Source organism: Hirundo rustica, chromosome 1 (assembly GCF_015227805.2).
Source record: "Hirundo rustica isolate bHirRus1 chromosome 1, bHirRus1.pri.v3, whole genome shotgun sequence".
Lineage (NCBI taxonomy): Eukaryota > Metazoa > Chordata > Aves > Passeriformes > Hirundinidae > Hirundo > Hirundo rustica.
The window spans coordinates 60,795,875-60,939,278 of record NC_053450.1 but is presented as its reverse complement, the minus strand read 5'-3'; the positions used below and the strand labels follow the sequence as shown (position 1 = coordinate 60,939,278).

Here is a 143,404-nt window from a genome sequence, read left to right as displayed (position 1 = left end):
AAAGAATTAGCAAGCAGGGAAAGCAGTGTGAACACACTGCAAGAATGTCCTAGCTGCATGTTCCTAATATAAAACAGCATCAGATGTGGTATTGCAATGTAATAGGAATTTACTGGCAAAATGAGATTGCCATTTTCGGCTCTGGCCATAACAGGATATTAACATAAGAGTTGACTAACACAGTAAATTGAGGTCACATCAGGCTTTCTGGATGGATATACTTCATCAATGACTTGGAGAAAATTATTTTTAAAAGTGCTATTTCTCATATTCAAATCATCACTCTTCAGACCTGAAAAAAATCCTGTGCAATAGGATTTTCACCGACACACACAACCTCCTTTCATCAGCGTATATGTTTCAGCACGCATATGTTCCTCTGAGTAGGTTTTCTTCCACATATGGCCATTTCAGTCTTAGTGAAAAATGGTATCTTTAGGCTATTAATTCCAAGCCCTATTTTTAATTCCTAAGAGGGTTGGTATTTGGGGACAAATGCCATTACTGAACCAAGTCTATTGAGAGGTTTTGGCTTGCTAAAGGGACAAGAAATAGTTCTTGCCATTTATTGTGATCTTCAGAGTACTGCAAGGATGTCTACCAATAACTGAGGGTATCACTTCACATCCCAGTTAGGTGTTCTGCCTACTAGCAAAAAAAAAAAAAAAAAAAAAAAAAAAGGTAGTAAAATTTACATCAGTAGATTTAAAAAAGAAACATGGCCACACCACATGTGCAAAGAGAAAGGCTGTTTTTCTATTAATAATAAATTGAATGGCCCAGTGATGAGACCAGCTTCAGGTTCTCCAGCACAGAAAATGTGTGGACCTGTTGGAGTGAGTTCAGAGGAGGACCACTAGGATGCTAGAGCATCTCTCCTGTGAAGACAGGCTGAGAGAGTTGGGGCTGTTCAGCCTGGGGAAGAGCAGGCTCCAGGGTGACCATATAGCAGCCTTTTGGTACCTAAAGGGAGCTTACAGGAAAGCTGGAGAGGGAGGGAGGGACCTTTTACAAAGGCATGCAGTGGATACGTATTATGATAAGGGGCAGTGGTTTTAAACAGACAGAGGGTAGGTTTAGATCAGATATTGGGAAGAAATTCTTTACTGTGAGGATGGTGAGGAAATGAAACAGCTTGCCCAGAGAAGTTGTGGAAGTCCCATCCCTGGAAGTGTCCCAGGCCAGACTGGGTGAGACTTTGAGCAACCTGGTTTAGTGGGTGGCATCTCTGCCCACTGCAGGGGTTGAACTAGATGATCTTTAAGGTCTCTTCCAACTCAAACCGTTGTATGATTATGTTGCTGGGCAATAAGAATGATGAGCGTGTGGAGGCTTGTGTCTGTACTAATGAGCTTCCTTAGCCTGCACAGAGTCTGTGAAGCACCTTAATCACTATGCAGTGATGGAGAGTTGTTTGCTTGCTGGCACCTGGCAGCTCAAATCCAGGAGCAGCTTTTTAATGCAATGTTTGCTTTCCAGGGCTGAGAGAGGTTTCTGGCACAGCTTATTTCTGGAATTTATACTAAGCCTAAGCTTGCTCAGTCTCTCCTCCCTTGCAGGGTGAAGGGTGCTGAGAGAACTTCTCCAATACAGTGAAATCACTGGACATTTTGCTGCAAAGGCAGTGGCCTGAAGCTAGCAGCACCAAAGGAACACTTTGAGAACAGCAGAAGGAAAAACACTTGTAAAATTCCTGAGATAAGCCACAAATATGAAGAGGTTGTGGAAGGAAAGCCTGCCTTGAAGTTACATGGAATGCCATCAGCAAAAACAGCCTGAGACATTTCTGCTCACCCTATTATCACATTTCATAGTCACTTGACTGAGTGTACCAGTTTTGGCTGGGGCAGAGTTAATTTTCTTTGCAGCAGCCTGTATGGTGTTATCTTTTAGTGTTTTGATGAAAATCATGTTGATAATAACACAGGTATGTGTTAGCTACTGCTGAGCAGTGCTTACACAGTGTCAACGCTGCTTTTCCTTCTCACATTGATGCACCAATGAGTGGGCTGGGGGTGGGCAGGAAGTTTGGAGAGGACAGACACGGGGCAGAGCTGACCTCTGTGACACAAGGGACATCCCATACCATACAATGTAATGTTCAGCAATAAAAGCTGGGGAGAAGTTAGCCAAGGCTGCTGTTGTTTGGGGACTGGCCAGGCACTAGTTGGCTCAAGGACAGCAGTTGCTATTTCTTGCATCAGTTGTCTTTCTTGGGTGTTTTTTTGGTTATTGCTTTTTTGTGTGTGTGTGTCTTTGTGTTTGTTTGGTTTTTTTTCTTTTTTCTGTTTGTTTCCTTTTTTAGTTTCCTTCTCTTTTTACTTATTAAACTGTTTATCTCAACCCATACATTTTCTCACTTTGCCCCTCCTCTCCCAACCTATGGTAGGAGTGAGCAAGCAGCTGTGTGGGGCTGAGCTGCCCACCAGGGCTAACACACAAACCAGGCTGTTAAAACTCTTTGCAGGGCTGCACTGAAATCCAGATGAGAAGATCCACATCAAAACCAAATCAGTATATCATGATATTGATATCACACTCATAAAGAACAGACACTCCAGAAAAATCACAGATGATCTTTCAACTTGCTGTGAATGCTTTAGACCACTCTGCCATTTCTCTGATGTCAAACCACCATTGGAAAGACCACACACTAACTGAATGTATTTGTTATTAGAAAAGAATTACCCACGTAGTTCTCCAGAATGTAATCAGTGATCTGCAAAGCACAAGTTTATGAATAACTATTTGCAGTTTCTAATCTCCAGCTCACATTTTGATCTCAATTATAGATGCCTCCCAGTCAGGGGAGCAGAAACAAGAACACATTATTTAAGGCAGGACATAAAGATTGCAAATAGAAAACCGTATGACTGTAATATTCACAGTCTGCAAACTGTGTTTTTCTGTCTACTATAGGTCAAATGGTATTATTTCTGTTCCCCTCCGGATGATTTACATCACAAACTAGTACAAGAAGAACAACTTATTTCACAATCAGCCTGAAGTTTGCTTTCAGCATAGGAGCACCCATTCTCATCAAGTTCAAGTGCTCAAATGATCTCTGAAAACAATTAATGGTTACCTCCCCAATGGAATAATGAATTTCATTAGAGATTTTTTGAAGCATTTTCCCCAGGCACCAACCTTGGTTGTCATTTTCTGTAACACCACTTCTCAAAACAAAAAATATATCAGATTATTATGATTATGTGCAGTAAAACAAACCAGTGTCAGGGACGAGCTCTTCTTCAATTTTTTTCATCTTCATTTCAACAGAAAGGATCCATTTAGCAGCCTTCAGTCTGCCCCTAAGTGGTTAATGTAGTGTTCAGAGCAGGTTTTTATTACCCTTTCTTCCTTCCCTGCCTCACTGCACACACACTCATATTTTTTTTTTTTTTTTTTTCCCTCCAACTTGATGCTTTTGGTTCCTTTCACTGTGTATTATCTGCTGCTGGCAGTAATCTTAGCTCTTCAACTGACAGCAAAATTATGAGGTGCTCAGTACAAGATGACAATTTTCCTTTCCCTCATTCTAATTCATTCGTGCCGCCATCAAGGAATCAGCGTCATCCTTTCAACACGTTAACAGCTCTCTGCTGATAGAAAGCATTAGCCCCCCATTCTTCAGCAAGAGGTCAAAAATTATTTTTGTTTTGTAACAACCCATTAAATTTTGTGCTCTGGAAAATTCCATTGCTCTCTGATTTCAAACAGCTAGGCTGTTGTCTCTGTTGGCACAGAGGGAAGAGAAGGTTTGCTGTGAGACACCAAGTGACACAGGCAGCTAAAATTCTTTGCTACAGCGGCCTGTAGTCTACCACCAGCTTGGTTGACTACTTTGGTTACTTGCCTTTTTTTTTGGCTTACTCTCAAGAAAGTCTCTTCATTTTGATATTTACTCAGAAGCCCCTGGAATTGGTTTCCTACCTTTAAAATAGTTTTTAACTAAATGTTGCAGTATGCTTTTTGAAAATTAAAAGAACCTGGGTTTATATATTACCAGGCAAGATATAATCTATTTCTGTATCGATGGCATGGCTTTATTCAGTCTTCTATACAGCTGAACTTATCTGGGTAATGAGTTCCCTTATTCCCAGGTAGCTTCATAACAGGAAACCGTGGTCAGTGTTACACACACTCATTTGCATTCAGCGTAACAGAAGCTGAAAATCTTTGTCAGAAAACTTGCATTAAATTGTTCAGTGAGCACGGCTGTGTTTCTGATGTGTGTACAGGCAGATTACAGATAGGACCTGAAATGAGCCTGGCAGCAGACAGAGGAGTCTGTAGAGACTGAGAGGCTGTGCTGACCCTGCCAACGTCCCCAGGCACTGGAGCAGAGCCCAGCTGACCAGCTCAATTCAAGGACGCATGAAGCTGGCAGTGATGCTCCTTGTGCTGCAAGATGTATGGATATAGGGGGTTTCCTACCTCTCTTTTAATTGTAGCCCTTGGAATAAGTTGAAACCTAAAGAGGAGAATGAGAGATGGAAACAACCTGGTTAAAAAGATCCTATACAGAGAGTATGCATACTGCAATATTTGCAGACAGGGCTGGGAGGAAGCAGAGGTAGAAAACTGTGGGTTTGGGTGAAAATAGAAGTTGAAGAGCTAATTCAGCATTCACCTCAGCACTGTCAGAGCCCTGGCAGAGAAATCAGCAGTACTCCTGAGATCTGCAGCAGCAATAGCAGGACACCCAAAGGACAGGGTTTGAGGAAAAGAGCCCCATTTCTTTGGGGCAGAGGTGGATGACAGAAAAAATCCCCACTAATATTTTGAAACTGTTGAGGAGATCCAGCTTTCTTCTACTTCATGTGCCAGCCACAATTGCTTCATGCCTCTCCAGGGAGTTTTGAGGGGTTCCTGATGAGGGGTATGGGCTCTTCCGCCCCTTGCTGATCATGAACAGTCTGACACAAACCAGGCTGACTGCTCCTTTCCAAGGACGATGTTGTAGGCATATTTCCCAGGAAACTAGGAGCTCTGTGAACCTTTAGTTTATTACTGTTACCTTGGGAGTAACTGTATCTATTTCCAGTTTTACATCAGACAGCATCTGAATTTAATGTTCTTTAATAAACAGCAAAATGTGTGTTGTCATCATCTCAGGGTAAACACACATACAGTTAGACCTCTGGCAGACCTTATTTATGTTCTACCTGCACCTAAGACTGATCTTCAGATTTTGTCCCATGCTGTCCTGTATGGTTGGATTTAAGTATTGAGCCATGATTCAGCAAAAGGAGGGGAAAAACTGCCACAAACACAAAGACTTCACTCCTCCTCACTCTTCCCAGCTGCACACACCCGATCGACTCATTTCCTTTCCCAGCAAAGGAATTAGGCCCCTGCAATGCTGTTATTTCCAAAACAAGGATTTTCAGCCATAAAACTTTTGCTTTTGTGTCAGGGAAAATGTGCCAGATGTCCTTGCTACACAAGGGACGAGCCTGGAGACGAGCACACAGCGTACACCAGTTAGTTTGGGAAGATGCAATATCTGCCAATGTATTTAATGCAACACATGCCAGCGTGCAGAATGTGCCAATGCTGCTGAGCTGTGAGACAGCAGGAGATGCTCACCCCAGGGGATGGAAGCTGCCCAGTGAAGCCTTTTCAGTCCACTGTAGTACTTACACAAAGTAATCTCTCCTGAAGCAACTTCCTGCTTCACCAGACTTACGATCCCCCTTCCCTTTTTTTCCCCAAGGGCCTTAAATTATCATTTGCTTCTTATTCCCTTGGATGACCCACCTAGTGTATGCTAATTCCCTTGTGAAGTGCAGCTTCTCCCTAGAGACCTTTCACAGAGCTTGCAATGTTTTCCTGCTTAACGATGATTTCCCCATGAAATAGGCTTGATTTGAAAGAGAAAGTGTTTCCTTCATCTGCCAGCTCAGTCAAGTCTCCAGCAGCTGAGCTGGCTTTCTTCCACCTTAAGCTGGAATGACGCTAGTAATCGAGGGTTGTGCTGATAAGCTCCCGGCTCCAGCAGTGCCTGTGTGACCCTGTGGCCATCAGCTGACGCTCCAAGTGACAGCTTGCTCTATCTGGTACGGGAGAACCCACTGCAAATTTGAACCCACTGAAGACAGCAGAGCTGATGCCGGCCAGTGCTGCAGGGGAGTGCTAAGAGACATGAAAAGCATTAACAACTAACTAAGATCTGGAGATACCTACTCAAGTGAAAACGCATCGTCTTTAATCAATTTTCAGAGTGTGAATGCACTAAGAGATTAATTTGCTGTGGACTGAACAGAAAAAAAAAATTTCTCCCCTTTACAGTTTTTTCCAAATGTGTAAGAAATCCCTAAAGGAAGACCAAAATGCCTTCTTCCTCCCTATTACGACACCGTGGAACATAAATTCATGCATATTCAGACACAATCTTACTCACAGGGGAAAAAAAATATAGCAGCACTGAAAGAGACAGTTCAGAATGCCACTAAATGACACATGCCAAGTAATTTGGATTTTTTCTCTTTGACAAATCAGTGCTGTTCTCTCCTGCTAGCACTCAGAGTCGGTACTCGACTGCTGAACCACCACTCAGAGCACATGGAGTTCACCCGGGGAACCCAGAGGGAATTCAATGTCCATTAGCTATGGAAAAAGGGAAAAACGTCTTTGCTATATTTCAGCTGGACTGTTAGTGCTCTGCTAGGGTTTCTGAGGACAGAAATGCTGTTTATAAAGCATCAGTTGGCAAGAAGGTGTTTCATTACTGTAGCACAGTTGAAAAATCTGGCTGTTTAGCAGACGTGTAAATGCTGAGCTTTTTGAAAGCCTGACTTTTCCTTTTTTGTCACTTTTTTTCTTCTGTCACTTGTTATTCTGAAGTGCTAAGTGTTTCTGGATGTATCTCTAAAGGTTTCCTTTTTTTTTGCGGATTTTTTTCACGTCTTCATTAAATAGAAACACGTTGAGGAGAGTGCAACTTTTTAATATATCTCACCAAAACTGAAATACTGCAGGAAAATAACAATGGAATTGTGTTTTGATTTAATCCATTAGCTATGCTGGAGAGCTGTGTATTAACACTAAAAAGCACGTATGTGAACCCCTTACAAGGGGAACGGAGGTGATTTTGCAGTTGAGTTTTATGCTTGTCTTTTGCATTTACTGTCTTTTCATTCTTTTTTTCCCTAACTGCTCTTGCTCCTGGAGGAGCCACGAACTTTGCTTCAGCTCTGCTTGAGAGCAGTGTAGCAGCCACTAGCTCTTGTGAGTAAGGAACGACACCTTGTGGCTGTAAAGGGTCAAAATAAAAATAATCCTTTTACATTTTAAATCCTGTCTGTTCCCATAGGGCAAAGTTTTCTTTAACTATCATTTCTTTGAGGAGCCAAAGTAATGTCGGTATAAATAGGGCTTGAGCTTTTTTCATTTATGCTTTTGTATGGTTAAGAACAATTAAACTTCCTGTCTTCCAGGGAGAGAAAATAGCTTTGGAGTCTTTGCTCACCTAGCAGCCAGACACAGTTTTTTTTACCCCAGCCAGACTGTCCTTAGGGAGAAGCTAGCTGAAGGATCATCTCACTGGGAGACTTTACTCCTAGTCCTTTGCTGGAATTTGAGGAATAATTTTTCTCCATAAAACCATTTACAAGAACTGGGAAAGCAGGAACAGGATGATCTCCCACTGTACTTTTCTGAGACTATTATCCCTGGTCCCCTAGCCCCTTCTCAGACCTTTGCAGAGCAAACCTTGGCCTAGGGAGCAGAAGAAATGTATGAGAGGGCCATCATAATCTGGGGACAGGATGAGTTTTGGCTTCAGGATATTGCTTCTGCTTCCACCATAAAATTTAACAAATAACCTTTGAGATTCTCTTCAAATTGCTGGCTTCTTAATTGTCCTACTAGCAAAAAACATGGCTCAAAACCTTTTTAGCTCAAGGAAATGGAAGTGAAATGGGCTTGAAACACCCCTCACTCCAACCTGGCATTTTTTCCTATGTGGTTATTCATTTTTATTGTTTAAATTGCACCAACTCCTAGGAACTCAGTGTGTTGGGCATTGCACTAATAAAATATTCAAAGGTAGTTAGACATCACCTCATGCCCTCTGTGTCTACATAGTGGACAAGAAGTATTAGGTAGGCAAAATGGGTTAAAGCTGGTGCTGTGCACTGGGAAGATAAGAGCGCAAGAGGGAAAAACCAGACATTCCTGCTCATCCATTGAGTTTAGGTGATGTCAGATGAGAATGATTTGTACCTCAGCATGGAAAAGGTGAATTTTGAGCAGAGAGTGTATGTCTGGTGTCTTCAGGTATTGGCCGAAAGCTTTGCCCAAGGAAAAAAAAGAGTGAGGAAGACAATGCAAATCATCTACCTGCTCTTGAAAAGTTCACTGGGCTCGTCTGGAGGCTGGCAATGAAAGTGTTAACCTGAGTCAAGCTCAGTCTGTTTTGCCCGTGCAGAGTGCATAACTTCTCCCAAAGTACAACCGTCATCTCTTAGAGATGCCCAGGGAAAAAAATCACTGACTTTTCCATGGGTTACCATTATTTGTCCACAGTGACAATGTCAGACACTTTAATCCATGCAACAAATAAAGTCACAGTACCCAGATTTTTGAGCTCTGTTCCTTTTTGGGCTTTAAGATCACCTTTTAATGAACCTTTATGAACCTAAGAGCTGAAAGACTCATCCAAACCTCTTTCCTAAGTGAAGGGCAATGCTTGTTCTGGACTTCCCTGTTTAGATAAATACAATTTGCATGAACATTTAGCTTGTTCAGGAGCCCTTCTGGACATCATTCATTGTTCCAAGATACACAAACCCTTCAAAGCACAGTTGGAAAGGGCCCTGAGGAACATCATTTGACCCCAATCTGAACATGCAGTTAGACCAACTGCCCTCCAGAAGCCCCTTCCAATCCTAATTTTTCTATCATTCTCTGAGCAAGCTGTGTGACATGCCAAACCAGGTCTCAGACCAGAAAGCTGCTAATAAAACTGTGATCAGGGCCTTCATTTTGAAGAGAAACTCAGGCCTAACTCACAGTTCATTTAGATCATGATGCAAGTGCTATCACTCTGCTGGAGACATGCAACGCCTCTTTTTGTAATTTTATTACGAATATTTGGAACATAATTTTCAAGTGTCAGCCTTTGAAGCCCGAAGGTTTCGGAATTTCAGAAGGAAAAGAATGTGCCTGTGGGATTGAGGCAAACTACTTTTGAAACATGATTTTTCAGACTCAGTGATTTGTTTGTATTTTCTGGATGACCACTGATGTTCCTTCTCAGCAGTGCACCAAGTTCAAGTCTTTGATTCTCTGCAATATGCCTAAACGATTATTTTTATACATTCGTTCATTTGTTTCAGAGGGGAGTGAGGTGGGGCAGGAAAAATGCCCAGAAATGTTTCATCAGACATGCTTTTCTAAGGCAGTCAGTTAGTAAAAGCATCTGAGTCATGAGCCAGTGGAAGGAAAAGTTTCTGTCTAACTACAGGGTAATTTGAACCCATTTGTCTGCTACCTGGTCTCTTGTGCAACCTCAGTTTGAGAATACAATAGGTTAGAATACAGGTTTAGACTTTTCTCTGGCTTTTAATCATGCCATTACAGTCTCCATCAGATTTATAAAGTCAGAAATCATGAAGGCAAAGGACTGCAATGGGACTCCATATAATGTTAGCTAGAAGAGGTGGTGATTCTTAGTTTATGTTCATTCCAAGAGATGAACAGCACCTTCTGACAGGATTATTAAAACAGACAAATTATCTTAAGGGATAGTGGGAGGTAAATAATAACTCATCTTTAAAATAACTCATCTTTAAAAATATTAGACTAAGTGCCACCTCCTTCTCTGGTTTAAGGTAACCAAGTATGCTATAATCATAGGAGGTAATTACCACTCCTTATTTTATGGAATATTATTAAAAATTCTGGAAGCATAGTAATAATCACCATTATATAAATATGAATCCAAGGAAATAAATTTACTTATAGAAAGTCAATTGTGAACACTGAAATGCAAACAGGGTGTGAACTTCCCCCAAAGTCCCTGATCTGGGACTATATACCATGGTGATTGCAAAAGCATAACTCTGAAAAAGAAAGACATAAATTTCTGGCCTGTGAAGTTCTTGGAGAGCTGTGTTTGGTACTGGAGTCATAATTACCAAAAGGTAACTTTAAAGAGAAAAATTCAGAATAATAAAATATAGTCAGGGCTGGAGAAAACAGCAATGTGTTAGCAGTCAGCATGTATTTAAAAGAAATAAGAGCAGAAAAAATAGTTACAAGAATAAAGAGTAGTACTAGACCCAGGAAATTTGAGATTAAACTAACAGACGAGTTGATTAACAAGGCTATCAAAAATGATACTTTAAAAGAGTAACTAAGGGAACAGGCTTCAAAGAAAAAGGCTGAAAGTAGCCCAATAAATTTGGGAATTTATATCACTTAAAATAATACTTATTCTTAATTAAGAGGCCTTTAGAGTGAGACCTACTTATCTAATAAAAGCATTCTAATAAAGTGTCCCAAAGGTTCTTAACAGACACAAATTTGCTGTGTACTTTCTGGTGTTCTGCTTCGGTGCACCTTTTCAAGGAGGAAGACTACAGCAAAGTCATACAGGGAGCTTCCATTTGAACTCCACTCTCACAGCAACTCCTATTTTAGGCATCCTCCTTTGCAGAAACAGAGACATATAGACCCTGAGTTTATCCATCTGAAAGGGTTTAGCGGCTGGTTTAGCTCTCACACCTGTGAAAGGCTGGACAGCCTGAAAGCCTGGCTTAATGGACTGGTTTCACTGCACTGGGTAAGCCTCTGCAAGTGCAAAAAAGGAAGTTTAGGGAAAGATTAAGGAAACAACAGAATTTTGCCTGAAATACAGCATTTATTTATTGACCCATAAGTGGTGCAGCTGTATTTTCAAAGTATGATGAAAAAAAGCTAAGATAAATATTTCAAGAGGTATGACACTCATGTCTCCCACTGTTATTCTGGGCCAGCGACCTATTTTGAAAAAAGCTTTTTTTTTTTTTTTTCCAGAGGTGAGCTTCCTGCAGTTTTTCTGACTCAAATCTATGCATGCACATGGGAAGCATTAGATGATTTCTAAATCCTACATTTGATGCTTTGTAGGTCCTGCAGGATAGTCGAGCACAGAACAGGAAATCTCTCATAGCTACCTAAAAAAACTTCTCTCTGTACAGTGGTGTGCCAAGTTTATTGGCAACAAAATCCAAATGCTTGCCAATCTTTGAAATTGTTTCTAAAAATATTTAGTGTATATGTGATCATCCAGTTGAGATTTCTGGAATGATTAATCCAATTAATTTTAGAAGAAATTGCCTGCAGACCAAAAAGTAAATGCAAGAAGAAAGCATTAATTAAGATCACATACTGAACTTTAAATAATTAGAAAGAAATTATTGTGTCCCCAAATACAAAATTTATCCATGGTCTCTTTGTCATCCCCTTTAAAGAGTATATGAAATTTACATCATGCTTTTATTAGGGTGAAGGAGCTTGCCATATCTTCCCATTTAATGAAGAGTTGTAGGAGGCAGCTCATTTAGCAATGAAGAAAACTGAAAGCTTATTTTCCACATATTTTTTAAAATACACATTGAGGTCATGGCCCCACTGAAATGTGCAGCTGGGGGAGAGCACAAGTAGGAGGAAAAAACTGCAGCTGGAAGCAATTTCTCCAGCATCATGCCTTGGCCTGGTCAAGGCTGCTTTGGGCCCAGAGCAAAGTGGTCATTTAAAATCATACATAAAAAAAATGTCATTCAGACCACACTTTGCCTTGTGAGAAGCTCTAGAACAACAACCACCTGCTCTGACAGGGCGAATACTACAGCCTGCACAGTCCTCTGATGGTACTTTTGTGGAGAAATTACTTATTGATGCCACAGTCATGCAAGATTCCCAATCCCTGCCTTGTCCTATCAGTGTGCTACTCCTTGCAGGTTTCAGTCAGCTCTTAATGAGGGCTGCAATCTCTCTTTTTAACCTGAAGCCTTCTGAAGGTTAACTGCCACAGCCAGAGAGAGGAAGACAGCAGCTATCACAAACATTTGCAGAGCAATACCAATACTGAGCCTACTGCCATTGTTTAGCCCCCCTTTCACCTCTGGCAGAGCAATTCACAGTGTTAGGCCAACACCATCTACTCAAGATAAATGCAAATGGGCAACTTTGCAGCTAAACTTACACAGGAACAGGGTATGTGTTTTCCACTTTTAAGACTTTCAGAAATATTCGGGGTTGGGGATGGACACATCCACTTAGCCATTGTCTTGACTTTTACCAAAAAACCCCATAATGTTGGAAAAATATTATCTTAGTTCTGCAGGTTAGTTCCAAATTTCAGAGGGTTAGAGAGCCAAAAGAAGTGTGCTTCTCTATTAACACAGAGCATGGGTGAGGACCTGAAGGCTACATTTCAATATCACTCCCTGATATGGGAATGTCAACCCCTTGCCATAGCTCAGCCATGTCCCAAAAAGCACCTATGGACAGAGGGCAAACTCTCCACATAGCTTCTGATTTTGAACATCTGAGCAATTGTAATGATTTCAGCAGGGTACAACATATTTCAAGAAAGAAAGCACTGTTGGACCTGACATGCTGGATAACACAGACCATCCCATCCCATCCCATCCCATCCCATCCCATCCCATCCCATCCCATCCCATCCCATCCCATCCCATCCCATCCCATCCTCCTTGCACTGAGCCAGCTAGTGCAGGATAGGGCGGTTCAGCTATTCACCAGCTATTAATTGCTTGGGCAAAATCCAACATCAAATACTTGCACTTAAAAATAAATTGGAAAATGTTCCGTTTCCGAATTGAAAGCCTGAAGGAACTGGTCAGTAGGTGGCACAAGAAGAGCACAGCACTACACTGCAGTACGGAATCTGAGCGGCCAGGGTTGTATCCCGAGCCAGCGATCCTGCCTTTCCCACCCCTCTCACCCCTCCTTGCAGTATGTATACACTCTGTTAGCCAGTGATTTAACTAACTGAATCACTGCAACTGAAACACACGGAGTGAGTGGCTTAAGCGGAAGCTTTCTCTGAAATGCTCCTTATTCCATCCCAGAGTGCACTGTGCACTCTTGACATCCACTAACATCACTACATCAATTGCTTTCAAGTATTAAACAAGATTGAATACCAGTGCACAAGAAAACAGAAATTTGATATGCCACAGTACAATGCTACGACATTTAGCAGGGTTGTGGTTCTTGGAAAGTTCTGGCTTATACTGCAGTCAGAGCACCTCAAAGCCTTTGAGAGTGTTGGGGGGAATAGAGCCTCCCAACAGACCCCTTCTGCTGAGGAAAAGGTTTCATGAACTGTGTTTGTTTACCAGCAGCATGTTAAGGAAGAAAATAGTAGAGCCACATGTCAGGGCTTGAGGCAGCAGTTTGTGGTCGTCATCATCTGCAGGATGTCTCTGTCTCCAGAGGAATAGCAGCAGCTGCCAGACAACCACGTTGCACTGGAGGTCAACGGCAAGCATCATATTGAGCAGTTATATTTAACCTTAGGAACTCTGTGATGACTAAAAGATGTTGCCTCTGTTGGCTGATGCCTTCATTAGCTGTTGCCAAGGTTTTTCTCATAGGTTGGAGTTACAGGAGCACCATGACTGCATGTGAACCAGCTCAACAGTTCCTATTCCTTCTGCGCAACTGCATGTCTCTTCCTCTCCACCAAGGATTTAAAGGAAAATGCAGAAAGGCACACGTGCTGAGTGTCCTGCCTTGTGACTCTGACATGTCATCATTAATTTACAGGAGGAAAATTGAAAGGGTGGTGGTGTCAAAAATGGTATGCACAACTAAGCTTTTATGAATCTCTTCTTTGCACTCTGGTGCCAAGAGGACTGCACGCAAATCACACAGAGTGTTAGGAAAAAAATAATACTGAGTTGGAACCAACCAAGCGTAAAAATTATGACTTTTGCCTACTCTAAGGTAAAACTATATCTACAAATAGCTAGTTCTAAGCTTAGGTGTGTTTGTGTTTAAAAAGAAGAAGAAAAAAAAAAGGAAGGAGGACAAACATCAAATACTGAAGAAAACAAGCTATCATCAGCACAAAAATAATTGTCATTGTAATGTATTTTCCTTAAACAAGCAAAATTGAATCCTACCTAGCCCATCTCTTACATTATTCTATTTGTCTGTACAGTTCTAAAAGGACAATTATAAGCACTACTAAAGCATAAAATACACCAGAGCCATCATACTTTTCTCATTCCAGGTCTAATTTCTATTTCCAGCCCACACATACCTGCTGTTATAACTCATTTATTGCTGTAAATTATGTGCATCAGCATCAGTGCAAGTAACAGATGACACTGAGATCACAGCTGTGCTGAATTCTAATCAAAAAGTGAATATTCACCACCTAAAGTCCCCTGCACTTCTATTTCCTTCTTCCTCAAGTAAAATAGGACAGAAAGCCTAACTGAGATATAATCTACTAAAGACCTGGAAATACGCTGGGATTGTCAAAGCAGCTGAAGCTGGACATGGTGACCTGGGAATTTCTTTCACTCTGGTACAGCCATGGTTTCAGCACACCCATAGGATGAGGCTGTCTTGATAGAAGTAGGTGATGGTGCCCATTGAGAGACTGGAAGCAAGTCAGTGGGGAACATAAGCTGGGTCAGCCGCTCCCTGCTATGCCAGCAGTGTTGCCCACCACAGTCTGTGACCAATTCCCTCTGACCAGTCTCCAAATGTGCAGTGACACAAGACTCAACATGGATTCTTCATATTTTTCGAAGTGTTTCTGCACCATCCATTGCTTTCATTTCTGATCCGCTCCAAATGAATAATCTGACATGACGGTTGCTTGGCAAAATGTAATGAGTGTCTGTGGAATTTCGTATCTTGATTTGACAGTGATTTGTGGGTTTGGGTTTAAATCTCTAAGCTGCTTGGGGCTGTCATGCAGAATCCGGCGTGAATTCCCAGTGTGGATGAGCTACGCACGGGCTTTAACACAATCTTCAGGGGCAAATAACACCGAGTTTTTAATATTCCCAACAGGGATTCAAAATGCTACATTTAGTCCAGATCAGGATTAATCAAAAGAGCTTTAAAATGAAACTCAAATGCATCTGCTGGGTTTTACCTATCATTACAATGAGAGCACAAGATTTACCTGCCTATGTCAAGAGCAGAAAAATCAACGATGGCCCTTTGGACGACCCCTCTCGGAGGTTCAAACGGCAAGGAAACCTGATACCCTGCCATCCACCACTCTCCCGTTACACGAGTGCGTGTGGCAGGGCTTACTGTCCTCGAGTCAAGCCTTCAGTGGTCTCAGCTGCATGTGGCAAGGGAAAAGCTTCAGGAATCCTTCTGGGTAGGATACAGCCTATACATTTGCAACACACCCTACGTACTCCAGATCCACATCTTAGATTTGCTCTTGCCTGTAAAGGATGTGCAGTATGTGTGTGTATGTGTGTGGTAACCTCTTTCTTGTGATATAGGGAACATTTAAAGTAAACCCTACAAATGTATTTGTTGAGGCAAAGCTTAAAGGTATGAGAGCAGGGCCTAAATTGCTAAATGTATGTACTGACTGGGGAATGAGATGCCGGGAAGCAGTGCTATGGAAAGGGACCTAGGGGTTCTGGTCAATGGCAAGTTGAACACGAGTCAGCAATGCCCTGGCAGCCAGGAGGGCCAAGTGTATCCAGGGGGGCATCAGGCACAGCATCACCAGCCAGGTGAGGGAGGGGATTGTCCCGCTCTGCTCTGCACTGGGGCGGCCTCACCTCGAGTGCTGGGGGCAGGTTTTTTGCCATAAGATAAAAAAGATATTAAACTATTAGGGAGTGTTCGAAGGAAAGCAAAAAAAGATGGTGAAAGGCCTTGAGGGGAAGCGGCATGAGAAGCAGCTGAGGTCACTTGGTCTGCTCAGCCTGAAGAGGGGATTGAGGACAGACCTCACTGCAGTGTACAGCTTCCTCATGAGGGGAAGAGGAGCAGCAGGCACTGACTCTGTGACAGGACCAGTGACAGGACCCGAGGGAATGGCCTGAAGTTGTGTCAGGGTAGGTTTAGGCAGGATATTGAGAAAAGATTTTTCACCCAGATGGTGGTTGGGTACTGGAACAGGCTTCCCAGGTTAGTGGTCACAGCACAAAGCCTGACAGAGTTCAAGAGCTTGGGCACTGCTCTCAGGCACATGGTGTGACTCTTGGAGATGGCCCTGTGCAAGGCCCGGAGTTGGACTTGATGGTCCCTATGTAGGGCCTGGAGTTGGACTCCATGGTCATCATGGATCCCTTCTGACTCAGATTATTCTGTGAAATTCGGTGGTTGTGTGAACTCATTGGAGAAGGAACCTTTTACTTAAATTACAAAAGAACTGCCTCAGGCAACAGCAACAGTGTTGTGAGGGTCACTCTGGGAATTACTGTATATAGCAAAAGTGAAATTAGAATGTGAGAAATGCTGACCACCCCCACCAGTGCAGCACTGACACGGACTTGTCAAAGCCGTATTGCCCTCACTTGCTCATGTTTCCTCACAAGGCAGCAGCGGGGCTGAGGTTTCAAGCGCGGGCCATGACTTTGTGACCAGAGTGCATATGGGTTACTGCAGGGCTCCCGAATTATCTTCGGACCTCTCCTGGTTCTGGGGTCCCCGCGGCGCAGCACCTGCAGACTTACACGTGTGACCTTCAGCCCGTTCCGCAGAGGCCGGGAAAGGCCCCGCTCGGGCCACGGCTCCTTCCCCCGCCCCAGGAGGGATGCTCGCCCCTTGCCTCCCCCTGAGCTCGCCCTCCCCAGGGACTGATGCCGTGGCTCCCGCACGTCGCAGGAGCTCACGTAGACACCAGGCGCGGAGAATCGGGATGAAATTACCCTCATGCATAAAACATGGCATGGCGACAAAGGGACGGCAGGGCCTCGGTGGCCGCCCGCCGCATCCTGCCGGCGGCCCGGAGGTTGGCCGGGGGCTGCCGCCGGTTTGCCCGGCGGGGCGCGGGCCGTGCCAGGTGGCCGCGGGCACGGGCGGCCCCCGGAGCCATGGACCTGTCCCCGTGCCTGCACTGGGTGCGGACGCGGCTCTGGCGCTGCAGGGTCAGGCGGAGGCAGTTCTGCAGTAAGTGTCGCGTCTCAGCTCCCCGCGCACCCTTTCCCAGCCCCTAGCCTTTGCCCTCGGTGCCGGGCACCCGTCCCACCGCCATGGAGCGAGACCCTGCGGCCGGGCTGAGCCCGCCTGCCCGCCCCGGGCCCAGCGCTCCGGGCTCGGCTGCTGAGGGCACGGCCATTGCTCCGGGCCACCATCGGGCCCGGCGGAGCGGAGCCCTGCGCCTGCGGGATCGCCTCCGGGACGGGATGCTTTGGAAGGGCCCCCGTCGAACGCGGCTGAGCCCTTCTGCGCTTTTCTAAGAGAGTTTTGAGATGGTTTGTGCGGTGAAAGGGGAATAAGGAAAAGTGCATAATAAATACTCGAGGTGTTTTGGGGTTTTTTGTTTGTTTGTTTGTTTTCCGGCTTTTTTTTTTTTTTTTTTTTTTTTAACCAGCTGAAGGAGTCAAAGAAGTTTGAAGGGAACATAACCAGATCACTGGTTTGTGAACAACACTCTGAACCTGCCCACTCCTTTGTCTGGTCCGAAACCATGCACATCACTGACGTGTATATATGTCTGTGAATATATATACATACACATACATCTATATAAATGCATATATAACCTTATTGCAAGTTGCTGGGGTATCTTATTCACCATTTCACCGTGGTTTTTACTGGAGGTAGTTGGCTTGCCATCCCTGACAGACCATATATATGGACGTCCAGCCACTTGTAGCTGATTTATTCAGGCTCCCTTTCAGCTGGCACCTTGGAAAGAAATGCTGCCAGCAATTCTGCAGAGACGTACAAAGAGTAATGTATCTGTGACAACTGAGGAAACAGAGGGGATTTCTTTGGTTCAGGCAACTGTAGTACTGTCTAATCGCTCTTGAGGAGATGCAGTGCAGTGGCTTGGGAGGTTTGGCTGGGTTGGCCGGCCAGATGAAGCATCCTCTCTTCCCATCAAGGTGATATATTGTAAAAGGGATCTTGGAATGAGAATGCCATTAGGAATACACTGCAAAAGGATTAATATGATCAAATGAGCATGCTGGCTGTCAGCTCCACATCAAGCTCATGTCATTTCAGTATCCTAGTTTAGCCACGCAGATAACAAGGTCTGTTTGAATTTTTCTAACTCATTGCGGTATAGACACGAAGCTCTCACAGCTACCTTCTTAAATATTGTTTTGCCATGAATTCAACTCCAGTTTGCCTTTCAGATGCAAAATATTACAGATGTCAGAGAGACTGATTTTCCTAGTTGTCATTGACTGTAGGCTGTGTTCATTGGTTTTCAATGCTTGCACCTTTGTGAGTATTCCGGTCAATTTTCTGGCTGTTACTTAAGTAGAAAAATAGACAGGTTTGTTGGGTTTGGGTGTTTGTTGGTTTTTTGTTTTTTTTCCCTATCTACTTAGGATTACATTCACCTTTTCCATATGAAGTTCCCTACTCTTCAAAAATACGTATTTGGCAGATAGTTTGCAAATGTGAATGGAAACTTCTTATTACAGTATTCGCTTTGAGCATTAATTATCTTGTGAATACATATGTTCCTTACTTGTACTGTCCTGTGAGTTAATAAGAACGACTGCCAAATGCACCGCTTAGCTGGAGCTCTAAGAATGAGAAATTCGAGATGCTCTGAATAATTGAAGGAGGTTTCTTTGGTTGACAAAGGTGCTATCTTTGCACATCTCTCAGAGCCCCTCTTTTCAGCTGGCCTCTGCCTTAGGGAAACATTGCAGCACTGAACCAAAAGAAAGGGATAAGGATTTTTTATTTTTATTTCGTAATGAGTCTGAAAAATGCTAATCACTCAGAAGAGTGCTGGCTCTGTTACTAGAAATAACCTCTGGCATCTTTAATTAGGTTGCTTTAGCCTGGATCAGTGAAGAAGCACAGCTTTCAGTGATCTATGCTGAGGCCAGTCCTGAGGAAGGACTGCTCATTGCAAATTCCTTGTGTCCAGATTCACTTTGTCCTCTTTAGCTGCCTTCTTTAGCTGAGGCACTGCAGCAGAACTGCTGCTATTACAGGAGACATGCTAATCTTCTGTTTAAAAATGTGCAGTTGAGAATTAGGGGGAAAAAAAAAAATCAAATGAGGAAGCTACTGCTGGCTGGTTTTCGGAGTCTCTATGAGCACAGGCTGCCATTGTACCTCCTTTTTAAGGCAGCCATTCAAAGAAACAGCCGGGGGACTTTGCAGTCCTTCTGTGCCTGCCCTTGTGGCCTCATTTTACAGCGGAGTCCCTGAAGGAAGCTCCCTGCAGGCACGTGTGCTCATGGCAAAAGCACTGCTTTGAACAAAGGCACGTTTTCAAATAGAAGAGCAATAGTTTCCTCATTTTCCTCGCTGCCTGGCTGGAAGTGCCTGTCCCTCTGACCAAGGGGAAGCAACTGCAGCTGGCACTAGAGAAACCCTCTGAGAGGCTTCTGACATTCACAAAATTAATTCTCTGTTTTCACCTCGCAGCAAGGGCTGGTTCCAACAGAGAGACATTGGACAGAGACTGTAAGTTCATGATACTGCCGTAAAAAAATGACACTGGAAATACTGAAATCTGCTTTTCCTCTGGACACTGCTGTGTCCATGCAGATGGAAAAACATTGCGAAGCTTTCCTGGAGCAGGTCATCCACAGCATCTCAGTCTTGCTGGGCTCTCAGAGGTCTCATACAGGTTGGCCTGCTTTTCCTTCCATTTCCACTGTCCCAGCCACACATATGGTTCATGAACCTTGTAGGAACTTGGGGTCTTCAACGCTGCTGCCTGGCTGCTAGGTTTGATTGAAACTGGACAGGGTTTTAAAAAATATTAATGATCACTGTGCATAATGTTTCCTTAGAAAAACAGGCTAATAGGTCCTGTTCATGCCAAGGTTGGAAGCTGAGCTTGGATCATGCTAGTAATAACTGCATGGAGCAAGTCTTAAAACTGTGTTGGGAAGAGTCTGAAAAGCAGCTGTTTGCTGCTACTCCCCAAAATGTACTTGGCTTCTGGCCACCAATGCATGTTAAAGCCCTGGGGATCTGTGGGAAGGAGTTTCTCTGGGTTTGCCTGAACCTTAGCAGATGGGGTTTGCACAGAAAATATTAAAAGTTTACACCGAACAAAAGGATTGTATATCCCTGATGCAAATAGGTCAGCAAATAGGGAAATTCTGCTGGCTGGGTGGCTGAGGGCTGTTTTGGATGCTTTTGCTCTCTTGCCATACCAGCCCAGTACTCAGAGGCTGCAAGGTCTCTGGTCATGAGCGGTCTCATCAATTCTGCAGGGTTGGGCCCATCTGTGCCTTTTCACATACTGCTGAACGCGTTTGGAAAAAAGGCAGGAGCTGGGAATATTTAGTGACTTGTTTAGAGCCATAACCCCAGGTGGGGCTGTGGGGCAAGACACAGGGTGTCTGAACACATTCTCACCCCATGAGCACTGGCCACGCATGGCACTCTGATGGATCTGCGTCTGGTTCTGGGTCCAGGTCCATGTCTGGGTCCAGCCCTTGCCAGCACCGACTGTCATCAGCACAAACTCATCCTGGAGCGCTGCCAGGTGTCTGGGATCCAGCCATAGTGTTTATTGTGCAAGGGTGGGCCTTAGGAGCTGTATCCTCTGGTGCTAATGTACTTTCACAACATGTAACATTTAGGGCAAGAATTTGATGGCAAGCTTTAATCAAATCTCGTTAAGTATTCATTGTTAGGCACATTTTCTCCTCACTAGCAAAGCCTACTAAAGTAATGTTGTGAAGAGTCCTTTATAATTTCTGATCCAAACTGGCTGTGCAATTTAGAGAGAAAAAGGTCAGCTTTGTATTTCAATTTGTTTCCAAGTGAAAAAAAAAATCATTTGCCATGAAAAAACTGAGAAAAGAAAGAAACCAGGAGCAAAAATGTCATGTTTGAAGGGAAACTGGCAAAAGGCATAATTTGTACATGAACTGCATAACCTCATAATATGAAAACTTGCCTTATTTTGTGATATGTGCAGTTGGTTTATAGAAAAAACCCCAGCATATGAGTCACTGGTGTTAGGGAAAGAAGGCAAGAATATTGTTTATATTCATAAATGGAAATAATCTATAAGCTAATAGACGAGTCTGGATTTAAACTACACTTAAATGGCAATAAAAAAATAAGTGTGCTGTTCATCCTACTCATTCATGGTAATAATGTAATTATTTTAAATTATGCTTTTGTTTTTGGAAGAGAGAAGGAGATTGTTCTCTTGCAAAGGAGTAGACTTCACGCAGTATGGAATAGCTGTATTTTACTTCTTACCTAAGGGAAGTGTTCTTTGGAAACACAACGTTATATACCTGAAGGCATGAGCCCCTTGAACCGCTGTGAACTTGCGTGGGCAAAAAACCCTTTCCTCAGAGGGGTCCTTTCAGGACCAGTGGAGATTGATGGATTTCAAAACCATCCAAGGCACAGCTCTTTGTCTCCTCAGACCTTTGACGTGAGGAAAGAAGAATATGCAAGTATGACTAATACTCACCCATGGCTGCAAAAAAGCTCTTCCCACAGAGCTTTTGTTAGTTCTGTACCCACATGATGCTTAGACTCCATCCTTCAGTGACTGGAAAATCATAATGGGATTCAAGGTACATTTTGAATAACGATTAAAGTGCAGAGAATTTCACATCAATAAGTCTTTCAAAACAACCTCAAAACTGTTTGCATGGTTTGCTTTGTTTTTCTTAGTATCGCCCCTCGACCATTCATTTTTTGGTGCATTTCAGAAAAGGTGGAACTTTTTTGTCATTATTCATTGCAACTGGGGAACCTGAGAGCTTAATGAGTCTGCAGCAGACCCTTGGCAGGGCAGCTGGTGATGAAAATCTAGTTAATTACTTTATAACATGAAATAATTCATGGGTACCAATACTAAGATTTCCAAGGAAATAGGTGATGACTGCAATTACCTGAGGAAAACAGACAAAACCTTTGGTACTTAAACCACTATCAACAGTTCTTTTGTTTGTTGTGTTTTACCCCTTCCTTTAGAGGACTATGCTCTGCCTTATTATTATATGCTTAACATATAAATGAACCCTCCTTAATTTCATCCTTCTGGATGCAACAAAACCTTAGCTGTTCTCAGGTGAATTATCAGCAAATCTGGTAACTCACATGCAGAACAGAAGTGGTCTCACACTCAGCATCAGTTAAGATCAGTTATTGTGCTGGGCAATGGCTCTCCTGCTCCTCACTCTCATACAATGCAGGCTTCCATGTGTCCGGTGAAGCCTTGTCAAGGATGCTTTGACCTTAGGAGACAACGGCTGCATGAAAGGAAGGCGTTCAGTCACCAACCTTCTCCCAGCACTTGTGGGACTTAATATGTGTTTCACCTGGGTATAAAACAATGCTTGCCAAACACTAGGGGCACTGCAAGGTATAACTCTGTCCAACAGCTGAATGTTTCCCTTTTTCCTTGCATTAAAACTGCTATGTTCATACAGTAAGGATTTCTCTGTTCTGCTGGGCATTAGTAAAACCCACAAGCCCTAGATTTTCCAAGCAGGCTGCATTGCCTAATGCCTCGCACTGAATAACTTTGGTAAAATAAAATCCATACATAAATCCAAAGGAATTAAATCCTTGAGTGGGCCTGGGGCCAGTGCCATTTAAATACCTCTTAGACTGTACTTAGGGGTGGAATGTGAGCCTTGCACTACATGGGGGAGATGGGAACTGCCCCCACAGCATCTTCTCCCAGGAAGAGGGCACAGCACAACCTCCAAGTCTGAGCATAACACCCTCAGCTCCTGCTCTGAAGACAGAGGGAATAGATCAATCTGGACATTTTATATTGCCATATCACTGCTGTTGTTCTCTTCTGAGAATTGTATGGGCCTAATCTAGTCCCAAAACTTAGATGGATAAAATTAGTCAAGATAAATCCATCTTGCAGTGATCTTCTAAAGAGAGTTTCAACATTTTTTACAAAATAGCTAAGGATGCACCTGAAAATAACTATAATGAGCTGTTTCGCAGCTGTTCATTTAAACAGAGTGGTTACAGTGTCCACAGCACAGGCACCAGTGACCCTGTGCCGGATATAATGTCTACTTTTATTAAGCCTTTTAGCTCTGTTAATCCTTTTGATGAGAGTAAGGAGTGGTATGTTGGAAAACTAAGTTTGAAAGCAAAGAGAAAATGGTGAGAAGGAACAGGCTGTGCCTGTGCAGGGTGAAGGGCATCAGAGCAGCAGAAGAAATGCATAGAACGCCTAAGAGTCTTAAAAGCATTAGTACAGTCACCAGGCATGGAGCAGTCACTACACTGACCAGCTGGTTTGAGAAGTCCAGATAAAAGCATGTAACTTATATTTTAAAACATGAAAGAGACCAAAATTTAGCCCTTGTCACATAAAAACTTAAACCTAAGCAGGATAAATGTGTCACTGGTGTAGACGCTGTGGCATGGTGTTTATGATGAAATGGTTTTTAATACCTTGGAGATTATGATCCTGTGCCATAGAAGGTAGAAGTTGCATTTCTCAAAGCTTCTGAGTTCTGGTGGCAGCTTTCCAAGAAAGACGCCAGATACTGAAGTCCTCTTTGCTGGTCACTTTCAAAAACCACCATGGGCTGCAGTTGCTTGTGGCTGAACTCTTGCACCTCTGCAAGAATTGGGCATTCCTCTTGAGGAGAATCCAATTTACAGAAGTATTTGTAAAGCATGGTATTAAATAATGGAGAGCAGCTACTTTCTAATTTCAGAATTTCTAAGTGATGGACAGCTGTAGGAATATCAGTATGTATCAAGCAAAGTCTGGGAGGAATGCAGACCTCCAGTGACATACTACTATCATGCTATTAAAATTGAAAAATACTGAAGTGAGTTCTTCACTTCTAATTTTCAGATTACCCAAACAAAAGGTACTTTCATTTTTGTGACAAGCAAACCTCTCTGCTTCCAAAAATGTTACACTGCTTTCTCTGATGCTGAAATCAAATTTCTGGGGTAAATTCTCTGCATACAAACTAGCATATTCAAAAACATTATAGAAATGAAGCTCAAATTTACAGTTTTGTTTTGAACATACAGATTTTAGAACACCAGGACAAAACTTAAATAAAGATGAACATATTCCAGCTATCAAAGAAAAAGTCTGCACTAAAATAATAGCAATAATCTTGTTACCACATTTGCAAAACTGCTTAGTATGAGTATCTGTTACTTACTTTTCATAAGATGAACAATCATGTAATGCTTTCACACCAACAGGCTTCAGTGAAACTAGGCCCTTTTATTTAATATAAAAGGTGAGATAAAATTTGAACCCCTATATTAAAACAGCTTCTGTTGCCTTCACCAAATCTCAACAGAATAACAGATAGGCCCACAATTAGGGAGGAGAGCTCTGCAGTGCAAAAGTGTCTCGCTTTCCCACTCCTGATCCATCCCCAGACTGCAAGAGGATTGGCCTCTCCCTGCAACAGAAAACACAGACAGACAGGGACCTCAAGAACCTTCCTCTGGCCAGGTCAGAGGAACCATCTTATGGAAAATATGGAAGATAAAGTAACTCCCACAACCAGCTTTACCCTACTTACCCTTTCTATTTAAAACCTGTATTGAAGGCAGTTCAGTATCTGAGAGGGTTTTGGGGAAGGGATGGGCTGATGCATAATTGAATCATTTCTGGTTTGGAGCGGCAGTACAAAGCCAGGCTTTCGCACCGAGTTCCTAAATTCTAACCCAAAAATGTCAAATCACCTTGAAGCAGAAAAAAAATAAACTTCTAAGAAGAATGTAGAACAGAGAAATTCAGTTTGCTTATAATTGCTTGTATTTCCTTTGCTTTTCTAGTGCAAGAGTGCTGGATAAATCCAGTGTAATTTAAAACTTAACTAATTAATATTTTACCTACATATGGGGGCGTTTTAATATACTCAGATGCTCTTAAGAAACATTGAAGCATTGCATCTAAGTTTTTCAGCTGGAATTGAGAAACTACCACTTTTTATTACAGAATCATAGAATATCCTGGGTGAGAAGGGAGCCATAAGGATAATTGAGCGGTCACACCATGTGCCTGAGAGTATTGTCTAAATCCTTCTTTAACTCCTTCAAGCTAGTGTTGTGACCACTTCCCTGAGGAGCCTGTTCCAGTGCCACACACCCTCTGGTTCAGTCATGGGATGGTTTGGGTTGGAAGGGACCTGGCTTCAACCCCACTCCCATCTTCTTGATGCTGAGTGTTAGCTGATGATGTCTCTGTAACGAAAACTGTCATGAGGTAAGCCCACAGCTCTTGAGTGAACTATTTATTGCTCATTAATGCTGTGCTTGTGGTAGTAAGGTTGATTAAGCCACTTCCAATTGCCCTTTGTACAATCTCATGAGCTGGTGTGACTGCTAACAGGGACTGACTTTGGAGCTTGACTCAGGCACACACTTCTCCTGTGCACCTGTACTGGGAGAAAAAAAAAGTTAAATTATTGCAGCCCCAAGAAGATGGTTATCTGCTGAATATTGAGAAGTGTAGTGCCATGGCCTCCTACAGCAAGGACCTAAGAGAGGATCACAGAAAAATCCCATTTCTGTGCAATATGCAGGTGGGATGCAGAGCTCTCTGACATGCAGTCGGAAAGCTGTAAATTGTCAGGGGATAAAGGATAAGGAGAAAAACATCACAGCATTTTTCCAGCTAGTGGATCCCCCCTGCACAGTGACCAACAGCCACAGAGAAAGGCAGCAAACGTGCAGGGGGGAATTTCCACAGGAGATGCTTGGTTCACAGTCCAGGGCAATCTTGTGAGTTTGCCATGCTGTACTTCCCTCCGAGCTGATGGGCTACCCAGTAGAAGGGAAGGATGGACTTCTCTAGGAGGTGCCACTCCTCACTCCAAACTGAAATGCTTTCTGCTTAGGTCATTTTCTTGGAAATGTTTTTAGGTGCATGTGAGGTAGTACTCTCCGCTTCTTCCCCATTCATTTTCTGTGGGCCAGGGAAGAGAAGACAGGGAATGTCAGTACTGACACTTCCTGAAGCAGCTCATAGCTTGAGCAGATGTTGCTTGGTTACACTCTGAGTAATTTTTACATTTTGCATTACAATCACAAGGGCAAAAGATTTTGAATACATATATAAATCAGAGCTGAGATTGCAGGAAACAAATTAGTAGATTTTGAAACAAACACATGCATATAAAACAGAATCCCTGTCAGCCTGACTAAGCCCCAACCATGACATATGAAAAAACAATTGTAACTTGTTTAGTGAAATTTTCCACTGTTGCAGATCCTGATGGCACAGGTTGGGTCTGACACTACAGCTGAACTGGTCAAAGCCAACCATCACTGGAAGCTGCGAAGAGAAATCACATTAGCAGGTTTGGACCCTTAAGAGATGTCAAAAAACCAAAATCCCGTTGGAAATATCTGTGGAAGATACTACATACCTTTGATGAGCATGAGTTTGCATGCTTTCCCTTGCTAATTTAGGCAGGTCCTACCAAGGGTGTATTTAACACCAGATTGGGTTGTCAGGAAGGACAACCCCAATCTCTAGATTTGGGGTCTGGGAAGTGTCCTGCTTGCCCTGCTGAGCCCTCAACTGCTCAGCTGTCCCTGCCGACATCCGTGTGGGAAACCCCCACAACCCAGGCTCAGGACAGGGGTGCAGGGAAGCTAAGGAGCTTCCAAAAAGCCGTAAGTTCATCAAGAAGAGGTTTACTTCAGGACAGGAGACAGCAGTGATCCTTCTCCCATGGGAGAGGGTCTCCTTCACAGCCACTGCCTGCCTCCTCTGTCATCAGCACATCAATATTTCACGTGAGTACTCTGGAAGCACAATGAAATTGTTATTTCTAAAAACCATGGTTATTTCTAAACCCAAAAACTCCGTTGAAACATTATTCAGCCAAAGGAAGGGCAGGAAAAACATTTCACTTTGCCGCAGGTCTGCATGGTTTCTGGAGGCTGGCTGGAGCTGGAGTGGGAGTTTGCCTGTGTCAAGTCTGAAGGATCAAACACTTAGAAATTGTCCCTCTCGTTTTGATATTTCATAATTGTATGTCTTCAGTGCAGCTATCACCTATCTCCAAACTCCAGGTGAGTGGCAGAAATATCAGCCCATGTTACTTACATTTTTCACATTGATTGGCAAAATAGGGGCAGCTTCAGTTAAAGTAAGTGTTGGTAAGGTATCTGCCCTTGGTACCTGCCTTTGGTTTGCAAACCCTGCAATAAGTCACAATTATACAGGAAACTAACCTGATGACCTCCATTTTTTTGATGACCTCAAGGAAACATACCACAGAGGGTTTTTTTCTACCCTTTCTAATAGTCATTATCACTAGGTTTGTTACACCTCATCATTAGCTAAGAAGAACACAGTCATGTATTATTTGTGAGTCAGATCAGTCATCGCTACTGACATTAAGGTTCTCACTATTTTAAAGATACATTTAAAAAAAAAAAAATCAGTTTTGGTCCTTGTGGCATCTTAATCCTGTTGCAATCAATTTGAAATATTAAAATGATGGGAATTTGGGTACTACTGTTATATTGCCGTTTGCATTTAAATTTTTTCCATTCAAGTACCCATCAACAGAGGCACTAAAAAGGTCAGAGGGAGGTCTGGTAGACTAAAATCAATCATTTCCATGGTGCTACCCTGCTGAATTAATCAATTAGAAGTGTTTTCAAGGATCTTTTGTGCTACTTCCAACACTTGTGTATTGCTAGACTATATATTCAGAGTCATGCTGCATGAATTAGCTTTTGTGGAGGATATGCCTTTCTTTACTGCTTAAAAAAAAGACTGTTTAGTTGGTTGCAGGAAATAAGTCTTGTTCAGTGAGTGCTTCCCTGGATAAATGCTCAAAGATGTGTCTGTGTGAAGGCACTGGGCAAAGAAATTTCATACCAACAGAATTATAGATTATATGTAATACATATAAGATAGGGTATGTATTTTAACATACAAAGACAATTTAAAAAACTATAGAAAGTGAGGAATGTGAGATCACTTGAAGATGATTATTTGGCAAATTGTGTTTGAACTGTAAGACGAGGGATTCTTGTGATTTCTCTCTCCATCTTTATATGACATGGTGGCCTTCATCATATATCAAAAGCTGCACAGCTTTTCTCTCTCACACACACATTAAATTAAGGCCTACAAAAATTATTAGTAGAGTATTATCTGTTCTGGAACTATGGCTGAAGATCATAATCTTGTTTATCTGGCACAGAGAAACATGGGCATTACCTTTGTACTATGACACAATTATTTTGGTATTGCCTTAATTAGCAACCATAATTGCTTATTAAGATGAAAACAGGGTAGTTTGTGTCTCAGGTATTTTCATTAAACGTAATTTACTTTAGAAAAAATGATCAGTGGAAAAACCAGATTGCAATGCTCTTCTAAGCCCAAGATTTTTCCAGCATGGGCTCAGTGTGTGCATGTGACAGTAACATGAGCAAGGTGCATGTGCTCTGTGTGCACTGAGGGCTGCAGGGTGCTCTGGTGAGCACACCCATGGGAGCGGGGGATCAGGGGGTGCTGTACCTCCCCCTGGAAGAGGAAGAGAGGAGCTGTCCTTCTGCACAGCCCTGGAAAATTTCCCTCCTGAAATTGCTCTCTACTCTGATTTTTCATTTCTTTTGCAGGTTTTGTTCTTGCTGTTGATGAGAAGCGGAAGCTTAAAACCCTCTTGCTGTGGTGGCAGATGGGATTTGGGGGGCATTAATCCTTCAAGGCAAAAAATCTGTGTCCGACTTATGATTTCATTTGTGTGGAAACATTACAGTGTGATTGGGGCAGAGATGCTGAGTTGTTTATGCCAGACCTCTCCATTCAAGCTCTCCATAGAAAGTGCCAAAAACAAGGTCATTTTTTAGTCTCAGTTACTTCATGAGAATTGTTCAGTCACATAGAAACAGTGTGTCTGAAGACAAATATGCAGGTTGGTATTGCAAGTATCCAATTGGAAGCAGGGTAAGGCTCATAATAAATGCAAATCAATTGCATGCATGATAAACCTGTATGTGCTGCTAAATCCACTTGGATTACTAACACAATATAGAGCAAGTCTGGTGGTCACGGCTCTTTGGTGGCACATTTTTGTTACAGCAATCAATCAGGGGATTGAGTGGTCCATGCTCCCTGACTGGTGATACAAACCTGCCACCTTTTTCTTCCAGTCCCTGAGAGGCCCACCACAGACCATGACTGCTTATTTTTCCCACTGGTGGACTTTCAATCGGGTCATCAGAGACGCGGCACAAAATCCTAAAGTGTCCCAAAGGAATGTTTTCCCCTTTGAGGGGGAATAGAAGAAGGCAATCTAGGAGCTGGGACTTTCAGTGTGATATATCTGGTGCTCAGCTACCCCCAGGTTGTGTGGAATTAGGTACAATTTGTCCGGCATTTATGTCCTTGAATGTAAAAGAACCCAAAGCAAACAAACCACCTTGTGAAGCTCAGGGAGGGCGGTGTAATTCTCCCATCCTTGGGTTTAGTTGAGGCCATAAAGGGACAAAGGATTAAAACATCCTGCTCTGTCTGCCGAAGGTTAAACTTGCTGTGACCTCCTTGGTAACAAGCTCCCCTTTGCAGGAGCCTGTGTTTCAAGTGCACTGACAGGGGATCCAGATCTTCTCTCAGATGAATCCAAACCCTGCTAGTTCTGTTTGCAGTCGTTTCAGTTATTGCCAAGGTATCTCCTGTGCAGCTACATGAAACAAGAAATTGAAGGGTAACTATCTTTCTCAAATTGTACATAGACTCTTCTTTCAGACGTAGGTCTTGAGAGGGATCACCAGAGTTTGGCTCCTACTGAGACCACTTTCATTGCAGGCTCACATCCTATTGGGCTAGAATCTTGTGCCCACGTGCTCCCAGATGATGTGACCTCCTGCCCACTAATTCAGAGGGACAAATTTGTCTCTGTGAGTCTCTTCCCAAGGCATTACAAAGGGTCTAGAGAATCTAGAGAATCACATCTGGGGAAGACAAGAGGACGAGTCATCAGCAGCCTTAAAAAAAATGAGCCTGCAAGCTGCTGTGCCAGGGTGGACCAGTTCCACCCCCTTTCTTGATTCTGCAGAGAAAAAATTCCTGCCATGTTTCCTTCCTGCCTTCCTATTTGCTTACTATAAGAAGGCTGCTGAAGATCATCACAATGAGACTTGCTCGTAGTATTTGTACAACATGACTAATGCACACCATAATGTGACTGGTTTTGTCCCTAAGCATTACATAGCTTAATTTAGATGGAAAAATTAGCACAATTATCAACTTAAGCCAAAAAAGCCATGCTGGGATGTTGCAGTACATCAAATTAAAATGCAAGATGGGCTAAATAATTTTTTTTTTCAGATAATGTGTCAGCCTATAAACAAGGCATTTGTCATCCTGTATGAGATGTTTTTCTGAGAGCTGTGATTTTTATGAAAGCACAGCTCCCCAAAAGAGCAGAAGCATGGCTACTGCTAGTAGCTGCAGCATGGATGCTCTGTGCTGGCCCTGTGCCCTTGCAGGCAGCCAGGCAGCTGCCCACTGCCCAGGAACTTCTCGTGTCCTAGAAATACCCATTTTCAGAAAGCAGAAAAGGATGAAATGCATATGGGAAGCAAAGCAAGCAGTGAACAGCACTGGGTACCGGGAAAGGGTCACTGATTTTCTGTTAGCAGTGGTCTGATCCTTCACAGGGAAGAGTTTTATACAAAAGTGAAAAATAAATGCACTGGGATATGCAGCTGGAGTTATTCACACTAGTGCTCCTCCACATTTGTGCAATTTGCACCTCCTTATTACTGTTGTTTGGCTTGATCTGGAGGAAGCCGACTTTGGTCTCACTACTTCAGTTCCTGATTCCGTCCTCATTAGCCACAATAGTTTAATGCAAGTCCTGTGTTTTTCTATCATTATTTTACCACCGGTGTTCCTTTGTTACATACATGGAGAAGCTATAAATGGAGATGTCAATAGAAATGAATTTGTTAGATTGTTTGAGTGAGTCTAATTCCCCGTGACACTTATTAACACCCAGCTACATTTCCGTTTACAGGACAAGGATTCTGGCACCACACAGCAGTTGTCTGTAAGCACCTATAACTGTCCTCCAGAAGCATTCAAAGTATTTTGGGCATGTTGCTAATTAAAGCCCAGAGCTACAAGAGGATTTAGGTGGGACCAGCATTCTTGACAATTGTAAATGTTGAATAACAAAGTAGCACAGCTGCTTCATGCATGTGCAATACTCACATGCTGGTGCTGTGTTAGAAGTCCAACAACCCACCCAGAAGACCCAGATGCTCAGGGAAATTGTTCTGTAGCTTAGGTTTTCCTGATTGACCTCCATCAATGGGCTCTTTGTGGGAGTAGATGAATGCTGGTGTCAACAGCAGAGTGGACAGGACCACCATAAGGCCCATATAAATGGCTTTATCCTGTGAAGGAGCCTCCTCCTGCTGTGTGCTGCACTGAAAATGATCTTATGTCTGAGAGATGCTGAGATATTTGGTAGTATCTCTGGAAGTCAGTATGAAGCTTTGTAGGGGTGTGCTTACTGGTGAAAGTATTGGTGCCTATAACCCTTGAGGAGCTTTGGCTACTCTGAATTTCAATGCTGCAGGGGGACTGAGAAGGTCGGATTCCACCAAAGTTGCATTGGAGGTCAAAAAGCCTTTGTTCTTTTTTGTTTGGGCTTGGTGTTCGGTGTTTTTAAGACTTTCCATTATGCACAAGCACAGAGGACATCACAAAAAAGCAGGTGAAAATCTGATTTCACAACACTTTTTGAGATCTTTGCAACAGGCTTACACTGCCCTTCACTCACTTTCTTTTTATGTGCCTGAACTTATGTTTGTAACAGCTCCTGTGATTCTGAAAATATTCCTTTCCCTTCGTTCCCTCTGTCACTTTGGCAGCATTGCAACAATAGTCATGAGGGATTCAGGACTGGTAAAATTAACTTTGGAGCCTCTTTTACTTTGGAGGATGATATAAGACAGTGTAATTGTTAACCTGTGTATTATCTAGTGACCTACTACAAGTAGATTAGTTATAGCTAAAAGACAGTATTGAGGTGTTGAAAATAAGACCAAATGTCTGGTTTGGATTGGAAGGCTTCCTGCTGGATATCTGTGAGTGGTTTTACTTGCTAACTGCTGATGTTCAGTATTTAGCAATAGGAATACTTAGAGATGAGGACCTGGAAAAGCCACGAATCCACAATGTTGCTGAAATCTGTGGGAGGACCGGATGCCAGATACCAAATACTAACTTTGTCATTATGTCTAATTATATAAACTGTATAATGGAGGGGTCACAGATATAATGCAGCTCTTCTTAATTTCAGCATCTTCCAAGTCTGTTCTCTCACTGTGAGGTAGTTGCTCTGTCTGCTCTTCACAGGAGAGAAGGACACATTCTCGCTCCCACATTAAAACTACTCAGAGCTAACAATGATGCTAGTTAATAAGTTTAAAGTATAAGATTAATCAGTGAGACAAGACAAAGGGACCTTCTCTTTTGAGCCTACAGATATAACTGAAAATGCAAAACACGTCTTTGGGCACAGAAGCTCTTCTTCGGGTGGGAAGCAGCAGACTAAACCCAAGTCACATGTACTGTGATTTCAGTAATACTGCAGAGTTTATCCTAAAAATACTTCCAATATCCTAATCCTTTAGATATCTCAAGAGAAGAGCATGCCTTGAAACTATGGAGTAATGGGGAACGCTAGACAGAAAAAGGGTGATTAAATCATTAACCCCCATCATACAGACAAGAAATAGGTAACTATCGTGTTCAGGGATTAACTATGGTAAGACATGGAAGAATTATTGTTTGCTATGAAATCAGTGTCTCAATTGCACTTATTATTTTTTAATACTAGTAGAACTATGACTTCTATTTCCCAGTCTAGTACTTGGAAATATTTTGTGGACCTACATTAGGGTTTTTTTATGTTTAAGATATGTCATGGCATGCATCAAGAAAGGCTCAGCAGGATGAAAACAGAACCCAGATGCAAAGAGCGCTGATATTTCAGTGTTGGAAAGAATAGCATGCCAGTATCCTGCTGTGCCCTGGGCAGACACGTGGCCTATGGGACATTTTTCTATTTTAGGTGATGTGGTGGGCACTCATGAGAGAGGAACTGATAGTGCTATTTTAACAGCCTAGTTTCAAGAAAAAGTCAGCCCACAAAGCCAGAACAGTTCCTGCTGCAGCTGCATCTTCAGCCTCAGTCTCAAATGTCCTCAACCCCAAAACTCTCACAAGTGATCATTATAAGTGAGTCCTCCTTTCTGCATATCACTGTGCGAGAGCATGGAGCCAGTGCAAGGTGTGTGCTGAGTTAATGAGATTGACCAGAAATGAAGAACATTGAGAATTCCCATGAAAGGGGAGGAAAGCCTGTTAGACTAGTTAGATCCCAAAAAAACTGTCACTGGCCGCAGCAGACTTGAAGATGAGTTTTTCTACTTGGCTACAACTGATTTTTTGTAAACATGGATTTCTGTTTGATGGGTTCAAAGAGAAAAATTATGATAAGGGAAGGAAAGCCTGCAAATGCCTTCTCTAAGCATTGCCTTCTACCCCATCTATCTTTAAACAGCGGGATGATTTACTTTTTCCCCACCTTTTTTTTTTTTTTCCCCCCCTTTAAAGAGGGTGTTGCCAAGGGGTGTGCTATGACAGCAACATCCTGCATTATGTTATTTGCTTCCTTCCTGCTCAAAATATTATGGAGTTGTTATTGCATATCCCTGCTGTAATTTTGGAAATGTAATCCCCAGCATTTGGGTGATCACAGTCCTCCCTGCCATGTAAACTTCCTAAGCAGATTCTCTGCCAAGTTTTCAAGTGTTCCAATTTCAAGTCATTCTGATCTTATCTCTGTTGTGCTTTCATAGTGCATTTTACCATTAAAGATTCTTTATCGCAATCAGAAATTACCTACAATTACATTCGGGATCTGTGAACACAGGCCGTGCAGTCCAGAGTTCTCTTTTTTAATAAAGACTGAGCAAAAAGTTACCGGGTCGGCTCCAGAAATTCAGTTTGAGGAGAGGCACAGATTTTGTTGCTACAGTTTGAACTGCTGGAATCTGGCTCCCCTAACCTTTATATACCACATGTTGCACATAAAGATGACCCCTCAAACTTTAATTGGTTTGGAATATAAATCTTAATAAACAGTTATGATTTTCTTGTCTAAAAGCTGCAAAGTTCTGCCAAGAAAGCCAAGCTGACACGGGTATAAAAAGAGTTTTGACTAGTGTCCATGAATTATGCAATAGCACAAATAGGTAGTAAATGTCCTCTCCTGATTCCTGAAACTCTCTGTAGAGCTGGAGTGTCCTGAGGGAGTTCCCGCAGCAGCTGCTTTTCACTGCTTGTTGAAATGCCTGCCGTGTGTAGCAAGGGCGTCGATGGTTTGAGATCCCTTCATAGTCTTGCCTTCAGTCCTCAGCTGTGCTGCTAAAGATGACTCCGCTCGGTGCCTGCCAGCCACAGGGCCGGGAAACACCCGCAGCAGCTCCGGCACAGCTGCGCTGCCTTTGCTCCCGGCACACAGATTAATTCAAAGATGGAGAACAACATGTAACAGCCCAAATCTTTATGCTGATCCTGGGGCTCTTCTTCCTTAATGGGGAAGAACATTGTGTACTTTAGGAGGATTACATATTTGATTTTTTTTTTTAACACCTTTTTCTTAATTGCTTGCGCTTCTGCCCTCTTTCTTGGACACCAAGGCTCTCACAGCAGCACATTACGTGGCAATGGAAGACACATTCATCCTAGTGAAACTCAGGCACTGTAATCCATGGATTCATTTGCACTCACACACTCGGTGACTTACTTCCACATCCTGAGTTAAATTCAAGGACTGGCATACAAGATAGGAGGCATGCCTTCTAGTATGACTCTTTCAACATGCATAGTGTATTTTGGATCAATGAAGCACTTCACACACCAAAACGATGCATTATGCACAAAATTTACTTGTGTAGGTATGTTGAGGAAGATGGAGGCAGAGACTAACTGAGAAACCAATGGAAAACTGGCTTTAGGAGAAGAGCTTTAGCAGCTCTGACCATCCCATGGAGCAGGCAGGAATGTGAGGTGCTAAGGTCACAGACAAAAGCAGAGAGTAAACCTAGAGTGCCTAATTTACGTACCTTGGGAGAAGCTGAGGCTGCTGCTCCAGGTCGCTGATGACACTGTGCCATGGCAAGGTGAGCACTGCATGATCCACCAGGCACTGAATGAGAGGCTAAAAAAAAAGACTCAAACACAGTTGGAAATCTGTAGCTCTGCCATACCGTGTACTAGTGGGGAATAACCAATCCCATCTCCTACAGAAAGTGAGCTTCCCACCCTTGTGAAGCAAGCTAGCAGCAGTGGGGTCCTAATAGTCATTCTGAATCCTACCTCCTATTGCTGTAGGGAAATGGCTTTCAAAAAGCTTTAAGAAACATTTTACATCAGCCCAAATCTTGATAATGCACAGAAAAGCCCTGTGTCAAAATCTCCATGTGATACTAGTGAGACAAGTAAAACATTCATTTATGAGAGTTTTTCTCCCCTGGGAGCTGCTAGGGTTGCTGGAACATACTTTGCAATCTTGGATGAGCATTCCCTGGTTTATGCCCCATCCTCCCTGGGATTTCAAATTGCATGCAAAGCAGTACTCTCCTGCTGGGACAGTCATGCAAATAAACAACTCACTGTTATTTTATTACTCCCCTTGATTTTCACAGTGAGACATTTCTAAGCAGCAAATAGCAAAAGCAATTCCACATAACATCATCTCTCTGCACTTTCTTGGAGAACTCTAGCACTTGCAGCTGGGCACTGCACATCCTAGAATATGGGCTGGCTTACATATGAACCTCCCTGTCTTCTATTTTCTTTATTACTAGTTTTAGTAAGCCTTTACTTATGTAAAGTATTTCCTTTTCTTATGAAAACTACCAGCAGCAGCTGATGCATGATGTTATTCAGCTGAATTAACCAATTCATTCCCCACCAAAAAGAGTGTATGTTCTGCCCACCTAGGTCACATACAAAAGGAGTTTTCCCACCAAGACCCACTCAAAACTGCTTCATCCAGACGTGGTTGCTCTCTGCCATGCCCTGTACCTCCTAGCAGCTTGTGTGCTTATTACAGCTCATGTACAGCATGACATCAGATGTTTGCTATAGTGAGTGGCCAGCTACAAGCAGAGCTGAACCAATGCCAAGCACAAGGGCTGCAGCAACACTTAAGCATCCCAAACTTCCCCTCCTGGCAGCAATAAGTATCAGGTGTGGTTCATTTGGGTGGTTTTGGTGTTTTTTTTTTTTTGTTTGTTTGTTTTTTTTTTTTTTTTTTTTTTGGTTTTTTTTTTTTTTTTGTGTGTGTGTGTGTGTGTGTGTGTGTTGTTTTGTTTTTGTTTTTTTTGTGCAGACCCAGCTGTGAGGTCAGGACAGGACAGTGTGGGAGGAGCCCCTGGCAGGGCACAGAGGAGCACTGGGGACAGGGAGAAAGCTGCTTGTGGGGATGCCAGGCAGCACTGGGCTGGGCGATGGGGAGCAGCTGTGCCTTAATTTCATCAAGGGGGCTGCTCACACATGACAGTCCTCCTACTGCCTATCTGATTGGGGTCCCAGAGCCAGCCAGTCTGCAGTGAACCTGCCTGACCAACACTATGCATCTACCCCTTGGCACAAACCCAGCAGTTTCTGCTCTGTAGTCCATTTCTTCTGTAAAGCTGAGAGTGTGACAAGAAACCAAACTTTCATTTAACTTCAGAAAGGGGATGTTATACCCAAAACCACAACTCTTTTGGACAAGTACACATTTTTGTTTCCTGAATCAATCTTTGCTCTTGTGTTGTCCCTTTGACAAGTGACTGTCAATAAAATTCAGGGGAAGGCTTGATGTTATTCCAGGTGAGGGCTTACTAAATACCTTGCTCAAGAAAAATAAGGAAAAAATCCCTAATCAATATATTTCCTTCAAAATATACATAAATTCAACATATTTGCTAAAAGTAAACATTGCATCAATGTTTAGACATCAACTGCAGCAGAACAGAGTTGGCTTAGATTTTAGACACCTTTTTTTAAGGGTGGAAGCCACGGAGCACTGGGACAGGCTGCTGAGAAAGGCCAAGAACTCCATAACCCAAGGTGTTAGGGAACAATTCAACAAACATCTGTGTAGAGTGTTCTCACCTTGGGGCAGAAGAAGTAACTTCTGCAGGTCTGGAGTAGCATCTGTAGGCTGGAGGATTGGGTGGAGAGAAATGTTCTAATGAGCTTCAACAAGAGAAAGTGCAGGATCCTGCACCTGGTAAGCAGGACTCAGGTACCACCACAGGCTGGAGACTGACTTACCAGAAAACAGAGAAGGGCCTGGGAGTCCTGGTGGATGACAAGGTGGCTATGAGCTGGCAATGTGTCCTTGTGGTCAGGAGGGAGAGTGGTATCCTGGGGTGCATTGGGAACAGTGTGGCCAGCAGGTCAAGAGAGGTGATCATCCCTGTCTACTCAGCCCTGGTGAGGGCTGTGTCCAGTTCTGGGCTTCTCAGTACAAGAAAGACAAGGAGCTACTGGAGAGGGTCCAGTGGATGCCACAAAGGTAATTTGGGTCTGGAGCATCTCTCTTATGAGGAGAGACTGTGGGGACTGGGCCTGTTTAGTCTGGAGGAGAGAAGACTGAAGAGGATTTCTCATTAATGCATGTAAATATCTCCAAGGCGGGTGCCAAGAGGATGGTGCCAGACTGTTTACAGTGACAGGACAGGAAGCAGTGGCCGTAAACTAAATCACAAGAAGTTTCACCTCAACATGAGGAGGAACTTCTTTACATGGAGGGTGGCAGAGCACTGGAACAGGCTGCCCGGGGAGGTCGTGGAGTCTCCTTCTCTGGAGACATTCCAAACCCACCTGGACTTGTTCCTGTGTCACCTGCTCTAGGTGACCCTTCCTTGGAAGAGGGGTTGGAGTAAATGATCTCTAGAGGTCCCTTCCAACCCTAACAATTCTGTGATTTTGTGATCTCTCTCTTCCAATCCCATTTTAATTTTCTAGTCTTCTAGGTTTTTCCTTCGTACCTCTGTCCTTAATAAGTGTCCCCATTCAGTGTAGGGTAGCAGCCAGCAACAGCTCCCACCATGGTGCCGGGGTGGGAGATAGATGCCATGTGGGATACAGGAGAAGCTAGGAGGGGAGCTTCCAGGTGCTCATCTCCTCCCTGAGCCACAGGAATGGTGATAGAGGCAGAAACACAATCTCCTGCTAAGGAGATGTGGCTGCTCCACACCACACATCATAGGCCAGGACTCCATCCCCATCATCATCAAATGATGGCTTCACCACCTGGCCGTGCGGCTTCTACAGTCAGGCTTTTGTGCTATAAGAAAAATAAACAAAAGTGCCGAAGTGTTCTTCTTTTAAGTTACTCTATGAGTGAGATTCTCAGCTTTTAGTGCACTCTTATTTTCCTGGATCGGCAAAATTCTGCTGATGAGGAAAGTTGCTGAGGGTTTATTTTGTAACGAGAGGGCACAAGATGTAGAACACACCCTGGGATTTGCATAAGGCAACTAAGCACAAGCTGCAGTAATTTGTATTTATTTTATTGTGTCATCTTTAAACATTTTTCTTGCTCTTTAAAGACTACTTACTTTCAGGAGAAGCAAAGAGTTTTACATGTTGCAAAGAACTTGTTGTCAAGCAGTGACCTCCTGGCAATTGCACCACCATGCTCAGCTTCTGCCCTGAGAGGACATTTTTCCAAGTTGCTTCAGCAAGAAATCACTCTCTTCCATTGAGTGCTATGGATTTGTCTGATGACAAACCTTTTTGGGTAAACCTGTTCCTCATCTGTGCCTGAGTTTTCTCAACTCTCAAATATTCACAAAAGAGTTTTGTGGCTGCTGAGTGTTTGCTGGTGAGATGAGCCTTACCAGTTCCACACATGACCCAAGTTTTCAGACCAACAGGAGATTATGGCTGATCGTGATTTCTGCTTTGCCTGGTAAATTGCTTAACTTCACTGAGATGGTACAAAATGTCTTGTCAGAAAGTTATTTGGGATCTTTTCTGAGAAACAGATTTTTGCCTTCTGGGGAACTACAACTTTCATTCAGGGTTTCAGCATCTCTTTCTGTCAGGAGGTGTGTCTCTCAGACTTCCTACACAGCTGCTGAGGCCTACCTGGGCAGGGGCTTAATTTATCTCATGCTACACAATCAGCTTTTCAAACTCCTTCCTTCTTTGTCTCTTTTCTCTTCATCCTCTCCTTCAGTGGAAAAAAACGGCAAAGATGTATCCAGATTTAGCTGCGGTACCTGTAGGTCTTTCTCACCCTGCTTCTGAAGTTCTATAGTCCCATGATTTATCTACAAATTATAAATTGTCTTCCTGTAAACCATGGTTCCAGCCCATAAGATTAAGAGATTGCATAGTCAGTAGGAGCTGGTGTTTGGCTGACAATGATTTCATTGGATTTGCATTTGGTCTCCAGCATAATATATTTGTGTTAGTAAAACTTGACCTTTTTAAAAGTTCTGTCTTCTATTCTTAGATAAGTTTATTAACTGTGTACCGAAATGTTATACAGCTCTGTATTACCACCATGGATGTTTTGGGGGGTTCTTTTGTCAGGATTTTTTTTTTGTTTTGTTTTTGTATTTTTGTTTGTTTGTTTGTTTGTTGGCATCCTTTCAAAGTGTCACAATTGAAAATTTGTCTTCAGAGTTCAATTCCCAAAGTAAAACAACCTCCCACTATTTGTTAGCAGGAGAGGGAATTTCTGTTGGTGAAGTTTGCTCAGAAAGCTATACCAATATACTTTTATTTCTCACACAGTTTGAAATTTCACTCCTTTTAATAGGGCTAATTCCCAGGTATCAATTCCCAATTACTCTGGGGTGATAAGAGACACATATACCAACTCCTTCCGCTATCCTCCTTCCCTCCCCACCATATAGAAAGCCATAAGAGGAAAAGTTGATTCTCCACCCACCCTCAGTCTGTTGGCAACCACAAGGCTCTTTTGTACCCAGGGGTTGTGGAAGCTGCAGTCGAGGGTGTGATGCTGTAGCTTTCCACAAGCTACTCTGGAAGCAGCTGAGATGGATGGAGCCACCATCCTTCCGTGACCCTCAGCAGCCTCGCCTGCTCCTCACTGCTCTAAGTTGTGAAGCTTCACACGGTGGCTGTCTCAGGTGTTACCACTGCTGGACCGCCCTGAGGAATGTCATTGGCACCTTGTTGAAAGCCTCTGGCTGAGGAATTTGTTTGCTGTCTGTGGTCTGCACAGTGCCAGGATGGGCTTGGGGCAGAAGCTGTGTGTGGGAGACCAGGACTTCTTCTTCACCCTCAGGAAAAGCCAGGAGGCTAGCCCGAAACCAAAATGGCGACAACTGTGTGCAGGATGCATTACTCTTGGTGAGACTACTGTTTGCTCTTTAGATCTACAGTGGTTTGTGTCTGATAGTTCCTTGGCCTGTCCATGGCTTGGGAGCAGAGGAGACACCATAACTCCAGCAGCCAGCATGGATTTTTGGTGCATCAGGCCTTTAAAAGCAGCTATTTCTGTGCAGCTTGGGATGTGAAGCTTGCAGGCTTCCTAGCGTCCAGGAACAATGGAATATAGGACGTTATACTCTTGGATCTTCCTGTATTAGTTCTTTCCTCAGCACTAAAATACTCAGCAAAATAGCTGTGCAAGTAATACTTTGAGAAACAAAGTGCCACAATGCACTAAAAAGAACATTGTGAACATGATCAGAAGTGAAACCATGCGAGCAAAGCAGAGGAAAGCTCTTGGCAAAAACAGCTACCACTGAGTCCTTAGCCTTGGGAGTGTGTTTCTGCCCAGGGCAGGTGATAGCAGGGCTGTGGGGCTCAGGCAGAGGTGTGAGGAGCAGAGGGGGATCCCAGGGCTGAGTAAAGAAGGGCTGAGCAAGCAGTGATGGCATGCAGGGCATTTCCTAGCCATGCTCACAGCAGTACATTTACACAGTCTGTCCCCTGGGACGCTGGTGCACAATACCTCCAGTGCCTGACTACTGAGTGAATGCATCAGCCACCTGGGAAAGAACTGCCTTGTGCCTAAGAGTGTTACCATCTCTTAGCTGTTTGGGTCATGCCCTTCTGACTGTTCCTCCCATCTCCATGGTTCTGAGATACTGTGCAGGTCCTGGCAGTGCTCCAAGCAGCACCATCTTTTTTGTTGTTGTTGTTGTCTATTCCATACCCATACAAAAGTCTTGGTACTGCCTGCAGGTACCAATATCCTTGACAAAGAACACCAGTCCTATTATTACATGTCTGTCACCCTCCAGTTCCTGAATGCCAGCCACATGCTCACCTTCAGAAAGGGCAGGCTGTTCTGTCAGGTGGGCTGGGGTTTGTGGGTTTTTGGTTTGGGGTCATTTGTTGGAAGGGCAGGGTAAAGCCTCTTCATTTATCCCCTCTTAAACCTGCATGAAACTTCTGACCATCTCACCTGGTTGTTGAGGCTTGTTCTTGGTCACAGACAGAAACAAAACCCTGAGTGACAACATTCCTGAACCAGGAAATTTTGAACTCTAACATTTCATTTGAATTTGAGCAGCAGATAGTAGACAGGAAAACAAACCCAGCTCTTTAGGGTAAGACTCAGATTAAATCTTTCATTTTACACTCTGTGCAGATTTTATCTCCTAAATATTTGATGTTATCCTTTAAATGCCTACTTCCTGGCTCTTCCTTTTGCAAGTGATGAGAACGTATCTAGTCTAGCAACTCTGTATCTTCTGAACAGATCACACGGTATGAGCTTGTGCTGGCAGTCATTGCTTCCTTGATGGAGGAAATGAAAGGAATCAAGTTTTTCACCATCTTGATAATAAGAGAAATTCAATACCTTCATTGCCTACACAAGCAGAGAGTCTCTTTTTAATCACATAGTACTAAAAGCAAATGAGTTTACCTCCAGATCTCCTACCTTGGATTCATAACACATCCCACATTCATCACATAGAATAATGAATAAATAATGTAGGAAAAATGCTTCAAGCTATGAGTGGCATTCTTATTACAGGCACACACAGCATTTCAGACTCGAGAAATCTGAGGAAACTCACTGAAATGAGTCCTAAAATAGCTGCCATAAAAATTCACAGAAGGCTGGTATGAAACAGAGGTGGCTTCTTCCCACCAGAAGCATCAGCAGGCTAAGAGCAACTGGAAAGAAACTACTGTCACTGAAACACAGAAACAACAGAAGGGGGATCCAGCCGGTGCTGCAGGAGCACCTCTCCCCCTGTTCTGCTGCTGGATTTGCTGGGCGGAGGGGACAAGCTTACTTCACTCCTTGCTGTGAGGCTCCAGCCCAGCTGCTGGCCCCCAGTCACATTTTAATTACGGCATGCTCAGAAAAAGAGAACTCTCCATCCCTAATTTCCACACCTGCTGGATAAATCGGTGAGGGAATAGCAACCTCACATAAAACTCCCTGGCTTTAGCCTTGACAGTGGCACCAGGAGCCAGTGCAGCTGGCTTTTATTGGTATTTTTAAGTTGTGGTCTGGGGGCTGCATAGCTGTTTCAGCTTTCTTGGACCTCTCTCAGCCCCTTAGGTGACAAGTCTGTCCCTGGCTCATCCTGCTGGCAGCTGGTCTGGTGGGACAGAGCCGAGGAAGTGGGGGTGCGAGGAGGTGCTGCCTGTGCAAGGAAGAGTTGCTGTGTCCATTGCCCCATCACCCTGATGCTGAGCTGTACTGCTGTGGCAGGACTTGCCAGGGATGACAGACAAAGTGACAGAGTGGAAGCACTAAAAAACCCAGTCACAAAATTAATGCATTGTGTAGAGGTAGTCATATATCTGATGTTGGGTTTGAGCAGTGACACAAATAGACAATAAATGATGAATGAAATTTAGTATAAGTAGTTTGTAAATCATTCAGTGAGAATCCTATGTATCTCTGCATGCAGAAAAGCTCACATAGTAACCAGCTTGGTAGCACTACCCCTGATTTCTATGAAGGTTTTGTGTATTTTCAGCAAATCTCATATGTCTTTTGTTGGTTTTCTTAAACTAGCTGTGGCATGTAGGCATCTTCCTGATACAAGGAGAGCTGCTTCACTGCCCTCTGCCCCCCAAAATGCTGGTGAAGAGTTTTTTGTCCCTAGCTAGAATTATTTGAGTCAGATGTCCCAAGACAGCAAATCCTTCATGAACTTCAATTTGTATTTAGGTAATTAATCAAAGAAATTATTTAGCTGTTTCCAACACTTGCAAAGTAGCAGTAATACCAAAAATCAACCATTTCTGTCTTAATACACTTTAAATACTCAATTTCCCAACTGTTTCAGATACGGTTGACTGTATCTGAAAAGGGAGCAACACCACATATGAGCAGAGCATTCACTGCTGGTGGAAACAAGTGGGGTGATCCTCTGGGATGCTACAACTCTGGCTGAAAGGATGAAAGACCTGGAGGACCATTCCTAGTTGCAAAGAAAGAGGAAAGGACTGAAAAGGGATCCACTGCTTGGTGTACTCTATATTTTCTGCACAGAAAATTGCATTTTTGCCCAATATAGTCAGGGTATCAGTGCATAGGGATTGGTTATTTGAGCCTTCTGCACAGCAGTCTTTGGACTGAATCACCTCAGCTCTTCACTTACAGACTGAGAATTCAAAAGGCTTTTTATGTCATTCCAGTTGAAATAAAACCCTCTCCTTGCTGAAAATGAATTATTGAGTGTTCTGCTGCTTTATAATATATTTATGTGCTCTTGGGAACCTCTTTCTATTAGAGCACAGAAAGCAACATCTTAGACACAGCTCAGGCAGGAGAAGTGCCCAGCTCTGCTTTGTGATGCCTTTCCTGCAGGCAGCTCAGGAGGTAATGTGCTATGCACAGGCACTGGGCACTGCCCACAGTGGGTGTGCCCAGATCTCCTGAGCACTGGCTATGAAATGGAAGATGAAGAGAACCCTGATGTTCAGGATGGGCTGCTACTCCTATGCAAAGTGCTTTGCTCAATGGACTTCCCTCAAATTCTGGTTAATGAACACTGTGCAAGCCTGCAAGGAGCTGTATTCTATTTTCTGTTGAGATTTCCATCTGGGCTCATACCCATGGCAAGCGCACCTTCCAGGGGTGTGGCAGGCACTGTGCCTGGCAGCTGCCATAGTCCCTTTATTCTTGCTTCCCATCCTCAAAGGGACAAATGTGTGCAGTGGAGTGTTTTGGTGACCTTTTTGCTTCTGGCTTGTGCAATCTTTTTTCAATGAATGTAATTTTACTGTCATATATATGTTAGGAAAGGCCAGCTAATGAAGAGCAGTCTGGGTTGGGGGCTGGATCACAGAAGCTCACCAGCTCTTGTAGCAGTCCTCTCCACCAGCACAAGCCAGCTACTGATGAACACCTGTCCCTGTCTCAGGTGGCTTTGCTCCACTCATGGGGCTGTGGAGCAAGCAGCTGAGGGGTGAGAGCTCGCCCACAGTCAGGTCTGACAGATGGAGGCTATCCTGTGCAGCACAGCTTTGCTCTGCCGTCCCTGTTTCCAGGAAAGAAGGCTTGAGCAAGCAAGAATTCCTCACCCCCGCTTGCTGGAGCTCTCTAGAGCCAGGCAGTCACTTGACTGTGACTGAAGGTGAAAGATGGAGGAACAGGAGAGCATGGGCTGAAAGCTCAGTGTATTGCTGCTGTGGTAGCTTGCTCTCACTCTCAAAAAGCAATTGAAAAAGTAAAATCCACAAACTCATAGGGCTGGGTCAGTCCTTCTGTTGCTGTTATGCTGTTAACATATTTTGTGATCCTCCTACGCTGAGTTTCTTTCTTCTTATGCTTAACCTTGACCGCTAAGGAAAAAAATCATCTAGCAACTTCAAATTCAGTAATTCATTCCACACATTACTGCATTTTCTAAAACACAATCTACTTTAAAGTCCTAATTGCAGGCTTATCACCTGCCTCAAAAGTTTGCTTTTGGCCTAGAAAATGGAAACAGCCGTATTCAGGCATACTTACAGAGCTGGACCTGCAAACACAGCAGTGATGGATTGCTTACCTGAATGCTAAAGCAACTGGGGACCAGAGGGGATTTCATTAAACCTTCAAGAGAAGGCCTTTTGCTTTGCTTTAATCAGTCACAAATCCCCAGGTGTGGCACAGGAACAAGTGGGCACTGTGAGAAGAGGTGTTTGGGTGAGTTTGCATTAGGCAGCATCCCAACCTTGTGAAGCAAGGAGAGTCAGAATCAGACTATCACTCTGACAAGGCACTCAGGGTGCAAATCTCAATAAATAGGAAGAAATAAAGATTAAAACACTATGGAGGTTTCTTGTATGAGAAGGCTTGTACGTGTATGAGGAGTTTCCTTCAGGTATTTCCTTCCCACCTCCAGTTCCCTACGGCTCCCAGCAACATCCTCCTTGCAATTTGTCTGCTCCATTCATCATCTGCACGCTGGAACAGCATACTTTTTGGGTGGAAATAACATTGCTCAGATGCTAAGAGATATCATTGCTAAAAAACATCATTATTTGCTTTTAGGAAGGAAAACACAGTGAACCCAAAGGGCTTGGATTCACTCAACTCTTTATTCAAAATGCAAGCCCTGAATATCAGCTTGTGAGAGTAACCAGATTTGGTTCATGGCCAGCTGCTTAGGCCTGGCTGTGTTTCAGCCAGGGGGCTTTGCTTCCTCCCCCTGCACAGAGGAGGTATGTGGCTCTGGAGGAGATCCCCCCCTTTCCCATGGCAGTTTTCAAAAAGAGCTTCCCAGGCAATGCTGGCCACACCTGGAAACCCTAACATAAATTTGTCTGCCTAGCATCTTTAGTCTCTTCTAAGTCTTAAATTTACCAGAAAACTTGCCAGCAAGATTCAGAGACCAGATTGAGATTAATTTAAAATTTGGCTGACAAAAGAAGGCTCAGACGGAGCCAGCGCTGCACTGAATATGTCACCAGCTGCCTTTCTTCTCTGCTCTGCTCCAAGAGACAGCCTATCTACTTCAAACAGGCAGCCTTCCTTTTCCACCTTTCTCAAATGTTTTTGAGCAAACTAGTTTCACTGGAGAGCAGTCCATGGGGGCTGGGGTTTCTTACTTTGAAAATGGGAGGCCTTCTGGGCATCAGCTACCAGGGAGTGCCAGTCACCAAAAGCAGGCAGCTTTGGAGGGTTACCGAAGCTGCTGCAGTGGCAATTCTCCACAGGGAGGAGAAAGGTTCAGAAATTGTTCTCAGCCAGCTTGGTCCACACTGTGAAACCCTTGCAAAAAGGAAATGGTCTTCCTGTGTGTCAGTTTTGACATTGCCATCCTGTTTCTTTCTGCACTTCAGCATGCTAATTGCTTGGAAAGGTGGGGGGTAAAAGATCTTATACTTAGATCTTTGTGTAGGTGCTGTTGCTAAGATGCATGATGGAAAAAAAAAAATCCTTTTTTCTTTTGATTTTATTCCCATCCTGGCCATACTCTGCAGAGGAGCAGGGAGGAGGGTTACCATTCTCTTGCACACCAACCCAGGGTCTGGCAGGTGGGAAGGGTGCTGTGGCAGTGGACAGACACCCTGTGAGAGGTGGGGACAGACCCTTCCTGGGGCTCTGCCTCACACCACAGTGATGGCAAAGATGAGCTGCTGTGTCCTGGGCAAGGCCCACCAAGCCAGTCCTCACTCGGCTGCTCCATCCTTGCTATCCTCCCTGAGCACTATCATCTCTCTGCCCGTCTCTAGGACTGTGAAATCAAATTGAGATAAAATATACTTCCCCCTCACCCCCAAGTTTTTTCACTTTTTTTTTTTTTTTTTTGCATCTCTGTGCAGAGAGCATGAAGTAGGGCATGCCGGTGTGTCTTCCACAGTAGCTGCTTTGTCACTCAGTGTAGATCACTACTTTGTTATCACCAATTTCTTGTCTCTTCTGCAGTTTTGAAGCCTGTGTTGAGGCTATTGGATCAACCATAACACTGTCCTGTCCTAGAAGAAAGACCCTCCCTGCAGGGATATGCAGTTTGTTTCTGGTTTTCTTTCTTTTTCGCCAGCTTATGTTATTTTCTATCAGCCATGAATATTATTTCTGAACTGCCTGTTGTGTAAAATACTAAAACTCATTAATATCAGATTGAGCCATTTTTTGTTTACTGTGAGAAACTAACTCCACGGTACACTGCTGTTAAGAGGAACCTCATACTAGCTTCAATATGGGTGTGTGCAGTCCCTAAACAAGAGTTAAACTTGAGAGAAAAATAAAATTCAGGAGATGCAAACAGGAAGAAAAGTAATTGCACGAAGTGCCACATTTTGCAGAAACTCTTGTCGCTATTTTTACTTTTCTGTGTTGTGCCGCTCTCTCTGAAGTTGCTCTCTCAGCAAACAAGGCCAGGATGAAAGAGAGGCTGATTAGCAAAATCAAGGCTGCTGAAGAATCACTGATGTAGTGGGTGGTGATCTTTCCCTGAGCCAGCTGAGCATTAGTGTAGCAATGCAGCAGGAGGGACCCAAAATCTTGGCCATGTACAGTCAATGTGCAGACAATGGAAGTTTTTAAGTACCTTCTATGAGTGAAGTTTGTTTGGGATACCATGGCCAGCAACTGCCATTATTTAAAGGTGGAAAATCTGCTCTTTGCTTCCTGTCTATAACTACTTTATATTTTCAGAGTAGAGAACTGAAGATGCATGCAAATGTTTGCAGAGATTTCCTCATTATAAATACTCTACAAATGCTATCATTGTTTATCCACCCAGCTGCCAGAATCTCTTCCTGAAAGATGTGGATGTGGCTCTTCACTACTTTCTCTTGAGGGGCCTCAAGTCCACATTCCTTCAACTGATCCCCCTGTGCTTTAAAGAGAAGGGAGAACTGTTACTCTTCAGTTAAAAGCAACCAAAACCTGAAAATACCAAATAAGTCTGCTGTGGTCGTTATGCTCTTTGAGCTGCTAATCACTTCAGCAAAATGAAAAAAGGGAGACACTGCGCTAAAAATATGTTTTTAAAAAAAATTCCTCTTTTCTGCCCTACTTTATAGGAGCAAAAATGAAGCAATCTCTCCAGGAGAGCTATTACCAGCCCTGTGCCCATCCAGCCCCTGCACATACCCTGTACCACTTGCTCAAGGAGGAAGGCAAACAGGGCGGGGATGCCTTGCAGTGCGATTTCCTTTACCACAGGTTCCGTTCTCAGCTATGCTTTTTTCCTAGGGCTTCAGATAAAGGAGAAGTAAATCCTGCTGTTGCAATTATTCGGAGAACTCGATCCCAGAGTGTTACCAATGTACCAAGAGGCTGCAAACACAAAACAGGGACATTTTCAGAACAATTTCTCAAAAAGCGACCTGAAATACAGAACGGAATAAGCCCATCTCAATTTAACCTTTTTTTGTCCTTAATGGAAGTGTTCTCCTCTGCTGACACATGCACAATAGGCAATATGAAAGCTTGTCCATCCTTTGGAAACAGCTCCTTGTGTTTCTAAAGCTAAGGTGCTTCAGTTTTAATACAACTCCACTGCTGACTGTGTGTCATGTTCACCTGCAGTGTATGGGTTGGAACTGGGGAAGGATCAAAAACTTGAGTGCTCAGATTGCCACTATTGAGGAGTAAATGCTCAGATTCCCTGGGACCTTGGCACCAGGTATCAGGAACATATGGCCTGGGAGATAGCACCTAAGTCAGGGCCAGTATCAGCAAAAGTTTCACAGAAAATGGTCTGGACTTGAAACCAAACGACCTCCTTGGTGAAGCTGGTGTTACACCATCTTTGTCATTACCTGTGTGAGCTACAGTGAGAGTATGCCTTCCTACAAAACAGTGGAAGTTCAAGGTTTAGGGCTGTTTCAGCTCTTGGAGATACAGAATCTGTGTTAATGAAACTTTCCCACCTGTCCACTCTGACAGTCACACTCCCACCACCCGAGATTTTAACTGCTGAGACCAAAACCCCTTTGCAGGGGGAAATTCCACTGAACCATTGGGTCCCCCATTTGACTCCCTACACACACCATGCTCACACAGACAAGTTTTCCTTATCCCTTCAATCCTAAGTATCCCATAGCAAAGTCCCAGACATCTGGCTTCTTTAGGTAATTTAATTGTGGTGCTGTGGCATAATAACAGCTCAGGATGGGGGAACAGGGGGATCCCAGTCAAAGGAATTCCTGGGCTTTGATACCCTTACGGTTTCTGCACCCATTCTTCATGCTGCCTGAATTTCATACGCCTGCGCACAGCTTTATTTGCAGCAGCAATTCCTTATGTCCACTAGTCCCTGCTAAGTGCTCCATAAGAGAGATGTTAAACAGTAATTTATAGCATTCATTTTAGGCAAGGGGGAGACACTGAGGCTTGGCAGTGCCCTGGAGATGGAAGCAGCTAAGTCAGGCTGCCTGAGAGAAATGCACACTTGCTCCTTTGGGACCAGCCCCAGGCAGGGTCTGAGCCATCTCACAACTGAAGCTGCCCTTCTCACCCACAGTTTGCCAGAATGTGGGAGAATGTCTTTAAAAAACACCCTTTGGCAAAGGAAAAAACCCACACTGTCTTGCAAAATACCCAGAATCAGTTCTGTCAAAAGCCATCTCCCAGCAGCAGAAAGAACACTGCTGGTTGCAGCTGGAAGAAGCAAAGACTAGGGGAGAGGGCCAGCTCCTGAGCTCCTTCCAGCAGCTGGAGAAACGGGAAAGACAATGTACACAAGGAAGTAAAGGCCCCCAGACTTAATAGTTCACAGGCAGAATTATTAATGTGAAGGAAAGGCATTCATCCAGAGACATCATTTGTTTGACAGTGTGACCTGGGAGTTTAAAATAAATGACCTGGGGCTTTCACTCCATTTCCAATAGTCAACTGAAAGGGAAGGGAGGGGAACTCATACATTTTTTGAAATATTACTAAAATAATGTTGTGAATCACCTCACATTATCCTTTGCCTGGGATGGAAGACATACAGCTGAACAATGAGATGACTTTCTCACCTGTATTTCCCCCAACACACAAGGCAGTTAGTATTGGAGAAAAAAAGTATTATTAACAAGAATTATAGTAGACAAAATTGGGATGTTCTTGTGGCTTTGGCATAGGCATTAGAATATTGTCTAGACCTCTTGGGTCAATTTTAAAATTTGTTCACGTTGATAAAAGTATTATATAGTTGATATCTGACTCTTAGTAAGACATAAGATTTTGATGCTTAGCAGGATTGAGCCTAGTTGTTGGTTATGCAACAGCTATGGGGATGGCAAGCTCCCATATTATTATGGTATGCAGACTGCTTCTCTTTAACAATTTACAGAAACAATCTGAGGTACTTCTGAGAGAAGCCCAGGGGATTTAATCATCAAAGGATGAAAAATTCATCCTCTATTTTTTGCTGATGGCAATGACCTCACTGGATTACAGAGGAATAGGTGACAAAAGAACTAGGAAGAAAGAATGAAGGCAAAAGCAACCAGACATGAATATTTCTTACAGAAGGAGAAAGATAGTAGGGATACTTAAATTGCTTGAATTAGCAAAAATATTCCTATCCCAGTCAAGAGCCACTGGAATGTGCTGGACCCCTCAAGCAGTGGGAAAATTTAGCACTCGGCTATGTTTCGATGAGAAATAAATTTAACAAGTAGAAATCCAGTATTACTCAATAGCTGCTCTAGCAAAACAGCACTGAGTCTAACCTCAAGGGATCCCCTGTTCCCACTGCCCTCCCCTCAGACAGAATCAACCATTCTTATATTATTCCCAACAGCTACTTTTCTGCTCTGTTCTTCAAAAGCCTTGTGTATGCTTTGTAGGTTAAAGCACCACTCTGATTCACTCAGCACTGACTCACCCAAGCACTGTCTTTTGCTGCTTCACTGTCTTCGCTGTGGGAAAGTCGTTTTTCCTAACTTACTTCTTCCTATTTTCTGCTTGTTTGTTACCTAATCTGCCTCCTCATTTGCTTCCTCCACTCTGCAGTCTCACTTCATGACACCTTGTTCACAACAAGGGTGAAGAAGAGGTCTTGAGTACTGCTCTTATCTCCTGTAGTTGTTCTCTCTCTCTCAAATGAAGCAGCTACAGTTTCTCCAAGCTTTTCCTTAATTTCCCATTTCCTAGCCCGCAGAACAGTTGGTTGTTCCCTTGAGGAACATCCCCAGACAGTCTCTGTCTTCCCTGAACTGAGATGTCCAAGAGCGGTGCCCTGCCTTGGCAGAGGCTTTATTAACTTCAAACACTGCCTGAATTACTTTGTGTCTCTGCCTTTGATCACACCGGATGACGAGCTGTCTGCTGCTTTGGGGTGCTGTTGCTGAATCCCCTTTTCCTGCCTCCTGCCTCCTTTCTGAAAACATGCTACTAGAGCAGCCATCCTTCAGCCTGCATGTGTAAGGATTGTTTCTACTGGAGCATAGTTCACAGATCGTTCTCTTGCATTTAATTGTTTCCAGACTGCTTCTCCAGTTTGTCACTATAAGCTTGAATTTTGATTCTGTCCTCCAGTGTTCATGTGCTGGGAAGCCTGGCATCTGCAATTGTAATGCGTGTGATCATATCTATTCTGGGATATTAAATATCATCTAGGATATTAAAGTATATATTGAATAATTCCAGATCCAAGGCTGAGCCCTGCAAAATCATGCTTGACCATTTTCTTATCTTTTGATAATGAGCCACTTGGGAACTACTTAACTGAGAACAATTTTCAAGATTATATTCGTTCTGTAGGGGTTTCATCCAGCATGGTTTGCTTCCTCCCTTTGAACTGAAATAATATTCTGCAATGAGAAGATAATAGGCCAAGTGATACTGGAATGAAAAAATGCTGTCTTGGAAGAAGCCAGTCACCTCTGATGTGCTGGTGGGATGTGCTAGGTGGTGCAGATTGCAGTGTTACACCTGAGTGTACACAAATGCCACTCAGCCCTGGGGCGTGTGATGGGTTCTCTGCTCACAGCAGGGTGGGGAACATGAATGGACCCCAGTAGGGCATCAACACACGAACAACACGTGTGCCATGGTTCCTGCTCACTGCAGTGTGTGTCTGCTGGGGAATTGAGCAAAAAGCAAGTGTACTACAGGGCTTCTGAGGAACTACTGTCCTGTCTGCTGCAGCCAGCCCTTTTTTCAGCACTCCCAAATGCATGTGTATATTTCACAGCCTTCTGAAGACTGGTGCACGGGGCTCTTAATGTCTGTGAAGTTGTGTGCAGTGAGTCATGTCTTCTACTGGATTGGCCTGCTGACTCTCCTTCTGGACAGTAAAAGGGAGAAATTCTCCCAGGTTTTCTCTGGAACTGAATATCCCTGCTTAAAAATAAAAATATTACTTAAAAAAAAAAAAAAGTGCTTAGATTTTTGGCAAAAAAAGTGCAAAAGGTTTCGAGAGTTGGAAAGAAAAAATTATACTAAGCTCACTCAGACACTGACACAGACTGTTTAAACATAATCTAAGTCTCTGGAGTCCCTGTAAATTGCAAATGAGTTAACAACTGGACAAGTTATTGTAACTCTATTTATCAGGTTTCTGAGGAGCATGTTTTGTTGGAGGACTGACACTGCAGCAATATCCAGAGGAAAACTTTTACAACTATTCCTAATGCATATGAGCACCCTCCTTCCCAAACTGACCAGTGTCAGCCATCTTTTTCTACATTCTCTTTCACACTGTCTCCACTTCAGAGTCATCTGCTCTTCCTTTATCACTTTTTTCCCCTCATTGTTTTCCATGTAGATTATTCCACCAAATGTTATCTTCGCTCCCAAAAGAGCCTCAGAACAAAACAGGGCACTAACTACCTCTGTCACCTGCAACTTTATGTATCCTGAGAATCTTTCTAGTGCTGGAACAGGAGGAGATGTGGATAGGGCAGAGCTGTATCAGACACAGAAAATGGCCCACTCACCTCTCCTGCTGCTTGTGGAGGTGTTGCTAATTTAAGGTAGGGTTGAATTAAAACAACCCCAAAACTTCTAAATGGCACATTTTTTTTACACTTCTTTTTCATTAAGAATGGCTTTTAGTCCTGTATCTGAAGATAAAACATCAGAACACTTGACTTTTTCCTGGATCAGAAATTCTAGTAAACTAAGTTACAGGGGAAGAAAAGTAAAGCTGGAGTAATTTAAAGAAGCTGCTGTAGAAATTGTCTCTTTTTGCTTGATCCACCCTTGTTTTTGAGATTTCCCCAGGCTCCCCTGCTTTTTGTTGACAGGTTCTTAGAAAATGGGTGGTGGCTTTTTCTGATACCAGGATCAGATGTGGTTACACGAAAAATACACATGTGAGAGTTTCGCAGTGGATGCAGAATTGACTGGGGGCTTTTTCTTTGGTGTGGAGTGGGTCTTTATAAACCAACAGGTGAAAAGAACTTATTGTATTTCAAAACAGCTCAGCAAGAATGAGAAAAAAATACTTGTGGGTACAGAAGGGAAAACCCGCAGATATGCTACAAAACAAAGCAGGGAGGAGGTCGCTTTGTTAGGCTGATGGATGAGATCAGTAAGCAGCAAAGACAAACTGCCAGGGCAAGATCCTGCTGCCCCAAAGGCAAAGATGGAGCAGGGAAACGGGGAACATAGGCGTCCATGTGAGGTGGATTGTTTTTGTCTGTGTTAATTTGTCCTGTCTCGAGAGAAGGAGCACTGTGCTCCCCTGGGGGACAGATCTCTGGAGGAACATCACCTGCTGCGAGCAGTGCAGGTGAGGCTGCTGCCAAGGGACGATGTGGCAAACGGGAACGAATCAAAGCATCTCCTCTTTGTGCATCTGCAATGGAGGCTGAGTCATTACCATTCATCACTAGCCCGACTGGTGTGTTAATTCTGGTGACAGTTGTTTTCGGGGGAGAGGACAGCTTTTGATGCCTTTTAATTCCTGAAAATAAAAGAAAAAAGGGCTGTCAAGGTAACAGGCATCCGGAGAGGCTGACTGAAAACAGTGGGTAAGGAAATAGCTTTAAATCCCAGGGAAATGAAGCATAAAAGGGAACTGCCACGATAACCAGGACAGTGTGGCTTGCTCCTTCACGTTTCTGAGGGAAGTGGTATATGGCTAAAACTTCCCATTCCCAGGTTACAAATGAGCTCCAACTGTGGGACAGTGCACGAAAGTTAGCATTGCTGTATTTTCTCAGTGATTCTTCCTGCTGGGCTATCTGTCTGGTTTAAGTATTCACATCTGTATTTGTAGCATCATTCATCTTGAGACTTATTCTAATCAAGCCCCAAAACCTTCCTCAACAGAGCAAAAGCCTCTTCTGGCTCACCCTGGTCCTCAGAGACTGACAGGCTCCACAGCACCCTGGAGCAGTTCAGCCATTGACTTTACGAGGGCTCAGGATTTCTGCCAACCACTTCCTGCTGTTTCAAGGAAACCATGGGCAGCGGCTGCCCATTGCTGGGAGTGGGTCTTGCTGGGAAGCTTTTAGACAAGATACACCCTGTGGCTATCTTTCCTTCAGCACTTCTCCTTTCCCTCAGCCCCAGAACTCATTTCTCATGCTGACCCCGCCAGTCTCTGCAAGCTCAGGCGTTCCCAGCCCCGACCCTGTGAGGCAGTGCTTGGAGAGGTCCCATGCTCTTGTGCCAGCATCCCTTCCCTCCAGACTGATGCTGTGCCTCTGCAGCTTTCATGTCTCTTACTATTCCTCTTTTCATACCTCTCTTTCTTGCTGATCCCCTCTTGTCTGTTTCCCCTCATCCCCCAATAATGGCGTTTCTCTCTTTTTATGACTTTCTCCATCTACTCAGCACCGTGGCAGGAGGGCCATACTGAGGCAGAGGGATGCTCTCGTTGAGTACCATCTAATCAGAGATGGTCCTTGCCTGAAAAAATAATTTCAAATAAGCAGAGCAAGAAAAAGGGTGAGGGAGGATGTCTAAAAAAGGCGGAGTGATTTCCCTAAGGCTGTCCAGCAGGACCAGAAACAAGACCTCTTCTCTTGGCTATTGGACCAAGCTGTCATGCCTGTGGGGATTTGAACAAATGTAAGCAAAGCCAAGTACGAGGGGGCATATTGGGAACAGAATTTCTTAAGAAATCTTGCTGCTGTGGCAGAGGAACAACCCAGCGGGCAAACCACAATGCCCTGCTAAAAACCAGTCCTGGGATGCTCTAGGCTTCAACCACATCCACCTAGGAAGACACAGCTTCCCAACCCTGGCAAGGCAGCAACTCACAGGTTGTGCAACCAAGACACCTGATGTGACAGTGAGGGGGAGACATGAGCAGGTGGGATGCAGCACCACTTTCCAGGGACCCTGCACCCAGAGGAAGGCTGTACCTGAGCTGGGAAGGGTCTTTTCCCTTTCCTATGACGACCAAAGTGCTGCCGTAGGATTTGCTAATGAATATGGCCTGGGCTGGGGTGAGATCAGGTGCTTCAAATGAACTTGTCCCATCATCTTTAGTTCAAGTTGTGCAGCACCTTGCAGACACCCACTGGGAAAGCTTTACAAAATCCCAACATAATAACTAGAGAAGAGCTCATTATATCTGTGACTCATCTGCCGGAAGCTGCAGCGAACACGGCTGCTGTGCTGGGAGTCTCGCTTCCAAGGGTGTGGTGACACACGCAATTACTAGACTGAGTAGTCACTGCTCAGTTCAGGTTTACTGCCATTACATTCTAGCTTCTGATAGCAGAGCTGTGGGGGACTGCCTGTGCTAGGCCCCACAGTGGGCAGACATATATATGAAATATCCCTGAGTGGACCGATTAAGACAGCAGGGCTAGGCAAGGCTCAGACACTACCTAAAGGCCAAACATATTTTTGTACAAGTTTAGAGTAAGTTAGTTTGTAGTTAAAGTCCTCTCACAAGCTGAGGGACCTGACTCAAAGGAGTCAACTTGCTTTATAAAGTTCAAGAAGCACAGTGGCGGAACAGACCAGTGTGATGCTGAAGTAGTAGTGACAGAGATAAATAATACGCCTATTGTTGGCAAACAGCAAGTTTTACTTTGGTGTTGTTCTGTTGTACACCTGATCAGGAAGGTCCTTAGGTTTGGTAGTGCATGACAGACTGTGACTCAGGTGCGTGTAACCGTGAGGATCTTGTCCCTGCCAAGGCATCTGCCCATGGGACAACTGCCATCACCAATGGTTTTCCGGCTTGTCCACGTGTCCATTGCTATGGGCCACCCCAGCATGAGTGAGAAAGTGATGTCACTGCTGCCGTGCTGGAAGAAAAATTAGTTCTATGAACACATGACAGTGAGAGAGCCTGGGGGTTTCCTCATGTCACACTGTCCCTGGGGTGAAAGGGAGGAGTTGCTCTGCAGTCCGAGCAGGGTGAGTCGTTCCCGGCTCTACCTCAGTCACCAGAAAACATTGCCATTCATATGCAAAACTTTTAACACCCCGAGCTGACAGGGCTGCCGCTGTGCAGTTATGGCACTCGGCAACAGGGCAGGGTGCATTTCGAGCCTGTCCTGCCTCCTCTGTTCTCAAAATCAACTTCTCTCTCAGCAGTAAGGACACTCCACCTCAAAGCTCATCTCAAAGGCCGACTGTAAAAACAAGAGGCGCCATTTCTGTGAATGAGATTGTTTTCGCAAGTGCAGATGCGGAAGCTGTTACCACCAAAATATTTAGGAAACTGGTGAAAGGAAACAGTCGAGCTGTAGCGTAGGAACAGGTTCAAGCACTCGGCTCTGGCTGCGCCCTGAGCTGCGTCCTTGCCACGATGCAGCACTCCCAAGAAGATTTGACTGCGCCCGGAGAAGAAGATGATTCCTTTGGGGAAGGTAAAGTAATCTTTTATTCAACTAATCCTTCTCCTACTCAGACTAGAGGCCGGTTACTAGCCCGGGTGGTATTTCTTGTGTAAATCTGAAGTTGTCTGTGGGCTTCAAGGTCACAGGGTGACCAGACTCTTTTTCTCCTTAGAGAACGGAGAACAAAGGGACCACAGATACAATAAAAATACTTTCAGACTGGTTCAGTAGCTTAAGGAAGTTACTGCAGAAGAAAGCTGGGGGGACACCCGGTGTATTTTCCACAGTGGCTGCACTGTGCAGAGGAGCACATTGGGCATTCAACACCGCAGCTGTTGTTAAAGTAGTAGGGGCTCTTTACAGGGGCTAAAGGTGACTTGCTAAATTATCTCAGCAGAATTAGCATCCTTCTCTCCAGCTGCCCCAGCCTGGGATACAAAGCTGGTGTGATAATTTCTTATCCCTAAAACTGATTCTGCTGGTGTTTGATTCCTCATTGCTCGCATCCTGTACCATCATTTACATGTGTACTGAGTGCTATCAAGGCAAAATAGCAGGAATTCAGATAAAAAGGCCCAGAGGAGAAGGAAGAATCTGGCCCATCGTGTTCAGTTTCTGCCGCTGCTCACTGCTCCCCTTTGCAGTCGAGCCAGGGGGAGAACTTGCTCATGCAAATCTTCTCCCGGCCCCCAGCCCTCACAGTTTCTAAGGGAGTTGAAGGCACAAAGAGCTGCCTGGATCCACTCCAAAGACTGTGAACCTTTAAACTCACTTTCAGCACAGCTCCAGCAAGCCTCATTTAAACAAAGCTCAGCTGCGGTTGGTATGGAAAACTTAGCAGTGAATAGTGCCAAATCAAGTTATCTGAGCCCCAGTGAAAGGCATCAGCTCAGAAAAGAAAGCAGTTTCAGTGATGTTCTCTCTGTACTCAAATACATTTCTCACGTCTCTATGCCCTCACTTCTCACCCTGTATCCCAGTCTGGGCTTAGAAGGGCAATGAATTTGCAGAAAGAAGAGGCATTTGCATTGTGGAAGAGATCATGATAGTCCAGGAAACACCTCATGCCAGTGGGCAAATCAACTGGCATTGAAAGTACCCCATTGCGTTTGCTGCATCCCGCATTCAGCACAGGTGGATGCTGCTTCCCAGAATAATCATCCACATGCTCTGACTTGATACAGATATTTGCAAGTGCTCTGAAGAGCCAGTGGATTTTTAAGCTTCTTTGCTGTTTCTGAAACATTTAGCTCATGTTCTTAATCAGAAATGTAGAAGGGAAGGAGAGAAATGTGGCAGGTTAGTCAACACATATATTGTGTTATCTAAAGGGAATGATACACCACTTCAAAAATCTGTTCCAGCCTCTCAGCTAAGTTGTTTCTGGCAGGGCTGATCCAGAAACAGCTAGAGGAGGCTCTGCTTTTCAAAGGCAGGAACATTTTAAAAACCTCTCCATGACCTTTCTTTGGAGCAGGAGGTTGCAATAGATGATCTTCTGAGGTCCCACCCCACCTGAAGTCTCCTACAAGTATATGAGTTGGTGACGTCCTCTTCAACTCACCTACATGTAACTGGGAACGGTTGCATCCCAGCTGCTCTCTCAGACAGAGGAATCGTTGGCTCCCAAACCTGCCAGCTGGAGAGCCCAAACAACACAGGCACAGTGCTAGACTTCCCCTTCAGCCCCCTCTCCTCTCTCTTGAGCGGGTTAGCAAGGAAACATTAACTTTTTGGCTGCTGTTTCTGGAGTGCTGTTGACCCTGGACACCGCAGTGCACTCCCTCGGGCCGGGTGGGATGCGAGCAGGGAGGAGCAGGGCCCGTTTGGGTCACAGGGCAACACCCGCCCCGCTCATGCTGCAGACTTCGGCGCCAGCCAAAATCTAGTCGCAGCCAAATCTTCGTCACAGATTTTCAGGCCAGATGAAGGCATTTGTCCAGCACTGAACTCCCAGCTCAGTGCAGACCTCAGCTCCTAGGGCATGGGATATTTTTTATTATTTTTCCACATCCAGCTTGATTTGGAAAGTGATGATGGCAAATCTCTGTCCACCTTTCTAACTCATCCCAAGGCTTAGCTACCATCGCAATTAAAGACAGCTACATTTTATTTCTTATAACACTGATCTGTCTACTCTTCTGGAGTTAGTTTCCTTCCTGTCCAGGAGAGCTAAGGTCTCACTGTTGCTTGTGCATATAAAATCTCGTATGACTATCTACAGGCAATATTCAGACCACTCTTACCCTTTGCCAAGCAGACTATTATCAATAACTTTTTCCTTGTAAAGTTTTAATCTGTTAAGCATTTTTATGCTTCCTGAAACCAATCCCTTGGAGAGATGTGGACACCAGCATGGAGCCCAGTGCTCCAAAACTGTTAGAGCAGGGACAAATCCAGAAGTTACAAGATATGTTTACCCATACTTTTAAAGTGTATATATATAATAGATCAGAATCAGTTCAAGAATCTGCTGAAGTCCTTTCAGGTTGCAGCATCACATGAGGGTCTGCTCTTCCTCAGATTTTTCTCTTTAATCCTCAAGTCCTTCGGAGTCAAATTTCTCAGGACAAAGTCAGTGCTATCCTGACAGGATGACTTATCTCCCTTGCTCCCAGCTATGGCCATACTAAAACCAGATGAATCGTCTCACTTCCTCAAGTAGCCTGTTTTCCACTTCTCCAGACATTGTGCCATCTGCATACTCAGTCAATCACTGTTTAAAGTTCTCTTTCAGATCACTGTCATAAAAATAGTTCAATCCCGTGGAGAAGAACCAATCTTTGTATGTCCTCTCTAGAAACTGGCATCCTTGATGATTTCTCAGCTGGGTTATGTATGTAAAGATCTCATGTGTTACCAAGTTTTATTCCTTACTAAAGCCCGAGTTCACTATCAATATAATTATTTTCTCTAAAATCCTAATGATTGCCATTGACTGTACTCCATCTCCTTTAATTTTGCTTATATGACTTCTACGTCTGCTATTCCTTGATGAGGCCAAGACCACTGCCAGGCTATTGCACCATTAGTGACACAACATTAACTTACAGCTCTCTGGTATTCCTCTGGTGTTTCAAGTTTCCTGAATTATCAACAAGGAGTTCCTAGGATAAATCTCAAAAATACAGTTTTAAATTCTCTGCTGGGAAAGATCAAGGGGAAAATATTTTCCCATTGATATAGACTGTCAGATGGCACTGATATTTTCCCGCATGCAAACCAAAACATTTGTTGAAAACTTGTGGTTTCTTCAGCATAATTCATAATTCCACAATTTTCATTTACTAATGCTTCAATAGGCATAGTTTTTCCTTATTATACATTGAAATCGCAAGTCACAGAGCTGGGTGTGACAAAATAGGCTAGAACTATCTTCACAAAAATGCAATAGGTATTCAAACCTTCAAAATGTTCATCCTTAAAGAAACTTAGTTTGTTCTTTCCCTTGTTTTGTAATAACAGTGACTTGCACTTGACAGAGCGCTCTCTCCTTCAGAGGTTTTGCAGAGATTTTGCAAGACCTGTGCTTAGGTTCAGTGAAGCACAACTCCCTCTCCTCTGCAACATGGCCAAAGTTGAACAGGGCACAGCTGTAGTGTACAAAAGTTTCAAAAAGAAATTCTCTTAGCCTTTTGAAAACACAGGAAGTGATAGGTTTAATTTCTTTTAAGCCCTACTCACTATGTTAACTCAAAGCAGGTGTCTTCAGTTTCTCTTACAATTTTGCTAGGTCAGAACACCCACTTTGGGGAAAATGCTGTTTAATTTTTAGTGACTCTAAGATTCTGAATTTATATTTCATTAAAAAGAAATCCCTTCCACTAGCACTAGGCTTCCCCTCATCACTGCAGCCTGCAGTGGTGGTGTGGATTTTCCATGATTCTCTAAGATGAGGAGCCAAGCCCAGAGAGTGAGGGACATTTGAGCACGAGTCAGCTCTCTTGGCAGACCCTGGTTTTCCTGGGAGGAGAGCTGAGGGCTCACACGGAGGTGTGATGCCACCACAGCAGCACAGCCTCTGACTGGGACCAGGGGCTCAGCACAGCAGGAGCTAGCTCCTAGATCAGGCAGACACATCCATGAGCAGAATTTGCAAACAGTCAGCAAACATGGGCAACATATCACAGAATCATAGGATATGCTGACTTGGAAGGGATCCATCAGGATCATCAAGTTCAATTACTGGCCCTGTACAGGATACCCCCAAGAGTCACACCATGTGCCCAAGAGCAGTGTCCAAGTGCTTCTTGAATTCTGGTAGGCTGGTGCTGTGACCATTTCCCTGGGAAGCCTGTTCTAGGTTCCCTTCACCCTCTGGGTGAAGAACCTTTTCCTGATATCCTGCCTAAACCTCTCCTGACACAACCTCAGGCCATTACCCCAGGTCCTGTCACTGGTGACCACAGAGCAGAGATCAGTGCCTGCCCCTCCTCTTCCCCTCACAAGGAAGTTGTGACTGCAATGAGGTCTTCCCTCATTCTCCTCCAGTCTGAACAGACTGAGTGACCTCAGCTCCTCCTCATTTGGCTTCCCCTCAAGGCCCTTCACCATCTTCATAGCCCTTCTCTGGATGCTCTCTAATAGCTTCATATCTTTCTTATACTGTGGCACCCAGAACTGCCCCCAGCACTCGAGGTGAGGCCGCCCCAGTGCAGAGCAGAGCAGGACAATCCCCTCCCCTGCCCGGCTGTCCATGCTGTGCCTGATGCACCCCAGGACAGAGCTGCTCTCCTGGCTGCCAGGGCATGGCTCAGATTGAACTTAACATCAACCAGTGCCTTTCCACAGTGCTTCTCTCCAGCCTCTCATTCTCTAATCTATATACACAACCAGGGTTGTCCCATCCAAGGTCCAGAATCCAGCACTCGCCCTTGTTGAACTTCTATAGCTGGTGATTGCCCAGTCCTCTCATTTGTTGGGGTCTCTCTGCAGTGCCTCTCTGCCCTTGAGGGAGTCAACAGCTCCTCCCAATTTAGTGTTGTTGGCAAACTTGCTTGGTATTTCTTTGAGAATTAGTTCCAAGTGTTTTGTTAGCACTGACCACCCTATCCAAACTGAGAATGCACAAGAAAAGTAGAATTAAGCTGTGATTCATTGCAGATATTTTCATGCAGCTGCTCTGCAGTGACCTCTCCTCACACCTCCACTTCCCACTTCCTGTGTATGTCCTCTGGTTGTACATGGGGTAGCCATAACCTCCCTCTCAGGTCAAAGCCAACGCAAAATCCCATCAGTGTTTCCAAAGAGTGGGGAGGAGGGGCAAAACCAGCGCTGTCTTTTTCATGACATTCATTAAGTGTGTGCTCCAGTTCAGTAGACCAGAGCCCTGTTTTAGATGGTGCACTTCATGGTGTCAGAGTCTCAGGGCCCTTTCCCTGCCCAGGACTGACATGCTGCTTATGGCATAGAGATGCATCCCAGCACTGCTGCCTATCAAGGCTCCCGGAAGAACAATAACTGCATCAAATGTTGAAGATGTGCTTCAAAAATGCACCAGGTGCCTTTACATCCTTGTAAAGACTGCCTATCTTTTGTAAGAGAGAAAAGAGCTTTAGTTCTGGGGTTTGGGACCAGCTTTAAGGCTTAGCTGAAACGAAAGGTAGCTGCTGTACATGGTTATGTGCACTGCCTGCACATAATCAGGTTAGAGATGTTAGAGAAAACTGAGGATAAAGCCTTGGATGCTAACTTATAGTTGAGACTCTTTATCCAGCAACAATTCAGGTTAAGCGACTTCTCTCTTTCCCTAAAGCAATAGTGCTGGCACTGTGCTTTTCTCGGACATACAATTGCAGCAGCTTGTCCTGACGTCACACAGGGACATCCGTGTCACAGCTTGTCTGTGACCCATGGAACCAGGTTTCTTCCCATGCTGTACCTGGCCCTGCTTTAGTGAGACCCCTCAGGTACGACCCCTCCCCACAGAGTGCATTAAAGTGATGTAACTTGAAGACAATTATGTCTTCTAAGGATACTCATGTGTTTGTATCACTATTGTATTCCAGCAGATGCCTACCTCAGAGGTATACAGAGATACTGTTTTTCCTGTGTTTTAACCCCAAAGAGTTTGACATGGCTACTTTTTATCCAGCATACCAATGCCCAATACTTCAGGAGGCTGTTGTAAGGAGGAGCGGCCTCGCAATTGTATCGAGCATGGGAGCTTCTCCTTCCTGACTGCTGGGAGACTGCAGATAGTGTCCTGAAAACGTTTATGGGCGCCACCAGCCCTACTTGTCCTTTTGGCTTATCTCACATTCCTGGAGAAAGTGTGTGCTGTACTCCCTGCAGCCCAGAGGATGAGAAGTCCCATCACCAAGGCAACAGTGTCTGCTTCATCCAGATAGATGGATTGTAGTGAGATATTTGGCCTGTAAACTCAGATTGAAGCACCTTTCTGGAAGAGCATGATCAGACCTATTTAACATGCAGGACCAGGATGGCAAGGAAAAAAGGGTGCTGTCTTATGGAGCATTTTTGTTATTCCTGTTTACACTAAATGCTCCACTCACCTGCTTCTTGCAGCTGCTTCATTTTGGTTGTGGTCCATGGGCGGACACGGAGTTATGCAGACAGGGGAGAGAGCTTTTTGTGGTCAGAAGAGTCAGTGTGAGACGCCCATCCCCACCCCAGGCGCCCCCACACTGGCCCACCCGCAGTGCTCTGGCACTTCCAGCTGTCACGGGCAACTGGAAGGTTATTTTTAACAGGGCATTGCTCTCCATACATGAAGCCGAAAAGTTTGAGCCCACGAGGACCAAATGAAAAAGAAAAAAAAAAAACATACTGAAATGAGAGACACTTTCTGCTTTGTTCTCTCCTCATTTTTAAGACCTTTGGTTGGGGTTTTTTTTTTGTTTGTTTGTTTGTTGGTTGTGGGTTTTTGTTTTTTTTTTCGGGGGGGGTGTGTTTGGTTTTTTGTTTGTTTGTTTTTTGGTGTTTCCTTCCCTGTTTCTGTAAGGCAGCTTTTTTGGCTCATATCTGTTGACAATATTTCTAGATCACTAATAATAACAACAGTGAGGGGGAAATCCAGGTCAAATAAACAAGTGGCATTTAATCAGCCCTCAGAGAAAAGAGGAAGGTATGTACAAGCCAGAGAGAAACCACTGATCAGGTGTGCTTGGGGCACCTTCTAAGCTTGCAAAACAAGCGTTGCACCAAAGGCTGAAGCAAAATTGCCTTTCTTTTCACACACTTTCCCCCTCCTGTTTTTACATAGCACCTTTACGAAGTTCCGAGAAACACAAGCTTTTCGTCGCTCAGTCCCGTCATTAAAATCACAGAATAAATGTGTCTCGGCTAATGTGAGTGGGTGGCGTAAACAACTTCACGCCTTTAATAATTCGAGGCACAGCTCAGCCGCCTGTGAAATGAGCTTCCGCCTGCCTGGATGCTGAACCAAAGCCTTGCGGTTGGTGTACCATGGGTGTGACAGACACAAAACAACCGGGTCAGGAAGTACAGAGTTAAAAGGAGAGGAGTGAAAACAGTCTTGTGTGTATGGATGAGGGGGGGAGAGAGAGGGAGAGAGTAGTCAAGCACTTGACAGTGTCACAGAGGCACTAAAAAGTTGATCGTGGGAAGATTTCCCAATTGTAGGATTTCTTCTATATCTCAGCACTGCTGGTGGGGGTGAGGGGTATCAGACCACACAGAATTTTAAGCAGTGTGTTGATGATCTGGCATCCAGGAGCAGGGAAATGGTTTGAAGCAGGGGTCTATGCTGTGAAAGAGTCCCTGATGTTCCTGTGTCTTTGGCAACTAGCAAACAGGTGAAACAAAACTGCTGTGGAAATCCTGAGCATAAAAGCCTTCAATCTGCATAACGTATGGGAGCTGGCATTGGCTTACCGTGGTTTAACTGGAGATGGTCTGGAAGTTGGAAAGATCAGAGATGCAGAGCTTGAAAATGATACTTTGAGTTCTAATAGTTGATAAAAAAGTTGAAAGACAAGAACTGAAGTAGAAAGATAGAGAGTGAGGATATAAACTGTATTTTGGGGAAAAGCCCACTGTGATCAGCCCTTGCCTGAACAGATGGCACTGGACAAACACATCTGGCTGCACCCAAATTGGGGCAGTTTGAATAGCCTCTGTTCCAGCTTTCTCTGAGATTTAGTGTTCTAGCTCCTCAAACTAGTTACCTTGTGTTCTTCTTAGTCAATAGTGAGTGTAGGTGAGAAGGAGGGAGGGCAAGGGTGGAAACAAAAAGCCCCTCCAAGTGCCAGCTCAGGGCATGGAAATAGGGGATCCTTCACTGCTGGAAGACCTGGGCTCTTTCGCAGACCATGGCAGTCCCCTGGTGCTAGCCTGGCAGCAGTGGGCACAAGTGTGGCTGGTGTTTGTCGGGGTCCATAGCCCAGCATTCCCATCCACAGGGCAACAGGGGGCAGATCCACTGCAGGAGTCAGGTATGCTCATCTTTGTGATAGCAGGTTCATCGAGGAAGCCCTGCAGCAGCTGTTTAAAATTAAAGTGATGTTTACTTGAGCTTTGCCTCTAAACAGGATCCAGTAGCTAAGGTAATGCCCACACGGGCCTGGGTTTGGTTCCCCCAGGGCACAGTGATACTTTTAGTTATGCCCACCGGGAAAACTGACTGCACTTGGTGCTGCTCTGTTGCACTGTGGGGGGGGAGCTCAGCACCCAGGCTGCTCCTGTAGCATCACTAACCAGAGGCCTGACCTGCCCGTGTCGTGGAATTGCATGAGCCTGCCTACAATTAAGCACAACCCATTCCACAGAGAAGAAAGGACACTCAAAACAGTCCAGTGAAATAAATGCTCAAGCCCCAAATCCCGGGTGAAACGACCACCCTAGGAAGCAAAACCCAAAACTGCCCCAGAAACTCAGAGCTCTCTGAGGTGCCTATAGCATGCACACAAGGGCTTGCAAAAGCTTCCCTTTCATCACACCAGGCTGCACCCTAGGCCAGCCCTGTCTTCCTGCCCTCCCTGTGCCCTGCCCTAGGGGAAGTGACCTGCAATGATGAGCTTTTGTGCAAGTGATCCTCTCTTCATGCTGTGTAACACCAGAGTGAAAATCCCCCAGCCCTCCTCACTCCCTGAGGAGTGCACCTATGGTTCAGGTATGGCAGCAGCTGAGCTGTATCCAGGAGGTTCCCTGGTGGGGTGCCACAGCCACCTGTGGTAGAAGAGAGAGGGACAGCCTCTCTGAGGGGCTTGGCTAAAAGCTCTGTGAATATACTCAGATATATGTGTCATTAACACAGACATTAAATTTTCAAGGACGCCTGCAGGACCTCAGGGAGATGAGTTTATAAAATCTCACCCATAAGCCCCATGGCTTTCTCAAATTTATGATTAAGATGCCAGTAGCTAACAAGGTTGGCCAGCATTCAGGCTCCATGGCATAAATGGTGCTTTGTTCACATCCTTCTCATTTCATAGCAGTGGAAGAGCTCTGTTGTGAACGTGGATATTGTCCACAAGGCACCATGCTCTTTTTAGCATTTGGTTGTGACTGGGTAGAAGTGCAGTTTGCCAACTGAGAGCTCCTGTAAACTTTGGAGTCCTGATCACTGCCTTCACACTGAAATAACAGATTTCCTTTTCTCGAGGGTACTGGAGAAGTGCGAGATACTTTATAGATGTAGATAGATTTGAAACCAGATAGAATTTCTGAGATCCTCCTACAAACATGCAAGGAGTGCCACAATCCCAGCACACACTTAACAAGGGAGGCTCTTTTTTTTTTTTTTTTTTTTTTTTTATTGAGAGGGGTGGGAATGTTGAAAAGAATCCATACAAAAATATTCTCAAAGAAAAAGAAAGCCACAGGAGGAGCAGAGCATTCCAACACTGCTGAGCTCAGCTCTGGAGTTGGATGTCAGTAGCTTTTTTTTTTTCTAATTTCCCCATTGAAACGCAGGCAGCTCGGGAGGTCCTGGTGTGCTCTGCCTCTTCTGTCACTCTGGGGAGCTTCCTGCCCACTCTGTTCCTGATGCCTGTTGTGAGCCAAGGAAGAGTTAGCTTAATCAGCAACACCAGCCTCTGAGTAGTGCCAAGTTGTTGTCATTAATCACTTCAAAAATCACTGCACTGAAAATAGTACACAGGGTCAGATGTTCAAAAACTGGCATGGTTTCACTGGTGTCATTTAACCTCAGCCACAAAGCCAGAACACGCCCCTAAAGAAACACTTCTTATTTGCTTTACATATTATTTGTGAATTTTAAATCCACTCACACAAAGCTGCTCTTCACCTTTCCTAGAGGACATAACTGCTGTGAGTGGTCAATCACCTCCAGGTGAAGGCAGGCTGGACCAACAAGGAACCTGTATCTCCCCCAAGACACACGCCTGGGGATAATAGTCTGAGAGTTTGGTCCGAGCTTCTCTGTGCTACAGACCACCCCCTCTCCCTTGGAATCTCAGTCCAAATATTTGGCAGATGCACTTGGGGCTCATTACATTACAGAGGCAGCGTGTTCACTGCGCTCCCCCGAATGGCATTTTGTGTGTGCTGCACTTGTTTTGTATTTGCTATATTTAAGCCACAGAAATATGCGCTGGTGAGGAGAAGAGAGAAGTGGTGGTATCTTGGAGGCAGGGAGGGAATGAAAATAATTTCTCAAAGCTGCAGTGCTCTGTGCAGGATTCTGGCCAACAAGAAGGAAAGAGGAGCATGGTCTCTGCAGCAAGGACCTTGATGGGTCACCCATCGAGGGCATGATTACAAGGCAATTCCATTGTTACACTAACAAAACCAAGGACGGAAATTGCTTGGAGCCTTTGCAACTGAGGACTCCTTCTGGGTTTCTGTTATGGCCTGTTAGGAACATGCAGGAAGATAGGTGTGAAGCACTGCAGGATTCATACATGGAACTAGATTTTTAAACTTGTCTGGCATTATTTGCTCCTTTGCTTCCACCCCTGCCTTTGCAGCCTTCTTCTACCTGACCATCGTTTTCCCCACACCAAGCTCATCACTCCTGCAGCTCCTTCCCCTTCTTGCCATGACCCGTGGGGCTCACAGAGCAGCAGGAAGGCAGGGCCTGTCTCTACGCTGCTGCTGGGGGTCACAGCAAGGCAGGCCAAAGTCCTGCATGCTTCTGACTTGCTCTTTCAGTCACGGACCTAGGATACCTTTGATGTTTGCTAACATGTCCTATAGTGTCTTCCCCCACATAATACAATCCTTCATGATCCTTGGTCCTTCCAGGCCAGTTGTATTCTTCATATCATGACGTGGAAGAGAACCAGGGTGCGCTTGGGTATGTATAAAAAGAGGTTTTCCCCTCCTCTGTGCTTTAGAGCTTGCCTAAAATTTGCCTCTCAAATGCAGGTGAGGGTGCAAGGGGAGTATGGAGATGAACATAGGCTGGGACCACATTTTAACTGTTGTCCTGATGTAACCAGCAAGTTGCAGCAGCAGGCATTACTTCTTGATGAAATGTGAAGAGATGGGCATAGTCACTAAGAGAACCCCAAACAACTTCAGAATCTTAGCCCGCTGTCATGATGGATGGTGAAGGTTGTGGCAGGGAGACAGATCTGGGCATTTGAGGGCCAAGAAACAAGTTAGAGGCAAGAGATTACCTAATGATTCCAGAGGAACCCAACGAGGAATCTAGGAACATATTGACTTTCTGTCTACAGAGCTGAATCCATTCCTGGAAATGGTCTAACAGCATGTTGGTTGTACTGAGACAGGCAGCCCTGAGCAGGAATCTCGCACGCTGCAGACCCATGGAAAGCAATGTGTTCCACTCCCTGCACCCCTCTGGGCAAGTTGGTTTCATGGCTGTCCAGCAGCAGGACTTCAAGCCATCCCATTACCAGCAGCATGAATGACATCATCCTGCAGTCATGCTCCCAAACAAGCAGGCTGATAGTGCCATACCTGTCTCTCCAAGTCGCCGATCCCTCCTATAGGAGCTTAGATCATCTCATAGCGTAGCTGACTTCCAGCTGTCCAGGAAAGCAAAAATTATTTTCCAGCAGTTTTTCAGGTGCCTTAAATAGAAAACAAGGAATGATTTTCAAAAACAAGAGACAGGGGAAAAATAAGGCTAGAGCTGCAGTACTAGATATGCCATCCACACACTTGGTGTGCACTTAAGAGCGGCTCAGCCAGCCCTGGTTGCTAAGCAGTCGGAGAAAGTGGAATGTGCTGCTCCCTCCAACCCTGCATGAACATTGCCACGCAAAACCTGCCCAGAAGAGGCATCGGTGCTGGTTTTGAAACAGGTTCTGGGGGAAAAAATGCAATTTGTGTCTCCTTTGTCCTGCTCCCCTGAGTTATATACATGAGGATAGGTAGGGTGTATACCTGTGCATACACCTCCCGAACATCAAATGCTGCCAGAGGCACAGGCCAGTTGTGTGGGAAGTGTTCTTGATCTGAAGGCAGCTATCTCAGACCACCACAAATGCAGCCAGGTGGGACAAAGAGCAGGTGAAAGAAGGATTACCTAGGGAAAGTGTTATCTCTGTAGTACATCAAGTGCTAAAGATGATTCTCCTTTCTGTCCCTGGCCCTCTCCCTCTGTATCCATCACTGTTCCTTGGCATACCAAGTGTGTCCTGACCACCGTGCCACAGGATACAACCACTCCATTATGCTTCGGTCATTCCCAAAGATCCAGCTGTGCTGAGCACCTGGCCAAAATTCCCAAATGGAATTTGTTCCTGAATCACTGCAGGAGATAAGCACAAGTAACTTTTCCCCACTTGCCCCAGAGCAGCAAGTGGAAAGACTTGCAAAAGCACCTTCATGAGAAATGAGGAACTTGAGGGTGGAGCAGCAACACAGTGATGGGAAGTAAAAGGGGGGAAATGATTGCACAGTGGTTAGAGGAGAGAAAAACAAGTGGGTATCAAACCCTTGAAGTGTTACAGGATGACAATGAGTGTCCAACAAACTGGACAGAGAAGGTACAAGGAATGGAGTCAATCCAAAGAGCAGCATGGGCAGGGTGCAGTAGGAGAATTGTGGCAACACTTTAATATGTGTAGTTGGAAAGAGTAATGGCAAACTTGCATACGGTCAGAATGTTAAAGCTCTGTTTTGCCCAGGTTGCTCATGGCAGAGGTCAGGGTTTTGTCTTTCATCTCTCCCCTAAAAGCTTTCCCAAGTGATGTTTCCAGCACCTGCCATGTTCCCCGCTCTCAAATATGATCATTCACCTGTATTTTTTGGACCAAGATCCTCAGGTAAGAGCAGTCAGGGTCGTGCTCCCACAGAAGACTTTCCTGGGTGTGATACCTGCTGGACATGTCCTGTGGGATGTCCATCGGCAACATGAAGATGCGTTGTGCAGCCCTTCTAAGCATGGGAGTTACACAGAAACACAGCAAAGACAAGTTACATCAGGAAAAACCAGGTAAAAATCGTCTTCCTTAAAGGCTAGCACAGGCCTGATCTACCTCAGACACCCAAAACTCAAAGCTGTGGTCTGCTCAACCATCCCCCCACCTCCTTTGGCCTCTTGCCGCTCTCAACATGCTAATGAGACCTCCATGGAAATTGCTGTCTCCTTGGTGTGCCGAGCATTGCCACCCACCACCAGTCCTCTCTTTCAGGTGAATGAAGTCACCCAGGCTTGAGCGAAGTCTTTGTATCTGTGTAACAGACATACATCCCCACGGCAAGCAGGGAAATTTCAACAATATCCCACTTTCTTGGGGAGGGCCACACAGAGCCCTCCCACACAGTATCTTATGGGGAAAAGAGAGTTTCCTCTGGACCTCTGTCCAGACTACTGGATTGTGCTCCCCCTTTCCAGGTTTGTCTAGGTCTGCAATGGACCTGAAAGCCTCCTGCTCTCTTGATTCAGGGGATTCAGTGGGCTGGAGTCTGTGTGGCAATGGGAAAAGTGAAGTACCTCTAGATATATCCACTCCCCCAGAGCGATGTCTAACTGATGCATATCAGCCAGAAAATCCTGCTCAGCCCTTTCAAGAAGCTTTCTGAGTGCCTGGGAGGAGCAAAGCATTTAGATATTCTCAGACTATAATTTCTTCTCTGGTAATCCTGATTTGCTCTTTGGCCTGGAAGCAAAGGCTAATAGAAAACAAAGTGCTTTGGCAAAGCTCAGCAGGTAATTTAGGAGCTCTGGTTTAGTTGTCTCAAGTATAATGTGGGGTTACCATTGCTGAGAATTAATGTTTGTGAAGATGCACTGGAGCTGTCACAGAGATGGAAGTACACCATAATTGTCAATTACTGCTTTGAAAAGGTCACCGTTTTCTGGAGACAAAGCTAAAATCAGCTGTTGTCGCTTAGAAATTTCACTGGGGACAGTCACGATGACCTATTTTTAACATAACAGAAGACTACGCTGCAATACCGTGAATAATTTATAGGCATAGTAGCATGATCACAGCCACAATACAATGGCAGCTTCAGTTCCTGCCTGATGATGGAGGGAGACAGAGCTCTCTGGCAATTTCCACTGAATTAGCAAAACAAGACACACGTGGAATGACTGTCCCCAGCCTTTCAAAAGCATGTGTGTCAGGATGAATACATGTCCAGAAGGACTAAGTGGGGCAAAGATTTTATCTAGAGCATCCATAAACCTACTCAGTCTCCCAGCTGTTTCAACAAGCAAACAAGCACTGGGGGCAGAGAAGTGGGAGTGTGTGTAGGGCTTGGCAGTGATGGGGAGGAGGAGGGTGGCTTTCTGCATTTGCTATGCTAAACTATACTGAGAAACCAAGAGAAACAGCTCATACATCCCTATCACATGTATTTGCATAGGATAGAGGGTATTTCCTTGAAAGAGGAGGCTGCAATATGAATGAGGTAATTTGCATCTGCAACCTTAAGTTCAAAAAATCTTCTGCAAGATAAGATCAGAAAGGCCAGAGGGAATCGGTAACAATTGACCAGACCTGTGGGAGGCTCCAGGTTGAAATAAGATGTTGCAATTAGTCTATGGCACTGAAAACCCTTTACAAATTAACCAGGCTTCCACAGTGAGAGCTGCCACCCCCTAAAAGGCTGAAATGGACTCAAACACATATTAAGTGTGCATGATGAGACATTTATAGCTTTCAGCGTTGCCACAAATATTTCCTCTCCTCTTTCCCTGGCATTCCATAGCCCAAAGTGCACAGCTGCTTTTTCCAGAAAGCAGCTCCTCTGCCTTTGCCTCAGAGTTCACATCCTATGTGACACACATGAAATGGGGGAATAGTTGATTCAGTCAGAGATGTAGAAAGGTCACCCTTAAAATTTTGCCTTGGAGCTACAGCAGTGACACTGTGCTGGCAACAGCCTTTACACTTTTTCTAGTGGAGAAATGGGTGCCTCTGGAAATACCACAGCCGTGATTGCTGTAGAGCCTGTGTTAACTCAGAAACCTTGGAAATGACCTGTAGGCCCCAGAGGTCCACACACCAGTGTGAAGAGCATCCTTCTATGCTTTTACTAAATCTGGAGTAATTTTCTCTCATTTCTACTTTCCAAAGGCTACAGGGTTTATTTTCAGCGTACAATATAAATAACTCGTGTTCATTATTCCTGCTGAAAATTACTTAACATGATAGGTCTGGAGCTGGCAGCTTGGATTTTTTATTCAGGGACAGTTTTGGGAGTTGTGAAATGTGCACAATGCTCTGTAAAAAAATTAGCTCTGTCTTCCTTGTCATTTTCTTAACTTCTTCATACTGTATCATCTTCTGTGTGACAGGTCAGTGTACTCAGTGAAAAACACTTGCATTTGAAGTGGTGAGTCTACCTATCCTGACCCAAATGGGGAAAGATACAGGAACGCGGGAAGGGTATCAGCACTGACTGCTCAAGCCTTCTTCTAAATTGCACCTATTTAACAACCCCATAGATTTGCCAGGGATTCCCTCTGCCCCTCACTCCCTTTTCCCCCTTCCCCTAAAAAAGAAGCACTTGCAGCTGTTTAAGAGGCACAAGGGAGAGCTTGTTGAAGAGCCCTACAACAGTTTTAAATGCTGGCAGAGGAACAGCAAATCGTATAGAAAATACAACGTGTGTTTGGTACTTCTGTTGGCTGGCCGATGTAAAGTCCAGTATTTAAAAAAGTCACAGAAAAGAAATTAAGAAGTCTTAAGGGTAGCAACAAATATATGTAAAAGCCATATCTCTAGAGAGATAATCGATAGCAGATAGGACTATACATTTTGGAAGGAAGACTAAATTTGAAGAATATCTCACAGTCTCTGGGAAAATACGGTATTCCTGCCTTTTTTTTTTTTTTTTTTTTCCTTGGTATAACAGAAAAGATGCTTAAAGGAAGAAACGCAAGGTCCATTCATTGCAACGTTCTTTCATTTATATTCGCCTTTAACTGCTGCCTTCAGCCCGCCCAGTATCCAAATTTAGTGCTTTCACACGCACTACTGAAGGCAGCGGAGGCTGCAGCGGGTGGTCCATTGGCCCCGGGGAAGGCAAGCGGCGGCTGCCCGCTCCCTGCCCCATTCCAGGCGAGAAGGGTCACAGGGATTTCGCGGATGTTCCGTCTTTGGGACAAACGGCCTGCGGGGCCAGACGCATCGAATGAAAAAACGGAGGAGCCGCACCGCCGCCTCTCCCAAAAAGGTACGGGGGCACCGGCAGCGCCGGCTCCGCCGCATCCCGCGGGGCCGAGCCCGGGGGGCTCCGCACCCCCGCACTGTCCGCGGGCTGGGGGAGGGCGGCGGCAGCACCGCCTCCGCCCCCGCCTCCGCCTCCCTCCCGCCGCTCCGCAAGGAAAAGCCGGCAGCGGCTCCGCCGGCTGCCAGAGCGGCGGTGTGCGGCGACGGGAGACGAGCTGCCCTCGATTCTCCTCCTTTTTCGTTTTGGTTTCTTTTTTTTTTTTTTAATTCCTCCCAAAACTTTAATTTTATCCTCTTTTAAAAACTATTCTTCGCTGTCTGTGAGTTTTCCAGCTGCGGGCGCTGCCGCCCGCGATGGGGCCCCGCGGTGCCCGAGGAGCGCTGGGCGGCGGCGGGCGAGCGGCGTCCCGGAGCGGGCTGTGAGCCGCGGCAGCGCCGCCGGCAGCAACAGGTACCCGGCCGGGCTGCCCGGGTGCGGGGCCCGAGCCCGCGGGGGAAGGAAGGGGCGCTGCCCGGCGGGGACGTGGCCGAGCCCGGCTCCGGGGCTGCAGAGCCGCGCTCCCAGGAGCCGGTCCCGACCCCGCTCATCCGCCGGCGGCAAGGTTTTGAGGAGGGCAAAGGAGCTCTTTTGGGGCGTCCCGGGCATGGTTTTGGGTTGTTACTGTGAAGAAAATCTTGAACGTGGGTGTTCGCTGAGGGCCATGTAGCTGGCTTAGTGTTTTCTCACGGAGCGTGGAAGTGCTTAGCCTTGTTTCCATAAAAAACTCTCGGCGTTTCCTTAGGTCTTGTCTTTCTATTTCCAGTGGGCTTTTATGGCATTACTGGTTAGAGGAGAGCTTAGACCCTCTTAAGTTCCCTTTCCAGTCCTCTGGCTCGTTCCCAAGGACTGATGCAAGCACATTACACACTAGCATTGCTCTTCGGTTTACCTTTGAATGCCCTGGATACAAAAGGTCACCCTAATCCTGTGACTGGTCTTTATATTGCTGTGTTAGCCGAGCATTTTGCTGTCTCTCATTCAAAGTTTCAAAAAGCTTTCTGGAAACTGTGTGCTTGTGGCCATGCTGCCTTTGCGCCCTTTCATCCATCTCTCTAGGAAGAGCTGAGTGTATTCCCAGTGTAATTTCAGCATTCATTAATCTGGCCCTGCATTCAGCCACGCTCATTTTAATTACCGTGTTTGAGCTGCTGTCACGCAGCTGGAGCTCGGGGCAGGGAACACGCTCCCAAACAGAAACATCATCTTCTCCAGTGGTTAATTAGGTTTCACAAGTATCCCTCTCCTGCATAAACAAAAGCAGGAGCATACCCAAACAGAGATCTTAAGGAAGGAGACAGAGGGAAGGTGTATTTCCTGAAAGAGTCCTGTGCTGGTTGCCTGGCTGTCCTGGAGATCTTCACACAGTGGGAAGAGACACAACGTGATGTGTTTTTTGTGGCCAGACTCAGAAAGGTATCCACTGGGATGGGTTTGGAGCCCTGCTTTATAACCATAATGGGCAAGTATGACAGATTGTTCTGCGTTTAAATGTGTGTGGGTGGGTATATATATTGCACAGTGGGAGTCTAAAGAAGAAAAGTTTTTGGGTTTTTTTTTTTTTTTTTTTCCTATAAATCCAGCGTTTTCTAAGCTGGTAACTGAAGATTAGGACAGTCACTTAAGATGGTGTCTGTGCTGCTTGCAAGTGCAGGTAAGCACTTGTGCAATGTGAATTTTACAATCCCAGCATCCATAACCTGATGCTGGTTTAACTTTTGGCCTCCAAGCAGCATTTCCTTGACAAAATGTGGGCTTTGGGGGGTTTTCTTTGTTTTGTTTAAGAAGCACCATGTTGAATTTCTTTCCAGGATCCTGCATAAGGAACAGCACTTAGCTTTGTCATGTTGCTACTTTTCTCTAGAGTAAGAGTACAGTTATACCTTAAAGGTTTTTCTGCAGCAGAATTAATATTTCTTGAATGCTTGGGAATGTGTAAGTGGAGAAGTGTGTGGTATGTGAAGGAGTGCCTGTAAGTGAAAAGGTGCTTTTCCTCCCTTGTGCTTTCAAGGCACATGACCATTTTATTCACCTGTATCACAGAACAAACACTTGGGCAAAGAGTGGTACAAAGCATAGCCTCAGAGCTCACAGTGGCATGTTTACATGGCATGCAGGGTTACCTTCTGCTCTTTGATAGTTTTAAACCCAAACAGGCAGAAAGGTAACTTCCACACAAAATGCACTGCTGGAAAAGGTCCGGGGAAGCCGCCTTGCTTTCCAGCTGGGAGAAGTGGGAGAGAGAACTAAAGGCAGCATTGGCTTTTTCCAAAAAAGGGATGGCTGGTTTGACACTTTTTTTTTCCTGATGCTATACATGTGGCAGTGACAAGCTGCTCCCAGACAACGCACTTAACTGGGGTAGTTTTCATCAGGCAAGCTAGGCTGCGAGCAGCAGGGAGATAGACAGCTTGTGTCTGTGGCCATTCAGCCTGCACAGAGCATCGGCTGAAAGCAGACTGGGAAGGAAGTGAGGACAGCAATGCCTGAACACACACTCCTGGCACGGGCTTGTTAGAGAGGGCTGGGATCTGAATTAGTATCAGATAGGAGCCTGTCACACCATTTTCAAGCTGTGTGGTTCCTGGATGACTCTATTAACAAAATGGGTGGGGGAAAAATAAAAAGGTTATTTTCTCACTTAGCAGGATCTTGGAGGTCATTGTTTTGTTAGTTCAGCTTACAGTGCCTGCTGATTTTCTGAAAGGGAGTTTGCTAAAGAAGTTTCTTAGTAAGAGATTTTCAAAATTAATCAGGAAGAACACACACTGATTTTTTATGGTTTTTTTTCCTCCATTAGTTTTGCACAGATTGTTGCACTGACTCCACTATGTGCTTGCCCTTTTAGGAGGCAGACAGAAACAACTGCCCACTTGGAATTTAAAGTCAAATGTGAAGTCTTTCGAGAGCAGAAGCAATTTTGCCCTGGGAGACTTTACAAACCATGATGGCTGCACTTTAAACATATGAGAGAGTCAGTGAGAACAGAAGTTGCCAACATCTTTGTTTCCAGTGCTGTCTTTGGGACAGTTCAGTTACACCAGAGCAAAGGCAGAAGGGCGGTCTGTGTGCAGGGGAGCCAGGGCTGGAGGAGGAGTGGCAGGATGGGCTTTGCCAGCTCCCCATGGGAGAGCTGGAAGGAGATCGGCAGTGGAAGCCAGCCCTGGATGCAATAAACTGGATGATATTATATCTCTCTGCCTAATGTCAGGAGTGGCTTAGCTAAGGCTGGGCAGTCAGCTCAGTTTGAGCTCCATGACTGTCCTTCCCTACATACCCCAAATCAAAGCAGAAACTGCATTTTCTTGTCCACAGCTGTTCTGCAGCTTTATTTCTGCTCCTCAGTGCAAATGCTGCTCATGCTCTCACTTATCTGCACCCACATGGGCTGTGTGGAATCCTGTCCTGTCCCTTCCCTTCCCATAAAGCTGGTGCTCTGGCAACTGAAATACCTCCAGGCAGGTATTTCAGGGGCAAAGGAAGCAGTGGGTACCAGGTAATCTTCTCTGGGAGCTGGTGTTATCCCCATCTGGCAGCCTAGGGACAGACAATCTTCAGCTCTTGTTTTACAGCAAGTGGGCACCAGTTTTACCTCAGCCTTCACAAAATCATAGAATGGCTTAAGTTGGGAGGGACCTTTAAAGCCCATCTAGTCCAACCCCCCTGCAATGAGCAGGGTCATCTTCAACTAGATTAGGTTCCTCAGAGACCTGTCCAACCTGACCTTAAATGTTTCCAGATGGGGCATCTACCACATCTCTGGGCAACCTGTGCCAGTGTTTCACCACCCTCAGGGTAAAAAAATATTCTCATGTCTAGCTTAAATCTGCCCTCTTATAGTTTAAAACCATTAGCCCTTCTCCTACCACTACAAGTCTGCATCCAGGGGATTTGGATTAAATCCCTTGAATATTTGCTCTTCAGCTCTTAGCTTTGAAGTTTTTGCTGCTGGGTCTGGTGCTGTTTGGAAGAAAGAAGATTCCCCCTCCCCAGTCCCATCCAGATTAATTAGGGAGCTGCAGCAAGGCTCCAGGAACCAAGCCATGATCAAAAACAACAATTCCAGCACATGCTGCCCCATAGGATTTGGTAGATGTGGAGAAGGGCAGATTCATGGTGTACTTGAATTTCTTTTTGGTAGCCACAAGTACAGACCTTGCCTTATTCTTTGCATATAGGCCCAGTGGCCTCAAGAAATGAGTCCTCAAAGCATGACCCAAGAAGTAACTGGCCTTTTTTCCCCCTAAAGTTATCTTTTTCTTATGTCTTTTTATGTTGCAAGGGTATCCTGTAATTTTTACTTCCCGACCAGCACAAAAGAAATGATGGATTAGCACAGGAGTATGCGAACATCTTTTTTCCTTTCAATAGGAGGAACAAATTGAAGCTGACAGTTCCCTGGAACCAGCGCAACACATGAAGTAGTCACAATAATACATTTTATCTTCCAGCCCTTTTAGAGCATCAGAAACTCTCTGGTCTCTGATGCCTCCAGTAAGCTGACCTTGGCTGGCAGAGCCAACCACCTCATTACTGCTGTCCCACTGCTCACAGCTTCCCCTCTCTCCCAGCCCTCAAACAGCCTGATTAGCTGCAGCACCAGCTATTGCTTTCCAGGTTGTGCAGCCTGCTGGTAACCTTTCAGCAACACCAGAACTGTTCAAATAATCCCTTCTGAAATCAACCTTTTTTTTTTTTTTTTTTTTTCTCCTCTTAATTCAAAAACCTCATCTAGCCTAGCTGCAACATCCAGAGATTTGTCATAGATGAGGCTGAAAAGCCTCAACAGGAAAACTTCTAGTCATCCATTAACTCCAAAAAGCAGTTGCAAGAGAGAAAATCTATCTAGTCATCACTGAGGTTCTGGTTTTAGCTTGTGCCTTTGCCTCTACAAAACACCAGTCTAGACCAACCTTATCTTTTACTATTTAGACATATCTATTTGAGCTGACCAAAGGAAGGAGCTCCTTTTCAGTGAAATATGTAGGAGACAGGCAAATAAGCATCTGCAAATAGTGGCAGGAGGTTTGTGTTTCAACAGACCATGCAAGGTTTTACACCAGAGTTTCCCTTCTCTTTCCCCAAATTAGCATCTTGCTGTCTGAATAGTGATAATTGCTTGATTTGTGACTCTGTGATGTCTTTCTTCATTGTCAGATTTGTCTTGTATCTGCTAGAAGACTGAACCTGAGGAAAAAACAAGAGTTTTTTCCTCTGACTGAACAGAGGAAAAAATTTTTTGCTTGTAGCAAGCATAACCCTTGAGGATGCCTTAGAAGCCTTGAGGATCAGGGCTTGTGCTTGGGGTTGGGATGGTGACATGGGCCTGTGATACAGTTGCAGGCAGGTAGGTCAGACAGTGTAGCTCTGTGTTCAGTCTGATAGGCATTTTCTTGTTGTAAAACATGAAGGAAAATGCCTTTTCCATAATTAAGCAGCTTAACATCCTCTGTTAGTACTTAATTTTAAAATGTTTGGGTTTCAAACTTTTTTACTGTGGTACAGAAGTAGTGGTGTATGTTACAGCTTTGTGAAATTAGTAGTCCTTGGCCAGTGAGTCTCCTTGGGTGTGGACACACGTTTTTCTCTGGTCACCCCTGCAAGCATTGCTGGGTCATGGCAGCAACAGCTATCCCTGTGCACTTTCCCAACCATACAGGCACGTCAGTGGGTGACAATGCAGTTGCTAATGCTCAATTAAGTGTATAATGTGTTGCCCTGCATGACTGACTGCCCTTTCCTTGTCTCGTTCTGTACATCCACGAAACAGTGTTCTGTTAGTTCAGAGAAGGACATGGGTTTTCACAAAGAGGTGCTGGTGGCATTGGAACCAGTTGGCTGTGAGGTGCTCTTTGATCCGTGAGACTTTTTCTTGAATTCAGTGTGACACTTGCAGGCCACATCTACTTAGATATACACAAAATCTTGTATATCACAAGAGATCTTTGCTAAAATAAACAGAGAAGAATGTTTAGTTTATTAGATGTTCAGATTAATAAAGCCAGGGGCTGGAGTTGCTCACTGCGGTAAGTCATCTGTGCTGCACAAAACCAAACCAAAGCTATATTAAAAATGCTAAGACTCAGCTGAGGCCAGAGAATTATCAGCTTAAAATTCTGCCTGCGTAAACCAAGGTTTTGCTTTCTTTGAAATCAGAGGGGGATGTTGTCATCATCTCCCCTGATGACAGCTGCACCACAAAGCCTTTTTCCATCATACTGGCGCTGGACTAGAAGGGCTTTCAATACATTTGCTTTCCATGCCCTACGCTGAAAACAGAAGTTCCCTGGAGGTTAGATGCCTTTTTGTATGCAGTTATCCAGCAAAAGGTTCCTTTTTTCCCATTCTCTCCTAGCTCTACCCTTAAAAAGAAAATAATCTTCCTTTCTAGTAGAGAAGGTGGCAGCAGTGGATCCAGTGTAACAGCTCCTGTCTCAAACGGAACCCTGTATGCGGTGTTCCTCCAGGCACGCTATTTCTTGTGGGCATGTCATGCTGCCACAAGCTGTGGAAGACGATTGCCTCCATTGGCAAACGGGTAAAATAGTTTCCTATCCTCATGAAAAGCTGTGATATCTTCCTTTTCCTATATCCTTAATGATAGTCTTGTTAATATGATGTGAATTGGAAAAAGCAGAAATCAACCAAGAAGGAAAGAAGAAAGGAAGGGCAGCAGAGGACAGGCTATGGGGTCATTCCTAAAAGCCTGTCATTAGCCTGCAATGGCCCCAGTAGGGCTCTCTTTTAAATGGCATACTGTGGAAAAGCAGGGATGTGCCAAGATGCACTGCCTTAATTTGTGCAATGAAAAGTTACACAAGATAATTACCTTGTAGTTCAGTGGCAAAAAGTACTGTCAGATCTTTTTGGTTCATGCTCGGTTTATCTGTAATGTCTCTGTGTCTAGAAAACTCAAATGGTAACTAATCCTACAGCATAGCTGAAGCATATGGCATTTTAAACTCAGGATTTTTTTTTTTTAATGTCCACTACAAATTAAATTTACCAATTAACCCTGACTAGATCTACCTGCTGTGGATTTAAGGGTTTCATCAGGTTTGCATTGCCTTTGTCTGTGACAGTAAACTACAGGCATTTGTGAATGTTTTGGGGCAGGAACAGCAGCAGGTACAGACCAGCCTGTATCTATGGCATTAAACTCCTCTGCCCTTTGAAGGAGGAAAGTACATCAAGACTGCTTTGGGAATGGTCCTTGGTCCATGTTTCCCAAAATATGCACAGTAGCTGTATAAGAAAGCCCAGTCTGGCCCAAACCAGAACTGTGCCAGTGACTGTTGAGCGTAACCTCCTTTGCCCCAAGGAGCAGAAAGCCATTTCAGAGTCAAGAGAGAACAGCTCTTCTGTACTGAGAAACTCAGAGTTGTAGAATGGTTGGTGTTGGAAGGGACCTTTAAGGGGCATCTAGTTCCAATCCTGCCCCCATCATGGGCACCTTCCAGTAGACTGAGTTTGCTCAAAGTACAGTTCAAGTCAACTTCATCTGCAGCTGCTCTGTTGTACATGTTCCAGTGTTTCAACACCCTCATGGTAAATAATTTCTTCCTTATATCTAGTCTAAACTTATATCTTTTAGTTATAAAAGATTGCCCCTTATCCTGTTACTACAGGGCCTGCTGAGTTTGACCTCACCTTTCTTACAAGCCCTCTTCAGGTACTGAAAGGCTACAGTCCAGTCTCTCTGGAGCCTTTTCTTCTCCATTTGAATAACCCCATCTCTCTCAGCCTGTCTCTGTAGGAGAGGTGCTCCATCCCTCTGATCATCTCTGCGGCCCTCCTCAGGACTCACTCCAGCTTGTCTCTGACTTTCCTGTGCTGAGGGCCCCAGACATGGACGCAGTATTTGACGTGGGGTTTCACCAGAGCAGAGGGGCAGCAGTGTCCCTCACCCTGCTGCCCACGTTGCTCTTGATGCAGCACAGAATATTGCTGGCTTTCTGGGCTCCAACTGCACATTGTTGAGTCATCTTGATAAGTGTTGAAATGAAATGTGGTTTCAGAAAGTGGTGGCAAGGAGAGCAGTTCTCCTTAACATTCTAGATATTTTTTCAAGTGGTTCCTGTAAACACTTGTGTGTCTAAAGCTGTTCTGCTCTTTTTGGGGTTGCATGCTATATGATAACTGTGTGGGACAGGGTTAGGATAGCTGTGTCTTCTGTCAGTCTGCATGTAGCAATCACCTTTTTTGTTTTCCTCAGCTGCCCCGTTAATCATCAGTCTTCTTTTTCCAGCACCAGTGTCACTGACACAAACTTTTTCCAAGAGGGGGACCCTAGCATAGAACCTTACCCCTTTATCCTCTTTCAGATGCTTCTTACAGATCCTTTAATGATTCTGACCAGAGAAATTGGTGGTGTTTTGGGAGAACTTTAGGCTGTTTCACGGTATTAGATATGTGCTCTTGTATCCTGTGCCTTCAAGAGGTTTTAAAGCTTAAAATACTGTAGCCAAGAGAATAGTAAACTCTGCCATAACTTTAAATAAATTTTCCAAAAGTCATATATGTAAGAAGACTGAAGTTTTGAACTTGAAAATGAACTGAAGCCAAGAGACAAGTGAGTTGCATCAGAGCAGACAGCCATTCTTGGTTGTGCATGGACAGTGTTCAACTACTTGATGTACTGGAAGAGAGCTTCAGACAGATGCTATAGCCAAATGTAAATGAAGAAACACAGGACTTTTATGGCAGTGCCCTTTAAGTGGCCACGCTTGTAAGGTGTCAAAAAGATGACATAAATCTTCTACAATGCTCATGCCTGGGAGAAGAATATCCAGCTTTAAAGATCTTCATCCTAGGACACGTAACGGTGTATCCTCAACAGTACTTTAGTGAGCAGTGTGCCGTTACAACACTCCTGGAAACAGGACAATCATATAAACATCCACGGAGCTTTAAGTCACCCTAATCCCATGTATTTAAAGAGGAGCAGCAAAGCGTTTGTATCTCATTAGTGGCTGAAAGGATTTGACAACAATGATGTTTTACTTTCCTTTCAGGGATGAAAAGCCTGTCTTACTTGTTTAATTTAGCTCACTCATGCTTATATTAGAGCGTACCTGGAGTGGGTACCGAGAACAGCTAGTTTGTCTGTCTTGGCTGAGGCAAAACAAATAATCTCTAGAGCAGCTCACTGGTTACCTAAACCATCCTGCATGTGTTTACTTGATGCATTTACTTTCCTGCAGTTGCAAAGAAATGGTATGCTCAGCTTGCTGTCCTTGCCCATGCTTCTACCATCTGCATTAAATGAGGGTTGTAAGCAGCAAAAATATTGGTGCAAAGTAATTAAAGAAATCACTCTCAAGGACAACTTTGCTGGCCATTGCTTTTTTCCCCTGTCACAGGGAAGATTTTTATATCCATTCCTTGCACAGTCTGAGAAAGTGAAGCCACTCTGTGCTGCTTACACTTGATGTGCAAATTTAGGTCACTGCTCAGATTCATCATGGATTTTGCTAAAGGACTCCCACTGGGGTTGCATCTATTGACATCAGGGCTGTCTTACCCCACTTGTGCTCAGATGTTACTCCTGGGCTTGCCCAGGTGTTATTGTTGGTCAGCAAGGGTCAAGGGAGACCTACCCACAGCGCTCATTAGTTCCTAGGCCTCCCTTAATGCCAATGCTTGCCAAAATAGGCAGTAAGTTGGTCGCTTTTTTGGTCTGAGCTAAGAAATTAAAGTTCCACCCAACATCTGTGGTCAAACAGGCATATGCTAAAGGAGGTAGAGAAGTGGCCAGGCTGCTTCTAGATGGAGGAATTCCCACAACCTGGTTTGCATCCTGCTAGTTCTACTACTGCTCACAAGATTGCTCCTAGCAGTTTATCTCCTGATGCAGGGATAGATAATGGAGCTGCCCAAAGACTTGCACCTTTATTACTGCGCAGCTCTGCCAGAACAACAGTGGTTGTGTGCTCAGGCCATTCGCGCTGAACCGCTTGTTAGGGATTTTGTGCAAGGTGAATTTGAAGTATGAGGATTGTTCTCAGATGGGTTTCAGAAGTGCTTTTTCTGTAGATTATTTGCTAGCACTTGAATGGCAATGGGACTTCGTTTTTAATTAAATCCTACGTTGACATAAAGAATTATCAGTGATGAGGAGAATTGGAGCTGACTTCTAATCAAACATAATTCTGCATACTGGGCTGGCTTTGAGATAAATGAATGTCAAATGTAATTAGGTGGTCAGATTCTGATCCCTCAGCCACGCTCATAAGTACAGTTACAGACCAAATTGTGCTTATTTATGCTAATGCCAGCTGAATATGATTGCCCTGATGCTATAGGGAGCAAGAGTAGGGGGGGCTCCATGTGGGTTCCTGCGCATGCTCACCCCAGCCACCAGTGTGAAATAAATGTTGGAACTGAAAAAAAAAAAAGGAGGTCAGCTGCCACGAACCCATCTGTTGTGTGTGGAGCCATTTAGGATCAAGTATATTTTCCTTGGGTTTATTACAGTGAAATAACTCATTTGCATTTCCCTCTCCTTAGGTTTTCAGCCGTACCAGAGGGAAGGTGCAGCGTAGGTCTTTCTCTGAGGGGAGGTTAAGCAGGGGCTCCCTGGCAACAAAAACCGAGAAACGGGGCCATTGCACTGAGAGCTCTGGTGAAGGAATAGCTGCAAAAAGGGGAAGAAGGAAGCTAACTGTGGTATGAGACAAGAAGGGTGCTGCTTTCACCTTAGCCACTGCCAATCCTTATTTCTGTGTTCTGGCGAGGTGATGAGAATTAGAGTCAAAGGCATGTTTTACAACAAAAATAAAATGAAATGAAGAGTTCTCACACTGGCTTTGGTACCTAGACTGGTGTGAGAGATGACTTACTGAATTTATGATGCTATATTGCAGTGGGAGCATCAGCTATTGGGTTCTATGCATTTACAGCCATATCTGCTTTACCATTTTGCTTTGACCTGGATTGTTACCTTTATTCTTACAGTTACTATTGCTTTTTGGTTTATGTGCATCATCTAGTTTGGGTAGGAGGAGCAGAACAAACAACACGGGCTGTTCCAGATGGCAGACAATTTGTATTTCTGTATTTCTCAGGGTGTCTAGTGATGAGCTAACAAATACTGTAGCATTTGAATTGAAAATGCCTTTACATGCAGCATTTAAAATGTTCTTACAGAAATGAGACCATACTAGCCTTGCTATTAATCTTTTTCCTAAGACTTGATGATATTTGAAACAAAAGCTGAAATTTGGTACTGAAATACTACATTTTCATTTATTAGGAACAGGTAATACTTGCAGGGATTTCTGCATGAAAAAGTAAAGAGCTATAAAAGATGCATCGGTTGCATAAACATTTCTTTGTTCTTCGTAGAAACTGAATCCACCCAAATTGACGTTATTGAAATGCAGGTAATAAAAGAATCATTGTAGGTGTCCCTGATGGACATAAAGCTGTCAGGGAGAAATGCACTCAAGCCTCCAGTGACATCCTGCTGGAAAATCAGTGCTGAGAATGTCCATGATGGGGAAGAGCCCACCTCAGCGAGAACAGGATGAGCTAAGCTGGGCTAAGCTAGGATTCTTGTTGCTGCAAGAGATGGGGCAGAAGTTTCCCTTCCTGTGCTGTGGCTACCAATGGCTTTGATGCCTAGCCAAGAGTGTCCCATGTGCTCCCACATGCTTTGTCTGAAGGAGGAGGGCTCCATCTGAGCTGCAGCTCCTTCTCTGTGCAGCACTGCTCTCCGCAGCCATGCAGGTAAGCTCACATGGCTCTTTCTGTACGCTAAAATTAACGTCTGAAGCTCATGGATCCGCTGGCCTTTCACCGGCTGATGTAGGCTTGGGAAGTGTGCTTGTCAGTGTAGCCATATGCTACTCTTTAGGAATATCTCTAAGCCTTGGACTTCAGTGGAACAAATGCACATGATTTTATTCTGGCAACCAAGAATAGTTCTTCAGATGGAGCTCACACGTCTGTACAGCTCTAGCAAATGCTGCCCTGCAAAAGGGAGGAGCAGCCCAATCACGGGGAGCATAAAATGTGCCATGAAGGTTGTAATTTGTGTAACCGAATGACCAACAGGAGGCACCTTTCTACAGGTGCTTCCAGGAGACCCCCAGCCAACAGAAATCTTCCTGACATATACAGAAATTATGAGCCTACTCACTCATGCCTACAAGCTTTTGTCTTGAAAGTATAAAAACTCTTGTGCAATAATTAAGTTTCTTGTGAAAGTTTTTTATAATGCTCCTGAGCACTCTTACCCACATTATCACTGTCAAGTTTTTATATTAAAAAAACCCAAAAGATGTCTACTTTCTCATCTGAGATACATACCACTGTACCTTCTAGGAGCTTAGGTAACATGGAAATCTTACATTCCAGGTGGTTACTTGGGCTACTGGCCATCCTGGCCTTGTATTGCCAAAGTGATTCAGCTAAATCAGAGGGAAGAAGTTGGAAAATAAATATTAAAAATTACTAGACTTTAGGCTACAAAAGCAAGCAGCATGAGCTGAAGGTGCACAGAATGAGCTTGGCACTGAACTGAGCCTGTGTAAGTTTAGAATTGCATTGTGCTCTTTGGGCTTATGAATGCAAAGCAGAAAGAATTGGCTGTTTGGGAGGAGAACATGACTTCTAGGGCATAACAGTTCCTTCCCTAATTGTGATTGTCTTTTGGAGAGATGCATGGTCCTAAATGTCATCTCATTGCATTTAAGAGGTTTTTTTTGCCTTTGTTGGCCAGCCAGCCCAGTAAGCAGAATACAGACCTTGGCATAGATGAGAGAGGAAAATGTTCTTTTCTTTCATTAGTCACAAAGACATCAGCTAATTTGTCAGACATACCCCAGGTTTGCAGGTAAGAAATGTTCCTAGCACGCCAAACAGAATCAGTTGACTTTTGTAGCCATCCACTCACATTAGTTAGTGGACCCCCTGAGCTCACCTTAACTTAATAATTATCTCTTAATTTTTAACAGACAGCCTGCAGACCATCATAGATCAACAAAAGAATCAGCATACAAACCATCTCACAGTAAGGATTACCTCCCCTTAGATCCAGAACAGACCTTGAACACAAGAAAATAATATAGGAAAGAAAGGATTATCAAGGATGCTTTGTCACTCAGTCCTACCCCACATTCCCATTTAATCAGCGATTTTATGAAATCCTGGAGTGTCCTCGAAGCCTCAGCTGCAGACAGCTCCCTGACCCCTTACAGCAAATTCTAGACCTGGAGCCATACCTGTAGCTGCTACCAGGAGAGAACAGGAGGAATCAAGGGCACTATCACCACTCTCTATTGCAGCTTTACATGGTTGTGAGCACATGTCTAACAAAACCAACTTCTCCTCATCTTGTGGTGAGCAAAAAATACCATCTCCAAACTGGTCATGGGGAAGAAGCAAAGAAAAAAAAAATGTGCAAAAGTTAGATTAGATTTATGAAATATGTTTCTGCCTGAATTTCCCTTCTTAGCTTGAATCAAAGTCCACACTGTTTATCAAATATTTTGGCTCTGTGGGAGGTAGAGGTCTGTGCTGAGAGTGATGAAGAGAGGGCAGCCCTCTGGAAGTGATTGTCCCTTCCCCACTCATTAGCTCAGGCTCAGCTGTTTCCCCATTTCCAGACTGAAAGGAGAGATGAGAGAGGGGACTTTTATTTCCCTGGGGACAGAGACATCATCAATTATCTGCCATTCTCTGCTGCAAGCTGTCAGCGAATAGGGCAGAGGAGTACTGATAGGATTTCACCTTATCCCTTGACTCACTGATGGGCTCATCATTCAACTGCTGTGCACTTAGCACAGGCAGTACTAATTATATTAATTATACTTCTACACAGGGCATGTTTATATTAGCAGTAAGGAGAGTGGTGTCTTTTTAAAATGAAACATCCCTGGTTCATTAACTATATAGGTTTACAAGTGTAAGCGTAGTTATTATACTCACTGCTGAAGTGGATCTCTCAAATCACAGAAGCATTTAATATCATTTTAGATGTGCAGCTTGCATTATATTAAGAGCAAAATTTATACTGCATGTAGAAGACAGTAGCACTATATCACATAACTGCTAAATGTAGACTGAGAAACCTAATCGCCACCTTGGCGTAGCACCAGAATCCCCTTAGCAGTGTTCAGCTGTGGGGATACCTGTCAGGTCACTAAGAGATCTGGGGGAGTCCTCATGGGCTGAGCCTTACTGAAATTATACTGGCAACTGCATCCATGCATATCATCGGGATACAACTGTATTATTAATATTAAATTCAGAGGTTGGTTTATGTAGTTGGTAGCAGACGAACCTGTGAATGGTTTAAGAGGCAGGAAAATAAACCCCTCTCAACAAAGGATATCACAACATGACAGATACTCATCACTCAAAGTGTATTTGTGAGATGGGTATCATTAATAATCCATCAATGCAGTGCCCATATGCAGCCATTGTCTCCGTGGACCTGAGCCAAGGGGCTGGTGCAGAGTCTGCATTTTTCTGAGGTTGGTTGGAAGTGTCTGAGATGTCATATTATGAATATTAGTTTAAATCTTAAGAACAGATGGTGTTTGTACAATAGAGTCAGCCTTTAACCTGACCGATGGAAAATAGCAGAACTGGGAGATTTCACCATTTCCAACTCTGTTATCTCATTTTATCTCAGTTTTCTCCTGTGCAGAAATTAAACATACATTATTCACTGAGATTATATATAATATATAGGGAGAGGCCACAAGCCTATCTGGGCTCTGAATTCTGACCATTTTATGCAAAAGCAAAGCAAAAGTAGCTCCAGGCAGGTCTTCAATTTGCATTTCAATTGCACTTCTTGCACATTTTTTCTGGTGTCTTGGGGAAAGTCTTAGCTACTAAAGCCTTTCAAAGCCATCTGAGTGCTTGAGCAAAATAAAGAAAATAAATAAGTACATTCCTTTTCCAAGATTATTTATTTTTTAAGTTTGCCCAAAGGAAAAGAAAACCAAAACAGTTCCAGTGTTTCTGCACAGTCAGATTTGGACACTAAGATTCTGTTCAGAGTGAAAGCCATTCATATTCTGTTCATACTAATAGAGAAGAGGCATCATGCAGAAGATGCTAGCGTTTTCACGACAGTTTTGAATCTAAAGCCCTTTTCTTCTCATAGCCAGTGTGGTTGCGATGAGCACGCAACTTCAAGTTTTGTTTTATCTCTCTTATTTTTTGAGGAATGGTTGATGTTTATGCAGCTAAATCTCCTCTGACTCTCAGTGTTGTTTGCCTCCTCCGAGGTCTCCAGATGTTGTCAAGGGTGTGTGTGTTAATCACCCTGTCAAGCGATGCAAGTGCCGAACACTTGCAAGGGATTTTCTGCTCCTTGGCACTCTGGATCCGATTTTTAATGCAAATCCTTGTTTGGGAGCATGCAGATTGCAGCCTAATTGTCTAAAGGTTGTTTGCAAACCCAAAGGGAACTTGCTGTGCAGACCCCAGAGTACTGTGGTCGGGTGGTTTCTGCTCTGTCTCTCAGGTGGTGGCTGTCTATGGAGTTTGAATTGTTAGGCATAAGCTGTCACAGGGAAACTCTGTACCGTCTGTAGGGATGTGAGCTTTGACCCTGGCTGCTGCAAAATGTCTTCTGGCGAGTGCCGTGCCAGATATCAGCTCAGCCCTGCAGAGGTGTGCAAAGAACCTTAAGGATGTAGGGGTGAGTACAGAGCCAAATGTGGGCTCTCATTGACTGAAGACTCAAGTACCTCCAGCTGTGGCTGGAGCATGTTTATTCCTGTGGGAGTTAGCCAAAGTGCAACCTCACTGAAGATACTGTGGTATCTTCTGAGTTTGTGAGGAGCAGCTGCTCCAGAGCCTCTCTGCTCCGCCAACCTTTCCCCTTACCGTGGGTTTCTGCCCAGTACAGGTGCTCGTGGTCCTGGTCAGCATGCCTGACAGCAGCTTCGCTGCCCCAGGGGTTTATCCTTGCTGTGGTTAAACTCTCTGAGCCCTGAGCAGGGTGGGTGCATCTGGGCCAGGGGCACAAATGGTGAAGTACCATTACCTGCTGAGCACACAGAGCAGAAAACTGTCTTTGACTGCACCCCCTGTGGTGTCTCTGAGGCTGTTCAGTCAGAGGGCAGCCCTCACTTCCAAAACAGGAAGGTGTACTCTGGTTGGGTTGTGCAATGAAGAAAACATCTCATTAGCAGTAGTGCTGGCAATGCTGGGACTGGAAGAAGTGTTTCTGGCAGAGGTCTTGTAGAAATATTCCTGAGAAAGCAGCTCCTTGGGCAGTACAGTCTCCTCCAAAGAAAAACAGTAGTTTGCCATGGCACCTGCTGCCACGCCAAAGAGTATTTGTCCAGCTTAATGCTACAAATTAAATGTAACTGAGCAGTGCACAATGTTTCTTCACATATTTGCTTTCTGCAGTGCATGTTTGCCGTGCAAGCACCACGTAGCTCTGGCGCTTATCATTAATAAATACATTCAGTTGTGAAGGCTCACAGTGTAGATCTCTGGCTTTCACAAATGGCTGGTTTTTGGCACTCTCAATCATTCCTGATCTGTGGGGATGAGAGGGCGGTTTGGACTTGCTGTCACCCCCTCAGCCCCGTAGGTCAGAGATTCATGGAACATCAGCTCCACTGCCTGCAGGCAGCTCCAGCCCCTGCCATACCATCCTGCTTCATTACCAAGCTCATCCCTCAGCCCAGCTACTGGAGTGAAATGAACTGGGGGCATGGGGCAGGCTGGGTCCAGCTTTTAAAACAGATAAAAAAAAAACCTGCTAAAATGCCTCTTTTTCATTTTCTGTCAGGTTATTTTTAAGCTGGCCTAGTTTCTCAGCCCATTTCACAGCACAGTGGTGTCATCAGCTGAACTGACATCCCAGGAAGGATGGAGGCAGTGAGAGGATGGGTCCTGCAGGATGGGGGAGCTGTGTCTGGCAGCACCCACTGACCAGCTCCCTCTTCTCCAGCATCTCCCATTTTTCTGCTGCTGCCTGGCCTGTGTTGGCCATGGTGCTCCCCACAGATTGGTGGGGCCATTCCTCTTGCCAGAGCAGCACAAAAATCAATTTAATTGCCTGCCGAGGGCAGAGACAAGAAAAACAGTGGATTAAGGAGAACAGGAAGATGAAGGCAACCCCCTTCTCCCTTGTGGCAGCAGATAAAGCTGCTGTGAACCATAGCACTTCTCTGCTATTTATTTGTGGATGGATTGAAATCATCCCAGTTCAGTGCAGATGCCAAGCTGGGCATTGGAAATGAGCACGCAGAGGGCAAGGGCTTCCTCCCTGCTGAGCCCCCCCAGACACATGAAATGCAGAGCACACAGTGCCTGGAGCTGGTTTGCTCCTCTCCCTTCACGGTGGAGGGCATCCCTCTCATCATGGCATGTCATGGCTGCACATACACCCACCCCTTCTTCCTTCTCAGCAGCCCCTGGGCTGAACAGCCATGGGAGCAAGGATCAAAGGGGTGCTGCAGGGCATTCATGCTGTATCAATCCTTTCTGAAATTATTATTGTATATAATCACACTTCACAGTGATGATGAGTGCCTCCTAAGAGCTCTGCACGCTCCCAGAATAATTCCCAGGACAGATGGGGACACTAGGGCTGGGGGTGAAGCATGCCAGGCATGGCAGAAATTGGGGATGGCATTGGGATTATCATACTAAAGTATCTGGTTTCTAGTCCCACATCCAGACCTTCTTTGTGTCTCTGGTACATTTTCAGTAGACCCTGGGCTGGAAGTCAGAAATTAAAATTTTGGTTTTGGGTGGGGATGATTTGGAAATGCAAACAGATTTGTGCTCTGGCTTGCAGCCCCTCGTGGGGTTCAGGTACCCCCTAATGTCATGAATGGACACCAGGCTGTCCCTCCTCACTGCCTGCCTTTTACTGTAACTCCATCCTCACTGACATGCTTTCTGTTGTTTTTCAGGAATATCTCCGAGGCTCCCTGAAATCATGTCAATAGGATCACATTCATTCTCCCCAGGAGGTCCTAATGGGATTATTAGAAGCCAGTCCTTTGCTGGCTTCAGCGGGCTTCAGGAAAGACGGTCCAGGCAAGTGCCCATGCTCTCTAAGGGGAACTTCAAAATCAGGCTGTAAGGGAGTCCTGGGCTTTAGGGGATGAAGGGGGAAAGGAGGTGAGAAAGGACTTCTTTCTCTCTGACTCTCTGCTGAATTAAGTGTCCTAGGCTAAAATATCTCTGTATGTTTTTGTATAACTAAGCTGTTACCCTCTGCCCGTTTGCCTCTCCCCCATTAATGCAGGGCTTCCTCACATGCCTCAGAGCTGTGAGAGAATTTCAGAGAATCATTTTAACTTATGCAGTGATCTTTTCAACATGTGAAATGTGCAGGAGCACTGCACACGATACACTTGCCATCACCTCCTGTTTAAGGCCACTGCTGCCTAAAAGACAGTTTTCTCATTGCTGCACCACTACGAATTCAAAACAAAGCTGTTTCCCTGAGCTTGCCTGTGGAGCCTTTCTGTGCACTGCCCTTTGCTAGACAGGACTTAGAGCTTTGAGTCAGGCATGCCCAAGCCATCCGGTCCTGGATGCTCCCAGAAGCTACTTTACAATTGATTTTAACTTGTGTAGTCTCCCAGTTCCAGACTGCCAGCTAGCAATGGAGGAGTTGCCTCCTATCGTCAGCCCAAGTCAGTGATGGTTGTTAATACTGATCTACCCACCAGCAAAGTCCCCAAAGAGGCACCTGTGTGCAGCACAACTGTCCTCACTTTGCCACACACTCCACACTCAAGACCAGTGGTGTGATGCTGTTCTCAGAAACTCTCTTAATCAAATCCCAATCTTCCTTAGGACCCGCAGGCTTTACACCTGAGAGTATCTGGGCTCCCCTTTCTTTTTAGCACCTGGATGTAGCCCAGCTTTCTCATGGGCTCTCTAATGTGAATTAGGACAGGCATGGTATAAGACAGAAATAGCTGACAAGCCTCAGACTCAGCCTTACGTTTCCAGACAAGCATTTATGTCTTGGGAAGCACATATCCCAGGCTGCTCAAATTCTTAACCTGTAAAGAAATGCAGTCCTTTAACTGGCAGGCACAGAAGAAGATTCATTTTTTGCTAGCAGAGATAATATCAGAAGTTTTCTTCAAGCTACACTCCTTTGAGAATTCTATGATTTATAGGGATTTCTTCCTCTTTGATGTTCATTTTGCAGGTGTAACTCCTTTATTGAAAATTCCTCTGCTCTCAAGAAGCCCCAAGCTAAGGTGAAGAAAATGCATAATTTGGGCCATAAGAACAGCACCACACCCAAAGAACCCCAGCCTAAAAGGATGGAAGAGGTTTACCGAGCCCTGAAGAGTGGCCTGAAGTAAGAGCTTTTATCCTGCTTGTTGATTGAAGCTTTCTGTGACGTTTTAGAGCCTAGAGAAACAAGAACAGGGATACTTCCTTGTAAGAGACGAACATACACCTCTAGAACTCTGGATTGTGACATTTGGTATCTAAAATATTTGTATGGGAAACAGAAATACAGGAGGTAGAATCCCATTTCCATTCACATTTTCAGGAAAGCTCCCAAAGTCTGGGATTTCCACATCTGATTCTTTTTCCCTCTGAGCTGAGGTCCTAGAGTCCTATCAAAGGCTTATATTGCCTTTCAGATAACATCCCAGATGATAGCAGGGCTTTTATCAGCCAGATACTGGGGCAGCGACTGGAAGGCACCAGCCCATAAACTAAGCAGCAGATTAGCTTTCTTGAAACTGGTTGTTCAGTGTAAAGAGAACACCGAGCTCTTATACACAGTTAAATAAGAAGGCTCCCATTTATTCCCAAAAAGGCAGCAGGGAGCTGCTTTTAGGACAGATCAACGTAACTGAGTCCTTGTCTGTAAACACATGCAGTGAGGAAAGCCATTTGTCAGGCAGATTTTCTTTTAGGATGGTCATCAGCCAGCTTGGTATGTGCAGCAGAGCTCACACATTCGTTCTCTGGTTTGTGTTTGCAGTGAGTATCTGGAAGTTCACCAGGCAGAGCTGGATAAGCTGACTACTCAGTTAAAAGACATGAAAAGGAACTCACGCCTGGTACGTGCCATGCTCTTTCATCCTGTAGATGCACAGAGGCCTTCTTGAGGTGCTGGAGCAGCAGGGGATGGGTGTGGGATACAGGGAACTTGCACTGATGCTCTTCTTCCCTTCTAGCCATTGTTTGTGATTTCTGTTGAGTGTCAAATGCTACTTTCTCATGGTGCTGTTGTGTTGCAAAATTAATCAGTCTTGTGTTCTCTGTTGCAGGGAGTCCTGTACGATTTAGATAAGGTATGCTACTCCCTTTAACACTCCTCTTGCCAGGAAGCGTTAATATCTGTACAGTGTACATGGAAATCTTTCTCAGAGGGATCTGCTAGCCACACCAACACCTGCATTTTCAAAGGAAGAAATCCCACTCCCCTCCTCCTCCCAGGGGCTCTGGTATTGCCCACTAATGCAGCATCGAACACAGTGTGCTCACTAATCTGGCATCAAATGTACCCCACCAACCCTTTTTCTGAGGTCTGCTGGGTGAAACTGGCTCTGGGATGGGCACAGACAGAGAGACAGACCCCTGCCAGGCAAGGAAGGAAGGAAGCAGAGAAGACACTTCCTTTTTCTGTCAGCTGACAGCCATTAAATCCATTTCCTTGTGCAAATTCTCTCAGCCAGCTCCAGTCAGATGGGGGCTGATAGGGGCACACCAGGGGGGATCCAGGTCAAGCCCCAGTTCATTCCTGCTTCTGCCAGTTCTGAAGAAAGAAAACTTGAAAATATATTTTCCCTGCAAGAAAATTTGGGTGAAAGAAAAGCTTTCAAAAATATTTCCTGAACAAGCCTGACTTTTTTTAGTAAAAATGCCAAGCTTGGGTTTATTCTCAAAACCAGATTGCTAAGGAAGACAATGGATCTTGAAATGCAAAACCTGATCAATATTAATACGAGAATTTAAAGTACTGAAAATATTATTTTTTAACCAAAAAAAGCTCTGCTATCTTTGGTTCTTTTTTTCTTATAATAATTATAAAAGCCTAGAGAAATCCCCTCAAATAAAAACTCTTTTTTTTTTATTTAAAAATATACATTAGGTAAAGAAGTGAAGAAGCTCCATTGTCAGCAGCAGCTTAACAGTAGTAGGGTGGGACAACTGATCCCAGATTCATGGTCAAGGAAATCCTGTGTGTTTTAGGGAGGAGTATCTCAGATCTATGGGGTCTAGCAGAGCTAGTGTGGCAGTGTCTTGCTGATTTATTTAAAGGTGCCTCACCCTCTGCCTTTTCCTTTCTTTCAGCAAATCAAAGCGGTTGAGCGATACATGAGAAGGCTGGAGTTCCACATTAGCAAGGTAGTGCGCTCTCTCCTATCATCTTCCTTCTGCATCTGTTCCTGTATTATTAAGGAAACAAACCCTTGGCCTCCTGCTACCCCTTTGTGCTGGGGAGGCCGCTCCCGGATTTGCTGTTTTTTCCATGGTAGGCTGGTGGTTGGAGCCAAAGAAAGGGTTTCCACATCGACCCCAAGGTCCAGCCGTGCCCCAAGACACTCCCACATGCTTTTAGGTACAGAGAGAACACAGGGTTGGAGGCTTGCATGCTTATTGTCGGACTTTAGGTAGGAAGAGAATTGCATCTGAAAGCAATTTAATTCAGCAGTTATCTCTAGCACACACAGCAGCTAGCTTGGATTTATTCCTGGATTTCACTGCTAATGCTTTTGTTGCATGGTTTGGGCCCCACATCCACTTGAATGCATTGGTGAGGGTATCAGTGGAAGTACTTGTGATTTACTCTAATACGTTTTAGAGCTGGATAAAATCCATGGCATGTATTCTCTTACTTATAAACATATCTGCTAGTGATTAGTTGCTTTTTTGAGCCTGACAAAGGAATGAATTATTTTTGACAGATGAAATGTCTTTTGAGAGTCATTTGAAAAGCGTTTGTGCAGCTTCAAGTCCTCTAATTATGACAACCTATCCAAACCTTTTAATTTCAGTCCTCTCTTACTCTTGGAGCCGAAAATAAAAATATAAATCGTAAGGCGATAGACTGAGATTTTGTTCCCCAAACCACCTACTCTCTTGCTGGCAACATGAATGGCAAAAATTAGTACTTGAAGAACATTTCCATTCAAATCCTTCCCACTTCAGCCTGCTCAGAGCGAATGGTTTCTGGGTTTATAATAAGAGTGAAAAGCACCAACGCAAGAGGTAACGCCGGTCAGCGTTACTCAGGCTTGCCAACTACATGAGTTCGCTCTCTGTAACCCACGGCAACAGAGACAAAAGGAGCCGAGTGTGTGGCGTTAAAGCCACAGGCTTGGGCAGGTGGAGGAACATCTTTGGTTCTAATGACAGAGAAGGTTTTTTCCAGCAGTATTTAATCAGGGACGCAGAGATGCCTTCTGTCTTTTACCTGCCACTGCTCTGTACGGGAAGCAAAGCAAGGAAGATGGGGTGCACAACAGCAGATCCCACATGCTTGGGGAGCAGATGAGCATGTTCTAGCCACACTCAGATGGGCAGGAGCAGGATATCAATCCTGGACCAAGGCTCTGCTCTGATGTCAGAAGTAAATACCAAGTGACAGCTATTTATAGTAGCTGTCTTTAGCTTGCTGGCTTGCAAGAGAAACAGGAGTCAGTATGAGTACAGAAAGCTTTTTTTGTAATTTCAAAATGGCAAAGTACTACCTGTGTCTTCATTACCTTATGCTGAACCCTTTCACTTTGCAAAGCACTCCCTGTTTTGGGTAGGGTGCCCTCAGGTCAGAGGCCAGTTATCCAAGATAGCCTTGTAAAAACTGACCCAAGGCTTTGAAGCCATCAGGAAGACAAGTCCTATTCCAAACAAATTAGCAACAGCACTTTTTGTTAGAGATTAAGCAGACTCGGAAAACGGGTTTTGAAGCATGCCTGATTGTCACATCAGGCTCATCTCTAATGCAGCACACAAAGTCACAGACTGATGAAGCCAAGGTGCTGGATGCTTTCATAGAGAGAAATTCTGCCATGAAAATCCAGTACTGAGCAGGAGCACTGTGGGACACAGAGTGACCTCTTGATTTCAGTGATAACAATGGAAAGAGTTATTTTAGGTAAAACCCAAATTAAGAGCGACATTAGAAGCCGAAAGAAGAGACAGCTTCTTCCATTCCTGTTCTTCTCCTCACCCTGATAGTCAGGTTAAAAAACCCACATCTTCTGTATCTGACAGATTTAGTTTATAAAAATATAAACCACTATACATAGCTGGTGTATACAAGTACATACATTATTCAGTTGGAGTAAATTTATACGTTCAGTACAGGGATTAGAGGAAAAAGGGAGACCAAAGCACAAGGTGTGTAAATCCATGGCCCCTCTGAAGCTAGATCCAGGTGAGACATCAAACAGAGTGTGACTATGTTTTGCAGAACTTCCAGAGCGCTTACAATAGGTTAGGTCCCTAAGTTATGTCAAAGGAGCATAAGAAGATGAGTAGATGTAAATGTCTGGGGGGGGTTGAAGTTCAAAATACTTTTTTTAACTTGACATCAGTTGTTTGTAAGCCCTTCACTTGTGCTGATTCCTAGTATAACTCCCTAGTATAATCCCTAATATAACTTCTGGAGAATAAGAGCTCAAAATTACACTCCCAGCTTCCAGTACTACCTGTTAGTCAAATATTGCAACAGCCTTGATCCAGGGCTGATATTAGGGAACCAAAGCCACTGCTGACCCTGCTAAATGTGCCTTTTACCACTTCCAGCTGCATTTGGCAGTGTGGGCATTGCAGTTGCCTTTTAAAGAGCTCTTCCACAGCGAGATGTTTGAGAAGCTGGCTGCATTCCTGCCTCACTGTTACGATGGGGAGAGCACCAGTAGCATTGCTTAGAGGCATGCAGGGCCAGAAGGTGAATTGCTGGCACCTGCTGTTGCTCTATTGTGATTTTTACAGTGGAAGTTACTTTTATCTTGTGTTTCTTTTCCACAGACTGTAACACTATCACAGCTTCATTTCCTCAGCCCCTCCATTGGATATAATGGTTTGGCTGAGTTTTCGTTTAATGAAAATGACTTCATTGTGCTGGTTTTATTTTGCTGGGTTTTCTGAGGATTTTTTTCAGTACATTTGCCTTGTTCCCACTAGGTGGATGAGCTTTACGAAGCCTATTGTATCCAAAGGCGTCTCTGTGATGGTGCCAGCAAAATGAAGCAAGCTTTTGCAATGTCTCCTGCCAGCAAAGCAGCTCGAGAGAGTTTGACTGAAATCAACAGGAGCTACAAGGAGTACACAGAGGTACATCCTCATCAGTTCATTCTTTTCACTCTCACACTCTTTGAAAGCCATGGGAACTTTGCCACTAATTTCAGGGAGGGTTTCATCCAGACAGAAGAAATAAAAGCAAACTCAGCAAAGAAGAAGTTAGTATTTGTATTTCTTCAGGTGAATACCTGATGACTGACAAAGACAGGTTATGTGGGCCCAAAGAGTTCCTTGAAATAACAGTTTAGACTCTGAGAGCCGGGTTATGCCTCGGAACAGCAGCACAAAAGCAAAATCATAAATCTGCCCCAAACCTACTAAAACTCACCCTACCTCCTTCCAGCCTGCAGATTTAGGGATGGCAGGTTGACTGGAAACCATGTGCCTACAAACATGTGCTGCATCCCACGTGTTGCACTTGCTGTGATCTAAATCTATTTTATTCAACAGGCAGTAGATGATGAACAACAGTTTAATAGTGCTGCAAACATCCTGGCACACAAGCTGTGACAACCTTCCAAATTCTGAAGGAAGAGCTGGAGAGGGTCTAATACCCAGTCTCTCAGAGTCTTCTTTTCTTAATGTAGTTCATGTTTCTTGAGAGATTAAATCATGCTGGGAGCCACTTTGGCATAGAGCTGCTGCTGTTGGCACAAGTCCTGACTGGAGAGGACCAGAAGAGTGAGCAGGTTACACTACAAGGGCAAATCCTCTTTTTGCCATCAGGAGGGTTAGCACGCAGCAGCAGAAGAGCACGGGGTTGCAGTGTCATTCAAAGCAGGTATAGCTGCCACTTTTCAGGGCCAAACCTAGCTAGCTAAAACAAGAAGGATGGCTCTGAGATGGATTTTATTGCAAAATACCTTTAATTTGCCTAACAGAATCTATCCTTACAAACAGACCTTAAAAAAGGAAATCCCAGAGAAGTTTTATCTGACTTCACTGTTCTCTTTTCCAACACAGAACATGTGTACCATAGAAGCAGAGCTGGAAAACCTATTGGGGGAGTTTTGCATCAAGATGAAAGGTAAGTGCCATTCACCTTTCCCTTCTTTCTCAGAAAGAGTAGCAGTTGCTGCACACATTTGGTGAGGGAATTGAGACATGCTGTGCAACACACATTTATGACAGGTGGGGTTTCCCACCCCCCTCACCCACCCACTGCTGAGCCTTCAAACCCCCAATTTACATCCCTGCCCACTGGAAAGAGTTACAGAAACAGGAACACCAATGCTTACAGACTTTCTGAGCTTCTGCTTTCTGTTTTCTAGACTAATTACCTCCCACAAAGACTCCTCCCAACAGCCAAAGCAGTTCAGTTTTGAAGCCTGCTGTCATTTTTGCCTATTTGCCTAGAATTATTTCTGTAGTTCTTTGAGGTGATGGGGAAGTTATCTGAATTTCCATTGAGTTGAACTTAAATTTTAAAATATCTTCTTAATTTGACATCAGCTATTTCTAACTCCCTTACTGTTGCTGATTGTGACCAATACTATTTTTGACCAAATGTAAAAACAGCAAAAAGCTGGAGATAGTTTTCCTAGATAACTCTGTGATGGCATTCACCTTTCTATTTTATTCCTCGTCTTTATGACGGGGGGTTATGTGTTTGAATACAATGGAATCAGTTTTACTTGAAGTCTCAATGGATCATCAGGTGTTGCTAATGCTGTTATCCCTTTAAGACTCAATGTCTTAAAGAAGAGATAGGGAGGAGATATCTTTTTTAGATCCTCAGTCACTGGCATGAGAATAGTTCTATAAAACAAAGTCAGCATCTAAATATTCATGAACTCTTAATTCTTCACTTGATATCTTGCCATTTAAAACATCTACGGTATTTCTGGTGGAGTTTTGGGAGCTCACAAATCTCGTACAAGGTTTTGATTCTGCCTGCCTTGACACAGTTGTCTCTTATGATTGCTTTGCATAAGATTAAGAATAATCTTAGATTAAATTAAAATAGCTACTCTGCGCTCCCATATTAGAGAAAACAATTGCAGCAGATGTTGGAGTTGTCCTAGCTCTGTCCCTCAGGTTTTAGATGAACACAGAGACTGAGCCAGATATTTATGCACAGGAACACACAGCAGAGCCACAGCATGGACATGCTGAACGAAACAATGTCACAGATTGTATAAAGGGATTTTCCAGCTCCCTTGGAGCATTTCTTTACTTGCTGTAAATGCAGTGCGCAGCTCCTGACAGCGGGACATGTTACAGAAGGTGTCACAGTGTTACAAATGTCTTGGCTGAAGAGGTCTGGCCCCTTCTCTTTTGGATGCCAAATCCCCTGGCAGGATTCAGGGGCTCTGGAGAAGGCAGGTACTGCTCTCACGTGTGGGAGCAGAGCACAAAGCACAAGCAGCAGCTGCTTCTGAACAGTTTGCATCACATAAAGAAGCCCGAATTAGAAAACAGCAAAGAGAAATGCCATATTAAGTATTCTCTAATTAGGGCATCTGAGATTTCTATCTAGATAGTTTTCCCTAGGAATAGGAATCCTATAGGACAGTACAGCCATCGCTATAGCTAAGGCTTGCAACAGCTCTGGCACAAAAGCCTGCAGATCACACAGCAAATTTCCCCCTTCAGTTACACTGCAGCATATCTAGCTAACTTTAGGATCTAATTTAAAATCAAAGCATTCCTCTCCCCAAAGCTTATCTGTTCCTAGCCATTCCAGTGAAAGTTATTTTTATTTTGTGTCCTCTGTCACTTACGCTGAAAGCAAGCCAACCTACACAATGCTGTCAGGAATCTGGGGAGCTGCACAGAGCTTTTATGACTGATATTTATAGAAAACAAAAAGAGCATAATCATTTTTCAAAATCAAGATAATAAATGTGCCAGCAGGCTTAGCTTACTGGCCAGGATTAATCAGTTGTTGAAATTCACCAGGGAGACCCAGTGTGGAAATTCCTGTATGGAATCTGTGTGTCCTGTTGTGATGTACAGGAAAATGCCCTTACAGCTGTTTGAAGAGCCAGGACAGCAGGAGGTGAAAAGCCCAGATGTTTCACTCAAGGGAGAACAGTAGGCTGCCCTGACACACTGGTGGCTCTGCAGCCAGGAGCCCACCACCAGCAGCCACGCTCCAGGAGCCCAGCATCCTGCACACCAGCGCTGCTGTGTGAGCTTCAGGTGGCCCTGCCTCTTTACCGCAGCCACGTGATGGCCCTGTCCCCTAATTACTTATGCTGTCCCCCCAGGAGCAATCTCCTGTCCTGTCTGCGTTAAAGGCCCAGTGCTCTTACTAAGGTGTGATGTTTGAAATTGTATGATAGAGCCACTGGTTCCTGCCATTTTTTTTTAGTCCCCAAAAGCCATTCGGTCACCAAAAACTTATTTCCTGTGAAAGTACTTAAGCCCTATTTTCAAGTCAGCATTTAGCCTCCTCTTCATCAAGCTGAAAAGATTTGACCAGCCTGGTTGGGCCAGTCACAGCTCACAGACCTAGACATCCATATGGAGATTTTTCCTTACCCACCCACCCCATCCTCTGGGCAAATAAAGGACCTTTTATTTTCTTCACATGCTTTTGGTGATGTGTCCCAGGAGAGATCAAATTCACTTACAAAAGCTTGCCTGGGGAGACAGAAGCAGAGGTGGAGTGCTAGTAATCTTAAATTATTTATAAACAGTAAATAAATTAGAAAGGAATTGGTAATATGAGCTCTGTGCAAGAGCCTCTCTGTTCTGCTAAACACTAAGATGAGCAAAGAAAACTATTTTCTGGTCAAAGAAGTGGAAGAGGCAGACAAGCAGATCATGGTGACAGTCCATGACTGCATGCAGGGGATGAATTGCTCCTACAGTACAGCTAGCAGGACTAATCCATTCCTGCAAATGCAGCCAGCACTAGGGTTCCTCATACTTGCCTTGAGTTTAACACACCCCTGTATGTTCTGTTGCAGCATCCCTTTCTCTGCCACGGGCTTTGTATGTGTCTCCAAGACAATTTCTTTGGGCACTGTAACACTAGAGGCATAGATTTAGGCTCACACAGGCAAAACTGGGTATGTTTTTATACCAAAACAAGTGCAATGGCTACATAATGAGGGGATCTGTGAGAAAGGAGAAGCTCCCTCTGTGGGAAAAACAGCCAGCTGAATTCTGTAGAAAAGCAGGTCAGCAGGCCGGGAGAGGGGTGGTAACTCCCCTTGGATTTCAGTGTGGTCCCTCGGGAAATTTTCATTTCATACACGCAGTGCCCATATAAAAATAGCATTGTTGTGTCCTACCTTAAAAAACCCCAAAACCACACATAGATCACAAGTGCTTTGCTGTGCTACCTCTCCCGCTCTGGGGAAAAAGGGGATTAATCTGGTATTACAGATGTCAGTCATAGTTCGTGATGCACTTACTACTGAAACCCGCTCAGCTATTACGGGAATGATAATGTTATGGAAACTCCAAGCAGAAGGAGCCCCTGTTGCTTGCTGTGTCTCTCTGAAGATGTGCTAAAAAGGAATCTGTGTTAAAGAGTAGAGCTCAGCTGGGTTAGCGTTGAGCAGTGCTGCAGGGGGATCAGCAGCATCGCCTACACCTCGCCGTGGGAAGGGCTCTCAGCTGAGTGTCTGAGGCCAGATGGCGTCGGGAAGCAGTTTCGTTATAGTCACTATATAAAAGGAAACCTTAGGCTCTCATAGGGAAAAAAAGCTGTGAGGTATAAATCTTTCATGTGCAAGAAACCACAGCCCAACACATTTTATGCAAAAATAAAGAAGAAAATAGAAAATTAAGAGGGTAGGCTGTCTTGGTTTGGAGGGTGCACAGGCAGCAGTAAGAGGGGGGATATAAACAGCAGCTGGGGGGCTGCAGGAGAGTTGCTCTCTTCTGTCAAAGTGTGGCAGTGGTGGCCTTGAGCCCATCACTGCACCCCACTTCTGGGCTCAGCCACGCTCGGCAGCCCAGGCCCTCCCACAGCCCCTCTGTGTCTTTCCTTCTCAGGTCTGGCTGGCTTCGCTCGGCTCTGCCCAGGAGATCAATATGAGGTATGTGTGCATGAGTTTATTGTTTATTAAACAGCAAAAAAATCAAAAGGATGGCATGAATAAAACCTTTTCACATCAGCACCTCAATAAACAGCTATTATTTTTCCCATATGTGCTCTGAAAAACCTTGCAGTTCTCTGTATGTCTGCTTTTGTCAGGGCATCTGTCAGAAGACCTGGATTTTACATGCAGAGAACTGGGTGATGGCTGTTTGAAGAACTATGAGCTTTTCTTTTTTAGCTTTTCAAAATCTTATTTGTGACAAAAGTTTCTAATTCCCCTGGAAAAATCATATGCTCCATCCCATTCACGTAGGGCAAATGGAACACATCCTTGCAAGGATCCTTTACTGAATGCATAGGCTCTACTTCATCATAGAGCTAAATAACAGAAAGACACTGACTTTCTCTCATTTCTCGAGACTGGGATGTTACCTGCTGTGAGGCTGCATCAGGATCTCTGGTCATTGCAGTGTTTCAGTAGAGAACATCAGGAGCCTATAATTAGAGATGGATTAAAATAAAAGCCCCTAGCTCTACCAGAACAGAACTAACCTTGCAAAGAAGTTTGCAGTGGATTGATAGTGGATCTCTCAACCTGTATTTCCTAGCTGCATCAACCATAGATGCATTTGTTCCCACTCTCATTCCCTGTGACAAATGACTCCTGGTGCTCTCACTCCTGCTTGCTCTGTGGGGTCGGTTGGTTGGTGCAGGTGTCTCCCAGCTGGCCCAAAGTGGCCTTCCTGCTCTTGATGCTTCAAACTGGGCTACTGCGCAATGGATGTCATTCATTTCCATCACCATGCAGCCAAAACCTCACAGCTGGGGAGGTCTCTGATGGGGAATGGCTGAAAGCTCATCTGCCTGGGAAGACAGAAGATCCAGCATGTTGTAGATGTTAGGATAGACCATGGGTGCGTTCATCCTGCCCTCCCAAATCTCCCTTTCCCTGCCACTTTAATGCCCTTCCACTGTAAATGGAATGAAATGCCTTGCAGCTTTGTTAGGAGTCATCAGGTTACATGAAGTTAAAAACTTGGGTGAGGGTACACCACCAAAAGCAGCAATTAGGAGAGCTGAGAGATAGAGATCCTCCAGTAGATTTTTCCTTCTGACTCGATGGGAAGTGAATGGGCAGCACCTACGCCACTAACCCTTCTAACCTTTCTCAGACCCCTTCCCCAGTTCTGTTTCTGATATTTGTGCCTCATGAGAGCAGATTTCTCAAGAAAATAAAAGGATTTTTCTTTTTTAGATTTTTATGCGTTACGGTCGCCAGCGATGGAAGCTGAAAGGCAAAATAGAAGTGAATGGCAAGCAAAGCTGGGATGGAGAAGAGATGGTTTTCCTCCCTCTTATTGTTGGACTGATCTCCATTAAGGTATGCATGCTGACTCCCTTGCCTGCAAGCAAGGCAGGAGTCAAGAACCTGCCTTCTCATGCACTATCAGCAAAAACACAGTAGCAGATCATTAAACTCTTTAGAAATTAGCTATAATTAGTATTTCTGACACACCTACTAAAGTGCTGTAGTATAGCCCAGTTTAGATACTACAAGACTAATCAGTTTGTGAGAGCTGTGGGAGAGATTTTCTTCTCAAACTGGAGTCTTTCCATCACTGTTCCATCTCTTCATTGACCCCAACCTCCCAACACAGTTTTCTCCTGGCAGGAAGTCCATATGCTTTCTTTCCAACAAGCCTCCAACCTAGAGATACCCAATCTCTGACCCCTGTCTAGAAATTGCTGCTAAAAACTATTCCAGATGTCCCTGGTTAGGCGGCTTAAGCAGAAGAATGTCTTAAAAGTCTTCGGGGAAATGGCCCACTTAGAGACTGCAAAGACTTACTGAAATAAAAAAATGCATGTGATTACAAAACCCACAACCAAAGTAATCCCAAATGCATGAGACAGTAGGTTTTCAATGAAAGGCAAGCTGTGACACATGGTGAGTCACTCTCCTCAATCTAACACACAGGTTTAAGGCGGAAAGTTAGGAGAGAGTCCCTTTTTATAGTACACAAGAATCCCAGTATTATTAAGGTTAATGAGTATATTCTCTTCCCTTTTTGGACTCTGTCCAAACACTTTCACATAAAAGGCTCAAGAACTGACTTTCAAGCAAACAGCCAAAGGCTGGTTTGTGTAGGAGCTGCATACAGAACTGTCGCTCTGAATTTCCATGCAAATATATCTCTAAATATGAATAGTGCTCTTCTCTTACTGTAACAACATATACGGAGGTGGTTCCTCAACAGTAGATCAGTGGAAGTCCTCACCAAAGCCACAATTACATGGCTTCAGAGTTACAAGAGAGAATTACCTGGAATAGAGCTCCCTTGGGAATTATTAATTAGGCAAGTTACATCAGGAAATTCCCAGTCAGGAATTTGTCAACTGCTGAGACACTCTGTGCCCTCCCTGTTCTCACTCTTCCCTTGGGCTCTCGTTATCATTAGCGAAACGATCAAGTACAAGACTTGACAGCCCATTGGTCTGAGCCAGTATGGTTGTTCTCTTCTGACTCCTATAAAAAACATAAAGAAAACATATAATCATGATCATATACAGTTAAGCATTTCTTTAAAAAAAACCAAAACAAAACCACCACCAAACCCTAGATTTTTTCCTTAATTAATGCAACAAACAATTATATTTTAGAAGCTTTTTATCAAGGGGGCCAGGCCAGACAATCAAAGCTATTATCTTGGGGTTAAGGATTGCAGTGCTTTGTGTGGTCCTAAACATCCTGTTCTTGTCTCTTGCAGGTCACAGAAGTTAAAGGGCTTGCTACTCACATCCTTGTGGGAAGTGTAACCTGTGAGACAAAAGACCTGTTTGCAGCTCGGCCTCAGGTGGTTGCAGTAGACATTAATGACCTTGGCACAGTAAAGCTGAACCTTGAGATCACCTGGTAGTAAGTAGAACTCCTTGGTCAGTTGGTCAATCAATCAATCAATCAGCTGTAAGACTCCAGCCAAAGAAAAATGGTTCATCCGTGTGGGCTGTTCTCTCCATATTTTTCCCCGCCAAGGAACATTGTGAAGGAACTGTGGCCCAAGTTTGGTATAAGAGAAGTAGTTCATGGTCAGCAACAGTTTGCCTGCTTTTCTTGTGGTAAAGAGGGTTGTGCCTAGTTTCAGTTGTTGAATTAGGTTTGGTAAGTACTGGCATTACAAGGTATGGGAACTGCTTAGTGATGATAGATCTCAGAATTTCCTAAAGCTTACTTCAAAGCTTAAAAATGGAATATAACTGAATGCTCATATATATATATATAAAAATATATTTAATATTTTAAAAGACCAATGTAAAAATCAGTGATGGATTTATGGATTTACACTAGCATAGCAGAGTTCAGGAGCTGGCCCATCTTGAAAAGCTGGCTTTTAAGGGCTTCATACACCACAAGAGTGATGGGAAATTTCTTGGTGTTTTCTATTCACATTGGTCAGCATAGCTGAGCTGGTAGCCTTAGGATACAAACCCAATTCTTACTGCATTTTTATGAAATAAGTAAATGTCATTTCTGAAGAAGCATTGATGCATTTAACTTTTAACAATCATGTGTGTTGTTTCTTGTAATGTAATAAACATGAAGCTAGCAATAACAGCTCCTAGTTTCCCTTATAATGCAACAGCTCTATTAATAGTTGAGCACCTTTCTCATTAGTATGTGTGACACTTGGCAACTCAAATCCAAGAATACTTTTCAAGTGAGAAGAATAACATCAGAATACACTACATAAATGATTTCTGGGGGAACACTTTTATCAGAACTGAAAACCACACTTCTGAGACTGCTGTCTAATTAACAACATTTTCTTTAAACACTTCAGTTTAAAAACTTGCTACCTCTGGGTTTTGATGTGCTAATAAACCACCCTTTCAAAAATGGTTTCTATGGACCTGAAAGTCCCTCTTCCTCAGCCTAACAACTTCTTATTTTCTCCCCTCTTCCTTGTGTATCTGTAGTCCCTTTGATGTTGAAGACTTGACCCCATCCACAGGAAATGTGAGCAAGGCATCTGCTCTCCAGAGGAGAATGTCCATGTACAGCCAAGGCACTCCTGAAACACCAACCTTCAAGGACCACTCATTCTTTGTAAGCTCTGTTTGGCTTTGTGTTTATGTAATGAGAAACCTTAGAGCAGTTCAAGCACTGCAAACATTTCATTGCTTTACATGTCTAAGCTTTTTTTTCCCCTGGTTCCAGCAGGTTACCCTTACAAATACTTATAAAGCAAGTGCATTCCTAGCTACTAATCCTAAAAGAAGGTGACTATGATCCTGGCATCTTTGAAACTATGTGGCCAATTAATGCATACCTATCCTTCCTGCCTGACTGCTGTGCTACTTGAATAATCTTTAAAAAATGTGTTTTCATTTTGCAGCAGGAGTTAAACAACCATTATAGCACAAGTATTTTTAAGTATCCTGTGATAAAATTTGCCCCTGTACTGAAGATATTCACGGGGTGTTCCTACATTTTGCATGAATCGAATTCTGAATGCTTAATCAGGCCATCTGTACAGAGATTAACTTTACAAGTGCCGCATCCCCTGCCTGTAATTTAATACTCTGCTACAAAGCATTCATTTAACTTGCCCTTCCTCACACCCTCTTTGCTCTAACTGTTGAAGAAATGGCTGCATCCCTTGCAAGACAGGCCAAAGTTGACAATCTTAGATGCTCTTCAAGACACTTTCTTTGACAAGCTTCGTCGCAGTCGCTCTTTTAGTGACCTGCCATCGCTCAGGCTAAGCCCAAAAGCAGGACTAGAGCTATATGTGAGTCCTGGTTTTCATTTGGTGAAGGATTTTTTCGGTTCCTGTGTGTCGTTTCCATTCCCACGCATGCTTCATGTGTTGCTCTCTGTTGCAACTCACTCATTTTGCTGACTGATTAGAGGGCAGGACGTAACTGTGAGCCCATGCAGCCTCGCATTAAATCAAAATTCCTCTTGGTTTCTATAGAGATAATGATCAGAAGTCAACTATCTGTGGGCAGAGAGCAGGGCAGGAAAACAAGTCAACAGTGTTCTTAAAAATCACCTGCTACACTGATTGACGCTCTACGTTTGCCTAGTAATGTGACTTTCAGAAGTTAAAAGCATACCCATGTCAAGGGAAAGAAGAAATATTGATAATAATTATTATTATCAATAATAATTGACTGTGATTATGTTTACGGGAAAAAAGCTGCTAATAATACCAGAAACAAATTCATGTTTTGGACACTTAAACCTTAAACTTAGCAACATGTGAACGCCTACAGTTCTTTCCAGCAAATTGTCAGCAAAATAGTAGTTGCCTTCCACCTGTGCCATGCATTTCCATGAGCTGGCCACATAACAAAGCAAGGTCTGTAGGTCAGATAGGCAAGTTGTGACTCCTACAGTGATTTTTCCCCATATGTCCATCAGAGCTTAGCATATATATATATCTCTGCCCTGATAAGTATGGAGTCTGCATAAGCTGGTTTTGCTTCCTAAATGATCAGTGTCCTGCTCAATATACCATCAGTTTTCCTGACTCATTTCAGCAGAAACTCATGCTGGACAGGATTCCTGTATAACTCTTGTTCAACAATTGTTCCAGAAATCCATTCCACATGCAGGACGTGGGATAAAAAGAAATAGCATAGTATCATCACCATTTAACCATCGTGACACTAGAGAAACTTTTGGAGCAAACTGCGTTACATTTTACAGATTGCTACTTTAGAAGTCAGGAAATAGGTAGTACAGAAATCTGTAATGAGTGGGAAAATGCAGACAAGGTGGCTTACGTACAATCCCATTAAGAGGAGCCATTGTACAGGAACTCGAGCAGTGCACTGGAAATGCTGTTTGAGAGAATATAGTAGGGTGAGCAGCATTCATGTCCCTCTTCTGGAGATCACTTCCTAGAGCTCTCTGTTTAGCAGAGAGATGCTGAGCCCAGGTTTTCCAGCAGTTTTCATGCTGAAATTAAGGAGCTGTGCCAGATGAAAGTGGAAGTTTGATTTGAAATATTTTTTCCATCTCTCAAGACTTGAATGCTTCTTTAATCATTTTCCTTGCCTTTTTCTTTCCTGGGCACGTGCTGTATTTCTAGCCTCTTTCCAGTGCTGCATGAAAAACATTTTCTCCCTATTATCTTTTCAGTCGAATTTGCCAGATGATGTATTTGAAAATGGGACAGCGGCCACTGAGAAGCGGCCTCTCTCCTTCACTTTTGGTGACCTGCCTTACGAAGATGCCGTGACCCCTGCCAACTCAGCAGAGTCCTCATCTGCTCATGTCAGCTCCAGCCCTGACATCACTGCCACCCCCACCCAGCACCGAGCCCTTGAGTCCTCCCAGAGCTCAAGCCTGGACTGTAGCAGCAGCGACTCCCGCAGAGACTCTGTTGCTGAGCCAAAGGACCTGCCGTCCCACGGAGAGGTGGCCGAGAACAAGGACACCCCAAGGGCAGCTCCTGAAGTTTGCCAAAAAATCTCTGACGCTGGGAGCGATGGCGTCTTTGTAGAAGTGAGCGTCCCCGTGTCCCTCCTGCAGGACACGGATGAAGGTTCAGAACTGAAGCCTGTGGAGCTGGATACCTATGAGGGCAACATCACGAAGCAGCTGGTCAAAAGGCTTACATCAGCAGAGACACCCCTGACCCCAGAGAGGCTGCCGTGTGAGGGATCCATTAGTGGGGAATCAGAAGGATATAAGTCTTATCTTGATGGAAGCATTGAGGAAGCCTTGCAAGGGCTTCTCTTAGCTCTTGAGCCACATAAAGAGCAGTATAAAGAGTTTCAGGACCTGGATCAAGAAGTGATGCATCTAGATGACATCCTAAAAGTGAGTACGTTTTCAGAAAATACTGCCCTAAAGAAAATCTGAGCAGGTAGAATCTCCTGGCCTGCCTCGCAAACATCAGAGTAGGCTTTCTGGAGAATAGTAGAATTCCCCGGTAGCAGTAGATTTGCTCCTGCCTGGAGCATCCTTTCGCAATATTGCATTTTTAAACTTGTGTCAGCAATGTGGTTATCATAGCCTTGTGTCCTCAGGCAACAGATCTTTTATCAAAACCTGAGGGAAAGAGAAAAAGGTGCTATGACAGAAGGGTAATTAAATTACACCCTTCTCTGAACGCTTTGTGAATCACCACTTGCGAACCCATAGCTTTTGCCATACTGGAGTTCAAATATAGCCAAACTTTTACCTGTGAAATCTATGAGTCACATCCTCAGTGGGTGTACTTTAGCATACTACCCCTGAACTTCGTGGAGCTGTGCAAAACTACACTAGCTGAGGATCAGGCCTTGTAGCCGTAGAAGCTGAATTTTCCAAATTGCCAAAGGGATTTAGAAGCACGAGTATCGCTGAGGGCTGCTGTCCCCATGTCACCTGGGCCTCTTCCTTTTTCCCTCATCCACTTTCATAAAGAGAGACATCCTGTCGTTACATCAAGATGCAGAGAATAAGGTTAAAAATCGGAAGGGGTTTGCATGTGCGTTGTTAATATGTTTACTGCGGATCACTGTTACTTGTATCTCCCCCATGAATCACAACTCGTGACACGTTACTCCCCAAACAGTATTATATGGGAAATAATCATTTCAAATGCTTCATATTCATATGCAAGTTGGTCTGCTAGTCATTTAAGCCTCATCATTCAAAAACATGGCTGAGGAGGAAGCGGGGAATAATTTATTCTTCTGCATTATCTTTTTACAAAGAAACTTGGTTAACCTCCTTATTTCCATTGGTGTTTTCAGCTGCATGGTACTTTCCCAAGTTAAGTGCTTTTTTTGACAGCCTGCAGCCCCTGTTCCTTGCACTGTTTATTCCTAGAGAGGTGTGAGCAGGCAGAGGTACCATTACTATTATTTTCTTACTTGGTACAAAGAAGTCAACTATCCAAAGGGCAAAGAGGCAGTGGAGACTTTATTTAGGTTGCTTTGATCAGAAGTTACAGAGAGACATAGGATGGGGACAGAGAGGATGGACATGTGCAGACAGGATTCCTGCACACTCAAGATGGACGGCTCTTCCAGCTCTGTGGAAGTCTGGGTGTCACCTATGGATCAGCTGGCAGGCTGACACTCAGCATCACCAGCAACCATTCAGAAAGGGGCTGCATGGGCTCCTCATGCAGAAAGGTTGGGTTGGAATCCAGCTGTGGCTGAAGAAACCTCTCTTGGCCATATTAGCTGAGCAGAGAATATGACCCACATGTTTGTGTTTGCTTGAAGAAGCTGCACTTCCCAGCCCTGAAGGAAATGGAAGCTGAAACCATTGGTGCCTCACAAGAGGCAGGATACAGCACTCATCCTTATCACAGATGTGTTGGGAGGTGTGTTTGATCAGCTAATGACTGTACAGTCAGTTTAAGGACTCAAACATCCTAAGTGCAAATGTATGACCGTTAGTATTGTGCGCAAACAAATTGCAAATAGAACTCCAACTCCCTTCAGCTCAAGAGCAGCTGGTGCTGAATCTCAACTCCTCGGAGGCCAACGCATTTTTCTGTGAGCTGAGACAAAGTCATGGCTCCTGCTTGGGACTGGAGGATGTGGCTTCTGTAATGGCATCAGTGGCTCACACCTGTTTCTGATCAAATAATCACATGGAGTGCAAGATGTTGAAGTCATTGCACCAGCAATGGAGATGATCCTTCAAGTTACATTTGATTCTTCAGGATGATCCTGGAAGCAATTCTGTGGCCGCTTGTGGATGAATTGCCACATGGGGCCAGGGTCTTTGGTACTTCCTACAGCAACAGCAAGGTTTCCTTTGTGTTTCTTCCCCGCAGTGAGGTGGGATGGTTTCTCCTCTCTCTAGCACTGTTAATTTCTAAGTTACAATACTGCCATTCTCTGTCACCTAGGAATCTGATGCCTTATTGATTTTTCCTTGATAATCCATTTGGCTTCAAAGGCCACAAAACTCCTCTCATTCCTTTAATAAAAGTGTGGCTATGGGACCAAATTCATTCCTGGCTAAGGTCTGCTAAGAGATATGTCTGGGATAAATCAGGTAGTGCCACTGGATATGTATAAATTGGCTTCTGTAGCTAGAACAGCAATTAAGGAATGTGCCTTCCCCTTTCAACTTCCATTGCATTAATTCTCGTCGTTCCTTTTGGAAAACGCCGAGAGCTGTGAAACTTGGATTCAAGAAGTACTTCTCATTTCTATAAAACACGTTGAATTTTGCTTTTGAGGGTTTTCCTTTGGGGAAGAGAGTGGGTAGCATGAGGAGGGGAGGAGGAGTGAAAGGCTTTTTCCCAGTTCTCAGGCTTTGATTGTATATGCTATGAATATGAAGGCTTGAAATGAAACACCCAATAAAATGAAGTTTTAAAAATAAAATGAAGAATTTGAAGTTTTAAGCTTTATCTTTCTTTTTTTTTTTTTTTTTTTTATCTTTCTTGTAGTAGCTAATATCTGGGGTTTTCATTGGTTCATTCTGCCTTTGCAGTGCAAGCCAGCAGTAAGCCGAAGCAGGTCCTCCAGTTTAAGTCTAACAGTTGAAAGTGCTTTAGAAAGCTTTGATTTCCTGAACACCTCTGACTTTGATGATGAGGATGGTGGTGGTGTGGAGGTTTGTAATGGTGGAGGAGGTGCAGACTCAGTATTTTCAGATACTGAGATTGAGAAGAATAGGTAAGTTTGTAGTACCTGCCAGCTGCGCTTACGCCAAACTGACACCCTGGCTCTTTGTCACTAACAGGGGATCCTGGTGCACAATTTATTCAAGGAAGACTGACTAATCCTTGATGGGTTTTAGGGTCAGAGTGCTCCCCGTGGCTGCTGCACACAAAATCTTTAGTTTCCAGGACCATTTTTCCTCCCTCTGTTCAAATATATGCAATCTGTCCTCCAAAGGAGAAGGGTAAATTAAATTAAGCTGACATCAATACTGGCAGAGCCTCTTCCTTGACATAGGTTTGGACCTGGCTTTCCTTGGATGTAATTACTAATTCCTCTGTGGTTTTTCCCCCCTCCCTTTGTCTTTTCTCTCTAGCCGAATGAGTCTTTGCAGTGGATTAAGCTTGTCAGTAACAATAACACAGGGCCAGATTTAAGCAGCATGATGTAGGTTGCCTTTGGAATGTAAGAGTGATGACTGGTACTCTGTTCATGGCCCTGCGTGTTACCTGCCCTTCTTTCATCATTTTTGGTCTTTCTGAGCAAAACAAAAAGCGGAAAAAAAAAAAAAAAAAGAGAAAACAAAAAAGCTGTGGTGTTGTGCCGTGGCCTGCCATTGTTGTGTGACTTTTAAGATGCTGTGCTTCAATCATTAGATTTTAAAAGCATGTTTGCATCCTTTGAGCTGACACGATGCCCAGCAGGCACGTAAGCGGCACTAGAGCTGGAAAAAAAGAAAGGAACACCGTTCCCTCCCTGCCTGCATTTTTCAACCAGGGAGCTACACTACTCACAGCTTGCTTAGAGCAACTGGAGTGCAACAAGCAACGACCATGCAGTTCCCATCATCTCATGTCCTCATTCCAGAATAAGACTTGGTGGGAAAAAAAAAAAATTTGGGAAATTGTGTTGCTTGCTAAACTGGCACTCTGACCTCAGTCCAGTCTGTGCCGATTTAAGGATCTAGCTTCAACCAGTTAAAATAGAAATTAAAATTTCTTTTTCCCCCCTCTGGCTCATCCCCAGACAGTGCAGATTCCCACTTCCATTTTTAGACGTGGAAGTGTGTGACTCAGTGTAAAGATTGCAAGTGTTGAAACTTCTGAACTTGCAGCCAAACACACTTGCCATCTGGGGGACTGACCTCAGGCTTTGCATTTAAACACAGGGAGGGTCATTTGTACAGTGAGACAATATTGGAAATAATTATTTAAAACACAGTGAGACTAGCTCTACACTCTTGCAGAAACAATTGGCAGAGTAAGCTGTACGCATCGTGGCTAAAGCTACACATGAAAATGTCATGTCTTTTACTTCGGCATTGGTTTTCCTTTCCTTCTGCAATGGCCCTTACATTTGGCAGCAGAAGGGCTCTGGAAGCACAGAGCTGTTCTTAGCAGCTCAGTGCTTGGGAAGGTACAAATTGTCATGGTGCTTAATCCAGAGCAACTGGGCAGGTGATTCATCACAGAAGGGAGAAAGTTGTCATCACCAAGGGACAGTAACCGTGGGGTAACTAAGCCTGCTGTTGAGGGCATCACATCACTCAAGGCAAGCCAGTCATGGCACAGGTCTGTCCCCTAGCTGGGTACGTCCCTCCCGTACGCAGCCAGGGCAGCGCTGCTCCTGTGTGATGTGATGCGCTCCTCCCCGGGTTTGTGCGTGCTTTCAGCTCTTCTGCCGTGCTCTTTGCTCATGCGGTGGTGTGGGGGTTTGTGTGTGTGTGTGTGTGTGCTGCTGCTGCAGCTGCCGGCCCTGCACTGACCTCCTCCTCCCTCCCTCCTCCCCAGTTACAGGACGGAGCACCCAGAAGCCAGAGGCCACCTGAGTGAAGCTCTCACCGAGGACACGGGCGTGGGCACCAGCGTGGCTGGCAGCCCTCTGCCCCTGACCACAGGCAACGACAGCCTCGATATAACCATAGTTAAGCACCTGCAGTACTGCACCCAGCTCATTCAGGTACCGGGCCCACCTCGTTTGGGGCATTTATCTTAGAATCCTTCCCGCCTGCAGCATGGGTACAAGCAGGCTGGCAAGGTCAGCGCTGCTCCTGCGAGGCAGTGGGAGCGCTGGGCTGGGACAGACGCCGTGCTGGGCTGGCATGGTGACACCCTCACCCCAGCCAGAAGTGCCTCCGTCGTTTCCATCCTGGCCCATTTCAGAGCAGACTTGATATGTGAACTATGGGGCCGAGGGGCAGGGCAGTGGGGGACAGGGGCATCCCCTGCTCTGGGTTACAAACCCCTGCTGGCTTTGCTAGGGGGTCCTCACTGGAGTCAGTTCCCAATTAAAGCAGCCCTGTCTTCAGAGGTAAAACCCTGTCTCCACTGTTTAACTGAGCCCCAGGTGAGCTTGCAGCATTCAAGAGCAGGGACGAATTTTTGCACGAGGCAGAGAGATTCTGTCTGCAAAAGGCTCAGTGAAGGCAGCATGAGACAGCCTCCCTGGGACATCAGAATTATCACTTCATGCTCACAACTCGAGAGTTTTTTCTGTAGGTTTTTTTCAGAGCCCGTGCACAGCAAATGCAAATTTAAACAACCAGTAAGTGAGGTCACCAGGGTTTTCCTAACAAATCAAAACAGGCTGCAACTTCCTCTTCACAATTATTTTGCTCTTCTATCTTAGATGTAATTAGCTTCATTTTCCCAAAGGCTCATTGAAGCAATAGAGCGTGAGCCTGATTCCAGCACCCTTAGTGCTGAGCTGGAAACTCTGCTGACTCACAATCATGAGAAAAAGGGAGTTCTTTTGGTTTCAATACAAGAGTACACAGTAAATATGCAGCTGAGTGAGGTGAACCTGAACCATCTCCACACACAGAGCAGATTTGATACAAGCATTATTTATGTAGACTGCTGAAGAAGATGCAGATATCTGCAGTAGGGAGTATTAGCAAGGATTAATTAACTAATAAAATTAATAAAGGTACCTAAGTAATTGATCAAAGCTGAAATGGAGTGGAGAAAGGGCTACTTGTGGACAACTTTAGGGTTGTCCTAAAGTCTGCAGCCTATGTTGCGTGAAAGACTAGTATTCTTGCCTGGGTGATGGGTTTCTTTAGCTTTGTGGAGGGTATAAATCAGAAATTACTTATGCAAATGGCTGCTTGGATACTCAGGCATCTGGATCTGAATGTAGATATTGAAGATATAAGCAATGATGCATATCAACTAGGACCAAAAAATATCCCAAAGACAAAAAATTTTTTTACGTTAAAGAGATCCTGTGGTTCCAGGCAATGAATTTGGCATTGCATATCGGGTATTTTGGAGGGGTTGTTTTTTGTTTGTTTGTTTGTTTTCCTGAGGCTGGGTTTCTTTTTTGTTCAATGACTCCTTTTTGTCTCTTCCCATTTGTCTTCACCAGCAAATTGTGTTCTCCAGTAAAACACCTTTTGTGACAAGAGACCTCCTGGACAAGCTGTCCAGGCAGATCCTCGTGATGGAGAATATTGCAGAGATCAGCACTGAGAACTTGGGAAACATCACCTCTCTTACTGATGGTAAGAAACAGCTTAGGGGCTTGCCTTCTGACAAGGATTTGCCTGGGCATGTGTGTCTGCTGGAATAATCACTGTGCAGAGCTCTCCAGCAGTGCAGGAGATGCCGCTGTAGGAAGGGCTGGCTCAGGTCACCAGCAGGTGCAGCAGTCAACACAGCCAGGCAGTGTCACCTACATCTGTCCTCACACTGGTATCCAGAATTTTGCAAGTGAGAAGAGAAAGGACAGCTTATCCAGCAGAAGATGGACAAATGGCATTGGTATTATGGGGTGGGGATACTTTCACCTCTGAAGACCCAAATTATTCTTCCACCTTTCTTTCCCGAGGAAAGGCAGGGTTTGCATTACAATATCAGAGGCATAATACAACTTCTTGAACATTTTCATTTTTAGTCACCTCTGTAGAGAACTTCTTAGTTATTTGTCTTTTTGCATCTATTTTAATACTTGGAAGAGTTTGACAAACACATAGTTTGTCAACCCTCATGTACACTCTGGCAGAATTGGTAAATACTACAAGGTGTATTTACTATATCAGAAAATTGAGGCAAAAGTTCAGTGACTTACTTGAAGCCATAGAGCAGTGCCAAACTTGTGCAGACCATTTGTGATGTTCCCCTAGTATTTTGTGCTATTTAAAAAGAAGAGACATCAATGCCAAGAACTGGATCAGGAGCAAATTTTCTCACATTACCATGGGAAACAGAATAAACATTTTACAAACCTGGGGTGAGCCCATGGCCATACTCTGTGAAGGTAATGGCTCAGGGAGACCCAGCAAAAGGTAACTCTTTATCAGTGAGATAGGGTGAGATTTTCTCCGTTCTTACCTTCTTTTGTTTAAGGAAGGTAATTTCCTCCATTCTTACCTTCTTTGATGCTTCCAGCATGGCTTTGTTTCATCATTCATCTTGTCTTCCCCAGCAATTCCAGACTTCCACAAGAAGCTGTCACTGCTGGCTTTCTGGATGAAGTGTACTGGCCCTTCAGGAGTGTATCACACCTCTGCAGACAAGATGATGAAGCAGTTGGATATCAATTTTGCTGCCACTGTGAATGAGGAGTGTCCAGGACTTGCAGAAACAGGTACAAACTGCTGCAAAAAATGTGTTAGCCCTCAAAACAGAGAATAGTTGTGTACTGAGCTTTGTTTTCCAACCCCTTGGAGATCTGTTTGGCCACAGTTCCAAGATCTCATTTGAAAACTAATGCTGCAACTCTTGAAACAGTTTTGGCCCCAAATAATGGAAAAAAAAAAAAATAGAGGTGAGGTTAGCAGAAAAGAAAATACTGTTTTAAGGTTTATGAGCTAACCAGAAAGAAAGTTTTTTCACAAATAGAGATTTGTAGGTGATTCACTGAATCAGGAATCCTTGCACTTGATTTTGTGTATCTATATAATGCCCACACCCCATTACAGCGCACTGGGATGAAATTATTCCACATTCAAGTGAATTTGTCTGAGCACAGGTTCTTATCTTGCATGGGATGTACCACACCTCAAACTCCAGCTATACTGACTAGCTCTCCCTTGGACAGAATGGGGATGGAGGCTGATTTGCCCGGGTGTGGCCACCTGCACTGTGGACGCCTCCACAGGGCATTGTTCTCCTTCCTGCTCCATGCTACAGCTCTCACAGACAGTGCCTCAGGCTAGTTTTCTGCATGCCACACTAATGCAGGAACATTAAAAAAATAGCAAAGCCAAATCCTGCCTCTGTGTGCGTCTCCCCTGCCTCAGTGGCACTGTGGGGGTGTAACAGGCAGTGCATGTGGAGAGGGGTTTACGATTCAGGATATTGTTTAGGTAGAAATGATGCTGTACTGATTGCACAGGAAGCTGCACTAGCCATCTGTAAACTGGCAGAGGTTCATCCTTACAAAGATATTCTCTGGTAACGAGACCAATGTTTCGACGTTCCCAATGTTTACAAACACCGGGAAGTACCTGGCCTTGCAGATGCGGTTCTTTCTTTCTGGTTTTGAAGTGGATGTGCAATTTTGCCTGCAGCTTTTGCTCTCACTAACCTGTCCCTTTGTCCATGGCTGCCTGCAGTCTTCAGGATCCTGGTGTCTCAGATCCTGGACCGGACGGAGCCTGTCCTCTACTCCAGCATGTCCTCTGAGACCATCACTGTCTTTCAGTATTACAACTACTTTGCCAGCCACAGTGTCAATGACCTTGGAAGCTATTTGCTACAGCTTGCAAAAGAAGGTAGGGTATATAAATTCTCCTGCCTAGTTAGGGGGTACATCCCTGTCCTTCTGAGCTCAACACAAAGCAGTTCAGCCCTGAGGCTGGTTTTACAAAAGGAGGAGAGAAAAAAGACAAAGAAGTGTCCTGGCTATTAAGTAAATGCACCTGAACTGTTATCTGTGTCAAGGGAAAGGAGCTGATGCAGACAGACCCTCAGTCATTTCTATATCCAGATTCAAATGGGAAAAAACTTGTATTGAAAGCATTGTTTTTCAGGAAATGTCTGATGGTGGTGGGCTGAGCCCAAGGTCTGGGAAGCTTTCTGTGCCCACAGCTTGGATGATGTCTTGGTCTTTCACCATCCATTATGGAGACACCTTCTGAAGTGCTGAGCAATTCTCAGGAGCCAAGGGATCAATCACAGCACCTTAAAGTTTTGCAGGCTCTGCCACCAAGAGCTAAAGAGAGAAGCAGACGCTGCACAAAGTGTGCTGGACTGCAATCCCTCGCAAGCCAAGTTGTATTCTCTATTTGAGAGAGAGTTTGAGGAACCTTGCCTACTTTTCCTTTTTATTTGGGCATACTAGCCGTTGCTCAAAAGCCTGGAGCAAAATGGCATTTCAACTCACCTCTGAAACATATTAGCCCTAGCTCCTGTTGGCAGACATCAATCTGTCCAGGAAAAGCTCTCACAAAGATGCTCTGGAAGTCAATACACTGGCAAGGATATTTGGTTTCAATTGTTAGAATGAGAATTTACATCTTCCAGCAGAAAGAAATTTGACAGGTGGGCTTTTTATCTCTGGGTATGCCTAAGTGCTGCACTATCCCACGGCCCATCTACTCATCTCCTCACTTGAAGAAGGTCTGAGAAACTGGCCCAGCTTTAAGCCCACAAAATTCCCCATGCAGACACACTGCCATGCTGCAGTTGCTCAGATGGGGATATTTTCATATCCTCAGTGTGTGTAGTATTACTCAAAGATTGCTATGAGGAAAGGATCAATCCAAAATACTGTGAGCATAAAGTCGGTAACACAGATCTTTTTCTTGCACTTCTAGCATCTGTGGTTCAGGTGCTGCAGTCAGTGAAAGATGGAAAACTGCAGCAAAATGTGTCCAAGATAAACTCCAATAACCTTCCACCACAGCAGGAAGTTTTAAGAGCTTTGGCTTTACTTCTCAATGAAAATAGAAACGAAGTCAGTGAGACTGTGGCATCACTTCTGACAGCAACTGCAGAAAACAGGCACTTCAGGGAGAAGGTAAGTGGCAGAAAACCACTTGACCACGTGACAGACCTGTGTCATCACGACATTTTTCTACCTGTATGTCTCAAGTACCTGTGCATATAAAATAACTGATCCAAGCTTGATTCAAACTGATCCAGAGGGATATCCTGTCTAATTTTTCTGCACGTGTGCAGTTCTGTTTCTGTCTTTATGCCAGTCTGCTTCTACCTGTTATTCTGCTAAACAGGTACTAAGCAGAACTGCAAATACTTACTGAGTGCTGTGCTCTCCAGCTATCTTCCACACTTCAGCATTTCTGCTGCCCTGTCTCAGACTAGGCTTCAGTCCAAGGCTTCCAGGTAACAGCCCCCAGCATCACCAACACACAGAGCTGCAGGTCTCAGGGTCTGAGGTTTTTTTTCCCAAAGGAGTCTGCCATCGATGGGACTTCCCACTGTTTCCAGAGGGGGCAGACTGCCTTGGGCAAACACAGCTCAGCTGTGAGAACGAAGATTTGAGTCTATCTCTGTTACCAAATGCAACAAGCAGGGCCAGGTTAAACAGAAATTAAATAGAGGGCAGAAGGAAGAGTAAGAAGAAATTAGGGGTTGGCTCCTACCCTTTCATGGCAGACATTTCCCTACTATCCTTCTTGTTCTCTGTCAGGAAAGAGCAAAAGAAAAGGCAGCTGGAAGAGGAAGAATGGCAGAAGGAAGGCAAAGAGAAGAGAAAAAGGAGCTCAGTGTTTGCTTCTCTTGTCCATCAGTCCAGTCCCCTCTTTGCTTGCCCTCCCACTTCATCTTCCATTTTTGCAGCCTCTTGGCATTTCATACCATGCTTCTCCATCCCCATCTTCCTGGAGGCAGCATCTCAGGGAAAACATAACCTTCTCCTGGAACAGGCAAGCGTAGCTGATACCTGGTCTGCTGCCTGCAGGAAGGACCACAAAGTGGCTTCTGTGAGGGTATCATGCAGCCTTATGCTGCAGATGAGTTCACTGTACAGCTGAGTGCTGCTGAGATTTGCTGCTCGGTAGTAGCTACTAATTTCTAGGGTCGAGCAGTAAACTGGTCTAGCAGCTCATGCTAACATTGTAATCATTATTTTAAGTCTCCCTGGGGTCTATACTACCTAATTCATTATTATCCCTACACTAAAGAGACTGTCTCAAGGACCACTTCTTGACATATTTAGATTCCAAGGCCCATTCAAAGCTTCCTGGTGATGTATGGTGAGAGGCCTTCAAAGGTGCCAGCCTGTGCATCTCACTTTAATGTGAACTTCTCCTCACCAAAAGCTGGCCTGAGACTGCTGATCTACGACTACTGGTCTGGCCTGGATGTGCTGTAGGGGATTATCCCACCCTGTAGCATCCCACATGCTCACTGTCAGGGAGGCAGGCTGCAATTGCTCTCCCTTTACCAGGATGGCAATACCTCCGTGCTCCACCCTTCTCCATGGAGGCACAGATGTTTTCATTGCTATTCTTCTTGATCTGTTTTCAGGCCTTGATTTATTACTGTGAAGCACTAACCCAGCCCAACCTCCAGCTACAGAAAGCAGCTTGCTTGGCTCTAAGATACCTCAAGGTAAGAGACAAGGAATACAATGTGGTGCTTGGCTTTGCTTTATAGAAAGGACATCTGATAGGTACAAACAACAAAATAGAAATTGTAATAACAGCAGCAGTAGTGGTTTTGTTTTGTGTTGCTGTGCTCCATCCTTTTTCAGATAAAGGGAATGGTTTAGAACCTTCCAAACAACAAACACCTGGGCTCTGTGACCTTGGCAAAGTTTTATCTTTTGTGTATCATCTTTTCCTCCCTCTCATGTTGACTTCAGGAGGCTCAGTTCCACATCACAGAGAAAAAAAAGTTCATCTCAGTCAGTAAAGTACTGACTGAGAACAATAAAAAAATGCTTTCCCAGGATAAAATTAGCTCTAATGCATGTGGGCTGCAGTAGCAGAAAAGAGAGATCACAGCTTGTTTTGTGACAAATACCTGGTACATCTGGGGACTACAGCTTCAGCTAGCATCTGGTACCATCTTTGCCCTCTGGCCTATGACAGGATGGGGAAATGCACTTCTGTTTTGGTTGTATAGAGCCATGGGAGGCAGCAGCCACCCGAGCCTGGCGCTACAGAACACTGGGGCAAAAAATGTTCCATGAGACAGATGCACTTTGCACTGACTATTTCTCCCTCTAATCTGTCCCCTGGAATGCAGCTCTAAACTGTAACTTCATCCCAGTCACAACTGGTGCAATCCAATACATAAACCAGTATTGTTTAAATATGAAACAAACTTTCCTTAGATGAGAAGATAGCAGGCATCCCTGAGAGGCCATGGTGAGGGGCATTACATCTCTGCTGCATGCAGGGTGCAGTGGAGCTTTTGATTGCTCTGGAAAACTCAAACTAGGAACCAGTGGTGGGAACTGGAGCTAGACAAGTTTAACTTGAGAAGTGTGGCTCTGGTGAGTCTTGAATACTGAGAATGGGTGGGGAAAAAAGCTACTGAGGAAAAGTATCATCATTTGGGAACTTCAAAGAAAAAGCAGAAGCTGGAAGTTATTACTTCAGAGATGGAAATGCTACAATGGATAGTGGCTGTGCATGGGGTAACCCAAGGGCAGTTTAATCCACGTCATTTTTACAAGGTCCCACTGAACCTGAGGGGTTTTCCAGATTGCAGCAAGCTCTGTGTTGCTGTGGCCCCATCACTCACAAGCATTCAAGCTGTAGTCACCAGTATGCAGCCAGGGCAGCCTTACCCCGAGTCACACACCGGCGAGCACACTGAAGACAAGCTGGTGACACTGAATGCCCTGGTAGCAAAGCCCTCATTCGGAGCTTGTAGACCAGACCTTGTGCCCCTTGGATCAACAGGGCTCATACAGATCCTGACTCTGTGGCTCAGTGCCTCTCCCAGGTGTCACACTGGGGTAGTACCTGCCCTTTCTTTCACTCATCTCATACTTGTAGTATTAAATAGCCAGCCAGAGATACTCTAACAGCTGCTCTCCCCAAAGACCTGACATTTTTGTATCACAGGATTATTCCATACTTTCTTCCCAAAACTAGAAGAGACAAGGCAGAAGCCTGCAAATATTGGTGAGCATGGGCTTGACATGCTTTATAGGAAATCCATTTGCTAGACCCCTGTCTCCTGTTCATTTCCCTACTGTACCCTTACCATGGCACTTTATGGCCTTGATCCACAGCCCATCACCTGTCCTACAGCTGGTCTGCCAGATTTATGTATGTAGTGCGTAGGGTGGGAAAATTAGAAAGGATCCACACCAGCAGCAGCAAACATACCTCCTCCAAACTCTTCCCCTCAGGGAAGCCCCATTCCTCCTCTCTTCACCAAAGCCCTTCGCTTGGAGTGGGAAGGGCAGTGAAGAGGATGGTTGTTTCCATGCAAGGTTGTGGAAAAACCCCGGAGTGTACTGTGTGGTGCTAATGTAGTACTTTTTGCACTTCCCAGGCTACCGAGAGCATAAAAATGCTGGTCACGCTCTGCCAGTCTGACAATGAAGAGATCAGAAAAGTGGCATCTGAAACCCTGCTCTCCCTTGGTGAGTTGCCTGGTTTAGAGCAGTATTTTATTTTTTTACAGAGCAGCATGTAAGACACCTGAGTTATGTAAATGTGAGACTGTAAATTGAAACAAAACTTTACAGAGTGACTTGTTTAAGTCAGAAAATACAAATTCTTAAAAATCATTCATTTTGAAAATGAGCCTAAAAGAGAGAAATTGGAATTGTGTGAGTCTGGAGGAGGAAGTAGTAAAAGGAAGGATAGCAAAGGAGAAGTTAAGAAACAGAAATAATTGAGAATTAATCTGTACAGTTTCTGGGCACCAGTACTTCAATGGCACATAAAAATTGTGTTTTTCTGGCCTTTTGGTTAGGCATGATTTTCTACTCCATGGGGGAAGTGATTTCAATTATGCAAACCCTTCAAATATGCTCTCTTCCGTTCACCACTGCAGCAGGAATGCAGTCTGCTGCTGGACATATTATTGCTCAGGTTATAAAACAACTACCCCAGGGACACTTTTGAAAACTCTAATTGTTCTGCCATTCTTCTAGACAACATAGAGACCATTTTTGGTTCCTAAAGGCCAGTTCAACACATTAGGCTTTTCATGAAAGTGCATATAGATGGTAGTAGCTAAGGAAAAAGGGTTTGAAAGACAATTAAATCTAGCAAACATACTGCTTCCTCTTTTTCAGCAGTATAGAAGTAACAATGTGGATAGACTCAGTTCTTTAAAGTGCCAGGAAGTGGGAGGTGGATAAACCTTATATTTTCCAAGGTTGAAATGGATAAACATCATTAACCTTAAGTACATCACAGCAACAGCTGAGACCTTGACAAGAACAATAGGTCATTCAATACAAGTGTGCAGATACTGTCACCTCATCATACAAGCTACTTCTGCTCCTGTTTGGCTTTAGATGTAACCAAGCAAGTTACATGGGGAAAAAAAAAAAATAATAATTTGAACATTCAGAGCATGTTTAACTTTTCCAAATAATTTCTGAATTTGTTTCAAACAAGATAAATTTTAAGGAGTAGAAGTGACTGGCCAATCAGTGCTTTCTAGCAGCAGAGAATCCAGTATTTTAAATGTTCTTGGGCAATGACAAAATACATTATTATGCTTTATCATTTTGCATTCAGGTGAAGATGGGAGACTGGCATATGAACAGCTGGACAAATTTCCCCGAGAATTTGTTAAAGTTGGAAGTCGCCGTGGAACTGAAGCCGCCACAGCTTTTTAGATGGAAAAGAACCTGCTAATATTTAACAGGCTTTAAAGTAGGATGGAGCTGCAGTTCAGTGTGGGGAACAGAAGGAAGACTTTAAAGAATCCTATGCGAATGTTCCAAAATGTAGCAATTTACAGACTTCTTAAAGAAAAGCAAAATCTAAAATCCAGCTGAAGGTTTCCTATTGGCTCCTTGTTGCAGCTCATGATGGAACAGTTGGATGCAGAGGAACAATACTTTCTTGGCTGGTTCTAAACAAATAATGTAATTGCAGTTATTCAGCCTCAACAGACTTCTGTGAGGTTTTTAGAATTTGGCATCTCCATATATTTTCCTATTATATTTACTTCCTTGAAGTTTTCGTGAAAGCTTGAATCGTGTGATACTGTATCTAACAAGGACAATCAGGAGGCCACCTGAGCAGGCACGCAAAGAAGTTCTCCCTTGAATCCCCAATGAAGTATCTGCTGCCAAGCAGTGTCCCCAGCAACCCTTCAGTGGCAGGAAACGCTGCTCAGCCTTCTCAGTTTGGTCTTGGCAATGAAATACAGGGAAAGTTCTACAAGATTTCCTTGGAGAAACAGCATGATGTAAACCCCAGGAGGTGTCACTTCGGTGACTCATTCTAAATGCCTCCACTGGTCTTTTATTTCCCTCTCTTGCCCTCCAGCAACAAACCATCATTAATCCAGTGATATGTGAGGGGGAATCAAACAATCATGCAGGTTTCTGAAAACTAAATGAAAAGGTACACTGCATTTATTTATTCTGAAAAGGAGTGAATACCGCTAATTGCACGAGTCCCCAAAATCATTTTGCCCCACAAGTTGCAAGCAGGATTGGATTTCATACATTCTAATTAGTGGAGCATAGTTTCTGTAGAATGATTTCAATATAAAGAACAGAACAAACTCAAGTGGACCTCGGAGGCAGTAACAGAGGGGGAAGTGAATGCACCTCCCCTCCCCGCACTGCAAGGCTGAAAGAGTGAGTGCTCCAAACTGTTGATTACAAGCCTTAAGTTAAGAGAGGAGGTGAATAGAATTTAACAGAAGAGTGTTCCTGTACTGTGTTCATTATGCATGAAATGCTATTTAGATGTCAATTGAAGTATCCAAATTTGCATAGACAGCATAGAAAACATGGCAAACAATTCACATCAAAAGGAAACCTTGTGAGCCAAACACTTTGGCAGGCAGGGGTCATTTGTTTTGTTTTTTCTACTGTGAATGTTACAAGAATGTACATATCTGTATATTTATAAATATATATATTCTTCCTTTAATTAAAGAAGTACATTTTGTACAGTGCAAAATGCTTTCTTGGTTACTGAGGGATACAAACTTTTAGCAGAAGGTGAAATAGCCATGTTATGGTTTTTATACTACAGCTGTCCCATCAGTTGAATTCTTTCAAGGTGTCTTTTTGTATCTACTTTTTTTTAATTTTTTTTCTTTTAGTTTGTGGCATTTGTACTCACCATATTTCCTATCACATTTAAGTTATAATAAAGATTATTTTTTAATTACTAAGCACATCAGTCCATATGTATAGTCACTCTTTCCATCAGCAGCCTCTTCACTATCAGGCTTATAGTTTAAGTTCAGAGCAAGGCAGTTTTGTGTATAATTCAAGATACTTAGCAAGAAAGGCTCCACAGGGACAACCAGAAAATGTGCTGGAGAGGCTCCAGGATTGTTACCAAACTTGCACTGATTATTCCTCCCTTCTGTGAAGACAGGCTCTCCTCAGACAGTAGACGTTCCTTCCATTCATTTTCCCTTTTCAAACAGGCTTACAGCACACACCCTGGGGAATGTAGAGCTGCCTCTGGAGCAGGGAGCCAAGGCTGCAGAGAACGGGGCAGAGGTACTGCATCACATGGAGTGTGTATCTCATCTCATTCTAGTTTAAAGCCACCCTTTGAAAAGTTTATTAGTCTAAAGTTGATCTCCTACACCATTACAACCATTAAAAAGTCATGCATTCAGTTCAAAAGAGCCAGGTAGGAAGGAGCAAACTGTGCTCTGAATAAAGTCATGGAGGAAATGCCCAGGAATTTTAGTATGAGCAGTTAGATCAAACTTAGCCTCTATACATCTGCATCCCAGGTTCAAGCTTGTCAGTCTTGGATATCACAACAGGAACTAAGTTTCACCAGGAGCATTAAGCTGTTTTAGAAAACCAAATATACAAATAACCATCTTCTAACAGGATTCATGACAGCTGTGACAAAGTGAACAGGCCTTAAAGCTTCCAGAACCTGAAGGCAAAAATAAATGCTTTGGGTGTTTTTAGTCTCATAGCTTGTGCATTTTTATGCTTGCAGAGCTGACAATGCTGCCTTTTCCTGGCACGTTAATGCACGCCTTTGTGGAGTAGGAAAAGCCAGATGCACAGAGCTGAGCATCACAAGGCTCATGCTCACCGACCAGGTAAAGAAGGAAGCAGAAGGCAGTAATTACAAAAGCTCTTAGGGTTGCAGCAGGCTTACTTGGACAGATTTAAAGGTCAGGGCCACCGAAGGAAAGTATGTTAGAAAAAGTTCCATACCAAAGTAGCTCAGCAGCAGTGCAGATGGAACAGATACGGCAGTTAACTAGAAGTGCACTTGAGAAAGGGGTTTATCTGGTAGTAAAGATATACTTCCCTTATGCTGTGGTGGTTTTTACTACCCCTGCCATGCGTCACTGTCTCAGCATTTGGCCCCATAAATAGAAAGCAGCACTCCTATGCTACAGTAGCTACAGCAGCAGCATGTTAAGACTGCCCAGTTTCACACTGCTGGTAGGGCTGTTGTATCCATCAGACCTTCCGAAAAGTTATCCTCTAACAGCTTCACCCTATCCTGCAGTCTGTGATACAGATTAATGTGGACTTCAAAACTAAAGTCAATACAACTGCCAAACACTGGATCTTAAGTATGGCTCTCTCTTTTGCAGTGGGATTGTCCTGAGGAGATGATCCACAGCAGCCAGCTTCAAATGGCTGCAGTGCCCCCGAGGGTAGAATAGCTGTGTCCTCACCGCTGATCACATCTCTTTACAGGCAGTTGCCAGCAGTTCAACCAGAGCAGCAAATTAAGGTTCCTCATAACACTGTTATCAGTTTCTGAACTGCTTTGTGTTATTACAAGAATGGAGAGATAAATGAATAACACAATAAACATTTTCTGATAAAAAAAAATTAATGACAATGCAATTCAGTCTTAAGAACATTGGAGTGCTGCAAAAGCACAGCCTTGGCAAAGTTTGCACATCTTCTTATTAAAGTCTCAAATCCAGTTCTGAAAACAACCTGAGATGGCCCTTGAATAAAAGTAAATGAATATGCATCACACATTCCCAGAAAAAAAATAACCTATAACTAACTTCATTACTTACACAGAGGCCACACCACAAGCTGCAACACAGGACAATGCTGCAGGCCCTCACCTAAGCAATCCAATGCCAAATACCAAGTGAGTTTCAGCTGCCCAAACAAGTAGCTAGTATGGTCTAATTAACTTCTCCACACATTTTCTTAAGTACAATGGGTGTTTAGCAAAAATAACAATTTTTGTAAACCAGTTATGAGTTCTTCCTCACACAAACAATCCACCTGCCCCATGGTTTGCTTATCTTTGGAACATCTGACACCTGCAAGTGACCCACCTCCCCACTCTTTACTCCTGCATGGCTGAAATTCAGCCCTGTTCAGACATGCAGATTTTATGGGAGAAGTGCTAGGACACTGTAGATACATCCCACTTCCACGCAGCCTGAGCCTGCCTCAGTGAGAGACAAGACTGTGTCTGTACCCTCTGCAGTGAAAAGGAGTGAACATGCTGGTAGCATAAATGCATTTGACTCCTTGGAAAGAATCACATTCTGTAGTTATGTTGCAGAACTGATAATTTTATTGTGCTACACAGAATGTTCTCTCTAGTTCAGTGGATATAAAAGTTGTCTTTAGTGATGCTGATTTGCAGCTGCTACATAGCTATGTTCTAGTGATAAATTAATTTCCCTATATACTTAAAATGTCAGATGGTTGTAAGAGAACTAATCACAAAAATCTCTGTATGATATCTACACCTTTGACAAACCATTAGCATGAAAATACAAAGTTCCTAGACTTCATATGTAGCAGCGTTACTGCATGCATGCTCAAAAAAAGCACTCAGGAACTTTCAGAACAAACTCAATCCTTGTAAAATGTTTTTAAACAGCAATTGTTGCAGCATCCTAAAACTGCTGAGAGCATTTCTATAGATTAATGTCTGATACAACAGGCATAGTCAGTGTTTGATCAAGGTTCAATGCAACTGTGACAAAGCAGTATAAAGGTTTTATTACTATGGCACAGTTTGGATCTCACACCTGGCCTTCTCCTGCATCACAGGTTTTTTTCAGTTTATACAGCAAACTATCCTCTCTGCTAACAAATTGCACTTAATACCATAGTAGTCTTTAAAACATTAGTATGTATTACTGAGTGGCACATGCCTTTTTGATGTAAAAAAATTACTCCATTACAGGTGGGCCAAATGCTGCAATACATCCATCAACCTACTTGCAGAACTTCTATGATTTATTTGTACACAGTCTATTTCAACAGAAGGATCCAGCATATCAACAGACTGTCATATCTTTTATTTAAATAAAACCAATCCAGAAAAAGCATAGGAATGCTAATAAGCATTCTTCTTGGTCAACCTGAAGAAACACAGACACTGCACACAAATTCTGGATTCGTCTCTTTCTGGCAGTTCTGTTTGTTTCAACTACAGCACCCATACCACAGCAGTTCACAGAGCAGGAAGTGAAACAGTGGACAAGTTGCACTTGCTGTCTCATTTTGGTCTGCTAGTTATGCCACAGCCCTTTCTCCCCATCTACTGCCTCTACAAATGCAATATGCCCGATGCTTAAAAGTAAAGCCACCCCTAAAAAAATTACAGTTGACAATGAATAATTTAATCTAAATTGATCTGCAAAAAACCCCAATTATATCAAAATGAAATTTATGTTTCCTTATTTACTGATGTTGAACTACTTTGTTATAGAAGTTGCTTAGAATCTGAGATAGGAGAGGTCTAAGTCACCTGACAAGCTCATCCACTTCTAAACAGAAAACCAAGGTTGCTTTACAAAGCATTTGCCCACCACCCAATTTTGGTTTTTCTTCAAGACAACATCAGTGCAAGATACGGGACACATTTATCACCTTTTCAGCACTGTGATGGAAAGGAATACATCTAAGCACCCACTGGAGCACACATTGGAAGATGTAACCTTGGGTTTACAAAGTTCACAAGAAATTGTGATGCCTCATTTTCTAGTTAACATGTTTGAGGTAAAATGGCAGCCAGGAGTATTATCTCCTACAATGGTTTCTGACATTTTCTGGATGTCACAACTGAAATCAGCTGTAAAATGTCTGTTAACTTACCAACAGCCACAGGAAGTAAAGCAGAAGGAATAGAAAGATGCCAATCTGATAGCTCCAGAGTCATTCACACATACCCTGAAACAATCATCTTTGGCAGGGCCAGAAAGATCCACAACCAGAATCCTTCTAATCCACTTCTGCCTCCTGAAAGCCACTCAACTTCAAGCTCCACCCAAGATCTGGTGACAGCCACCATGGTTAAAGCCTCTCCTTTAGAAGACCTTATTACAGAACATTTGCCTTGAGCTCTTCACTCTGTACTGGAAAATCCATGTCCAACTTACTCTCCTGCTCCATTCACACCCCATGCAGATGCCAGATAAGGCGCTCAAGGCCTTAAAGAGCACTTTCTATTCCTGTAAACCTTTCAGAACCCAAGTACCTTGGTAAAAGGGTGTCTCATCTCTTGGTAAATACCAGCAGTACCTTTCCTTCCAGAACAGGCTGCTCTGTCTCCACCTACTTTTCAGCACAGCCACTTGCTACTGGGACCAAGAGAACACACCACCTTCTCTTCATAAGCCAAAGAAATGGTCTAGTATTTCCTGCCTCAGCTCTCATTACACAGCTTGCAAAATGTTTCCTTAGAAGGCAGAAGAAATCAATTAAAAAAAACCTGAAAATCCTAAATCGATCTGACCTTTAGATTTTAACTCTTATTACCCAATGTGACTTTCTGAAACCTTACCAACAGCATCAGAAAAATAACTTTGTTCTCCAGAATTCTGCAAATCTAAAAACAGTTAAAAACTGCCCAGGCATTTCCCCCCAAAAACTTGAAAGCTTCCATCTACAGTAGTCATAATTGATTTAAACCTAAGACCAGCCATTCTCCTGTCAATTAAGAGACTGTTTTGGTAATGCAAAGATTTATTTATCAATTTTCATGTGTCAGACCAACTGATAAGAAAGATATTTACACAACAGTTGAAATACACAGTATTTGTGTTTCATACAAGCAACTACATGCAGCCTGTAGTAAATTTTCCATGCAGTATTCAGATACTTCTCCCACTGCTACATAATTCCAGTTAAAAATACCAGCATCTGTAATGTTCCCACAAGAGTTTCTATACCTGAGGTTTAGTATATCCTTTCAAGAGGAAGTCTGCAATTAAAAGCCACGTACATAACCCTATTTAAAGGTTGTCATTCCAGTTGCAAATGGCCTGCTTCCTTTGAAGGAAGAGCTGATCTATTCTCCCTCAAGCCAGACAATACTTGTGATGGCTGTTCTTCAGAAGGGCTGTCTGCCTCATCTCCACAGTTATGCTCCTCATTTTCCTGCCTGGATTCCTCTAGAGCCAGACTCTCCAGTGTCTCAAGGCTGTCAGGTGCTTGCCCAGTTAGCCTCTATAAAGAAACAAGAAAGTGAATTTAGTATTTTTTCTACTTAGTAACTGTGAAATAGTGAAATAAGACTCTGCATATTAAATTAAGCAAACTACCTTCAGTTGGAGGTTGTTGATATAATCAAAACATTCCTCAGGTACAAAAAAACTAAAGACAGAAGTTCAACTCAAGTTACTAGCTCTTAACTTGCACACCACATCCGCTTTGTTGACTGTTAAGTTTTCCTTAGGTTCTACAGTAGGAAGAACTGTTTAGCTCAGACAACCTAAAATACGGGAAACTGGTTCCCAGGTTAAGTATTTACTATAGTACCATATAGGTTTTACTTTAGAAAAATTACTGTGCAACCAATTTACTCCATTTTTATTTACAGATAATGAAGCTACATTAAGTCTAGACGAACTTTTAACACCCAGCAGTCTAGGACTTGATCAACTTAGATTTGCCAGACATGCAGGTTAATCCCTGCAAAAACAACAAGGTTCCACAGCTATCTATATTTATTGCAGCTTCAGAGACTCTTAAAAACAATGCACTCCTGTGAGAGGAGCTGTGGAATTAGTGACACAACTACTTGCCCCAAGGAATTCTCAGAGGGAGCTGTTGGGAAATTTACAAGTTTATGAATCCTAGGGACTTTGTGTACAGCTCTTTTTGGGCCATGAAACCGGCAATGCCTTGACAAGAAAACCTTGACTTTAAAGTCCAAAGCTCCCTCTTCACCACTCTGTGACTCTGTGCCAAGTTTAGTTTCTCAAATGACACAGCCAGTGCCAAGCTGTTAAGCACATAAATTTAAGTCATCCCCAAAAAAGTGAAAAATCAACTCTTCCTTCCCTTATCACAATCTAGAACACACAAATCTTGTTCTGTGAAGAATAGGTTGAATCCCTCATTCAGAAAAATCCATCTTAGTACTCCCATAGGTTCTACGATGGGAAAAATTCAGACCCTAGAAGGAGTTTTATGACTCTAGGATTAGAGCAATCCTGCAGGAAACAGGTCAGAGAGCAATTTAAAATGAAGAGTTGTGAGCACATATAACAGAAGTCATCATTCATACCATGGCTGGTTTCTAACTTTTTTGTTCTACAACATTAACTGAAAATTGCTTTAAATACCTCAATCACACTGGTCATATAATGCACATGCTCAGCAAGGGACATGAGCTCCTCATTTTCTTCTTTTAGGCGGGCAATTTCACCATCCTTCTGCTCGATTTCTTTGTGCAACTGAGTTCAAATAACAAAATGTTAGAAGAGGAAGACAATAGACAGTGATGAAGCAGCTAGGTATCTTTGAGTAGCTACCTTTTCATTTTCTTGAAGCACTTCATACAGAGCCTTCCTCCTCTCTTCAGCCAGTTCTTTCCAATACTGAGATGAAGGACTTCCTGAAGTTAGAGGCTACAGTAAGTCTGTGGTAAGACTTACTTCAGAGCACCTTAAGATATCTAACTTGTATACAAGTATTCTATGAGCTGTGGTGCTAAGAACTCACTCCATACAGTGTTTTCAAAGATTAGCTGTAGAACTACAACTAGTGACACAAGCTTAAAGGAAATGGATCCTACACTGCATTAACAGCTGTACAGTGCCGTGCCTTCAGGAAGCTGCCTCGAGCATGGCAGCAGGCTCTGCAAGATGGCCACATTTCAAATGCTGCTCTTAATGTGCACTTTGTGGAAGACAGAGGTGTTACTTCCAAGTCACTGTGCACACTGAGCATAATGGTTCTGAGAAACTGCACATACACAGTGCCAGAACAGGTTTTCATTTCAACTTAATTATCAGTCAGTGGAAAACTTATAGCCCAGCCAAAATAACAGACCACAAGACTCCTTAACACTGCTGCACACACTGCTTCTCAGCTTCTGGTTAGCATGAACTCATTCTTACATATTAGACATCTATACTTTATTTAATACAGAGGATAAGCATCATCAACTCCTGCTAGATATTAAAAAAAACCCACAAAGCCCTTATCTAATGGACAAGGGAAATGCACTTCAAGTAGTAGTCCAATGTTGCAGCACAGCATTTAATGTGCAAGAACACATTTCAGGAATTACCACGTACCTTTCATGAGATCTTCAGCCTGAATGACATCGTTCTCATTTTCTTGCTCCTTGTCCACAGACACCTCAGCTTTACAAGCCTTTGAGGCAATTTTGTTATTCCAGAGTTTCCTTCTGACTGAAGATTTCTTCTGCATGAAACATGGGCAGGTTTAAGCTTAGAGCAACTTCTCAGCCTTCACAAAAATACAAACTTCTAAGCCTGCAAGTAAGTCTCTTTAATTCCTGCTTTCTTCACATTATAGTTCTAGTTTAGAAATCTTCCTTAATACCCAAAGAACTCAGAAATTGCTAGGTCTTAATATTGTTTTTTTTACTAGAACAATAGTAAGCTTGTGTCATACTATAAGTCAGCACATTATATTTTTTCAAATATGTTAGTTTTCAGTGAAAAGCTCAAAAGCATTTCATTACGACTTTCTAGTCATAATGCATTATTGCTATAATTCCATATCTACAGATTATCTTTTAGTTCATACCTCATTACGTCTGCCAACCAGGCTACCTGCTGCTGAAGGCTGAATCATTTTAAGAGTCTGTCTTGGGGCAGCACTGCATGTGGTATCTGTGAGGTACTTCTGAAAAGACAAATATGGTTCAGACAGTAGCAACTCTTCTTTACAAAAACTGAAAATTAGGAATCCATCATGCTTCCATTAAGGTAACACACAATTCATCTTTTCAAGACAAGAAAACCCCGGCACTGTAGCCCATATTAAGGCTTTTGTAAGGAAGGGGATCTAATTATTTGTAGCAGAGACAGATCTTAATCACATGAAGCTGTCATCAATCCCTGCCTCTTAGGAAACATTTACCTTACAAAAAGGCATTTGAGCAGAAATACTGATATCAAGGCCAGTGACTTTAGCTGGAACTCTCAAACTTGAGTTTGAGAGCAGCAGTCTCAGACTCCTGGGGGCAGGAACAAAAGTGATTGCAGTTGCAAGGTTAGGTGGGGTAAAGATACATCACTTCAGACAATAGCTGTTTTTGTAACCTGTGAACACACCATGAAGCAGTGTTCACTTAAATAGATGTGTTACTTTGATTATCCATTAAAACGGATCAAAAGCGTCCTTGCATCGATCCAAACAGGCTATTGTTTTGTCTAACCAGTGTGTTTAACACCCTTCCTATCATGCATAAATGCCTCTTTCCGGCATCAAAGCTTTCTGACTGGGCTGGTTACACTGCCACCATGGGATAGCAAACAATGGCAGACAACCAAGCAAGAACAGCCAGGATACAATGCCACACCAGCGTGAGAAAGTTACCGATTCACACCGTACTTTCATAGGACAAGAGCGCGCCTTTCCCACGGTAGTTTCTGCCACCAATTATCCTACTGTTCCACTAAAGGGCAAACATTAACTGCTGTGGGAACAAGAGTCACACCGCGTGTCAGACACTGCTCGCTGCTACTTAGGATTAGCGCTAAGTATACTCTGCCAAGAAATTATTGGCCAATGCTGAAGTTAACTCACTGAAAGTGCAAAAAGCCACCCTGAGCCATTTATATCATAGAGACACTATGGGACTCGACTGCCATAAATCAGACCTATCAATTGGCAATTTTCATTAATACCTGAAGTTTTCATTCCTGTCATTATGCCTCATCGTACAAGAACTACTAGCCTCTATTTTATACAGTTTTCTATTATTCTGATTAGGGCCTACATTAAAAGATTTACCAAGAAAAGTTACCTAATAAGTTAGCTCCTAAAGCCCTAAATTGTTAAAGCATTTCTATTAATTCCAAGGCAACTATGACTCATGAGGTGACTTTAGAAAGTGAACTGCCTGCTTGAGTATTACAGTTAAAACATGTTCGACACAAGACAGATATAACTTTTAAAAAGTTCCCACCCATGAAGAACAGCCTACAAAACCTACTCTACAACCCCGAGGCATAAGCCAGACAGATTCAGTAAGCAAAGGCATACAGTCAGGACAAACGGACCAAATTAACCCTGAAAAGTTAAACGGAGAGACAGTAAGCTCCGTGTCAAAGTAAAAAAGACTTGCTGAGCAACGGGAAAAAAAGTAGTCATAAGCACATATGCCCAAGCAGGACAGCATGTTCCCAAGCCACACCGTCTGCCAGGAGGTTACTCAAGCCAAATGGACATAAGCCAGGTAGCACATTGCAACAGGTCCCTTTATATTCCTGCAGTGGACAGAGAAGCTGGTGTCAGACAGAGGTACCAGCATCAAGGCTTTCAAGCCTATACCTGCAAAGATCCTGAGGACTTCTCCGCGGTCAGTTGCTGTTTCATTTTGGGATTCATAAGATCAACTGCAGTAGAAAAACAGTAAAATTAATACAGCATCCGTCTACTCCTGAAGTTCGGGAAACACTAGTTAGAGAACATTACAATTTCGGATTATCAGCTTCCATAGCACTAGTCAGCCACGCACGGCGCGGTCAGCGGGCTGCTCCAGAGCCCCTCCTGAGGCCGCACACCCAAAATGGCTGGGGAAGAGTTGGGCACTCACCCACACCAAGCCCGGGCCCCGCTCCCGCCAGGCGAGCTCGCAGGGCCCCTCCCGCCCCGCCGCGGCCAATGGGCAATGGCGAGGCAGGAGCCCGCCAACACCCAAACCCGGCCACGGAAGCTTGCGGCCCCGGCCCGCCACCGGTGGCGGCTCGGCCGAGATGGAGAGCAGCCCCGTCCCGTCCGTCCCGCTCCCTCCCGCCGGCCCCGCTCCCTCCCGCCGGCCCCGCTCACCGACGGCCGCTCCCGCGCGGACCCCGCTGCGCGCGCTCGCACACCCAGCGACCCTCTCGCGCCCGGCGCGCGGCTATAGGGAGCGCGTTCACGGTCACGTGACCCGGGCGCCCCTCTCCGAGCCAATGGCGGGCCGCGCTCCCCCCGCCCGCGCGCCGAGGCCGGGGCTGAGGGGCGGCGCGCTGCTGCGCCTTGTCGTTCGGAGTTTGGCTGGTTCCGGTGTGCGGTTTTCGTTTTAATTATAAAGGAGTTGTACCAAACCAGATTTAATCACGTCTCCGCCTGTTCTCATCACTCCCATCTAAATACGGTGCAACCTGCAAAACGGGAGGAAAAAAATTAGCAGTGTTAATCCACAATAACTGCTACACCACGCTAATTTTACGCGTGATATCGACTACAGCTCTTATTAATTATGCCTAAGGCTGCTGTTAAATTTGTTAGAAACCACTTGACAATTACATTCTTGCAAATATTTGCACATTTATCTTTTATTTATACTAAAAGTGTCTTCTGCTGACTTGTGAATAAACATTTGTTTGAGTTAAGGACACATTCCTTGCAATCAAGGTCTCACAGAACAGCTATCAACATTTTTCCCAGGCAGTATGATGGAGCTATTTTAAATTAGGATAATTACAGAGAGAAGCATTTATTTAGCCTGCCAGTCTCCTGTTTGGAAATAAATTCTATGGCGCTTATGAGAATGTTTTAAGTAGAATGTCATGGTCTGATGAAAGCAAGAAAGGCAGAACATAAAAAAAGGCGCATTAGGAAATCTTTAAACAAGGATAGGGAAATAGAGCTGATCTCTCTTGCATCAACTTATTCAGTCTCTCACTGACCCATTTAAGTTTTCATTGTCCACAATATCCTTTGGCAAGTACCTCTAGAGCTCACATAACCTTTGTCTGAAGAGCACCATCCTTTTCTTTTTTTTTCATTTCCTTTGAACCTGATTCCGATATTGTCGCTTGATGTCCCCAGCCCTTGTACTGGAAGGGATGACAAACAACCTGCCCTCATCTAGGCCACTGTTACACAGACTGCTCTCCAGGGCTCTCTCCCAGGCCTACTCAGCCATCCCTGACATGAAAGCTGTTCCATGTCCCTGTTCTTTTGTGAACTGTACGGCATTTGATTTGCCACTGCTGAACAGTGGGCTGGCATTTCTGTGGGAAAATCTGCCATAACTGAGATCTTATTCTTGAGTGATGGTCAGTTCAAAGTTTGCCATTCAATGTGTGAAATTAAGATTTGGTGTTTTTTTCTTGTGCATATGCTTTGATGTTTATCTGCATTGAATTTCATTGCTGTATTTACCCATCATTCAATTCCATAATGTCCTTCTGCAGTTTTTCAGTCAGGTCCCTACTTGTTATCTTGAATAATATAGTGTCACAAGCAAGCTTGTCACCTCAGTAAGCTTTGTCTTCTATACAGAAAATTAAAATAACACATGCAGAAACATCATCTAAATTAATATTGTTCTGTTACAGTACCAAAAAAACCCCAAACAAACAAACAAAACCACAGTTCACGTTCTTAGGTTAGTTTAATTCTTGATTCTGGAAGAAAATTTGAAATTTCCAGGTTTCAAAACACCAGCAGATATGCTTAACTGGTTATATATGCACACAAATCCTACCAGCATTGAATGTCCTTTCAGAAAAATCTCGATACAGGTAGAGCCTATATAAGCACAATATAAAAAACATTCCTATTTTTTTTTTCATTTTATGTTTTCTTACACAGAAATCTAAAAATCCAGTAAAAACTATACCAAACATTTGAATTAGAGGCATGCATCCTTTTCTATCAAAAATCATATGTAAGAGGCACTGTGTGCATTTTATGGCTGCAATACATAAATTGCACACCTTGTAAATACTGTATTTCCAAACGAAACTTTCTCAAACATTACCTTTTCAAAATTCAGGATTAATTCATAAAAAGCGTTCAGGTGGATTTACAGTTCAGAATTGGAATAATTGCTTTTGGAGATGTTGGTAATTGGAAAGGTTCGAGGTAATGGGAGATGGTTCTGATGTGACAGTTGTGTTTGTTTTTCCTTTTAATTTGTTCCTTGCTGGAGGCACACAATCTGCAGGTTTATTACAAAGCTGCCACTCCTTTGGTTTATCCAGCTGAAAAACATGTCCTCTTACAAATCACCATGTCCCAGAGTTCAGTCTCTTCAGTTTGAAAGAAAGAACTTTGTAAAGTTTGTAAAGAACCCCATCACCATCTCAGAAAGAATTCTGATAGTTTATTATTAGAAGCTTATTCACAGCCTTGTGGGAAACCAGTATAATGATATAAAAACTTCACCAGATAAACAAATAAACAAACAAACAAAAGTGTCTAGGTTACTTTACTGTAATAATTCCCCTTTTTCTAGCCAAAGTTTTAATTTAAATAGGGATTGGGGCATTTTTACATGCAAAAATCTGTCAACCCAATTCTAGCAAAGTAAATTTTCTTCAGACTGAGTGCAATATAATGCACTTCAGCTTGTTTGTTTCATAAAAATAAAACCCTCTGTGATGAATGCTTATGACTATTTACACTTCAAGTGAGCCTAAGCAAACATGCTGAGGTTTCCCACAGAGCTCGGCAAATTTGTTAGATTATTCATGGCAGCAGAGAATGTGTACTTTCTAGAGCTTTTGTACTCCATTGCTGTTGATAAATGTTATCAGTTTTTACAGCAAATGACAACTGAAAAAAAAAAAAACAACCCAACTCCTTGGAGGACTTCATGTGCCTGGGAACGTGGGAATAGGTTGGACTCCAGCAGCTTGGGGGTCCTGTATTTCTTACATGCTGGTGTGTGGAAACTTCTTAAGCATTGCAGAGGGAGAGTCTGGACTTGGCTATCTGAATCAAGAGCTGGCAAAGACGTATTTGTACTTGACAGTCGCAGCCTGCCTTTTGTCAAGGCCCTTTTTGTACTCTGCAGATAATGATCTAGCTCTGGGCTGCTTAAGGACTCCTTATTTCTACCTGCCACATTAAGTACAGGTAAACTACACTGAGGTTTTTAAAATTTTTGTGCACTATATTATTACATAAATATCCTAAATGAGCTCCTATTTGTAAGTATTTACTGTAAGCAACGACGGTGCGTGTTTAGGACGCAGAGGAACACCCTGGGAGAGGGCCAGGGGAGCCACTGCGGCGTTGAGCCTCTGACACAAGGGAATGTCTCAGCTCAGTGCTGCCCTGGCCGCAACCCTGCAAAGGGTCCGGGGGAGGGAGCCCCGAGGCCGCCATGGAAATCCCTGAATCATGGGACCTGTGGCTCTCAGGGTCCCTCGCTGATGTTCTCTTGGCCCTCCTGTGCAACCTTTTTTTCAGGGATGAAAGGGCTCTCGGCAGTCCGCCGGGTGACAGTAGGTGGCAGCGTGGCATCACACTTCCCCTCCCTCTGCCTCTTGCTTTTCCGTCCTGCTTCGTGTGCTACGGACAACAAATTCACGGTTTATCTTCTTTTCCCTGGGTTAGTCAACATGGAAGGCTGCATGCTAATGAAACTCGTGTATTATGTACACGGCACAATCCAGGTATAATTGATGAGGCCGGTTGGGTGGGTTTCGATGATGGCCACTGTTAATAACCAGATCTCTCCAGAGAGTACACAATTTTCATGTATTAGAACAAAAGACTGTCCTGTGAACCATGATCCTGAGTTCCTCAGAGGTGAAAAGTTAAAAGAAAAGTCTACATTTCAACAGTTTATTTTTTTCCCCTAGTTAAGTACTGTGTGAGCCACTAAGACACCCCTTAAGGCACTGTTAGGTCCTAATCCACAGCTTAAAAAAAACCATTTATAAAAATTCTTTAAGATTTAAAATTTAAACATGTTCTATGAAGGTTACAAATTAATAATAAGATAAATCTACTGTTGACTGTAAGTATTTAGAATATTATTTACAGACTGAACAAATAAAATAAGGGTTGTGGTTTTTTGGTTTTTTTTTTTTTTTAATTCTACCCATATTCTTGCACGCATCTGCTCATCAAACACAAAACCTACATTACCAATCCCTCACAAACCCAAGAATTTATGTCCCATTTTATGACCACACCTCCCTGAAACTAGAAGGTTGGACATAAGGAAGTGCCAAATGGAGCTTAAGGTTGTAGCAACTGCTGTACAGTGGTGCGCTGGTTTTGGCAGGGGTAGAGTTAATTTTATTCTGTCCAGTGCTGTCCATCACGACATGAGGTGGACAGTGGTGGACAACCCAAGTCATGGATTCTGTGATTCTAACTGGGTCCAGAACAAAATATAAGGACTGTTGTACGTGTTAAACACTGACATTTCTTTGCACAAAAGCATTCCTGTTATGCCTTAGAAACAAATGTTTTCTATGAAGGAAGAAAAGAGTGAAGCACTATGTTCTGAAGTATATGAAAGAGTTTTAATTACCACCTAATTTGTCTTGTTTGAATTTAAAAAGAATACAAATTTATTTTTGTCTGATGCATAAATATTTGGCACTGAATTAATCATAGTTCTGTTTTTGAAGCAAGTAGCTTTAGGGCTGATTCTGTTTCTAACATACAGTACAGTATGTGTGGAATGTACAGAAGAAAGATAACAGAATCCATCTCATCTCTTCCTAAATATGGCTATAACAATATGTGTTATTATGCAAATATGTCTATACATAACAATTTATGTCACTCTATTAAAAACTAATGTCTACAAATATGTCTATATGTCTATAAATATATCTATACACAACAATTTGTGACAGTATATTAAAAACTAATTAACATGAAATTGTTTTTTAAGTAACTAATCATTAAGCAGAAAATTAAGAGCAGAGGCATTAGAGTACAATCTTAACCATATGCTTATGAGTAAACATGAAATTCTGAAAACAGGAATTAGATTCTGAAATTACAGGAATTTTAGGAAAAAGAAACCCAAAATGACAAGGTGTATCTATAAAGTCATGAATTATTTTTAATTTACAGAAAAAGCACAAGTTATTATGCAAACGAGTGCTTGGTTTCACTGAAAACAGTGAGGATATGATAACATGGTGACTAGAAAATACCAGTTTTTCAGAGAAGAATAGCCAGAAACCAGATATTCTAAACTTTCAGTGCTTCTCATAATTCCATGACTCGCTTTCCCTCCCAAGGAATATATTTTTGCCACAAGGTCTTTCTTACCTTCACACGGGCCATTGCCCATGCTGTTGGATTCTGTATCTCTGCAGGATGGCAGCCCTGATGCTGCAGCCCCAGTCCTCAGAGGGTTCTGTGCACGCCTGCCTCCTCCAAGGGTGCAGGACTGCAGCTACATGGTGTTGTACACAGTCCTCCTCACTGTGGAGGAAAGCCTCAAGGACGCCAGCTGATCTGTCTGTGCTGTGCTGACCAAGCAGAAGCTGACCCACTCTGCTGGCTGTCTTGCTCAGCCTGGATTTAACGTGCACAAGAAACACTATTTTTTGCTGTGTTAATGGGATTTAAGCCTAAAAAAAGAGAACTATTACTGCATATAATGCCACAGCCTACTTGTCAGGTTTGTTTTGTGTAGCATGCACATTGCTCTCTTCTCACTGATAAACCTTATATTATTTTAAATTAGATTTGAAGAGAGGCAGTCTGTCACTGGACGTTATAATGTTATAATTGCAAAATAGACACCCAGCTTCCAGGGCCACGAGCTTCTCTTATAAATGATGCAACATTGCGTAACGAGTATGAAGCATAACAAGAATATGCTATTATGTAGTCAAGAGAATTGTGGACCAATAGCATACAAATAATTTATTTGCTAAGTCTTAACTCTCCATTGAGATGCTACTTTTTAACATATGTTTTAGCTAAGATGATGATATTTTTCTACCCTGCGAGCTTCATCGTTGTGCATGATGGAGAAAAAGAAACACAACTATATAAAAGCAGGACAAGACTCAGCCATTACTCATGAATTTAATAGTGCAAATATTTCTGCATGTAAATGTATAATATGTAATGTAATGTAAATGTATAATAAACATACTTGGGTTGGTTAATTTAGTCATTTGCATGTATATTGTCAGGGTACCTTTACTAGACAATGAGCCAAAAGGGAAAAAATCTTCTCTGAGCTTGCTAAAGAAAGGAAGTAGTCTATGTAAGGAGGAGCAGCAGTCTACAGAAGGAACCTGGAGTGATTCCAGCTCCGCATCCCTTTCTGAAAGGATTTGAGCAGCCTGAGTTTGCAGAAGACAGGTGGTGGCTGCTTAACATGTAGTACTTTGTACTTGATCTCCCTTTTCCTTTACACACAGACACACACACACATATCTATTTATGTATATGTATATTTAATCTAAGTATATATATTCCTCTCCTCATAGCTCTACTATAAAGCCCTCCAGAAGAAAAAGTGCTCCTCCACCAGCACTACATTTGGCAAAATTTTTTGGATTTGCCCAGCCTGGGGCTGGGCAGCTGCCCGATCCCTTGTGACTGCATCCCTACACTCAAAAGGGCAGCCGGAGTCCCTGAGCTGGAAGAAAACGCCTTCCTTTCCCCTGAGCAGGTGGGCAAGGCGCCAGCTCCCTCGGCGGGTCTTCTGTGCCGGGGCAATCCCCACGGCAGGCGGTGCCGAGCTTTCGCTGCGTCCGCTGTGCCGGCACGAAGACGGTCACAGGCCAAGCGTGAGTCACGGCTTAAAATAGCAGCGGGCGCAAGACTGCAGCACAAAATGTCCCACAGGGCAGCGTGGAAAACAAAACTGGACCAAACTGCCTGGAAGAGTGGTTATTTAAACGTGGCTCTCCTTATGGACAGGCTGATGTTATAGTTAAAAAAACTCTGTCAGTCTGAAATAGCCAGAGAAGTGCAGAGCTAATGTAACCCTCCTATTTACTTGCTCTCTGCCACCAAATAAAGGGTTGTTTTCAATCGACATTGCCCATTAGGATTGATCTCTAAGTAGGGAAAAATTATCTGTTTCTGCTCTGTTCTTGTTCAAACAGCAGAATGTTCTGGGCGATGCCCGTGTCAGGGAAGGCAAGAGGACTGCTCGTATCAGGTTTGACTAACACCCGGGGAAGATAGTGAGGGTCCAGGGGCTGAACACAGCTCCTGCCTACAAGACAGACAGGAGAGAGATGTCCCATGGAAAGTATGTATAGGAAAGGAGTGCTAAAGGAAAATAACTAGTTTGAAGATCAGGAGAGAACAAGGGGGATCGGCAGGGACAAGTAAGAGACTGGGGGAACACACTGAAATGTGGAGTTACTGGAGAGTGCCATTGCCGTGCTGCATGGCCTTTGAAATACGATCAAGTGAGAGAGAAGGTGTCCGCACTTGTCTTCTGCTTGTAATCTCGGTAATATCGCTGCTGTTCCGGTGAGTCACAAGGCGCCAGCTTCCAGGGAAAGGAGGGAGACAGGCGTTCATCCACCGTGGCGCCCCGCGCCTTGCTGTGGCACAAACCAGGCGGTCTCCAGCCCTTGGCTCCCCAGCGCGACGCTTCGGGAGCACCCCCGGCCCGGGGCACGTCGGACGGCGAGGTTTCCCGGGCACACGGGGCTGAGCCCGGTGCTGGGATGGCGATTCCTCCTACTCGCCCTGGGCCTTCCCACGGGGAGAACGCTCAACAGCAGGCTGTGTCCTCCCTTCGCTTCCACTGCTTCCATGCCATTCCTCCTTCCTTCCAGAGAACGGGAAGGGAGGCATTTGCCTGTCCTTGGAGTGCAGAAATAAAACCGCTTACTTGTCTTCAAGGATTAGGTTTGTGTCTTTTGAACAGCAATTACTTATTGATAAAACTTATCCAGCCTCCTCGGGAAGTGCTGCGACCTCTACGGAGAAACACGGACTGTCACACTGGCTGCTGTGGCGAGGTCAGTGCTGCAGACAAG

The 143,404-nt window shown here is 44.0% G+C and overlaps 2 protein-coding genes and 1 long non-coding RNA gene across 9 annotated transcripts; 1 reads left to right on the top strand and 2 right to left on the bottom strand.

Moving 5' to 3' along the window:
- Positions 1–32,444: 32,444 nt before the first annotated feature.
- LOC120758106 (uncharacterized) lies at positions 32,445–36,307 on the bottom strand. The gene is made up of 3 exons (XR_005702777.2): positions 36,142–36,307; positions 35,266–35,360; positions 32,445–34,729 (listed from the first exon to the last, which is right to left on the bottom strand). It is a non-coding gene; the product is annotated as an uncharacterized LOC120758106 (long non-coding RNA).
- Positions 36,308–56,533: 20,226 nt separating this feature from the next.
- Positions 56,534–125,464, top strand: RIPOR2 (RHO family interacting cell polarization regulator 2). Of its 5 annotated transcripts, XM_040055924.2 has the most exons (23): positions 56,534–56,812; positions 91,264–91,390; positions 92,523–92,678; positions 93,318–93,396; positions 93,607–93,630; positions 94,634–94,687; positions 97,472–97,621; positions 98,552–98,615; positions 102,542–102,585; positions 103,843–103,968; positions 105,356–105,504; positions 106,563–106,692; positions 107,231–107,377; positions 108,736–109,419; positions 112,045–112,229; positions 114,005–114,173; positions 115,584–115,719; positions 116,643–116,804; positions 117,775–117,933; positions 118,978–119,180; positions 120,653–120,736; positions 122,639–122,729; positions 123,841–125,464. In XM_040055924.2, the coding sequence occupies exons 1-23, from the start codon at positions 56,752–56,754 to the stop codon at positions 123,939–123,941; spliced, it is 3,285 nt and encodes a 1,094-aa protein (XP_039911858.1). In that variant the 5' UTR covers positions 56,534–56,751; the 3' UTR covers positions 123,942–125,464. The 5 variants fall into 5 exon arrangements, with proteins under 5 accessions (XP_039911858.1, XP_039911830.1, XP_039911823.1 ...); XM_040055896.2 differs by lacking the exon at positions 107,231–107,377 and having other exon boundaries at positions 56,538–56,812; XM_040055889.2 differs by lacking the exons at positions 56,534–56,812; positions 107,231–107,377 and adding an exon at positions 73,164–73,330.
- Positions 125,465–130,214: 4,750 nt separating this feature from the next.
- On the bottom strand, positions 130,215–140,840 carry GMNN (geminin DNA replication inhibitor). 3 transcript variants are annotated; one of them, XM_040055957.2, is made up of 9 exons: positions 140,712–140,832; positions 137,446–137,668; positions 135,778–135,838; positions 135,024–135,088; positions 133,272–133,370; positions 132,794–132,923; positions 132,026–132,108; positions 131,837–131,947; positions 130,215–130,715 (listed from the first exon to the last, which is right to left on the bottom strand). In XM_040055957.2, the coding sequence occupies exons 4-9, from the start codon at positions 135,078–135,080 to the stop codon at positions 130,512–130,514; spliced, it is 684 nt and encodes a 227-aa protein (XP_039911891.1). In that variant the 5' UTR covers positions 135,081–135,088; positions 135,778–135,838; positions 137,446–137,668; positions 140,712–140,832; the 3' UTR covers positions 130,215–130,511. The 3 variants fall into 3 exon arrangements, with proteins under 3 accessions (XP_039911891.1, XP_039911874.1, XP_039911868.1); XM_040055940.2 differs by lacking the exon at positions 137,446–137,668 and having other exon boundaries at positions 140,712–140,840; XM_040055934.2 differs by lacking the exons at positions 135,778–135,838; positions 137,446–137,668; positions 140,712–140,832 and adding an exon at positions 135,522–135,611.
- Between the last annotated feature and the right edge of the window lie 2,564 nt (positions 140,841–143,404).

Coding starts and splice junctions, on each gene's coding strand:
- GMNN (XM_040055940.2), bottom strand. CDS start 135,080: ATGAATCCCAAAATGAAACAGCAACTGACCGCGGAGAAGTCCTCAGGA. Junction 133,371..135,023: donor AGTCCTCAGGATCTTTGCAG/GTATAGGCTTGA, acceptor TTGTCTTTTCAG/AAGTACCTCACAGATACCAC. Junction 130,716..131,836: donor ATATGACCAGTGTGATTGAG/GTATTTAAAGCA, acceptor GTTTCTTTATAG/AGGCTAACTGGGCAAGCACC.
- RIPOR2 (XM_040055924.2), top strand. CDS start 56,752: ATGCAGCACTCCCAAGAAGATTTGACTGCGCCCGGAGAAGAAGATGAT. Junction 56,813..91,263: donor AGATGATTCCTTTGGGGAAG/GTAAAGTAATCT, acceptor GTTGTTTTTCAG/GAATATCTCCGAGGCTCCCT. Junction 109,420..112,044: donor ATCTAGATGACATCCTAAAA/GTGAGTACGTTT, acceptor CTGCCTTTGCAG/TGCAAGCCAGCAGTAAGCCG.